Raw genomic sequence first — 131,061 nt, 5'->3', positions numbered from 1 at the left:
AGGTGTTTACCTTGTTTTGTTCCAATTTTTATCATGAACACACAAGCACCAACTAGCTAGATAGCAACTAAAAGGTGGTTGATCAAGAATATCTACAATAGCAATCTCAAGTAAATGTGTGGAGGAAAAGCCAGTATAGGTTGTGTGGGGCACATGAAGCATGAAAGGGTTTGCAAGTTTGTATAAATCAATCTTAAAGATTTTAAATAGATATAATCTTGAAAATATTTATATCAATACTTTCTAAAGCCATGGATCAAATGTGCTAGGACCAAATCACTAATTAATTGATATCATTAATTGGTGGGCACATATAGTAGGCTTGCATCCTACCTTCCAAAATTACATTAGTGACATCCTTAAGGCGAAGGATAGTACTAAGCTTGACCCTAAAACACCTTTGAAAGAGACCCAAAAGGATCCTTAACAAGACCAAAAGGGGCCTCAAGGAAACACCAAAGTTTAGCAATCACCAACAATCACCTCTTTGAGCCACTGTAGTCTTTTAGACTTATAGAAGTCAGTTTGTGAATTCTGCACGAGAATAGCTTGATGATACATCAAGTAGGTTGATGCCTCAACATCCAACAAACTTAATCAATGGCCATTCGTCTTGCACCCACAATAATTTTTATGATGATGCTTTTTCATAAAATATTTATCATGACATGCTAGGCCATGCTTCACATGCCTCTATAAAAACAAAGCATGCTATGTGAAAGGATGCTGTAACTAAATGAAAACCACATCAGAACCACAAAAAAATGCCTTTTAGTCCTAATCCCCACTATGGTGTCCTGTGGTGTCCTAGCTTGTTCAAAAACAACAATGCTAGTGCTCAAGGGCTGTTTCTATAAACAACATAGTAATAGCTTATTTGTTAAACTTAACCAATATTACTTCATATTGAAGCAATTTGATAATAGGAAGGATTTTTAAAAATAATGCAATAAATAATATTAATTAATAAATATTTAATCAACCAAGTTGTGGCAACACTAAAGTCTATTGCAAGCTTTCAAAAGGCTAGGATAATCCCATCAAATCATTCACTTTCCCAAATATTCTACACTTCTAATCAAACTTCCAAATAGTTTAGAGGCTTGTTTCTCACATCCCATACAATGCAAATCTTAGGTTTAAGGGCACCCTTCTAATAAGACTTCTCAAAGTCTTTCTAATCGTACTTCCAAATGCTCTTAAGGATCTTTTCTCCTATCTAGTAAAATGCAAATCTTAGGTTTAAGGGCACCATAGCTCAAAGCTATAGCTGGTACATAAAGCACCTTGACAGCACATTTATGGTTGTTGCACCTTCATTAAGCCCAATAGGCAAGTTGGAGAGCAACCCAATCAAGGCACTCGTATTGCAACATAGAGTCAAGGGAGAATGATGGGGTCCATGGTAAAACAAGCACCAAATTCCCATAAAACGCCACCACACCTCAATACCCCTTTCTCTAGAGAGAGAAGCAAAGCCACGAAGTAGCAGTTACCAATGAAACTCCTACCAACAAACCATTTGATAATCTTGTCTTTCAATGGCTGCCCCATGAAGTTCAAAAAGACATCTAATCAGTAATCCATAGACCTTTATCGTATCCTTCCTAAACCATTTGATGGTGTCATTTTTCTATGGCTGCCCCATGAAGTTAAAAAAGACATATAATGAGTAATCCATAAACCTTTATCATATCCTTCGTATGATAGTACCACCAAAACTTCAGGCATTGTCCCAACTTCTAAAGAAAAGACACCGGACGAGTAATCAACAACACTCTTTCATATCCTTCCTTTGAAAACACCACTTGAATTTTCAAGTGTTTCTTCCCAACAACTGCCACTTCAATACTTCCACCATTGATCACCACCTACTGCCTACAGACTTTAAGCCCCACATCCACCATATAAACCCCACCGAGATAAGTGCCAACTGCAAAATCCCAACTGCATGGCCACTCCATTGCATCTTAGCATATCCCTCCTCTCCACCTCTTTCGCATTCAAGTTGGAACCACGATGTGTCAAGTTGTGTAAATAGGAGTAATGGCCGCCAGTACATTTTTATTCAGCCTTTATTCTTCTCCAATTTGTCGTCCTACCATTGATCACAACCTACTACCTACAAGTCTTTAGCCCCATATCCACCATATCAACCCCACCTAGGCAGGTAGCAACTGCAAAATTCAACTACCTAAGCCCCATATCCACCATATCAAAACTGCCTAGGTGGGTAACAACTGCAAAATCCAACTGCATGGCCGCTCCACTGGTCAACTGCATACATCTACCAATTGTGCATCTTAAGTAATCCCCCACCCCCCTCCAACTCATCTGCATTCTCTCAACGTCAATATTCCAAGAAGTTGGACCATATGTGTCTGGCCACATCTACACTTTTATTAAGCCTTTATTCTTCTCCAATTTGCCATCTTTCCAGCTATGGTATCATAAGGCTAGTTAATTGCTGCCCACCCAGGTACAACTTTTCCCAAATACTTGAGTGGCACAGTGGTTGTAAATGGGCTTTCCTGGTCAAGGCAGGTGTTCAATTCTCCCTAAATGCAATTCATTTTTAAATAAAGACCATGCCACTCGCACTTGGGCACAGCCCATAAAAAGGGAGCCAACTTTTAAACATGGCAAAACATCCCTGCAATCGTGATGATGGTCAGGGACTTGGATTGTGTGTAACCAACCTAAGGTTGAGCACAAATTCGATATCCAAAAGCCAATCAAAGACAAATGTCAAATTTGCTGCATTCATCGCGCTGTAACTGCCAACCATGAGAAGAAAATATTCTTTATTAACCTTGAAACACAATCTACAGTCTACAGTACGCATTCAGCAGAAATCTTTGGTTCCAATCCCAAATTAATACAAACAAATAGATCAACTGCAACCAACAACTACATAATTCCTAGCTTGTCTTCTGAAGTTGCGATGGCTACTAGAGCTAGCATTAGAGCTAGTATTGTAATATAATTACTTCCGTTCATTCAGTTGTGAGACTTCCACTTTTATTCAGTTTTGAAACCCAAAGTGAAAGTCTCAGTTCTGATACCCAAAGGTAATACTTTCTAAGTGCTATATACAAACTATAAGTAGCATACCTGGACTTCACAGATACTGATGTAAGGGGTTAGACAAAAAAGTGTCCTATATCTGGAAAATGATTTGGGCACCCACGATTTCCTTGTCAAAGGGATATAACACTGGGAATCTATACCTGTCCCTTTCAAATGTCACATTAACCAGGATAACTACAAATTTACCATACACAAACAGTACTAATTGTAGCATGAATATGCATCAAATGTTACAAAATTAAATTCAGCTCAAGTATCGATTATTTGGATGTTGTTACTACATTTTGATTAGCCCTTAAAGGATGGGAACTAATTTTCCAGTCGTTACAAGAATATGCCTCACTACTACAAAACCCAATTCAGCTAAGTCCCAATTACTTGATGGTATCAATTACATGGATGTTATTGCTCCATTTTGATTAGCTCTTAAAAGATGGAAACTCATTTTCCAGACATTACAAGAATATACCTCACTAGTACAAAATCCAATTCAGCTCAAGTCCCAGAGTAACTTGATGTCAAAACTCCTTTTCAATCATGTATAGTACAAACATTCACTTGGACTAAACAAAAAATGAATCTGTAAGATTTATGCTATATCCTTGCTCCAAAGCTCTTAAATACTCTGATACATGCAAAAAATGGAACGTGATGAATTGATTAATGTAGTATTTGACATGCAATATAGTTCAAAATCATTCATTACAATAACTCGGGAATCCTATTTGCATCACCAGTAACTTCCAAAGCCAAAACAGCACAGCGTTACATTTCTTTTATCATGTTGAGTCAGTTGTAAATCTCCAACCTAGGGAGTAAAGCATACAAATATATGTGCACTGCCATTTGATTAACTTATTCCCTTACAATGCGCACTCTATCAAGTCCAAAGAAAGCTAAGCTCACTTTCGAGCCCAAACAAGCTAAGCTAGTCAGCTGAAGTTCCAACAGGAATCAAATATTAGGAAGGCATAAAAGAACCTCACATTAGGACAGAACGGGAATCTTCTAAAAACATAGACTATATCATATCTTAGGAAGGCTACACAACACTCTTTTCAGAAAATACTAACTGTTGATAAATCTGATTATAAAAAATTTAAACATTCTTAATTTGCCCATCAAGTTCATTCCACAACAGACTTAAGCAGATCTTCCTTTCAATCAAAATGGACATTGGAAAGTGTTTCTCAAGTGTAACTCTTCTCAAAAAGTTGGGACAATAAAAACCCCCAACCAAGATTCACAATTGCCATACAATACTTTGCCAATGATTATCTCATACTGAGGTTGCCGCTGTCAAAAACGCTCTACCCGCTTTGCGATCAGCAAGGGGTCCATGGCAACCAAGCAACTGAAGGGAAACCAATAGCTGAGTCAGATACCGGATAGTCTTTGTAGTATCATGGAATGCAATTAGGAAAAAAATGCAAGAAAGGACCTTGGCATTGACTCCATCATTGACAATCCTGTTCTCTTCTTTCCACTTGATGTAATCAGTGCGAGAGAATTTTGTGAAGCCCCTGCACATCATACATTCACAAACTCAGGTAAAACAATCAATACTCAACCAACCCCATAAACAACTTGATCATCTTACCATTTCCTGCTCACAATGATCTTCTGCCTTCCTGGAAACTTGAACTTGGCTCTGCGGAGAGCTTCTTGAGCATGTACTCCATTGCTGTCTTTGCAGCGAACAGAGAGAAGAACCTGACCAATGTCCACTCGAGCACATGTTCCCTGAGGCTTTCCGAATGCACCTCTCATTCCTGTCTGGAGCCTGCAGCAAGAGAGACTGAGCCTACGCACAAAGTCTTCTACTACTCACACTGGCAATATGGAGCAGCTATCACTCACCTATCAGCTCCCGCACAAGAAAGCATCTTATTGATGCGGAGGACATGGAAAGGATGCACACGCACTCTAAGATGAAAAGCATCTTTACCAGCATACTTTGTCATGTACTTGTTGCATGCAATACGAGCAGCCTCAAGTGCTTCACTAGAAACATTTTCCTTTTCCCAACTGACCAAATGCACACAGAATGGGAACTCATCAACACCCTTCTTTTTCATTCCAACATCATAAATACGGATCTTGGGATCTGGAACTCCTCTACAGTAGCGAGATTTTGGGTAAGGCTTGTTCTTGATTTGGCGATAGCATCTTGCAGGTCCTGTGCCACATAAATTCCATCTGAAGATTATACAGCACACAGCAGTTGCATTCACAGCAGCAGTATTTCAGATTATATTTATGCCTGCTTGAAATTTGAAGCTGTGCATGCGCATAATCCCAACATAAAAAAACATGTCATACAATCATCATGGATATGAGCTTCATAATGGGTTAAATTCAAATCCCAAAACGGGAGAAAAGAAAGCGTGTTAGTTATCTGAGGCCGATAACCCCATTATGAAATCGTAAGACCAAGCCAAAGAATCTCAGAATCAGGCAAATGCAATCTCACCAGAAAATGGATTTGTGCATGCTCAAAAGAAGCAACTGCTTTACCCTCTAATGGTGCCTCTTATATAGCCATACACAAGCAGAACTATACCTTCTGAAGAGATCCATGACTTCAAAGAAAACGAGGATGGACGGGCACCCAAAACCCTGAAACCCTGGCGGTCATTTACTTTAAGAGACTATTGCATGCATTTAAGGACTGTTCCAAGAAAAGCTGCCAACAACATTCCGTTGCGTCAAGCAATCAATAAACGAGACCATCACCCTCGAGAAATAAGATCGACTCGTGCTAGACCAGACGGTCTTCGAAGATGCGCAGTGCTAGGATGGATTGGTAGACCACATAACAAAATAAAGGAAGCCAGCAAAGTAGAGGATAGATCAGTATGATTAGTGCTACTGGAAGAGCATGCCCGTCTTTAAGGACTGTTCCAAGAAAAGCCGCCAACAACATTCCGTTGAGTCAAGCAATCAATAAACGCGACCATCACCCTCGAGAAATAAGATCGACTCATGCTAGACCAGACGGGCTTCGAAGATGCGCAGTGCTAGGATGGATTGGTAGACCACATATCAAAATAACGGAAACCAGCAAAGTAGAGAACAGATCAGTATGATTAGTGCTACTGGAAGAGCATGCCCGTCCAAGGGCTACCTTACGATTTGTTTTATAGGTTCTTGGAGCCGTCTAACTACCGCAGAGACTTGACAGAGCAAACCTTCATGAGGAAGCTTTCCAAATAAACATTACGGTGAGTACAGACGACGATTATGTGAGGCAATAAGATTTCCATTACATTCCATTACAATCTTAATCACGTCATTATTTCTCAGGGACAGACGCACGCAAATACTGTAGCAGATGAAATGCTTCTTCAAGACAAACACAGACAGTATAAACACAAGAGAGATCACTTACTGCGTCCCATGGCGATGTCGCAGAGAAGGGAGCCTGATCACCTGCCGCAACAAAGTGAAAAGACCCAATTGTTGTTCAACTCGCTGCTTTTGTTGGCTGCTCCAAACCCTAACCCGCCTTTTAACTCTGGTTAACCGCTTGTGTTTTTCCTTCCTCTAGTTAACCCGCCTTTTAACTCTGGTTAACCCCCTGTGTTTTTCCTTCTTCTAGTTAACCCGCCTTTCAACTATAGTTAACCCCGTGTTTTTCCTTATTCTTCTTCTTCCCTTTTTTTAAAACACTGGGAAAATAAATTCGGATTGTGGGGGTTGGGTTAACCCCCTCGCACAAAGAGGGATTTGGGGCACTCCTGTTTAGAGAAATCCTCATCGGCCCTCCTAACCCTCGTGTAGATTTAACTCATTGCCGATGGTGCTAACCAATCAGAAAGAGCATCGATTGTCAACCCCCTTGCACAAAAAGGGATTTGGGGCAATGGGTTTTGGAGAAACCCTCATAGGCCCTACTAATCCTCACATAAGAGGTAAATTTAACGCAATGCCTAGAGCATTGATGACTGTCACTGGCTTTTGAGTGGCCAATTAACTTTTGCCAACATGAAGAACCTTGAGGAGCTACATGTTCATTGAATGCATGAATATTTGTAGCAACACTTAGCATGGCCATATGGACCTACTAGTCCTCACATAAGAGGTAAATTTAATGCAATGCCTAGAGCATTGATGACTATCATTGGCTTTTGAGTGGCCTTTTAACTTTTGCCAACATGATGAACCTTGAGGAGCTACCTGTTCATTGAACGCATGAATATTTGTAGCAACACCTAGCATGACCATATCGAACACCACTCTATCCTCCTTTACCCCCCACTACAATTGGGCGACATAGCTTTAACTCTAGTGGGCCACTTGTGCTCTTCCTTCTTTTTTTTAACAATTATGTGAAATATTCCCTTTTTTTTCATTTTGAAAGGGGGTGTTTTTACAAATCGTAAACTTGGTTAACCTAAGAGTCATTCCCCACATAGGCAAATTTGTCAATGGGAGTTTCACTTTAACTTTCCAATTGTCATCCACATGTAAGCAAATAGTCTTGCTCATTAAGCAAGTCTTGCTTGGCCCCACTCCAACTAGAGAGTAACATGCTAGTAGAGCATGCACATGCGCGTGCGCACGTGCACACACACGATGATTATATTAATTACTGAAAAGGTAGAAAGGTCACAAATAAGCTAAGTGAGCAATAGAGGAGCTAAGAAACTGTCATATGGCAAGAGACCAAATCATCCTTGGAAATAAAACTTACATATTGCATGATATTAAATCGTTAATGAAGAAGACCTCTTAGTAGAGCAACGTGACTTTGCACTCTAGAATGGGAACCAAGAATGAAGGCATTTTGGGTTGACCAATTATATGAACAACCTAGAAGCATAGGAAGTGAGAACAAGCTAGTCAATATTGATTACATGCCACCATGAGCCCTATATTCTAGTAATTTCATGCACGATGCCCCTATCTTTAAGAAAGAATCATGCAATGGAGGCCAGTGGCCTACTAGCCAAGGCAAATAGGATTTGAGAGAAGCTAGTTAGTGTTGATTACATGCCACTATGCACCCTGTGTTATGGTATTTCCATGCATGATGCTCCTATCTTCAAGAAAGAATTATGCAATGGGGACCTTGGCTGGTATCCAAGGCAAATAGCTCCAAACAATGACAATTTGAGTGCCACCATGTAAGTTTCCACATCCAATATTGCCCCCCCCCCCCCCCCGCCCCCCCCAAAAAAAAAAAAAAGAGTATTTGCATACAAATATGATTCTAGGATATCCAAGAAATGCCTAAACGCATAGAATCCTTCTTTCAAGCATAAAATGAACAACTGAGTAATATCCCTCAGACTAGTCTTTGACCAAGGTAACAATGGTAGATAATATGAAATCACGGGTAGAATAATTGTCAGAGCCATTGTAAGATGCACATGAAAAGCTATGTTTGTGATTTCCGATAAACAAATTTGTAGGTTGCATGTGTAGAGGTCCAATCAAGCAAGTGCTTAAACAGTGCATTATATGTCTCAAAAAATTCATTATTTGAGACCATCCCAAACTAGGCTTTTGTCCTTGGGGTAAATTCAGTAAAACATTCATAAGGAATGACCCTCTCTCTCTCTCTCTCTCTCTCTCTCTCTCTCTCTCTCTCTCTCTCTCTCTCTCTCTCTCTCTCTCTCTCTCTCTCTCTCTCTCTCTCTCTCTCTCTCTCTCTCTCTCTCTCTCTCTCTCTCTCTCTCTCTCTCTCTCTCTCTCTCTCTCTCTCTCTCTCTGTGTGCGCGCGCGCGCTTGATCTCACTCTTTCATGATGATGAATTAACCTCAGATCTCATAAAACACTTCAATTTCAAGCTAGCTCATGCACATATCATGGTGGAGCAAGCTTTTGGCATTTAAAAAAAAATTCACAATCATTCCTTGCAAAACAAATCCAATGCTCGAACTTGCATAACCTAGATACGATGGAAATTGATCATTGTGAAGACCCTAACTACCCACCCACATTTAAATTGTTATGGTGAAAGGTAAAACAGGTAAAGAGGAGGTAAGTGAATTAAATCGCATTTATTCATGATGGATAATTCTAATGAACATTTATATTTTTTGCAAATGGTCGCTCAATAGGCCTCTTCAATGCAATCCACATTTCTTTCATTGTTGATTAGAAATCCTCTGAATGAAGATACATTGGTATTTACCACACAGCAAAGGCAAGACTTTAACTTGGAGATAAGCATGTTGGGAGTGGAACTCTTACGGTTCTAGATCTTAACCAATCTTGAAAGGTTGGTGAATAGGTTCACTGCCCCAAAGTGCAAGTGAAAGGTTGGTGAATAGGTTCACATAGCTTCACTGCCCCAAAGCACAAGTGAAGTTGCTGTGCACGGAAACCTTGCTTAGCAATCCATTTCTCCTCTGTTCCCTCTTTGTTTCTAATTTTTTTCTTCACCCTCTCTCTTCCCCCCCCAATTTCCTATGTCTAATTTTTTTTCTCTCTCTACCTTCTATTTTTTTCTTCTCTCCTAGTTCTCTCTCTCTCTCTCTCTCTCTCTCCTCTTTTTCTCTCCCTGCTTTTCTTCTCTCTCTCTCTCTCTCTCTCTCTCTCTCTCTCTCTCTCTCTCTCTCTCCCCTTTTATTCTCCTCGCTTTTCCTTCTCTCCCTCTCCTCTTTTTTCCTTTTATTTCCTTCTTCTCTCTCTCTCATTCTCTTTTAAATTTTATATCTCCTCTCTATTATTCTCTCTCTCACCTCTATTTTTTCTTCTCTCTCTCTCTCTTTAAATTGTACCTTTCCTCTCTATAATTCTCTCTCCATGTTCTCTCTCTCTCTCTCTCTCTCTCTCTCTCTCTCTCTCTCTCTCTCTCTCTCTCTCTCTCTCTCTCTCTCTCTCTCTCTCTCCCCTTTTATTCTCCTCGCTTTTCCTTCTCTCCCTCTCCTCTTTTTTCCTTTTATTTCCTTCTTCTCTCTCTCTCATTCTCTTTTAAATTTTATATCTCCTCTCTATTATTCTCTCTCTCACCTCTATTTTTTCTTCTCTCTCTCTCTCTTTAAATTGTACCTTTCCTCTCTATAATTCTCTCTCCATGTTCTCTCTCTCTCTCTCTCTCTCTCTCTCTCTCTCTCTCTCTCTCTCTCTCTCTCTCTCTCTCCCCCCCCCCTTGTATTCCCAGTGCATCACTTAATGGGGTGATTAGAGCACTGTGACGGGGATATCTGGTATAGGTAGTACAAGTTATGAAGGGGGAAAGAAGTGTCTGCCAAGTGTAAGAGGGTACACAAGAACCAAGGAGTTACACATAAATAAAGATGGATTAAGTTCTAAGAAGAGAAAGTGCATTAGCATTGTGTATATGTATTTATGTGTGCATCCGTGGATGCTTGAGAACGTTAACTTGTGTGTAATGAGCATTGCATTCATTTGGGGTCATCCTCTCCCTTACAAGTCAAGGTTTAAGGTATTTTCTTTCATTAAGAAAGACAAGAGAGGTAATTCTCTCATTAAGAAAGATAAGAGAAGTGATTCTCTGGAAGTGAGGAGACAAGTGATTTTCTCTTTCTAAGGTCTAAAATGACACAAGCTTTTATGTGGAAGTCAATCTTAAGGTTGAGGCCCAAGGCAATTTAAAACTCTCCTTAAGGTGGTTGCATGGACCACAAGTTAAGAGTACAAGTTTGAGAATCTGTTTTTTTTTTAAGACATGGTGAATCCATTTTTAAAAGATCTTGCGATAGAAAGGAGATCTCTAAAAATGGCTTGTGATGGGTTATCAGAAACAATGAGATCTACAACTTTTGTGTTGGACGTTTTTTCATCCGAGAAACACACAGAGAGATATCTTGACATTAGTTTTTTTTTTTTTTTTGCAGGAAGCTATAAAGATGTATTAAAATAGAATAGAAAGTTTTACAGCTGGTTGATTAAGTGCTACTTCAAAACTGGGAAGCTACCATTGCTTAGGTGGACAAATAGTCAGCTGTACAAAACCAACAGACCATAAAAGGTCTGAAGCATCAGAATTGTAAACCCTAATAATCCTAATTCATTGTACAGCCTTCTTCTTGATATCCAGAAGTATTGCTGCCAAATCCACATTGGAGGCTGAAGTCTCTAGTCCCTCCTTTAAGCTATCTTCATGCTATTTGAGAATGGTAGCTGTGCCTTTCTCAACCTGAAAAAAAAGATCAAATTTCAGGCCATGTATAGGATCCACATCAGTTTTTTCAAACATTTTCTTGTTCCTGCTTATCCAAATGTGCCACAAGTAATAGCTTTTGATCCAATTCCAAATTGGGGGAGGGAGACCATATATTTCCACCAGTAACACCTCCTTCCAGATGAGTTTAGTGGGGTGATACTTGAAGACAATGACCTGCAGAAAACACCAAATATTAGCATTTTTAGTACAGTTAAAGAAAATATGTGAAATTGATTCTACCTGCTGGCCACACCTTGTGCACAGCCCATTCCCCAGACCAGCTTTGAGTGCTCTCCTATTAGTCCACAGACTTTTGAGGGTAATGAGCCACATCAAACAGGACATCTTTGGTTGAATAGAGGGAGCCCAAATGTTATTAAACCTATAATTCCACTGTGCTACTACCAAATTAATATGCCACCTGTTATTCAGTTTATTACAGAGTGGAGCATTGCTATTTATTAAGTCAGGTAGGGGTAATAGCGGTTTGTCCCCCAACAACCTGATCCCCCTGTGATTGAAGTGGTGGTTGAGATTGCTCATAACCGGCATGTTAGATCCCCACAAGAGTACCCTTTCAGTTATCGGGTCCAATTCCTGTCTTTTTAGTTTGAATTTCTGTTTTAGTTGTGTCCCAGTCATCCACTTTTTAAGGGCTGGATCCCAAATGTCCCTCCAGCTTCTAATTCCTTTCTTGAAGAGCTTATAGGCGAAGTTTAACTGGTTGTCTGGAATAGCTCCCTTATGGAAGCTGAACCAGATGGAGTCTTTGGAACACCAATGTAGAGTGAGGTTGGGGTGGGGAGAGGGTATTAATAGGTTTTTGTACTTGAACCAGGCCTCCCAGAGTCCTTTTGCCAGAGGTGAGCAACCTTTAGGTTTTAGATTGACAGGACATATAGTTATTGTCAGTGGGTCTAGGCCTTTCCATTTCGGGCAGCCCTTTACCTGAAATTTGCCAGTGGCTGCCTTGATTAAAGTTGTCCAGTCCTCTTCTTCCCTTATGATGCTTCTTGCTATCCATTTGGCTGCCAGTTTGTCAGCCAGAATGCTAGGATTGGGAAGACCAAGATCTCCTGATTTCTTAGGTGTAGTGCATATAGCCCAAGATACTTTAGGTACCTTGAATTTTTCCCCATCTCCACTTCAAAGAAAGTTTCTCCCTAGTTGCTCTAGTTGCTTCATTCTTGCCTTAGAAGGTTTCTAGCAAGCCAAAAAGCAGATTGTGGATGGAATTAGTATGTGTTTAAGAACCATACATCTTCCAACCATATTGAGCTGTAGCCCCTTCCATTTTTCAAACTTACCCCTGACTTTTTCCAAGGCCCAGTCCCATCTTTGTTTCATTGAGATTCCAAATCCCATGGGTATGCCTAAAAGTCTAAAAACTTTACCTGTTTCCAGCTTTTTGCATCCTTCAGCCAAGAGCCAACTAGGACAAGGACTGATTAGTGTTTTAATTCCTGTTTTGTTGGGGTTGATCATAGAGCCAGAAGCCTTGCAAAAGGTTTGCAAGCAGTTCCAAAAGGCCACCAATGAGACTAGATCATTATTTACCGTACTATTTGTATCATCAGTAAACTGGTTGAGAACCATGTCTTTGTTGTCGAGGAGTTTGATACCTTTAATATTGCCCTTATCAATCTCAGCTTGAATGAGCCACCCTAGTGCATCAGCTGCAATGGCAAACAGTAAGGGAGCGAGAGGGCAACCCTGCCTGATGGATCTCCTCAAGGGAAAAGAGTCAGTCATCTCCCCATTCATGGCTATTCTTGTGGAAGCATTACCAAAAAGGGTACTAACATATTTGATGAACTTTCTCCCCAGCCCCATATCATGGAGGGATTGAAGGATAAAATCCCATTCTAACCTATCATAAGCTTTGTCAAAATCAATCTTGAAGAACACAAAATCTTGGTTAGTTTTTTGGGCTTGTTCAATGCCTTCCCATAGGGCAATTGTTGAGTCTAGGATGTATCTCCCTTTAATGAACCCCTTTTGTTCTTTTCTTATCCAGTGATCAAGTTGTGCTTTAGCAAAGACCTTATATGCTGATGTGAGACAAGTGATGGGTCTCCAATTAGCTAGGAGCTCTTTGTCATCTCTCTTATGGATTAGCTTGACTACCCCTTCATTGATTGTGTGAGGCAAGGCTCCAAATTTTAGGGATTCTCTCCATACCATGAGAAGGGGCGGAATAAGAAAGTCTTTGAATTCTTTGAAGAATTCATTCGGAAGGCCATCAAGCCCTGGGCTTTTCCCTGATGCTAGAGAGTCAATGGCATCACTGATCTCAATAGCTGAGAGCTCCCCATCTAGAACCTCAGCCAAGCTTGGAGGGACAACTTTCCTCCTAGCCATCGCTATCTTAGCCTTGGCAGTTATCTCTTCTAGTGAGCTCTCTGTAGGGGAGCTAAACATTTTAGAGAAGAATTCCTTGGCTATAAGGAGATTCTCACCATTGTTTTGTGCATGTGTGCCATCTTCCTTTCTCAGCAAAGGGATGGAGTCTCTATCCTTTCTTTTTTAAAGGACTTGGAACATGTCTTTGGTGGGTTTATCTGCTTTGCCAGCCCACCATTGCCTAGTGAAGAGTTGTATGTCCATAGCTTCTTTTTCTTCAGCATATCTAAGTTCTTGCTTGATTCTTTGTAGGTCAGGTTGCAGTTGGATCTCCCCAGGTTCTATCCTGATGTCCAAGGATTTATATGCTGAGTATTGTCTACCCTTCCTACTGACCAATTGGAACCCATCATCTTGTGGGTCACCGGTTTTAGGATGGGGATTCACCTTGTTGGGTTCTAGACTCACTCTATCCTTCCAATATTCAGGGCAGTTTCGAATAAAATGTCCCGTTTTGAGGCACTTGAAACAGGCATTAGGGAGATTCTTATACAGGATAGGTTGGTTCTTCACAAAGTTGCCCTCTGTGTTAGTAATCAGCAACGAATCAATTAGGGTTTTGCTTAGGTCTATTTCTATTAGAAGCTGGGGGTGCCACCGCAGGTTAATGTCCGTGTAGGGTCTTTGCCCTAACAGTCTACCCAGGGGGGTGGCTAAGGTTTTCAGGAAGGGGTATAAGTGTAACGGCAAGTTTGGGAATTCGACCCAAATCGGGACGCATGTCGGTTTGGGATCAAAGGGGTTGAACTCTGGAGACCACTTGAAGAGGGACAATGGAGAGCTTCTAAGCATCCATTGTCCATGGCTAAGGAGGGTAAGGACTGTATGCTCATTTTCAAACAGGAAGAAGAAGTAGTTGTTTGGGAAGTATTGGATAGCAATGGGCTTCCCCCCAATAGGTTCCCAATTTAGCTTAACCCAGTTACGTAGAAAATCCATGGGGGGACATGCCCCATGACACAGTCCGATCAACACTCTAGACTGATAAGAGACAGTGAATTTCTTCAACTCAATAGCAGGGACAGAGAGACAGAATTGTGTACCTGACATACCTGTTGGATTGGATGATTGGCCAGATTCCGGAGGCGCTTTGGGGGGGTGGCGGAGTCCTACTGCCCTTTTTGCATTCCTGCTTGAGTCTGATATTCGCTTCATTGAGGAAGACGCAGCTGACTTCGAGGAGTTGAGAAGTCGTCAGATCCCTCAGTTTCTTGGAAACTCTCCCTTTGGAACGCAGGGCTTCTAAAACTGCTACCTGCCAGCTGTTCTACAAAGCCTCCCAGGTGGACGGTTCGAGATCCTGAGGACAGTCCATCTCCTCTTCTGTGTTCTGCATGCTGCCCAATAGGTCCGAGACCTGCATGCTGAGCGGAGAGTCCATTAAACAGAGGGTTACCCACTACTTTCCCAAATGCCCTTTGTATAGAACCCGCCATGCCAGGCTCATGATGGGAGAGAGAGGGGGGTGTCTCTGCATGATAGGCAAGGACATGGTGCCAAACTGCGGCACAGTCTGAGCAGAGTTCTGGATCTGCATCCCCCAAGGTGCAGGCACTTCTGCACATACCCTGACGGGCGGCACGAAAGAAGACAGAAAGCCCACCAACTATTATGAGTCATATCTTGACATTAGTGCTGCAGAGTAGGTCCTATAATAGCCACATCTTGCATGAAGATCAACTCAAGTCTCTCTCCAAGAAGAGAAGCTCTGGAAAGCCTATAAAAGAGGAGGCTCTCCTTGGGTGTGAGAGAGGTAAAGGGAGCATCACTTTGCATGTATCCAAGAGGAGAAGAGAAGGTGCAAGTACTGCAGAAGCTCCGCTGAAATCAAATGCTATGGAAGCTCCGCTGAAATCAAGTTCCAAGAGGAGAAGAGAAGGTGCAAGTGCTGCGGAAGCTCTGTTGAAATCAAGTTCCACGAGGAGAAGAGAAGGTGCAAGTGTTGCAGAAGCTCTGCTGAAATCAAGCGCTAAGAGGAGAGCCCTACACATATTGTGTAGGAGAGAAGGAGACTCAATAAGGATCAAAAGGTGCCAAGTTCCAAGTTGTGCAAGTGTTAGCTAGTTGTATACCGTGCAAGGAACCGTGATCTTATCTCCAAGATCTATAAGTAAGAACTGGTTTATGTGTAATGGAGGAGCTTACTCCTTGTCAATAATATAACTCCACAAGGGGGGGACTAGCCCATCTTCAAGTCCCTAGTGTGTTGTCAATTTCTCTATCTCCCTCTCTCTCTACATCTTTCTTTTCTCTCATCTGTTCTCTCTCTATGCCAACATAATATTCACCATATATATATTAAGCATATAAGAAAGTCGAGCATGTATCTTGGATATTATAACAAGTACCCTTGCAAGAAATCATGCCATCACAATACGTGCCCCCATCTCCACACTACTAAAGGTTTGGACTGGAGGGTATAACAATAAAAAAATGAAAAAAGGCATAGGGAAGAGATTGAAAACCCTAACCCTACTCACAAGCTAGAAAAATGAAAAAAAGAACAAAGAGAAGAAATAAAGTTGATCTCATCATCAAGAGATTTTGATGAAGGAGAAACAGAAGACAAGCATGAATCATCATTCAAGCTACTAAAAAGAGGTTAAAGAAAGAATGTAAAAAGTTGGAAGATAGGATGAAGCAAATCCAAGAAGAGTATAAGTGGGAAATAAGGGCTTCCATTGAAGAGGCAATGCACAAAAAGGATTAGATTATCTCACAATAGATAGTTGAGATTCTAATAGAAAGGGGAGAGACCTCTAAAGGAAAAGTGAAAGTGATAGAGGAATCACATTCTTTTGAATTAGTGATCCTTCGTGAGTTGATGAGATAGATATGGAGCATGAAGGCACAAATCACTAAACTCACCAAGGCAAAAGAAACTATTATTGTAAACTAGGAAAATAGACCATGCCTTGATAAATCATCGCAGAGCACACATGATAGGGCAAGGCATAGTAGGTAAAGTGACACAAGGCTGAGAGAGTAGTAGCCTTAGTCCAATTTAGTCTGATTAGGTGGGCTTGAGTTAGAGGGTCAAGCTTGAGATTGAATGTGTAAGGAAGCCTATGTGGAGGTAGCCTTGAGATTTAGTAAGCACTCTAAGGCACAAACAATCATGAGAGGCACTCTTAGGCAAGTCTGGATGCAAGCAATTAGTTTAGAAAAGCATAGGTGTAGGTAATCTTGGGTCTACCTAAGTTATACTCTTAGGCAAGTAAGGTAGGCTAGATGGGTAGGCTTAAGTGGGTAAGCTTGAGTGGATGAGTACGAAGAGAGGTAGACTATGACTTTTAGAGTTTTTCCATTTTCTTAATGCTTTCTATCCATTAATGAAACAATCAAACAAGGTAAAACTCAAACAGAGGAAGAGCTCAAAAAGTACATTTGCATGGATGGTGTGATATATGTTAGATGCGGGCTTGTAGATGTGGATGGATCTCCTCTTCTTTCTCTAGCCCTTTATCTGCTTCTCTTTTTGCTTCTTTCTTCTTTAACACCCTAATTCAAGTAGCCCTTGATGTCCTTCTCTTTTTTATTCTTTCTCGTTATCACCCTAATTCAACAAGTCTGTGTAGGTAAATGCACTTTTTTTCATTGTTTTGCAATCCTAGCATGTGGATGCTTCTCCTAAGAAGCTTTCACAATAGAAAAGCTTTGGAGATGAATCCTATTGATAACAACATAGATGGGTGGCTATGTTAGTAGCCCTAACTTCCTTGTAGGTAAGCCTTATTTGAGGTCATGTCTATTAGATGGGGTCTTTCATGCATCTCACATCATGTGTCCTATTGAGGAAGTAGTTTCCAATCATGTTGTGATAAACTAGAGATGGCTATGTGTAGCTTGCAAAAGATATTGTAGAACTCCTCGATTGTTTATGGTCAACTTATAGGCCACAATGAAGAAGATTATGGTGATGCAAATTGTGAAGATGGGTTATGATGATGGAATGGGACATGATAGTAGACACTCATGGTATGTGTAGGCTGATGAAGGCAATGCTGCAAACAATAGGGAATCATGCTACTAATTGTGGGAATGGGGGCCTTACAACTTAGAGCACCATGGATCATCAATGGCATGTTACGAGGATAGCACATTGAGCATATCTAACACTTAATCTATCATACTTGGACTCAAGTATACTAAACCTAAGCCTGCTAGCTTAAGAGTGCCTACTAGAGGCTTGAGAGTGTTTGATGGTAGCTTGAATCTACCTACTAAGAGCTTGAGAGTGCCTGCTTGCCTAAATTTGCATGCTCAATATTGCCTACCTAAGCTTGCATGCTTGTTTTGTTACCTTCTTTTCGAGCACATATACATCCTTCAAGAAGATGTTCCCAAATCACAATTGATCAAATGGAAGCACATATGAATTTTCCAATCACAATGATGTTGATAGAAGATTGGTGGTTTAATTTTTGTATGATTTCTTTCCTATGTTTTACTTTGTTCAGAGCTTATTTCTAATCTATCTTATTCAATTCTAATCAATCTTCAAACTAGTTCCTCATTGATATGATATTGTAAACTAGTTGTACTTCTTTTAGAGTAAGCAACATATACAAGAAGGACTAGCATACACATACCACAACTATCATTAATAGCACTCTAGAAGAAAAACAAAAGAGGAAAGTGAGAGCACTTTATGTTTGGGTAACCAGATTGAAATTATAAGTGTGTAGAGGAAGACATCAAGGATCTTTATAACATGATGAGCATCAACGACACCACATATAGAGATGTATAATGACAATAAAGGGGAAAGCTCAAAGGAGCATGCTCTCATACTTCACTTTCCCACCATGGAGATGAAGAAGGATTTCCTAGCCTAGAGTCAAACACTTAAAAGGCATGAATGCATTTTTAGGAGATGACCTCACATTGGCATAGCTAGCCCAAATGCAAGAGTATATGCCAAGGATTAAGGTAGCTAGAGAGGAAGGCAAGATGGCCTTCTATAGAGGCGAGAGAGTTGTGATTATTGAGAGGCCCACCAAATGACGTAGTGTGAGACTTATGGGACTAGCCTACTAATGGCAGTGTTGTCATGAATCGCATGGTGGAGGACTTGCTTGAGCAGTTGCACCAAAAACACACCATACACAAGAGAAAGCTCGCTGAAGAGTAGAAGAAGAGAGATGGAGGTAAAAATGTTGTCTTGCTAGTTTTTTCTTCTTCTTTCACACACTTTTCAATGTACACAAAGTATAGATAAGGTACAACATCAAGGAAAGGGGCCTACTAAGTCAAACAATGCATAACAAACTACATTAATTGACTAACACTATAACTATGCCAGATGTAGATAGGTGTAACAAACCAAATATAATAAGTGATAAGTCAATGGCCATGTAAGAGTCATAATGACCACTGATATGCTAATTGTAGACATGCGGACCTGTCTAACCATGCAATTCATCATAAATTTCCACACATGTTGAGCTTGCCATCTCAATAAGTGTGGCACTGTAGTGGAGCATTATGTTTAGACATAGGAGCATTTGAGTACATATTCGAAGGGATTGAGCAAGAGTTGAGTCACTAGGAAAAGATGCAGGGTTGTAGAGCATAGGGATAGGCTAGGTTTAGCATGGGCTTCTCTACTTTGGACCACATGCTCACACATTGAGAAATCATTGAGGAGGGTAGGGCTCATGGTTGACAAATTTATTGTTGCTTTGTGGACTTTCCCAAGCCTTTTGATACAATACCATGGAACATGCTATGATGCAAACTATATGATATGGGAGTCCCTAAGGAACTTGTATGGGGGTTTTGGCACTTTATGAGAGGCTTATGGAGAAACTATGAGCACTTGAGGGCCTTTTTGCACTTGTTCATTCTATCATTGGAGTGAAATAAGATATTCTACTCTAAGATATTCTACTCTCTCTGACATTATTTGGCTTGTACATTGATGGTATTGCTAGTTATATCTCATAGGGAGGAGATAGTGGAGCTCTACTAGCTAGAACTTGGATACCACTCCTATCATATGCAGATGGCATTGTATTGATAGTCGATTTCCCACAAGGACTACAAAGACATTTGGAGGCATTGCATCAATATGCACTGGATATCAGGCTTTCATTGAACCCTTGGAAAAACCAAGGTTATGGCATTTAACATCACACCACAATGGATTGGGAGGTTAGTACCTAGGTTCATTTATAACCAAGAGTTTGAGAGTAGATTGAAATTGTGAGGTAATAAGTCAACAATGAAAACATATTCTCAATCCTTGACATAAAAGGAAGGTAGTAGCTCCAAAATGCGGTGATCGAACTTTGAAAAACCTCTTGTAACAAACCTAAGCAAAGTTTATAGGCCTCATGGGGAAAGGACCAAGGTTGGGGGGGGGGGGGGGGTTTGTCCAAATCATATGTACAAATGTGTGGAGGAAAAGCCAATATAGGTTGTGTGTGTGTGCACATGATGCATGAAAGGAGTTGCAAGTTTGTGCAGATTAATCTTAAAGATTTTAAATAGATATAATCTTGAAAATATTTATATCAAGACTTTCCGAAGCCATGGATGATATGTGCTAGGACAAAATCACTCATTAATTGATATCGTTAATTGGTGGGCGCATATAGTAGGCTTGCATGCTACCTTACATAATTACATTAGTGACATCCTTAAGGTGAAGGATAATACTAAGCTTGACCCTAAAACACCTTTGAAAGTGACCCAAAAGGATCCTTAACAAGACCAAAAGGGGCCTCAAGGGAACACCAAAGTCTAGCAATCACCTCTTTGAGCCACCCACATTTAGGGAAAATGCTCAAAACAAATGGTTTCCTTCAACAATTGGGATGGCCCACCCTTTTTCTCCGCACTCCTTTCCCCTTCTTGTTTTTAATGCAATGACTCTCCTTTGTCTTATCAATTCATTGATTTAGATGATCCTCCCCTCCATTATAAGCATAATCATCATCTCTACAAGCCTCCATTGCTTACTACTTAGACTAAGGTTTATATGTAGTCTTTTAGACTTATTGAAGTTAGTTTGTGAATTCTACATGAGAATAGCATGATGATACATCAAGTAGGTTGATGCCTCAACATCTAACAAATTTAATTAATGGCCATTTGTCTTGCACCCATAATAATTTTTATGATGATGTTTTTTCATAAAATATCTATCATGACATGCTAGGCCATGCTTCACATGCCTCTATAAAAACAAAGCATACTTTGTGAAAGGATGTTGTAACTAAATGAAAACCAAATCAAAACCACAAAAAAGGCCTTTTAGTCCTAATCCCCACTATGGTGTCCTACTTGTTCAAAAACAACTACAATGCTTGTGCTCAATGGGTATTTCTATAAATAACATAGTAAAATAATAGCTTATTTGTTAAACTTAACCAATATTACTTCATATTGAATCAATTTGATCATAGGAAGGATTTTTAAAAATAATGCAATGAATATTATTAATTAGGAAATATTTACATCAACCATGTTGTGGCAACAAATCAATTGAAAGTCTATTGCAAGCTTTCAAAAAGCTAGGATAAACCCTTCTAACCATTGACTTCCCCAAATATTCTACACTTCTAATCAAACTTCCAAATACTTTGGAGGCTCGTTTCTCATGTCACATACAATGCAAGTCTTAGGTTTAAGGGCACCCTTCTAATCATAGACTTCTCAAATTCTTTCTAATCAAACTTCCAAATGCTCCTAAGGGTTTAGATTTAAGGGCACCATAGTTCATAGCCATAGCTAGTACATATAGCACCTTGACAACACATTTATGGTTGTTGCACCTTCATCAAACCACATAGGCAAGTTGGAGAGCAACCCAATCAAGACGCTCGTATATTGCAACATAGAGTCGAGGGAGAATGATGGGGTCCATGGTATAGCAAGCACCAAATTCCCATAATACACCACCACACCTCAATACCCCTTCCTATAGAGAGAGAAGCAAAGCCACGATGGAGCCAATACCAATGAAACTCTTAAGTACCAACAAACCATTTGATAATCTTGTCTTTCGATGACTACCCCATGAAGTTAAAAAAGACATCTAATCAGTAATCCAAAAACCTTTATCATATCCTTCCTAAACCATTTGACATTGTCATTTTTTGATGACTGCCCCATGACATTAAAAAAGACATCTAATGAGTAATCCTAAACCTTTATCATATCCTTCCTATGATAGTACCACCAAAACTCAAGGCATTATGTCCCAAATTCTAAAGAAAACACACATGACAAGTAATCAATAACTCTCTCATAACCTTCCTTTGAAAACACCACTTGAACTTCCAAGTGTTTCTTCCCAACAACTACAACTTCAATACTTCCACCATTGATCACCACCTATTACCTACAGATGTTAAGCCCCACATCCACCATATAAAGCCCACCTAGGTGAGTACTAAGAAGTTGGAACCTTGGTGTGACAAGTTGTATAAACAAGATTTATGGCCACATCTACATTTTTATTCAAACTTTATTCTTCTCCAATTTGTCATCCTACCATTGATCGCAGCCCACCACCTACAAGCCTTAAGCTCCATATCCACCATATCAACCCCACCTAGGCAAGTAACAACTACAAACTTCAACTACCTACAAGCGAGAAGAAGAAGAGAGATGGAGGCCAAAATGCTACCTTGCTAGTTTTTTCTTCTTCTTTCACACACTTTTCAATGTGCACAAAGTATAGATAAGGTATAACATCAAGGAAAGTGGCCTATTAAGTCAAACAATCCATAACAAACTACATTAATTGACTGGCACTATAACTATGCCAAATGTAGATAGGTGTAACAAACCAAATATAATAAGTGATAAGTCAATGGCCATGTAAGAGTCATAACGACAATTGATATGCTAAGTGTAGATGTGCGGACCCGTCTAACTAGGCAATCCATCATAAATTTCCACACATGTTGAGGTTGCCATCTCAACAAGTGTGGCACTGTTGTGGAGCATTATGTTTGGACATAGGAGCATTTGAGGAGATATTTGAAGGGATTGAGCAAGAGTTGAGTTACTAGGAAAAGATGTGGGGTTGTGGAGCATACAGATAGGCTAGGTTTAGTAGGGGCTTCTCTACTTTGGACCACATGCTCACACATTGAGAAATCATTGAGGAGGGTAGGGCTTATGGTTGACAAATTTATTGCTAATTATATCTCATAGGGAGGAGATATAGGCTACTAGCTAGAACTTGGATACCACTCCTATCATATGAAGATGGCATTGTATTGATAGTCGATTCCCCACAAGGACTACAAAGACATTTGGAGGCATTGCATCAATATGCACTAGATATCAAGCTTTCCTTGAACCCTTGGTAAAACTAAGGTTATGGTATTTAACATCACACCACAGTGGATTGGGAGGTCAACACCTAAGTTCACTTATATGGATAGGATAAGATTGAGTATGTGAACTCTTATACATATCAAGGGGTCCTATTCACAACTCCCATGTTCTCCATGAGAGAGGTGGCAGATACTAGCTAATATGAGGGTAAGTAGCACGAGGAGGTTTGGAGAGGATGTGTTTATAAGTACAATTCTAGGAACCTTGCACTAAGCTCTAGCTATTTGATGCATTGGTCACATTCACATTGCTATATGGAGTGCAATCCTAGTCTTAACAACCGTAGTAGATTTAGCAATATTTATGATAGGTGGACATTCATGGAGAGGACTCTTGTATCCATGATTTCTAGGTTGATTAGGTGTAAGGCCTCAATCCCACATGAGATCATCACAGCTTAGCTAGGGCTACATTTATAGCTATGGAGGCCCTTACCCTTACTCGATCAATATCGTTGATACATAGTTAATGGGATTTACCAACACATGTATGCATGATTGTCCCTTGAGTCTTCTTAACATCTAGCTAGAGAGGGAGATATCTCTTGTTGCTATGCACAGATGTATGGCTAGATTGAGCTACATGATTTCAACATGGATAGATGTACAGATGTATGGTTGGATTGAGCTACATGATTTCAACATGGATAGATTGCCCCCTTTCTAGACTTCCTTGATGCACCCTCCCTTCCTCTATGCTAGCCAAAGATTGGTAGAGTTATCAAAATAGAAATCACTTAGTTAGATGTTAGGAGGACATGGATAGCACTAGTATAGGAACTCGGGATGAACATGGATTTTTATTAAGAGCATCTTCTTCATACCATAGAGGATGGGTTTATAGTCTATTTGACATATATGGATATCCACCTATTCGATAGAGTCAAATGTGGCCTCCTCACACTAGTTAGAGATTGAAACCAGTAGATACATATCCATCCCCCTAAAGCAGTATATATATAAAATATGTTAGCTAGAGCTAGATATTGAGGAGCACTGCATTTTTCGTTGCCCAACATACTAGGAGATTCGAGGTTGATTTCAATAATCTATTTAGAGACATGTTTGGACCACTGTTGAGGATCATGGATTATACTGATTAGTATGTTTGGGCTACTATCAAGGTTCATGGATTATACTGACTAGCAATGTTTGGGCTACTACTCAAGCGCAAAGCATTAGGCTGTTGTAGGCCTACCCAAAGGGAGCTTATAGATTTCTTCACACGTGTCTAGCGGATTCTAGAGTAGTCCCAATCCCATTCTAGACCTAGTGGGGGTATCAAGGAGACTTTGACATAGTCACAATCATAGCTCATACCTAGATGAGGAGTTGTGATAGAGCGAGAGTCTAGCTTGGCCGATCTAGGTGTCTGAGACCTCAAATAGGGGCCAAGGACACATGTAAAGGGGGGTATAGGGGATCATTATTAGTGTTAATGGAAGAAGTCATACCCCTTAATCTTGTCATCGTATTTATTCTAGTTAGACTCATTGTAGTTTTGGCTATATAGTTTTTGTACGCTTGTATAGATTTTTTTTCTCCTTTTACAGTTCATGGAAATCCATTACTTTATTGGACAGTTCTAGCATAGGGTTTTTTGGGTGTAACTATTAGACTTATATGTCTCATTTTGGCCTCTTATAGACATTAACAAAGCATTTGATTTGATTTCATCTCTCTCTCTCACACACACACACACACTCTCTCTCTCTCTCATATAGCCTCAATGATTGCCCCTACAATTGAGGATTGTGTTGTCCTTGTAGAGCCCAGGATTCTTGGGGAGTTCACTGTATGTATACCCTCTATATCATGTGTATTCAAGGCCTATTTATAAAAATCGTTATCTGTGAATTTTTCTTTAATAAAACATAACCATTTTCTATTCAATTTGTAAATAACCCCTTTATATGGGACCCTTATGTGTATAAAAATGGTATTTTAAAAATACCTTATGTTTAACCCATGTGATACATACATATATTTATGACTGACCTCCTTGGGCCAGGATTGCTATTTTCATTTTCTAGATTGCCATTATCATTTGCTAGATTTTCGGATTATTGTCGTCGTTCTTCAGAAGGCAAGAGGAAACTAGTCCGAGTATAGGCTCCAACCTGCAAGCATATCCATGCCAGTCTCATCAGCTCTAGTAATTTGTATTGGTGGGGGCTAACTCTCATGAAGTCTTCTCCATGCCATTTTGCTATCTTGTCCTAAGAACATAGAATACATCTCAACTTCCAATTTAGCTAAATTATTCCTATTTCTTTTTCTACACTAGGCACTTGAAGAGTGTCCAAGCATGCCTAGGTGTGCACACTCTAAGTCTTATTTCTCATTGGAGTGTGCTTGTGTTTCTATAAATTCATAATCATACCAACCATTTTGAGCATTGTAGTGATATAGTAGATGGCATAATGTGTGGAAATGAATGGGTTGTTATGTAATATTTCATCTAGATCTCTCGTAAGTGCATCCATCAAAATATGTGGATCTAGCTCCATCAATGTGTTTCAAAGTGTAGTATTATATACATGTGAGGGTGCCTCCACAAAATCATAATGTGGAAATCTAGTTACATATGGTTGTACCTCTTGTGTATGATGACATGCCATTGTGAAGGTTAGACTAGCATGATATGCTTCAAAGCCAATTGGTCTATTTTAAGATCTCAAAACTCTTGATATATGGTATTAAGCTTGGTGAACCAATCAAGTAATCCACTGCACTCGCTCCTCTTACTATTCCAGCATGTGAAACTATCTGATCCTAGCCATTGTGAGAGTCCATTCTAGATAGCTAGACTATGTGCACTCCGCAATGCTAGTAGGTCTATTCCATATTTTGTTAACTCTTGATCTTGGGCTAATCCAAGTAACCCTAGCTCATCCAGTGCAAGTTCTCAAAACATTTCATTACTTGTCTCATAGAAAGCAAATTGTCTATTTCTTGTATGGGCATTGAAATCTCTTGCTAGTAAGACATCCCAATGCTCATGAATCTCATGATTTCTCATAGAGGGTTGCATATGGGGACCTCTCTCTAGTGGCAAATTTAGAGTGTGTTAGAGGGAAGTAACATATTGCAATGTAGATGTCCCTAGGTCTATCTGTACACACTCTACTTCACATGTATCTTGTTTCCACATCTCTATGCACCACACGGACCATATCTCAAAGCTCTTCTCTAAACAAAGTAGCTACACCACTTGATCCCCCTTATCCCTCTAGGCCTCCTAGGCTCAGGTTGATATGTTCTCCCACTGATATCCACATACATAAGGTGAGCTACTACCCACACACTGGTGTGTCTTTGTTTATATACAAATCTCTGAGTTTTGGAATGTATCCTCAAAGTACCTTGCATCAAGTCTCAAAGTTACATTACAATTCCAAACTGTCATATGCAAGGTCTCACAGGTTGTGCATCGTCATGTAGATCATTGCGGAGCATCAAGTATTCCTTCCTTGCTTCAAGAATACCCTACATATATTCCTTCTAGTGCCACTTGGATAGGAGTAAGATCCTCATCCAAAAATATTTTTCCCCCTTTGAGTGCTTTCCTATGTGCCAATAATGATTTCTTCACACACACACACACACACACACACACACACACACACACACACACACACACACACACACACACACACACACACACACACACACACACACACACACACACACACACACACACACACACACACACACACACACACACACACACACACACACACACACACACACACACACACACACACACACACACACACACACACACACACACACACACACACACACACACACACACACACACACACACACACACACACACACACACACACACACACACACACACACACACACACACACACACACACACACACACACACACACACACACACACACACACACACACACACACACACACACACACACACACACACACACACACACACACACACACACACACACACACACACACACACACACACACACACACACACACACACACACACACACACACACACACACACACACACACACACACACACACACACACACACACACACACACACACACACACACACACACACACACACACACACACACACACACACACACACACACACACACACACACACACACACACACACACACACACACACACACACACACACACACACACACACACGTGTGTGGGGGAGGTCTTTTCTTGAGAGTGTCGAGAAGAATCCATACCTTGAAGTGGTCTTCAAAAGTGTGCAAAAAGTGGTAGATACTAGGAGATTCCATGTTGTCAATGTAGAAAAATTGATCATGTTTACATCCTTTGGCTCTTTTATGGAGCAAGTTTGAGTTATGGTGAAAATGCAAGGATGGCAATTTATGTGATGTTGTAGATAGAGACACACCAAGTGATTGGTGATAGTAGTTGTGTTGCTTATAAAAGCTCAACTTCTCTCCTTATCTCACTAGACTCTCAACTTCAATAATCTTGAACATACCTATTTAAGTTATTTGATAGGGAAGGCATAATGCATTTGGGGGGAGGTGATGTATTTTTAAGTTGACAAGGGATGTATTGAATTGAACTCAAAAAACAACTTGATCTCTAAAAGTGTAGGCTTCATTACTAGCTCTATCAAGCGGCACACATGATTTTGGTTCTTATCACTGAGAAATTGTCTATTACTTTGAGGAAGATGCTATTGTAGTCAATGATGTTTGTAAGTTGGTATGTATGCTATGGAAATTCTATCGATTCCATTGGATTGAGCTATTTGCAATTGTGTTTTAATGTGCTAGTATGCATAAATATGTATTTGTGGAAAAATGATGGATGTTGATTTGATGGCGATTTAAGATATCTAGGCCTTGACAATCCATTATAAAATAGCCCTTTCTCATCAACTTTTAAACAAAGCCTCTAATAATTCAATATATGGATCATGGTTGCTCTTGGTTGTTGTTGATTTGATAGACCAATCAAGGAGCTAGGTCAATGAGATTGAGTTCCAATGCTGAGTCAAGTTCTAGGTAATTCAATTTGGCAGATCGATCCAATTGATTTAGTTTATGCACTACTTTTGGCATATCAATCCAAAATCTGGCATGATTAGCTTTAGTCATAAATTGATTTAGTTTATGCACTAGTTTTGTGGTTAGTAGAAACTGCATGGGGTATCATGAAAACAAATTGTATTATATTTTTAGAATAGTGGTAGTACATCTAATGGTGATTTAATGTGCCTATGTCATAGTAAAAATGGAAATGAATGCGGGGGCTATCATTCATGAGAACAAAAACACTTATTTAAATGATTTTTGTCCTTTTGATATCTTTATTTTCAATCATAATGTTTGTAGTTGTCATCACTTCATGGCTCCTTAGGATCAAATTTGGGATATAATTCAAAGTATTAAGCTATGAGAGGAGGCTAGATGCAAGGATATGATGATGATGATCTCATTATTAAAATATGTGAGACTAAGCATTTTACAAAGGTGTGTATGCCATAAATTTTGAATAAAATAAGATATTTTACTGATGTAGAACACCTTCTTTTAGCATTTTTGGTAGTGAAATTGGAGGTTATCATGAGTGGGCTTTTTCTACTTTAGTTTTATATCCTTCATTGCTTTCAATGGTGCCCCAAATAGTCCTTCTTCTTCTCATGCCTATATTTTAGTGATTCTTCTAAAGGTGCCCCATTTTTACCTTACCTATAATTCTATTATCTATCATTACATGTTGCACATATCCTAGTAGAGTCTAAAGGTGGGATAGAAGAAACTATTGAAAAATGAGAGAGAGGGACCTCCTATTTATAGTTTTTGTGAAAGTAGCTAAGCAAAGGTCAAAAGTTCCACACCATTTTCTTGCTAGGATTGGACTCTTAAGTAAACTAGTAACTTGACCTCTTGATCAATGGTTCACTCTTTGTACATTGCCTTACAACTTAATTTGTCAATTATTCTCAAAATTAAGGTTGATTCCTAAAATTTTTGGCCATCCATTGAGTTGATTTTTTACATGAGCAAAGGCCACAAGGTATCAATGATCATTCAAGTGCCTTATAATAATTTAGTAATGCCCAGTATTTCTCATCATTTTTTTGATTGATCAAAACCTAGGATAAGCCCAACTTACATTCACTGATGTCTTTAACTATATATCTAATATTTAAAATTTTTAACTTCATATTTAAATAATTCAAAAAATGTGAGAAACTCCTATTTCTCTTACTTAAAATCCCAAGATGGATTTCAAAATAATTTTTTAGATTTTCTAAGTAGATTTAATTGACTTGTCAATTTTGTCCTTACTTCTTAACTATTTTATCTTACATAAAAGTGGCCTTATTGAATTCTAAAGCAATGATTTTGTTGAAGGAATAACCTTACTCTTAAGAGATAGTGTCAAATTCATTTATTTAACACCTTGATTTTAAGCATTTAAAGAAATGAGATGTATCCTTGGAATAAGTTAGCTGATCCTTCAAGAAAACAACTAGAAATTTGGGGAAATTTGTTTGGATAACCGAACAAGCATTTTGACTATCAAAGCCAATCATTTTATTCTTAAAGGTAGGGACATTATATGCACTCTCCCTTGAGAAAACATAGGATGTTCTTATCTTGTAGAAAAGACATGGAAACTTTTTACAAGTGAGTCTTCAAGTTCTTGTGTAGGCTCATCCATTGTATATCCCTTTCACTATATCAAAAGTTTTTGGATCAGTCAATTCCAAATGGTTCTCTCTCTTGATTGGGTTGTAGTTCATCACTCTCTATGTTATCATTATTATCTAGTTGTCATGAGTACAGAGGTCTTACTAGATTAGTAAGGGTCGACAAACTAATGTGAAATGCATTATGAACTTTCAAGTGAGGTGCTAAGAGAGGTCCATAGGCTTGATCACCCAATTTTCCTATGAGGGCATAGAATCCATAAAATCTAGGACACAACTTTTTGTATTCACCCCATGTAAGGGAGCTCTTCTTTGCCATGATATGGAGAAAGACCATGTCATCATTTGTAAAAATTCTTGAAGATCAGATATTGTCAACATAGTACTTTTGGTAGACCTTGGACAACTTTAAATGTCCCTTTCAATGGAATGGAGTAATTCATCCATTTCTTCTAACATTTTTAGATATCTCAACTTTGATGGTAGAGTAGAAAATTTAATAGAGTGAGGCATTTGCTCAAAATGCTTTAAAAGGAGGTACTTGTATATATTATTAGTATGCAAAGTTGTAAGGAAATTCTACTAATGGTAGAATTTGTTTTAGTATGCAAAGTTATAAGTAAATTCTACTAATGGTAGGTAGGTGTACCATGCTTTGGTCTCCTTAGCACAATATGATCATAAGATATCTTCAACCACTTGATTTACCTCCTTAATTTGGCCATCAAATGGAGGGTGATAAGCTGAGTGAGATTTACGTCACTACCCATAATATTAAAGAGTGCTCCCCAATATACTAGAGTAAACTTGAAATGTCTATTATTAGTAAAGGATTTTAGAAGTCCATGTAGAGGAAGTATTTCCTCAATGAAAATTATGGTTGTGTTTGGAGCTTTGAAATTTTCTTCATTGAAATGAGATGAACTACTTAAGTTAACGGACAACAAACATTATGGATTCAAAGTCTTGCTAACATTTAGTATACTTGTAATGAGATCCATACTTATGCTCTCTCGTTTTATTCAAGGAATGTTAAGTGGGTGAAGTTCACTAACTAGCTTAATCCTTTCTATTTTGACTCTTGGCAAGTCAAGCATTGAGCTACATAGTGAAGCACATATCTCTTGAGAATGGGCCAAAAGAACCTCCAACAAAGGGTGTTGAAGAATTTTCATCTCATGGGTATCTTACAAAAGGAATGTCACGAGCCTCATAAATAATCATTTGCTTGAGGTTCTCCCCTTTGGAACACAATCAATGTGCGAATAAAGTATACCATCATTAAATGTGAATCCCTTTCTGAGATTCATCTCCTCTCTAAAAGGACCCTAAAATTATGGGAGTTGAACCATGTGCGACATATATAGGGATCACATAGTAATTCCTTAGAAGTAAGTGGTAGGTTAGGATGATTAAATATGAAAATACTCCCTATAAATTGAGCGCATCTACAATGACATTATCACTTCGTTGATAGAGTATCTAAGGTGAATTGACAACTCTCAACCCAATGCCATTATGCATGTTAAGCTTGCTAGCATGATTGTAATTGCTTGTGAGGGAGGGTCTTAGCATACCTAGCCTAAACTAAGAGGCTTTTGTGATAGAGGTATCCACTCTTCTCCCAACTGGGATGCTAGTTAGAAGTGATTTGAATTGCCTCATCATCGGCAATTCCCAAATTAATCATTACAAACACCTTAGCATAAGTGGTGAATATGGAGTCAAATTGGAGTAGCCATTCAATATTAGAATGATCTTTAAAGAGGATGTAACACCATTTGATGATTTCAAAAAATCCCATTGACTCGTTTGGCAGGAGTGGCATGTCACAATTATACTCTCACAAACTTTTATTGAATCAACTAATACTCCTTCCTCACACACAACACATCCCAAGTATTTCAATTTCGTTAGTAAAGTAATTGCATTTTCCCTTGTTGGAATAGGCCTTATGCTTTCACACTCAAATGTCATCACCTTGATCTATTTCTATAGACCACTTAGACCTTGTCACTAGGCCTGGTTTGCTAGACCTTATTCATTTGACCTTCTCTACTCAACCATGTCATACGACCCTCAACCCTATCTAGTTTGCTAGCCACATGCTTCGTGGCATCACCATACGTGGCCTTCACACCCTTGGCCCAATCTACTCATCCTCGATCCCTCTATGCTAAGTCATACACTCAGTCACTTCGCACCACACTTGGACTGCCTTGGACCCTTTCAACCTTGGATGGCTGATCTCACCGCACTTGACCCTACTGGATGACTTGGCCTCATGACTCTTGGTCTCCACTAGTTGGACTTGGCCCTCAAACATATGTGACTAGGGAGGCCCTTGTATGAACTAATCAGACACGGCCCCCTCAACCCATGCAATAATTAAACTTGAACACTACCACTCGGTCCCTAGCCAACAACACACGACCCTCACACAACTTGGACTCAATCGTTTCTTTATGCCTTGGCCCACATATGCTTGGCCACCTCAGGTTGTAGAATCAAACTTGACCTTGGATGTCTAGGACATGGACTCAAATGCCTCAAACTAACTGCTATAGACTCAAACAATAATGCCGAAACTAGCATGACATGTTCCTCAATTAGCTCAAGTGGCTTACGTGCCTCTCAGTTCTTTCAGATTGCATTCGTGGACTACAAGCCAAGTGGGACTATGACATCTAAGTCAAGTAGATGAAAACTATAATAAGCTATCATTCCAAGAGCCCAATAATGGGGTGGCACATTTCAAAGGGCCTAGCCCAATGCTTGGGAAACCTATTTGCTTGGCCAAAATTAGCATGTCATGTTCCTCAATTAGCTCAAGTGGCTGACATGCCTTCTCGATCCATTCATATTGCATATGTGGACTACAAGCCAAGTAGGACTATGACATCTAAGTCAAGTGGATGAAAACTATAGTAAGCTATGATTCCAAGATCCCAATAATAGGGTGGCACATTTCAAAGGGCCTAGCCTACAACCTATTTGCTTGGCCTCTTGGCCCTTGACCCCAAGTTGGTTCACCTACCAAGGCCTCACCCTCATGGCCCTTGGACTAGGGTCATATTCATGGAACCTCCTCTTGACGAACTTAGGCTCACACATAACCTCACTCTAAGGGACTACACATTCAAATTCAAGAGAGCCAAGAAGTTCCCTTAAACAACCCATAGCACCCAAGACGATTGGGGATGATCTAAGTTCTGACCCACTAGTGCCTCATCAATCGAATAAGCATTGCTCATTGAATTGGCATATAGTTGAATCACCAAAGCTAGCAATGACTCTCAATTATCACTCATTGAGAATTTGGGGTACTCTAGGTAGATAGAGAGTGGAGACCAATCCCTAAGGGCATTTTTAGAGCCCTTGAAGCTCATTGTCTTGAGAGTGTACCTTGCACCTTGCATCGATTGCATTCAAAGCTTAGGCCTTGGAGGTTGCCTGAGTTCCCACAAAGGTATTGAGAATATAAATCCCTCAAAATTGTGAGCCTGTACGTTGTCATCTAACAAGTGTCCATTGAACTAGGGTGCTTCATTCTCTTAAAACATCATACTTTCTCTTGGAATGAAACCTAACACAACCTTGTTGTCACCTTGATTGGGAGTAGGACTTTGTACCACTGGCACATCTTCTTGAAAAACCTTAGAAACAATTCAATCACAAACTACTCACACAAATCCAAGTGAATACTTTGAGGACTCACTTCCATGGCCTAAACCCCTGTAACAAGGATGGTACTAGTTGAATGACCTTAGCCCATTGCCTTAACAATACTATCTTGGCCCTGTTTGCACACTACACCTAGTTGACTCTCTAAGTAGCATCCAATGCATTGCTTGTAACCTTGGAAACAATCTTTCGTTGCATCATCAAGTAACCATAAAAGTTTGGATCATGAAACACTACCTCGAAGGGGTCACTCATATATATGTAAGCATGTCATGTGTGTTCAAAAGAAGGTATTTTTAAAATACCATTTTTAATTTTTTTAAACATATAGAAGGGTACCCTACAAAAGGGATGTGTTTTATTTAGGGAAAATTCACAAATAGTGAGCCCCCTTGAGAACACTATTAGAGCCAATCGACTAGTCTATTGGGACTAGGTCCCTATCATGACCATATAAGATAATTTGTTGGCATCACAAGAGAAGCTCTAACATCCAACAAGTTTGGTATCTAGGGTTGCTATCATCTAGGTCACTTTAGGTGTTGATCCCTCAAGAAACATCCCCTTGACACAACTAGAGTTTTTTATTGACATTGCACTAAGAGGAGCTCATGACAATTCCTAATAGTAGCCTAAAGAACCATAAGATCCCATACATTGGGTTGGATCATAAATTCTTAGCTGTTAGGAAGGAGAGAAGTTCTCCCTTGAGATAGTACTCTTGAGGCATTTCACTTAGATAAATGGAATAACTTGATATCAAAATCTTCCCATGAAGTAGGAGTGTTGCACTCTTGGTTGGATGTTGTTTAATTGTTTAGACATCAAGGATTGACTATATGATAACTTGTGCTCATCTTCAATCCATACATATCCGGAGAGTTGCTCCTAAGGTCCCACACTAACTTGAACCGTGATGAATAAATCAAAGAGCCAAATATTGTAGGTGGCTTGACTAGATTATAAATTGCACTAGAGTTTGGATTACATTGATAGGGATGAGTGAACCTTAGGCAGGGGCACAAAACCCTTGAATTTGGAAGATAGGTCAACTTGACAATGAGACATTGGAATGATGGTCTATGCACCTTTAGTTGAGCCAAATTCTTGACCTCGAGACTCTCTAACATAAGAATTAGAAGGTTGCACCATTACTATTCTCAAAGCAAGAAACATATATCACACTTGAACTATCCTTGCACTAAAGGATTGATCTTGGAATAGATGTCATTCACTTGAAATTGGGGCATCAAGAAACATTGAGCTGCATTAAATAGACTCCACTAGGCACCACAAGCATATACAGTGTGAGTTGGATATTTCTTGCCTTAAAACCTTTTCAGAAAGGAAACCCTCATGCTTAGGCATACCATTAGGCACAAGGCCGATGCAATGATGAAGTCATTGGAGGTACACATGCCCTAGTTCATTGATGAACTTCGGTCTAGCCAAGAGATGGGAAACTCTCTTTTGATCTTGAATGCAATGGGAAAATTGCGACTCAACTAGGGAACAAATCCATCTCAATCAAGGCCAAGCATCTAATTGCTCCAAGCACAACCCTAATAGGAGCCAATTATGTTAACCTATTGGCAATCAATTGTACTAAGGAACTCATAGATACATTTTTGTTGATTTGTTGTATCTCTTCATGGTTTATAATTTGATTTGGACACCTATGTATCCACATGCTCTCTAATTCAAAGTCAACCAGGTGTTGTAGCAAGAAACCTATCCCCTTGACCTTGGCTTTCCAACATACATTGGGAAGCAAATATTAGAGTAGCCAACCTAAAAGAGTGGGTGTACTCTCTTGAAATCATTCCATGAGAATTACTTGAGTGGTGCTAACCAGTAGTAACAATGTTAAAAGATCATCAAGAGTGACTATATCTAAAGAGATGATCAACCCTAAAAAGACAGTGATCTTGACCTAATTAACCTACAAGACTCACAAAGACTATGATCTTGACCTAATTAAACCTACAAAACTCACAAAGTAAGAAAAGGAGTATCTAGATTGTATAGTGTGTGAATATAAGAATTGTGGTTGAATGCTTCTTTACATAGGTATCACAATTAGAATGGAAAGTAAATAGCCAATTTGAGCATGAGTATCACAAAGATAATTGCATTGCATTGAGTCATTGTGAAAAAATTAAAAACCTGTTTGTGCATAGTGCACCTGCATACATTGAACAAGTTGATAACATGATTGGTTGCTTGTAAAAGGGATACAAACCACATAAATGAGATAGATCTAAAAAAGGAATCATAGGAGAAAAAGTTAAGTAACACAAAAACCAACCAAGTGAGACTTAACCAAGGAGAGAGAAATAAAGGGAAATTGAGAAATAAAGAGACCAAATATCAATCATAAAAAGTATGCAAGATTGTCCTGTGTCTTGCAGTATAGCACATCAATAGTCTCATTTAGAAGCTTCTCCCGAATGAAATGGCATTGAATCTTGATATGCTTTGTCCTAGCATGAAACACAAGGTTCCAGGCCAAGGTAATGCAATTCTCATTGTTGCACTAAAGAATAGTAGGACGTGTTTGCAGGTAGCCAAGCTCCTCCAATAACCCTGCGAAGCCACACTATCTCACATGTGGTAGAAGACGCCGTCTGATACTCGACCTTAGTCGAAGATAGGGCAATCATGGGATGCTTCTTATTACTACTCCATGAAATAGCACATGCACCCAAGGTAAAGCAATAACTTGTCATGGATCTCCAATGATCTGCATTGCTAGCCCAATTTGAATCACTCCAACCTATAAGTACCAAGCCTGCATCACTTGTACTAGCAGGATAATAGATCCTGAGATTGAGGGTCCCCTTAAGGAATTCCAAAATCCTTTATGCAACCTACTAATGCACCATCTTGGGTTTACTCATGAACCCGGCTATCACATCTACAACATAACATAAGTCAACATGAGTGTTGAGGAGCCATATGAAGGATCCAATCGACTACCTACAATGGGCAGCATCCGCCAAAGGAGAATCAAAATGGGTTGTGGATTTCCAGTTTGGATCCATAGGGGGTCATAATAGACTTGCATCCTACCATCTCATACGTAGTCAAGAGCTCCTGCACATACCACTGTTGGGAGAGAAAGATCCCCCTTGGAGCCTCGTAGATCTCATGACCTAGAAAGAAGTGAAGATGTCCCATATCCATCATCTCAAACTTTTTATAAAGTAATGCCTTTGTCTAATCGATCATCTAGGCATGGTCACTTGTCATAATCAAATCGTCCATATAAAGGACAAACAACACACAACCTCCATCCGAGGTGTGTACATAAAGCTGTGAATTGGCCTTGGAACGCCAATACCCCAATCTTTCTTGGAGGAATGAGTCAATATTCTCCTTCCAAGCATGGGGAGCCTGCTTAAGGCCATAGAGGGCCTTCCTCAACATGTACACCTTATCAACAGAAGAACCGAAGCCAGAGGCTGCTCATCATAGATCTTCTCCTTCAACTCCCCATTCAAGAAGGTAGACTTCATATCCAGCTGTGCTGATAGACTAGCCAACTCCCATGTCTAGCCAAGGCAAAAACTACACAAATAATAGCCATTCGAGCTATAGGTGCAAAAGTATCATGGAAATCAATGCATGGATATTGCGTAAAACCTTTAACAACAAGGTGGGTCTTGTGCTTGTCCAGTGTGCCATCATTGCAGTACTTGGTCTTGAAGACCCATTTGACCCCAATTACATTTTTATGAGAAGGTTTAGGCACAACATACCAAGTGTCATTCCTCGCAATTGACTCCAACTTTTGCTCCATCACTTTCCACCAATGATCATGCTGTAAGGCCTCCTTCACAAAGGTAGGCTCCCTATTCTACATGACACGAGTCATTGAATAGTAATTAGTGTACACAAGCTTGGTGAAATGTGCATGGTTCCTTTGAGAATGCCGCAGGTCATCCTACGGCCTGCCACTCCTCATGGACCCCCCCAATCCTTGCATCATGAAGAGTGTCACATGCCCAACACGAGGAGGCTGGATTGCTCCTCATCACTCTCCATCTACTAAAGGCTCTGGAATGTCCATTGACTAATGGGGCTCAATCAGAGAGTCCAGTGGCGGAGAAATAAGATCCTCACTTGACGAAGAATCCTCAAGAGGCAAGGCTCTAGAGGTACATGTGCTGACACCCAACTATCTCCTAGATCTCCAAGAATGGGGTGTTCTTCATCCCCATCTAAAGCTAGAACTTCCACAAACTGAACATCACGACTCATGTAGACATCCCACTTAACGGGATCATACAATCCGTAACCCTAGGACTGCAAGCTATAGCCCACAAACACTAGTCTTCTAGAAGCCGTTTCAAATTTGTCATGCTATGTTTTGGGGATGTGAACATATGCATCACACCCAAAAACCTTGAAATAAGAAACATTTGGCTTAGATTCAAACTATGCCTCATAAGGTGTCATACCAACAACAACAGAAGTAGGAGTTCGATTAAGGATGTGGACTACAATAGCCACAGCCTTAGCCCATAGACATTGAGGTGTCTATCTATGCTCCATCATGGTATGGGCCATCTCAATCACACTACGATTATTCTACTCCAATATGCCATTCTCTTGAGGGGTGTTTTGTGTTGGCAAACTCTCGATGGATACCATGATCTACAAAAAGATGAGCAAGCTCATTAGAAATAAATTCTCCGCCCTTATCTAATCATAAGGTCTTCCATTTTTGGCCCAATTGATTCTTCTCAAAGAGTAACCAATTCATGAAGTTGGAGAAAGCTTCCGACTTCAGCTTCAAAAAATAAGCCCATGTCATCCTGCTATAATCATCCATAATGAGCATGAAATACAAGCTCCCTTTAAGGGACCCCATCTATATCAGTCCATAAAGATCCATAGAAATACGCTCCAAGGGTGCTAAAAAGACCGCCTCAAAGCCTTGATGGGAATGACATCATGAGTTTGCTTCCCATGGTGGATGTAAGATACACATGGCTACTAGCTCACCACAATATCTGGCAAACCTCAAATAAGCTATCCCCTAGATGCCTTCTGAAGGTAATCATAGTTGAGGTGGCCAAATTGAGCATGCCATAGCTCGGATTGTGTCTAAGAGGTAAGAAGAAGAGAAGTCAAGGCAGATGAAGACCACAACTTGTAGACTCCATTCTCCTCATAACCTAAAGCAAGGACCTATCTCAATCCAAGATCAAGAATATGAAAGGAATCCACATCAAACTTGACTGAGAGGTCGAGGGCACAAATCTTGTGCACCAAAAGTAGATGGTATCCCAAGGCTAGTACATAAAGCACCTCAGAAGTATGGGCACTATCTTGCCCATCTGGAATAAACTGCATGTTACCCTATCCCTGAATAGGAATAGAAGAATTATCTCCAATGAGAATCTGCCTATGCAAAGGCTGCAAATGAGCAACACTAGCTGTAGAAGGAGTCATGTGCCGAGATAAAACACCATCAACAATCCACTCCTAAGTGTGTGGGGCTGTCAACGCAACATCAAAGGCCTTTGGGGTTGATGTCGCCTTTTCCTTTTCCTTCTTTGATTTGTCCTCCTCCTTCTTTTGGTCGTTTGATTTGTCCTCCTCCTTCTTTTGGTCGTTTCCCTCCTTTTGAGAGGACTGATTGATCAATGCCTCTAATTTAGAAGCATTGGTCCCTTTCAATTGCTCGTCTTGGTCCAAGACCATAGGAACCAACTCCTCCTAACGAAGAGGCTTCATCTGTCGTCTCGAGGTAATCAAGGTGAAATAAAAGCCACTAAAATGAGGCAGTAATTGAGAAAGGAGAGTTATCATGATGTCTTCAAAAGCAATCACCTTCCCTACATTTTGCACTTGCATCTGAAATTGCGTCAACTTGTTGATATGCTCATGCATGGAAGATGACTTGTTGATACTCATGGTCCTCATTTGCACTTCCAAAGAAACTCATTCTGTCATATACCTAATCAAGACCCAACTATATCTCCTGAGCCGCCGTCAAATGCTCTACATGGGAGATCATAGTTGTAGTGCAGGAGAGAAATAAAAATGAGTGGATGAGAGCATTTAGTTTGTCCTAATGTGCGTGAGCCTTTGCCAACTCCAACTTATCACTAGAAGAGAGTTTGGACTTGTCTCTTGATGAAGGATTGTGGATAGCCTTAGTAACAAGCTTCACAAAATTATAAGACTCTAGAATGGCAAGCATCATAACATGCCACATGTAGTAGTTCTCACCATTGAGCTTTTGATATGATGGTGGAAGAGCTGGTAAGACGGGCTCTAGTCCATGATCGCCTGAAACTTTGTCTCGGCCTCGGAAGACATCTTCACCTAAAATGTCTACAAAAAACACAAAAGGCAGTCTCCTTTGATTGTGAAAACACAACCTGCTGGGGCCCTTCTTTGCTGATCCCGCTCTTTCTTCACCTGCCAGAGTTGATGAAAAGGAAAAATTTGCACTCGATGCAAAATGCAACCTTCTTCCTTCTCAAACAACAAAAATCAATATCAACTTCCGCAACGTTGCTCCTTTCTCACCACCCATACTTGCCTTAGCCTTCTTCTGATGGTGGGTAGCCCTCCCGCTTGCCCTCAAATGCTAAGAATGCAGCCTTGTGTTGCATTGAAATCTCCTCTTCAGGTAGGTTCACCCTAGTCCTTTAATGCCTAGATACCATGTTAGAGTGCATGTGCTAAAGCATATGACCAAGACTGAGAAATATAGTGAAAAGAGAGAGAGAGAGAGAGAGAGAGAGAGAGAGAGAGAGAGAGAGAGAGAGAGAGAGAGAAGAACACGAAAACTCTATAATGAAGAATGTTGAATAAGGAAGCAGATATGTACACGAGTGCATAGCACAAGTCTGGATATGTCTCCACCTTGAAGATCTCACGGGCTATGAACCTCAAGGTATGTGCAGCAATCTCCATGATTAGAAATCTAGATCCTGCTATCAAAATGTGTTCGTGTGTGTATTGAAGGTAGCCAATAAATAGCCTGAAAAGAAATGGCAAAAATATGATGTCGATTGCATTTAATGTAGCCAATTGTACTAGCATGATGTTTGACTGTATGGACAACCTGTTCGACTACACAAAATGGCTAAATGGTAGGATACATGCAACCTATCCTAGCATTGCCACATGGCATACTTGCAATAAATGCGATTGACTGTATAGAACTGCCACATGTCTCCCATATCACACACAATTGATGAAACTGCTCTCATATGCTTGACTAACAAGAAATGCATATATACTTAACCTATCTCTAAAGAATGCTTGTCCACGGAATGACAATCTCTAACATTTCATCCCCCATATACATTGGATCAAAGGGCAACAAGTTGCCTAAGGTGCTTGACCAAGAACCAAGTAGCAATGTGGTAAGCAATGGAGACAAAGTGTTAGAGGGGGTATAAGCATGAAGGGTTGGATGCCAATTTGTTTGCCGCCACACTAATCTCAACATCAATATCCCTACCACACTTGGACAGCTATTGCTGGGAAGCACTAGAGGAATGGAAAGAAGGACCAGTGCAACCAAAAATAGGAGTCATACAAGGACATGATGCCAAAACGCATGTATCAATCCTAACCTTAAACCCTATGTTAGGAATTTTTCAAGTCAATAACTTCTAGGAAGGAACATAAATGTATGCAATCCTCCCAATCGTAGCACTTGACGACACAACTAGAAAAGGAATAGTTGACACTAGGATAGGAGCTAGTCCTTAACCACGTGGTTTTGCAAGCTTAGGGAGTCCCACTTGTAGAAACTAGTTACTTTAATGTCACATTAGCCAATGGAATGAAAGTTAGACCTTTTGAGCTATTGAGAAGGACTGGCAAATTAAGATTAGAAGTATCCAATTCTTAGAAAACTTTATGATATCTTGCTAGATAGACCATGGATGAGAAATGCACATGCAATTGAGTGGGGAAATGGCATGATGTTGTTTGGCAATCCCATGGAGGTAGTTCAAATCATGATGGACACGGAAAGACCTTGCTCATTGACCTAGATGTCATCTCACCTACTCATGAAGTACATTCTTTGTCATAATGATGAGAAAGATTGGATGCACATCCTTGTAGCCATCAACTTGTCCTTCTCAAAAAAGGAGGATGACTATAAATGAGCAACTAATAGGGTGAGCAATGAAGAAAACCATGATAGGGCAATAAACACCTTCAATAATGCCCTATCCTTAGTTGCAATGTGCATGATGGTAAGAAGTGCAAACTCCTCACTTAACCTATCAAGTGTCTACCAACAAACTAGAGCTTATGAAAATCCTAGAGTTTTTGAAGAGAGAATTGTGTAACTATCCTAGCACAAATTTGAAACCTCTCGAAGAACTCTTGGATGCTTGAAACTGGAAGTAGACCAAGGTGCACAAACTAAATCTTGTTTATAATCGAGCACTCCTAGATGAGAGTGATACTCTAGACCATAATGGGCTATCTAACGATAAATCTTTCAATGAAGCAAATATAAGAAGTTCTTACATTGATTACAATTTCGGGAGAGAAACGTTAGGCAATGATCTCAAAACAATTAACTATGACATTGATGGGTATACAATAGAGCAAAGTCTTGCCGACTCTAAACCTAGAAAATCACCTACCTTGCTCGTTGATGGAATAGCCAAGATGACTTGGCACAAGTACCTTGAGGTACTAGACTATGAATGAGTAGGCCTAAGCCAAGTGGAACTAGTTACATTGTATGATGTTAGACTCGAATTCAGACTATGATCACTAGCTAAAAATTGAAAAGCGCTCATCCAATGAAGGATGGAACTACAACTCCAAGTTAGAAATTAGCTCTAAAAATGATCTAGAAATCCCATTACCACCTGGGACTTGACACACCAAACACGACCTTCAAGTCCACCTATGGTGCAAAAAGTTGAAGGAGAAAAACAAAAAAGACAACCAAGGATTTGGAAGTTGAGAGGCACAAAGCACCTCAGGATCTCCTCAAATGTTTCACAAAATTCAAGAAAGGAGATTGGATTGTGGTATTGCTAGGAGCAAAGCGTAAAAGATAGGCTACTGAGTTAATTGAAGGACCACCAAAGTAAAGGAAGTCAATGCAGTTGGCAAGGGAGAAAAGCCTCGATCCATGTTCATATAGCTAACAACCTAATCAAGGATGAAAAGACCAATCTAATAAACTTCTTAAAAGAGTTCAAGGATGTATTCACTTGGTCTATGAAAGAACTTAAGGGATTGACCCTAGCATTATTACCCTTAATATCCCCATGATGCCAGATGTGATGCCAGATGTGATACCAATGAAAAGACCAATCTAATAAACTTCTTAAAAGAGTTCAAGGATGTATTCACTTGGTCTATGAAAGAACTTAAAGGGATTGACCCTAGCATTATTACCCATAATATCCCCATGATGCCAGATGTGATACCAATGAAACAATGACCATACGTGATGAATACAAAACATGCACATGATATCAAGGAAGAGATAGATAAGCTTCTAAATGGGGGATTCATCTATGAGATTGAGCACACGGACTAGATCTAGTCAATTATCATTATATTGAACAAAAATGTAAAGATCATAGTGTACTTAACTATAAAAAGGTGAATACAATTACAAAGTGACAACCATTCATTGTTGTATATAGAGCATATGCTAGAGAGGGTCACATGAAAGGAGGCTTATAGCATCCTCAATGGATTCTCAAGCTATAATCAAGTACAAGTTCATTTGAATGACATGTATAAGACATCCTTCACCATTGAGTGGAGAGTGTTTACATATATAATCATGCCTTTTGGTTTGACTAATGCGCCCACCACCTTTCAACAACTCATGTGTGCCATCCTCAAGCACATGCTTAAAACATGATTGAAGTGTTCATGGATCATATTTATATACACACTAAATGAGAAGAGCATCTACATAAACTCAAAGTAGTCTTTTGAATGTTGTTGATATATAGTCTCTTATTGAACCCCTTGAAATACTAGGTCTGGGTAAAGCATGATTGTATCTTATGACATATAGTATCCAAAAATGGCATTGCCACTAGCTACTCAAAAAGCAGGGTGATTGTTGGCCTACTACCACCATTACATTACAAGGGAGTTCACAACTTTCTGGGCCACACTGAATATTATAAATGATTTTTGTGGAGCTATGCATTGATTACATGATCCTTATACAAGTTGTTGATTGTTTTTTAGTGGACCAAAGGATGCCAATGTGTCTATGAGGTATGAAAAAGGCTCTAACAATAGCTCCAATTCTATGAGCCCCAAACCAGAACATAACCTTCAATGTACATATTGATGCCTCGAAGTTTGTTGTGGGAGTAACACTATGCCAACCTAGAGAATGTAATTTGGACTATCCAGTGAGCTTTACTAGTTGACAACTCATGGACATAGAAATTAACTACTCCACTTCAGAGAGAGATGGTTTCGCAATGGCATTGGCAGTGAAAAAGCTTTGTCTCACTATTTACTAGCGATGTCATTTATGTTCTTCATTGATCATTAAGCTTTTCTTTACTCAATAAATCAACCTTGTACAACTAAACATATATCTTAATGGTTATTACTTTAGCTTGAATATTACTTCTCCATAGTTGTGAGGAAAGGAAAACAATACTACATGGATGATTGCTTGTCTTGAGTATCTAATGGAGAACCCATAGAAAATGACATTGTGGATAATCTTTATGATATGCACTTATTTAAAATATGCCAAGAGGAAGATCTATATGAAGGATATGTTATTCCATATTGGGCCAATGATATTATAGAGTCGCCTTATTCTCACCCAATCACCTAATCGAGAAAACTAATATTCGTTGTGATATTCTCAAAGCACAACCCTACTAGCTGATTAATATACAATTATATTGACTATGCCAAGACAACTTGCTGAGAAGGTGCATCTATAAGTATGAGATGCACATCCTGACAAAGGCACATGTAGGAATCACAAGAGGACACTTTGATAGAGACTTAATTGCACAGGAAATATTGCAATCTTAGTTATGTTGGCCCACTCTCTTTCGTGATCCAACAAAATTTATAAAACATTGCAATGAATGGCAGCATATGAAAGTACATATGTGAAAAGATAAGATGAAACTCACTCTAGTCATAGCTCACTAACATTTTTAGAAATAGGGGATTGATTTCGTCAGAGCTATAAGTCCTATAGCATAGTACTCACAACTAAATATATCATTGTTATGATCTAGTGCTTGACAAAATGGATTGAGTTAAGAGCCATTCATACGAATGATGCTAGGATAATGGTGAAGTTCTTGTGGGAGTAGGTAATCTCTAGATTTGGTTATCCCCTCAAGATTATGAGTGACCAGTGCTCGCACTTTATCAAATAAAGTGATTGCATATTTATTGCATAAATTCATGGTCATTCATTGAAAGTCATGTCTCTACTACCCTCAAGCAAATGGTCAAGTGGAAGCAAGAACAAAATCTTAATCAATGTGTTGACCAAAACAATTTCAGCCTCTTAAAACTATTGGGCAACAAGCTTACAGAAGCCCTATAGGCATATTGAAGGGCCTACGAGATATTAATTGGCCAAAGCTTTTTTTAATTTGACATATGCAACATATGCCATAATACCAATTGCAATTTTTGTTCCAAGCTTGAGAGTAGTTGTGCAAGAATGATGGGATGGTAGAGCAGCCTAGACCAATACCTTGATACAACTCAAATGATTGTAAAAAACAAGGCCATTGGAAACTCATGCCCTAATTTACAAAAAGGCTAGATGAAAAGCCTAGTTTGACAAGCACATCAAACAATGAGACTTCAAGAAGGGCAACCTAATACTGCTCTACTCCATTAAAGGCTAGAAATAGAATATGAAATTTGGAGGTCTTGACCCTTTGTGTGTGCCAAATTAGCAGAACTAGTAATAGTAGTATCTGCCACCTATTACACAAGCCACCAATGTTATTGCCTAATGACTGTTGTACATGCTATGAAAATCATAGAGCTTGATCCCAAACATGAGGAAATTGTTCTATCAACCTATCTTAAGGTCAAATTGACGACTAAGAAAGAGCATATAATTGATGCTCTAATTGATGAAGGATCTAATTACAAAATCATGACCTACAATAATTGGACGGATATTAGGTGACCTCAATTGATCCGTGCCACCACTAAAGTCAACCCATATGGGAGACACACCTTAGACTCTATTAGGAAAATACAAGTGATGTTAACCATCAAGATTAAAAGCCTTCCTGCTATTTTTTACATGCTACCTAATGCGGAAGATGTTGGGAAAGAGTCCTTGTTAGATTAACCATTCAAATGAGAGGCCAAGTGCATGGTTGATCATGATACTCAAAACATTCACCTTGTACTACCTAATGTGAAGATCATCGCACATTTCAGCAAGGGTACACTTGTTTCCTTGAAGTAGGTACCCCCACTAGCATCTTCACTAGAGATAGAACCCCCACAAAAAAGGGTAAAACTTTGCTTCACAACAAGCTACTTCAAGCACAAGTAGACCACCATGAACCAATAAGCATTGCAATAAACCAAATAAGACCCATCAAAAGTGGATTCCCAAAGCTAAATGCAAGTCCACATGGGTGAAACCCTCAAGTTAAATAGCAAAAATTTTCCTTATCATCAGTCGAGTTGAAAACTCCAACATCGAGGCCATACCCAAATCAGATGGGCCCTAAAGGCATTGGTACAAGCACATGGTTATTATGGAGATAATTCATGAATATGGCTATCAATATCATCATAGCCACTAGACCCCTCAAAGATTGTATTCATGCCATCACTGAGATGACTCATATAAATTGCAATGCCAACTTTTATTAAAATTGTAAAATGTCAAAGAAATAAGCAACATGACACTAGGCGTTGGCCGCCAAGTTGATATACAAGAAGAAAATACCTACTATAATACCTAATCTCATTACCCCAAATGTAGTAGGCATTGTGCGAGAATACTCATCAAAACTACAAACCACAAACCCAAGCTTAGAGCTTCACCAAAACCCTAGAGGACATCCCGAACCCTACTATGAGGATCCAAGCATAGCTAATAAATGTACTTTTTTCTAATACCAAGTAAAACTCCACAATGAGCAAAATCCAAGGTGGGAATGCTTGGAAAGCTTAGTAACAAGAAATGTAGAGAAACTTCAAGGCATATGTCAAGGAAACCATCCACCAACAACAGCCATGACCATGAGTGCAAGAATGTAGGGCCCTAAAGAATTTGGACCCACATCAATGGTAGATAAGAGTGCAGAAAGGAAAAAGGCCACAAAGAAAGCTACATTAATGGGACTTGGGGGCATTCTAGATGACAACTATAGAGGAAGCTTCAAAGACTCATAGGCAAGAAAGGCACTAGCATCACAAAAACCCCCTAGTGTGTGAATATAAGAAGTGTCATCAATGTTAGAAGGGACATTAGCACAAGAGTCTACGGAAGATCTAGGGAAGGAGGAGGTAAGAAAATTTCAAGAGGAGGCAAAAGAGGCAGGAAGCCTCACAAAAACTCAAGGAAAGCTTAAAGCATGGCAAAGGGCTAGCAAAAAACATTAAGCCAAACTTCCAAGTGAATCCCAACTAGGGAAAAGGAAGCGGACCAACCAGTATACACAACAACAAAAGCCCCATAGTTACAAGTGCAAGAATGACTACTGGATGAGATAAGGGAAAAAATTCAAGCTACACAAAGTGTTGGAATTGAAACCCTATAACAACAATAGATGGCACAACCAAAGTAGTCAAGGTCAACAACCTCTAATGAGGAGGAAGAAGATCATCATTCAACTAGCAACAATAAATGGGAAGGTTGCATCTAAAGAGAAGAAGATTGTGGAAAATTTTGAGAAGGAATCTCGAAGGGAGGAGGAGAAATGGAAGTAGAGGTAATAAAAGGAAGAGAAGGAGCTCAGACAAAAAGAAGCAAAATATTTAGCCCTAGCCATTAAGAGATTAGTAGAGCAACCCCCAAGGGCCAAAGAATTAGCACTCAGGGATCCTAATCTTGGAATCTTAACAAAAGTAGGGGACAATCAAGGAGCATGCCCCAGTACAATAGGAATCTCATAGCATCCACTAGTATAATGGGCAAGGATAAGGCACTGTTAGAAGCTCCACCATTGCCAATTATGACCATCATGCCCTCCATCCCAGTGGTCATAATAAGACAACTCTAAAAGCATGTTGGAAGATAGGGTATATGAATTGGAATCACAAATTGCAGCTCGATCACAAGTGAGATTAAAAGAGATTAGAGTCTCGCATGTACTAAAAGGCCAGTGATATTAGATCTAGAGTTCGAACAAAGAGTACCTAAGGTATTGAGAATTAAAGATTCATGGACCTCAATACCTCTACTCACACAAAACCTATTTGAAATTTGAGGATTTGAAAGAACTAGAGGATCAAAGGGACCAATTTGATGAGGAAAGAAAGGCTGCACTAGTTGTAGATGAGAGGGAAAAACAGATCCATGTAGCATACTAGTAGAAAGCAATTAGAGAAACTTTCAACTTGAATAAGGAATTGACAACTTTTAAGACTAGAAAAGGCACAAGAAGACTACATTTGGAACTGCAAGAGCAATGCAAAGCGGAGAGAGAAAATAGAGCGCAACTAGAAAGCAAATATGTAAATGCCATTAGGGACAAAGCTTCATTGGAAGGGGAAACCATGTGGCTTTATAAATGCAACAAAGGGTAGAGTTGAGTCAAGCTTGGAAAGAGGAGTACTCAATATTTGAAGTCATAACAAAGTTGTAGAACACGGGATTAGAATAGGTATAGTAAAAAATGGACCAATGGGAAGAGAAGAATGCAACTCCAATGCTCAACTTGGCTGTGAGATTGTCTCAATCAAAGTGTGAGCAAAACTTGGAAAATAAGGGTCTAGAGTAGTGGAAGATATTATGCAAACAAATTTGACAACAAAGTTTTGCCAACGCCCTACTTGAAGTGAAAAAATAAAGTGAATGGGATATAATTGAGAATCTTAAAAGAAACCTACAACTCACCGGGAAAGCACTTAAATAGAGCTTGGAAATGAGTATATCCCAACTAGAGTACATGATGACAAAGGAGGATTATGCGATATTATTAAGGGAGGCTATCTTAGTAACTAACCAGTCCATTGCAGCCATGGGAGAACTATTATCCTCACCTCCATTGCTTGAGGTAGGAGAATGGAACCTAAGGGATGCTATATTGTCAAAATCATAAGAACCTAAATATATGGAAGAAACCACCTCCTTGGAAGTAATTATAGAAGCCAAGCAAAAAAGAGAGGAAATAGCGGACGAAGATCATTGTGTCACCCCAGTGAGTGCCAAGGGTGCCTTTTTTGCAATGGCAAGAATAGTGGACGAAGATCGTTGCATCGCCCCAGTGAGTGCCAAGGGTGCCTTTTTTGCAATGGCAAGAACCCAATGTTATCAGTTGGGGCAGTGAGATCTCTGTGTTGGAATAGTGGGAGATCCAAGTTTTTCCTATGCAATTTATCTTCTATTTTCCAAAGGGACTCAAGAAGGTACTGCCTCTTAGGGCAATATAAGAAATAATTAGAGTTGGCACATGGCTAGGAAAAGAGTGGCTAGAGCTTAAGTTCCTAGATTATCGCAACAGGAGCCAGCTAATTGCTAGCATGACAAATATTTCAAGTGCATAGGACAAACGAGGCTATAAATCTCGACCAAAATGGAGAAGAAACCTTATAGATATCACATGGAGGTTTGAGCCACTTTTTTGCAACATACTTCCCCTTAAAAACTACAAGGGCATGAGATTGATTACAATCATGAAAAACATGGGAGATATGACTTCCCCCTTATCTTCAACATCAATGCTCATAGAGAGGACGACAACCTTAAGTCCTGAGAGAAAGATTTGGTACCCTCCAAGCAGGTCGTCTCAGATTTTTCACATTGCCCCAACCCAACTTTTGTCACTACATGCAACTACTTGCAATTGCTCCTCACATTGTTGAACCAAAAGAAGGTAGTAGAGGAAGAGGGCCTGCATGCGCTCTTCTTTGATGTAAACACAAGAATTGATAGATATATGATGGCAAGTCTACTTCATGCAACAATGCTACTAGCTTACTATCTCAAGTGGAGGACATGATGCTAGTAGGTTCACAAATTATAGTCATTCCTTTCTTCTGACATCACTAGTAGCAAGGCTAGCTCAAAAAATATACATCATGAGCAAATCCTATATGGAAAAGTCATCGAAGTCGCTCCCTCTAAGAACACAAGAGAAGAGAAAATAATATCATTTTTAAGAGGAGAAAAAAAAAGGGAATAAAACATAGTAGAAGTCCTAATGTAGAACATGTGCACCAACGATCACATCACCTAAGGCCCTCAAGTTGGGTAGCCACCAAGCTTCATTCTCATGCCCTAGCCATCCCCCCATAGCACAACCTCAGGGCTCATCAAGGGCAAGACACCTTGAGGTCACTTGGTAGACCTATCACCCTGAGTGATGCACTACACCTCCCTTCACATTAGCTAGGTTCTCAAGTGTGGGACAACACTCCACGCTTGCTTGGAGTTCGTCAACCCTAATCTTAGTTGGATTTGTACAAACCTTCGTAGCACAATAAGGTTAAAACACCCCCTAGGGGAGTGCACATTTTTCAATTGCAAGTTCATGACATAAAGATGACTAAAAGACTCCCAACGACACGAGTGGCCCTTGCAACTCTACTTCCTTCCTCCTCTAAGCCTATGAGCTATGAAGATCAACCCTTATAGTGAGTGTGTGTGTGGGAGAAAGACTAAGTGGCCAATGTTGTTTGAAGCTTTTTTTCCTATTATTATTATTCTTCTTCATAGAGTAAGCTTGGAGCAATCAAAGCTATGGAGATGAAGCGTCCTTGAGGAGGCATCGCTTGAGTCTTGGAGCCATCGACAAACCTCTACGGATAGACTACAACAATAAAATGGATCCATTGACAAACCTTTGCGAAGAGACTACAAGTGGATCCATCAATAAACCTTTGCGGATAGACTATAACAATAAGGCAAATTGATGAGTTCAATATACTATTCATGAGAGCACTTAATGCTTATGTAAGAGAGAACCATAGCTGCATCAATCAAATCACATAAAATAATAAGCATTCCATCAAGTCCGACATAGAGCTTGAGAAAGCCGTGACATCAAATGGGTATAGGTACTCCTATGCTAAGGTGACTTGGTAGACTATTGTCCAACGTCACTTGGAGCAAGGTCTAGGGATCATTGATCCAAAGTATAGAGTCACGCCTTGTTGGGCAAGCTAGTGATCTGAGAGCCCACTCCAAGAAGTCAAACTTGGAAAGTCCTTTCCCAAGAAGGCTTCTAGCAATGCAAACCCCGCTTATGCGGAAGTGGAGATGCATTTCCACTACAATACTAACGACCTTACTCAAATCATCTTTCCTTCGTAGTCTACTACTAAGAGTCTAGCAAAGATTGCATAAGGCCCTAAAGCAATAGGCCCTTGTATGCTAAAAATTTTCACAAATAACAAATCATCTAGAACCCACATATTTGAGATCATGATAGAATCCAAATCGAGTGCACTCACATCTAGCCGACTAGCCGAGAGGTTGGCCCTACTCATCCTTTTAGGGTATGGAGAGAGATATACACGGATACCAAGCTAGAGATTCTACAAGAAGCAATAGGATGCCAAAGAGGGGCAAAGGCAAGGTGAGAAATTGTTGATAGAACAATCCCCCAGGATTGGCTAGTTCCCCCTCCCCCCCCCCCCTCCCCCTTTAGCCCCAAATGGTCCCAAAATTTAACAAAAGCCTCCCTTATTATTTTGCGGTATATAGACCGCTCTTGTACAAAGGTACATACACATACTACGACCTACATACCTAGTAAGTGCTATGCAACTCGCATATAGCATTGTGCATGTATTTATATGTGCACGCTTCTTAGGGTTGTGTAAGTATTGGTGATAAACAAGGAGGGAGGACTGAGGGTCAACAATGGGCTTTTTTGAGTGATATAATTAGCCACACCTTTTTTCCAAAAAAGAAGAAAGCAAGCATGAACTAATGCATTCATTTTTTGAACATTAGTCACTATTTCTAAGCTTAATAAGTTAATGGACTGTCTTACAATCTTAGACTAAGCAATAAGCTATGATGGTCTATACGTTGGATTGTTTTCATGTCTTACTAAAAAGTTGAACTGTTTCATAATATATAAATGCGTATGTATAACAACAGGGAAAAAGGATAAGAGAGAACCAAAAAAGACTTGTTTTTAAAGCATTATACATCAAACAGAAACCAGCTCCTGTAAATTTAAAAGTTAATAAAAAGTGGAAAGAAACAAAAGGGAGTTTCCCCCTCCCCCGTCCCCACAACACCACAACAAAAAAAAAAAACTTCAGTTGCATTATCTATAACTATGTATTCACAATAACAATGGAGGCCAAAATGAAACTGGAATGACAGTAAATGCCTATGGCCATGTAAGGGACAACACACGCGCGCACGCACCCACACACACACACAGGGATAGAAGTGAGGACAAAATTATTTAGTGAATCATCTAGTGAACAATCAGGGGTTGATTTCCAAAATCTCCTGATCTTTTTTTGTTGTAAGATGCTAAGATAAAGGGCTGGAAAAGAGCTAGCTCCTTATTACATCTTGTTATGGCAGTAGTGCCTGCCATAATCGAATTGCATCCAGTGGTAACCACCACTTAAACATAAGACTATAAAGCTCATGGTACAGTTTTCCATTTGCTGTGTGGAGAAAATTTAACTCAAGTGAACTGTACAAGGGCTTCTGCCGAATTGCACTACTTGACCTAAACCCCCTACTTCATGCATCAGGGATTAAGATATTGTGAATGAGATGCAGCGAGGAGGGCTGCTCCAATTCCAGAACCATCTTTCGAAAGCTCAACAGCAACATTGGCAGCCATCTCCTCTCCTAAAATATCTGCAACTGCTGCATGCATATACTTTCTGAACTTAGGGTAGTGCTCATAGAGTCCTCCATCCATAGCTACCACAGTTCGCTTGCCCTTATTACTGTCATTTTTCGTCCTGGCAACAGTTGTACTACCATCTCTTCCTATTTTCTTTAGTATACCTACAACCCCTGCAGCTGCTAATCTAGCCCCGCGCTCGGAGACAAGGTCACATACCTTCATGACAATTTTTCGAACTTTGAGGGGCACATTGTTGATCTGGGGCAAAAGTTTAAAAGAAACTACAACTAGATCAGAAATGCAAAAAAGAAGGTCCAAAAAACCACTAGCATTTAAGCAGGAAGGTTGTGACATTTCCTTACCCCCATCACATCTTTAAGAATTTTGGCGAGTTCACGCAAATCAGACGAGTCATCTTGATGCATGGCTGACATATCAGGAGTCCTGCTCATAAATTTAAAAACAACTACAGTGAGTACATTATTTAAGTTCAGTTGGAGCATCTGAAAAAGAATTCTCTCCTTTGCAAATACTACCTGCCTGGACATATTAATAACAACGTCAACCACATTATCCTTTTCAAGTTTACAAGTATGAAGAATAGTGCTCATAGCTGTACATGGCAATAGATCTTGAAAGGATTTTCAAAGCCCCTAACATTTTTGGATTCTACACCAAGAAGTGACGAGAAAGTTTATGTACATACTGAACCATAAGACAATGACAGTCAATAAGACAAGTCCCTCCCCCCCCCAAACCAAAGCCCCAAACGGTCCCAAAATTCAACAAAACCCTCCCTTACTATTTTGCGGTAATGTCTATATACGCTCCTGTACAAAAGTACATATACTACGACTTACATACCTAGTAAGTGCTATGCAACTTGCATATAGCATTGTGAATGTATGTATATGTGCACACTTCTTATGGTGAAATCAAAACAACTGGGCAGGGTTGTGTCAGTATTGGTGATAAACAAGGAGGGAGGACTGAGGATCAACAATGGGCTGTTTTGAGTGATATAATTAGCCACACCTTTTTTCAGAAAAAAGAGAGAAAGAAAGCATGAAGTAAGGCATTCATTTTCTGAACATTAGTTAAGCATTATTCAATAACTTAAGCTACGATGTTTACGAACTATTTCTACACTCAACAATAAGTTAATGGATTGTCTTACAATCTTAGACTTAGCAATAAGCTATGATTAAGTGACATTTATCATGGCAGCTCATGGACAGAATGATGTCTTTACTTATGTTTCGAAAGAGGATAGATTGGATGGCAACAACTATTCTCTGTGGTCCTTTATGATGAAAAATGTGCTTGTTGCAAAAGGTCTTGGGGATTATGTCAATGGGAAAGAAGTACATCCTACAATCCCTCCACAAGCAGGAGGTCGTGGACAAAGGCAAGAGGGTGCAACAACCTCTCAACAAGTAGCAGGATGTGGACAAAGGCAAGAAGTTGCCACATAGCCACTACCCAAAGAACAACTGCTCAGAAGGCTTGGGACACTAGGGATTGTTGCTGACGAACAAGATGAGGGATAGCAACTCAGCTTGGAAGAGGATGCACGACATTAGAGAGAGAGTGTGTGTGGTTACTACTCGACACTTAATTGATTGAAAGTGCGATACAAAAAGTACAAACTACAACCCTTAGACTTTGGGGTTGTGTAAGTGACTTAAAGTGCGTTCATACAAAGATGTATGTAATATGCAGTGAGCAACCAAAATGTGTAACATGAATACACAGATGAAGAATAATGTGACTAGGGGAAAAAACCTCTCTTACAAATAGTAAAAAGTGCCCCAATGTCCTACATGCGCATCAACAACACTCCTGTGTGAGCGTAGGTGTGCGAAACCTAACAAAACCCACTGGAGTGATAAGTGATCAGAATACAAGGATCATCAACCAAAGGAGATCAAATTCAAAGCATTGCAAAATGCTTGAAATTTGTCGCAAGGAAAAGCTTTGGTGAAAATGTTTGCCACATTGTTGTTGGTAGGACAGTAGACAAGGCTAATATCCCCTACATGTAGCCTCTCTCTCACAAACTGATAATGTATTTCAATGTGTTTCGTGTATGCATGAAACATTGGGTTCTGTGACACTGCAATGGCACTCTGATTGTCAGTAAACAAAGAAGCAGGCTCCATAATAGATACATCAAGATCAACTAGCAAACATCTCAGTCATCCACATTTAACTATAGTAGTAAAAGCTGCCTTGCATTCAGCTTCACAAGACGATGTAACAACAATAAATTGTTTCTTGCTAAGCCAAGAAATGCAAGAAGAGCCAAGAAAGAAACAATTTCCACTTATAGAGTAACGAGAATCAAAACCTCTAGCCCAATTGGAATCATTATAAGCATATAACTATAGTGCTCCCCCTTAGCATAAAGCAATCCAAGAGTCTTAGTGCCCTGCAAATAATGGAAAACACGCTTCACAGCTTGCCATTGTGACATACGTAGGCTATGCATATATCTGCTCAAGGCTGAAACTCAATACCTGGCCTTGTGTTGCATAAAAAAATAAGGCATCCAACTGTTGGAGCATATGTATGAATGTCAAACGTATCACTATCATCATGCAAAGACAGCTTAAGTCCAGTCTCCATTAGTGTGCTTACTGGCTTGTAATCCTAAAAGCCAAATCTCTCAAGGAGTTTACCAATATATCTGGATTGTGAAATCCAATGCCTCTAGTATCATGAATAAATCGAATGCCCAAATAGTAATGCAAAGGCCCCTTATTCATGAATGCCCAAATAGTAATGCAAAGGCCCCAAATATGACATATCAAAAGTTTGCTACAAATTTTTCCTAAATGCTGAAATTTGGCCAGTATGTGGCTCTGTGAGCAAAAGATCATCCACATAAAGCCAAATGACCAGTAAGGATTCCCCCTCTTTGCATACGCAAAGAGTAGACTTTGATGGAGGCTATTAATGAACCCTTGGCCAAGTAAGAAGGTATCAATTTTGGCATACCAAGCTCATGAAGCTTGCTTCAAACCATACAAGGCCTTTTTTAGCTTACATACCAAGTTTTCAGATCCTACAAAACCCATGGGCTGCTGAACATACACTTATTCTTGAAGTTCCCCATGTAAAAATGCAGTTTTAATGTCAAATTGGTGCACAATCCAACCATAATGGACAGCCAATGCAACCACACACCTGATAGTAGTCATATGGGATGTAGGAGTAAATGTCTCCTCATAATCAATGCCTTCTTTTGCACATTACCTTTTGCCACAAACCTGGCCTTGTACTTATCAATGGATCCATCCGCTTTTTGTTTCAACTTATAGACCCATTTAGTACCAATGGCTTTCTATCCAACACGCAACATAACTAAATCTCATGTTTGATTCTTCATGATAGAATCATATTCAGCTTGTATTGCTTCCATCCAATGCGCACTTTGTTGTGCATCCTTAAAAGAATCAGGCCAACATCATCAAGTGTGTTTGTTGCCATAACAAACTCCATAGCATTAGCATGATCATACAGACATGTTTGTCTTCATGTATGACCAGCAAGAGAAGCATCCAAATGACTGTCTTGAAGAGTTTGCAAGTACCATCTAGGTGTATGTCTAGCCTCTTAATTATGTGCATACTCTCGATGCACCTCATGTTCAACGTCTTGCTGAATATTCAGATCAGCTGTAGGCTGAATTTCTGTATTATTTAATGGAGCAGCTGGCTGAATATTTTGTTCATTTAATGATGCTCCAGCTGTATCATCGAAAGAAATAGGCAGCAGCCCTTCAAACACATCTTTTACAGCCTGGTATGTGTCATAACCAGCAAGAGATAATTCTGATTTTTCATCAAAAATCACATCTCTACAGACAAAAACTCTCTTAAAAACACGATTGTACAATCTGTACCCTTTGCTTTCACTACTCTACCCCACAAATATGTACTTAACAATCTTATTGTCCAACTTTTTCCTCAATACTTTGGGAATATGAGCATATGCAACACATCCAAAAGTATGAAAGTAACCAACTAAAGGTTTACGGTTGTTCCAATCCTCAATAAGCGTTATATTTTTTGACGGCTTAGTAGGGCACCTATTCAAAAATGTGACAAGCACACATAATTGCTTCCATCCAAAATCCATGTGGCAATTTTTTAGCTTTCAGCATTATCTGGCCATCTCCACAAGTGACTGATTCTTCCTTTCTACAACCCCATTGTGCTGTGGAGTATATGTGGCAATATATTGACATACAATGTCTTTTTGCTTCAAAAAATTATTCAACAAGGAAGACATATATTCTCCCCCTCAATCCAATCAGAGAGTCTTAATCTGACAGCCTAATTGATTTTCCACAAGTGCAATAAAAGCCAAGAATGCATCATACACTTGTGACTTTTTAACCAATGAATAAACCCAACAAAAATGTGTAAAGTCATCAATGAAGGTGGTGAAGTAATAACATTCACCTAATGACTTTGTCTACATGGGTCCACATATATCTAAATGCACAATCTCCAACCTAGTCATAGCTTTAAAGGTAGCATCACGAGGAAAAGAAAACCGATGCATTTTTTCCATCTCTCACAAATGTGCTCAAGAGGTCTCTCCAAGAGAGGTAAACCTTCCAACATCTGAGTACACTACACAAGCATCAAACAGCCATATTCACATGCCCTATACAAGCATGCCATAACTTTATCTGTGACATAGCAAAAGTAAGAGTAGATGCCAAATAAGCTGACCGATCAACCGAGTGAGCATCTAACTCATAAAGTCCATGACATAATGTGACAATGAGTACCAAAGTCAAGAATTTATTATCCCTGACCATCCATTTATCATCATCAAAAGTGACTTGCATTCCACATTTTGCTAAAAAAGAGATGGACAACTAATTCTTCTTTATCCTTGGCACATATAAAGCACCCTACAAACAAAGAATAGAGCCATCAATGGCTTTTAAAACAATCTCTCTGACAGGATAAGATACATTGTTGACACATTGCACTAATTTGCCAACAGAAGTTGCAACAACAAAAGCAAACAAATCCATGCATAAGGCACAGAAACAGGAAATGGCTGGAATGGCCCCCGACACACTGAAATGCCATCCCCGGCATGAAATCGTCATTATCTGCGTTTCGAAACTGCGGAATGTTCCCTATCCCAAACGGGATAGGGAATGCCATGTGGCATCCCACTTGCCTCCTACGTGCGCCTCGTTTCATGCCATCTGTTCCCACCTACAACTGCACGCTCCTACACGCTCATCGCTCCTGCCCACTTGCAACTGCATGCCCTGCCTGGGGTCACGCCCTGCCCGTCAACTCCAACCTTCCGCAAGTTCCTTCTTCTCCTCTTCTCTTCTTCCTTGTCCCTTCTCTTCCTTCTTCTCCTTTTCCTTCTCCCTTCTCATCCTTCTTCTCCTCTTCTCTTCTTCCTTCTTCCTTCTCTCCTTTTCCCTTCACTCTTCTAAGTGCCAAGCTGGAGACTCGAGTTCTCACTTCTCTCAAGCCATTTTTATTTCAATTTTCAGCCTAAAATGGCTTTATCTTCCCGCCCCGCTCATCGTGCTAGTGATCGAGGAAGAAGGTACGATGATTGGTCATGGTGGGAAGAAGTAAATGCTGACCGCCCATTGAGTGGTGGAGAATCTCAACTATGGGCTTGGAAGCTTTGCCCATACAAGCGAACTAGTGGAGCAAACAAGGTAATCCGTTGAACCAAGCATTTCTATTTGGACTTTTTATTGATTTTAATTTTTCAAAGTTACTTAAATATTAGAATATGGAATACTAATTGCCACTTGTTCCATTTATGCATAATTAGGTCCGAGCTCATCTTCTACATGAGGCCAACCATTCTTCCACCAACCATTCTTCTACCACATTTTCACCACACGTCATACTTCTTTACCTTTTTCTTCATCATCGATATCTACTACGAGTGGTTGAATTAAGTTGCCTATTTTGGGATGTGTTGAATCTAACCATCCCTTTTCATTCTCCCCATGAGACACAATTACTTGACAGGCTGCAAACAATATATTCTTTCTTTAAATAAAAAAATAAAAAAAGGTTCAATGTGATTCCAACAACTTTTGCACATCTTAGTAGGCCATCGGGCACCTAACGAGCACCTTTTGTCTAATGCCTTGGCCTCTCTAGGATGATCACTTGGACTCCCTTGGGTAAGATAACCATCGCTCTTGTAGTCTTGATAGGCCACTAGGCAACCAACGTGCACTCTTTGTCCAATACCTTGATTGCTTTGGAATGGAACACCTTGAGGTAAAAAATGGGCTTGAGCTTTCCTTACAGTCCCTTTCTAGTTCCAATTTTGGTCATTAGAGAGTGTTGAGCTAAAAATACATTACATATTGATTAGCTCTTTAAAACAGCCCCGAAATATGTAATTTACCAAAAGTTTCATTAAGCAAGGAGTAATCCTAGAGAGTTTCTGTGTCCCACATGTAAAACCCTAATTTGAGAGGATCCTTCTACATCTATAAATAGACTAGCTGCCCACCATTCAGCCCCAGCCTGTTCTACAGATTTTCAGCCATCAACCTTCATCAAATGGCTGTCCAGCACACGCAATTGCTGCCACATCAACATCAGCCTGTCCACTGCTACTTCTCTTGCCCCAAACAACTTGCATTGACAGTTTCCAGCTGCTCCCCTATTGTCAGCACTCTATATGACATCAGCCAGCTGGCATTTTGACAGTGCAAGCATGTTTTACTGCTGTCACCTGTTTTCAGCCTGCAATTTGTAGCTGTGCAGGCTGCTCTACATCAGCACTCTCTCCTCTTGCTGTTGCCTAACCGATTTCAGCCTCAAGTGATCACTTTCCAGCCCTTCCCCAATAGTACATTATTGCACTTACTAGTCTACAACCTCCAAACTAATCCATTTTGGTGACCAGACCGCTGTCATTCACTATTCAGCACTCCTACAGCTCTGATCGGTGGTTACAACACTTGAGATTCGTCTCCGATGGACATCATCACTCACCGCTTTGCCCTTGAGCATCTTGTACACTCTTACATTCATTTACTACATTGATCCATTCACTTCAAAGTCTTCTCCTCCCTCTATTTGTGTTTGTGTTTTTGCATTTTGAGTTTGAGTTTGAGTTTTGAGTTTTGAGTTTTGCGTTTTGCGTTTAGGGTTTGTATTTATTGCATTATGGTCAAAGTTATCATCTATTAGTCATGTTCATACATTTTGTGTTTTCTCAGTGCAAACCCTAGCATATCCCCACACATTTGAGCCCAATTTCACGAAGCATTTGCTTTGACAACTCTCTTAAATGCATTATAGGGAGGATCCACACATCCATAAAAAGAGGCCACCCTTCAACTCAGCCCAACTAATAATTGCAAGTTCTCCATCATCTAGCACCCTCATCCCACTGTTGTCTACACACCTTTGTGGAGAAGTTCGTGGTGCTACCAACTAGTGTCCAGTTCCTAGTGATCAGTCCTCTCAGCCCAAATTGCTATCTTTGCTACTAGAACTTTGCTGCTGGAAACTCCTTCTCAACGTATTTCCACCAACTACCAGCAGTCACCTCCAGACACTTGCATTTGCTGCATAAAGCTCCTTCACAGCCTATTCCTGCAGTCTACAACAGTCGCCTATCTCCCAAGAGCAACCAAAAGGCCGTGTTTTGCAGTCCTAGCTGCCGCCTTTATATTCCTCATTAGTCACAGCCTCCTACCCACTGTCTCCGAGCTGCCACTGCCTTGTTCAGCTTTGGAACTGGTGATCAAATAGAGGTTACCTGCTGTGTTTCACGATCCATTCATGGTAAGATACACTTTCCAGCTCATCTCTTTGCCCTAGTCCTTCAAAGACACTCTTGCATTGTGCATTTACTGCATTGAGCATAGTATTCATTCACGATTGGTTCTTCAATGCTCATTTCTCTAAATTACTCTTCGCCTATGTGTTCTTCCACTATCGTTGAGTATTTTGTCGTACATTTGTGTTTATATTTGGTGTTGGAGTATTTCTTTACTTGATATGCTCTCAAAGCTATTCGACACCACTGTTAGCTCACCTTTGTTAAGAAACGATAGGTTTGTAGGGAGAAACACAGAGCATATAGCAAACACTGTAACAAAGAAAACTCAAAAACACAAAAGAATAAAGAATAATGAACACTACATCATGTTGAATACTGATACAATGGAGCTGAGCTCAAAATGAGCCTTAGGCTATCCGTGTCTCTACGACCGGTACTCCAGTAAGCAAAGCTTGAAGACGATTGCCCTGTCCCGGCTGGTCAAGTGGCAACACCTAGAAGGAATCTACATTGTGAAGGGAGCTAAATGCAGTCCTTTGGGCTGAGGTGTCGATGACAATGAAAAGAGATGCTCTGTTTTGAGGGAGCAAAACGCAATCATTCCAATACTGAGATGTCAGATTAGACACTCAAATATGATGGACAGGAGCAGAGGGAGTAAAACACAGTTTTTAGGGGCTGTCAAAGGAAGAAGATGATGACCAGGAGTCCAAGTGTGCTCCAAATGCTGAAGACCAACAGGACGGCCTCCTATAGAGCAACATGCATTGTAGCTAGTCAAAAAACCAAAATCAGCAAACGCAAGGTCGATTGGTGTAATTGACTGCTGAAAAGCCATTAGGCAGCTGTTGGAACATCAAAATGCAGCTCTAAACAGTCCTACAAACAGGTCATCAGCTTGAGAAGATGGTCGCCACCAATGTGGATGATGTTGGCAGCATGAAGATGAGGTCATATCAGCTAGACAAACAAGTCTGCCTTGAAAACGCAGCCTGAATGGTGATGGAATAGAACACCAGCAGCAGCAGAAAACAGATGAAAATCATCCACGAACTGAGATGTCCTTCGTCTTTGGGTATGGACAACAATGGAGAATGCCAAATAATACAAATAAAGCCTTTTTGGGGCTGTAAATGAATCCAAAATGAGGAATTCATGCAATACAATTATTTGTTAATGCACTTAATGGCTTTGGTTGCTCAATAACCTCTGCCCCGGTCCTTGAGACACAGGTTCGAGGCCCCTTCTATCATTGTTCATCTCTATAGAATCACATCTCCATTGAGCATCTATTGAATTGTGTTTATAATGCATTGTACATTTTCATCTCTCTGTTTGCCCTAGCATTTCTTTACAAAGCACTCGAGACAAAGATAAGGAAACCCAAAGGCTAAAATAATCCTCAAATCTTATATTACAACAATAATAAGAAGAAAGACAAGTATAGGCTTTGAGAGCCCAAGCCATACACTATGCACACTCCCCCAATCCGTGTCCACAAAGCACATCCCTGCCTAATCCAAGACAAGTCCCAATCAATCTTCCATCGATCTCATACAACCACGAATGCTCCAATCCACACTCCTCCGCCCAATCGGTCACACTCATGCCCTCCTACACTCACGACATTGCCAATGGCTCACATTGAGAAGACCTCGATTTCTCTAGATCAAATCTTGCTAAGAAGGAGAAAACTCAATGTTGATGATAAAGATATTGATTCCTCAACTAAGGACCAAGGGTTGCTTTAAATAGCCTGAAATTCTTGAAATAAATTACAATGTAATCTAAACTTTTAAAAAAGGCCCATTCACCACACTAACTCGTAGGCTTGAGGGTGAGGCTGTTTGGCTCAATGGTAGAAGTTAAGGTTGACATTCATCTCATTATGTTTCTTTCTATGCTTGTATCACATAAAAGGTGTAAGTGCCCAATACAACGTACTCTGCTTAACACACAATTTTGGTGACTAAACATTAGAGAAGATGGAAGGAACAAATAATTTGAGCTGAATATGACAAACTGTTCAGAAGTAATTACAACATACACACATTAAAAAGAGTGAAGAGGAAAATGGTTGTGATGAACTTTTATAGCTACCTTCAGCTACTATATGTGAGTTTACAGCAAGGAAAGTTGATGCAAAATGAGAAGAAATAAGCTATTTTTATAGAAGAAAGGTAGACTTCATGCAAAGAGTGAAAATAGAGTAGCACAAAACAAGTGCCTAGTCACATGTGTGTCCTTGTCTCTTTTTTATGGATTGTCTTTTTTGGCTAAAGATTTTCAAGAGTATAAACAATAAATTTTAGTAAAATTTATGACAAAATAGACTTTTAATTTTTAGAATGTCATCCCTAATTTTTAGGATTAGTACTTTTAGGCCAATCCAACGCTCCTTTCAGGAACCTAACATTTGAAAACCTCTAAAATTTAGGGACCCTCCTAATATGGGTATCATATGAAAGCGGTTTCTGTGCACATTACAAAACAGTACTAGAAATTAGAATTCTCATATGAGTTTTCTATGCAAGGTTATATACATTCTAAACTTTTAGCCTTAGACATGCAATTACATAAACTTTTCACAATCATGCTATCTTGCTAATTGTAACCATCTATTCTAAGGATCTAGCCCATAGTCCAAGGCATTTATCCTTTTTATGGGCAAGTCTGACCCTAATATGCTTGAGTTTTGATCACAAGAACCTCTTTAGACCATGTAAGTGAAAGTGCTACGTCTTGAAAATAAGCGAATATTATAATTGCTAAGCATATCACATTGTATGGGGCCTTACAAATGGGCGATTACAACATTGGGACTGACCACTAACCATTTGGCCACTGGGGATCACTATATGACCATGCCCTATAAGTTAGGACAATTAAAGTGGTCACGGTACTTTAGCATTAGAATAGTCAAGTTCTATAAAATAGAACCCATGGCTTGATTCCACAGTGTCATTGTGTGCTTATTTGGATTCAAGATTCTAGGCAACTCTACTCGCATATCCCATAGTGTGGATTGGTAGTATGGGACACTAACTCTTTTGGTATACACCTTTGCTTGTTTGCTATTGGCTTCCAAGCTCTAGTGTGAGCTCATATGGCTCCATGGTAGCCTTAGGGAGGTGAGTCTGGCCATCTCTTACGTTGCTTTCGATGCTTGTATGACTTGTGCCATGTCGTGTGCAAGTTGGAGACTACGTGAACATTACACCCAAGCCATTCTTCTTTCTAAAATGTATTGTCATTGTGATTCATAGGAAGCAGGTTACTCTTGCTCATTAGCCTCTTGAACCCAAGTTCAATTGTCTATGAGATTGCATTCTATTAAAAGAGCAAAACATGCAATAGAATAATGAAAGACACAAGATTGATGAAAGAGACAATGCTCAATATGTAACTGGGAATAGAAATCCACAATGACAAGTATAATGGTTGAGCGTTGGCTCACACACTCCACAAGCTCCCTCTCTCCACACCAAGAATCTGCAAGTACCTGAATGGATAGATAATGGACTATGGCCACACTTCCTCCTTTTATAGACAAAACTACAAGAGTTGTCCTACCACAAAATAGGCTGGCCAATTACCAAATAAAGAATAAAGAGAGAGCCCATAAATTAGGTCATGGGTGCCTTGAACGTATGATATGACCATTTCTAACACCCTCTCTTAGAGCACAAGTGAACAAGCAATGAACAAGAATACCCAAGATGGTCCATGGATAGTCCAACAGTACGCACTCCACTGGATGCACCTTAGTAAGAAAGCACCATGAAAAAGAAGTCCAAATGCCATAATCCCTCTTTGAAAGCAAAGTAGTAGAGCTAGCCACCTTGTACAGTGTACGGCCAGTAAACACACAAGCTCCATGGATAAGGGAGTGTAAAGCCTACAATCAACCTCAATGCATGTGACAAACACAATGGCAATACAAATCACACGGGCATAGAGCATTAACCATTGCAAAATCAACTCCACATGGACAAAGTTTTAAACTCAAGAAGGTTCAAAATGCAACTCAAGAGGGTTTAAAATGCAATTCAAGACGCAACAATCAAACAGAGGTCAATGTTAGCGCAACTCATCAAGCGTTAATGCTACAGGTCAACACAAGACAGTCGAATGGTATACGTCAACAACAAGAAGACACGCGTGATAACAAAAATATGCAGTAATAGCAATAACACAATCGAGCAGCCACCCTCAATAACGACGACACAACACATTCAACGGCAAAGCACCAATCAAAGCTGTAGCAAAGAAAGCAATCGTCAACCGCACATGCATTGGGGATAGGTCAGCACAATAGAGTCAAATGCACATAGCAACTCAATCAGCATAGGTCAACGCAGATCACCACAGGCTACAGCACCAAAACGCAAGTAGGATCCCGCTAGGTGGTTGCAAGCACCAGGAGAGTCACAAAGCAATGGAGCATGTATCTCAAGGATAAGGTAGTTGGCCAAGCTGTCAAAAGACAACGTACCACCAAGACAGTAGGGTTTGTGGGGAGGAACATAGAGTGAACTCGGCAAACACTGAGAAGAGAAGAGAAGAGAAGAAACTTTGATGAATGGAATGATGAAGTTCTAAATCATGGAGTGAATGTGATACAAGGGAACAAGGGTGTCGTAGCACAAGGAAGATGATGAAGAAAGCCACGAATCATGAACCACAATGTCCTCCTGAAGGGGTGTGAGGGCAGTGGAAAGGCTGGAGAGAAGAGGTGACGGACTGAATAAATCAGTCGTGAAGAATGAGTGACAGAGGCAGCCTATAAATAGGCAAGAGACTGTATGGGTGGCATGCGGAGGGAGGGCCCCGGTTGTCTAGGGTGGTGCCCCACTGTGGGCGCCCAACCCCTTTTTGGGGTTGTCCACTGTGAAACCCTAAATGCAAAACACGAAACCTAAACGCAAAACGCAGAACGCAAGCTACGTGTGAAGGGTTTCTCAACATAAGCATCATCGGCAACAATGAAAACTCAATTAACACTCAATCACAAGAGAAATGTCAAGTGGAGATCATAGCAGCAACAATTCCCAAACACAAATCAATATAAGAGATCACCTATCCACAAAATTAGTAAGTCCTTTGTACAACCTAAACATATGATACCCTATCAAAAGAGCAAAACGCGCAGCAGAATAATAAAAGACACAAGATTGATGAAAGAGACAATGCACAAGATGTAACCAAGAATAGAAATCCACTATGACAAGAGTACAATGACTGAGCGCCGGCTCACACGCTCCATAAGCTCCCTCTCTCCACACCAAGAATCTACAAGTGCTTGAATGGATAGATAATGGACTCTGGCCACACTCCCTGCTTTTATCGACAAAAATAAAGGAGTCCTACAACAAAATAGGTTGGCCAACAGCCAAATAAAGAGTAAAGAGAGTGCCCATAAATTAGGCCGTGGACCCGTGAACCTATGATATGACCACTTCTAACACATTCTTCACACACTCTAGAGATGCGGTAGAGACAGCTATCCCCCCTTTTGAGTCTCCAAGTCAACAAGACGGAGCAACTACTACAAAGTGAGTTGATATCTTGCAAAAAGTGTTAGAGTGCAGCGGTGCGGAAGCGTAGGACTGAGAGAGAGTGAACGCAGAGAGAGAAGAGAGAGAAACAGACAGTGGAAGATGAAGATCTGCTGTATAAAGTGTGCTGAATACAAAGATATACAGGTATATACACGGGCGCAGTGCGCTGGACTGCGTGTCTCCACCTCGACGATGCAACCTGCTGTTCACCTCGAAGTCCGCTGCAGTCTGCGCTGTCTCCTGTCTGAAATCTGCGAACAGAGACGGAATCTGCGCGTGCCACCGGTCTGTAATCTGCGAGCAGAGAAGTGTAGGAGACTGCTGAAGTCCTCGGCTATTTATAGCCAGGAAACTGGGCGAAAACCAGGGCAGGTCGGCTGCATTAAATGCAACCGACTGGACTGCCACGTGGCAGTCCGACTGCACAGTCCGACTGGACTGTGCAATCCCGTACAGGCGCTGATCTCTAACACCCCCTCTCAGAGCCTGGGCGGGGCAAAAGCCTGAGGGATCGAGAATGCCTCCGAAGTAGAGCCTGGGAAAGTGCCTTCGTAAACAAATCTGCAAGATTGTCCTCCGTCTTGCAATACTCCACAGTGATGGTCGCATCCAGAAGCTTCTCTCTGATGAAGTGGTACTGCATCTCTATGTGCTTCGTCCGGGCATGAAAAACAGGATTCCGTGCCAAGGCAATGCAACTCTCATTGTCACATTGCAGCAAAGTAGAACGAGTCTGGGGGCATCCAAGCTCCTCCAACAATCTCCAAAGCCACACAGCCTCACATGTGGTGGAAGACGCGGCCCGATACTCCGCCTCAGTAGACGAAAGGGCTACCGTGGGCTGCTTCTTGCTACTCCATGAGATAACACCTGCACCCAAGGTAAAAGCGGGATAATGAATCCCTAAATCAGACGTCCCCCTCAAATACTGAAGTATCCTCTGAGCAGCCTGCCAATGCACCGTCTTAGGTTCACTCATAAACCCTGCCAAGAGCCCAACAGCAAAACAAAGATCAACACGAGTGTTGAGAAGCCAAATCAAGGATCCAATCAACTGACGATAGCGGGAAGCATCCGCCATGGGAGAAGCTGAATGGGAAGTGGCCTTCCAATTTGGATCCATAGGAGTAGAAAGGGGCCGACAATCCTCCATCGCAAAAGAAACCAAGAGCTCCTGTACATATCTCTGCTGAGAGATGAAGATCCCCCTCTAAGACTGATAAATCTCATGGCCCAAAAAGAAATGGAGTAGACCCAAGTCCGTCATCTCGAACGTCCGATGTAAAGCTGACTTCGTCTCTTGGACCTGCTGTGCATGATCACCTGTGACAATCAAATCATCAACATACAACACAAAAAGCACACAACCATCCTCGGAAGTGTGAACATAAAGCTGTAGATCGGCCTTAGAACGCCGATATCCCAACTGAGACTGAAGGAACGAATCAATCTTCTCGTTCCATGCACGCGGAGCCTGCTTGAGGCCATACAAGGCCTTCTTCAACCTATAGACTTTCCCATCTGAAGATCCAAAGCCAGGAGGCTGCTCAACATAGATCTCCTCCTTAAAATCACCATTGAGGAAGGCCGACTTCACATCCAACTGGTAAACAGGCCATCTCCTATGGCTAGCCAAGGCAAGAACAGCTCTAATGGTCGCCATACGAGCAGTGGGGGCAAAAGTATCATGACAATCAATCCCTGGGGGCTGTGCAAAACCTTTAGCAACAAGGCGAGCCTTGTGCTTATCCAAAGAACCATCGCTAAGGTATTTGGTCTTGAAGACCCATTTGACGCCAATCACCTTCTTATTCGGGGGGCGGGGCACGAGTGACCAAGTGCCATTCCTCTCAATAGCCTCCAACTCGGCTTCCATAGCTTTCTTCCATGGTGCGGACTGCAAAGCCTCCTTCACAGAGGTGGGCTCTCGATCCTGCATAACACGGGTCATCAAACAATAGTTAGACCAAACAAGCTCCGTAGAATGTGCCTGGTGCCTCCGTGACCGCCACGGACCATCCTGCGGTCCCCACTCCTCAGGAACCCCCTCGATCCCTGAATCACGGAGTGTGTCACAGGCCCATCGAGGAGGAGGCCGGACCTCCACTCGTCTCTCTCCATCAGCTGAAGACTCTGGAACATCCACCGGTGGTAACTCCTCAGGAGTGACCGGTGGAACAGTAGACTCTGTGTCAGAAACAAAATCATAATCAAAAGGCACGGGCTCCAATGGAACTGTAGCAGGAGCCCAACTCTCCCCTGGATCTCCAAGAACGGGATGCTCCTCACCCGTTGATATAGCCGGAACCTCCACAAACCGCACATCTCGACTAGTGTACACATCCCACTTGACGGGATCATACAATCAATAGCCTTGGGACTGGGAGCTGTAGCCAACAAATACCTGTCTTCGAGAAGCTGCTTCAAATTTATCATGGTGAGCCTTGGGAATGTGAACATAGGCATCACACCCAAAGACCCTAAAGTAAGAAACATCGGGCGTAGTCCCAAAGTAAGCCTCAAAAGGGGTCATCCCATCAACGGCCGAAGTGGGGGATCGATAAAGGATGTGGACTGCAGTAGCCACAGCCTCTGCCCACAGAACCTGAGGGGTCTGTCAGTGCTCCATCAAGGTGCGCGCCATTTCGATCACACTGCGGTTCTTCTGTTCAAGAATGCCATTTTCTTGAGGAGTGTTGGTATTAGCAAACTCCTGGTGAATACCTTTATCTGCACAAAACCGAGCAAACTCATTAGAAACAAATTCACCACCCTTGTCGGATCGTAAGGTCTTCAACTTCCGGCCCGATCGGTTCTCTTCAAAGAGAAGCCAATCCTTGAAGTGGGAGAAAGCTTCTGACTTTAATGCCAAGAAATAGGCCTATGTCATCCTGTTGTAGTCATCTACGATCAACATGAAGTACGAGCTCCCACGCAAGGACTCGTTTCTCATAGGGCCACATAGATCCGTAGATACAAGCTCCATCGGTGAAGTAGACCGCCGCGAAGCTGTGTGGGGAATGGCATTCCTATGCTCCTTCCCACGAATGCAGAAGACACATGGCTGCTGGCTCACCACTATATCCGGCAACCCTCGAACAAGCTGTCCACGTGACGCCCTCCGAAGATAATCATAGTTGAGGTGACCAAACCCAGCATGCCATAACTCTGACTATGTCTGAGAGGTAAGAAAAAGAGTAGAGAGGGCGGTGGAAGACTTCAATTTATAGATGCCGTTCTCCTCATATCCGGATGATAGAACCTTCCTTGACCCACGATCAAGGACTCGCACCGAAGTACTGTCAAACTCCACCAAAAGTCCAAGGGAGCAAATCTTATAAACTGACAGGAGATGATACCCTAAACCTGGTACATGCAAGACCTCTGAGGTATGGGTACCACCTCGTCCATCTGGAATAAGTTGCATCTTACCCCGTCCTGCAATAGACACTGAAGAGCTATCTCCAATGAGAATCTGCCTACGCGAGGGTCGCAACTGGGCAACACCATCTGAGGAAGGAGTCATGTGCCGGGAGGCACCACTATCAACGATCCACTCTCGAGCCTGGAGAGCCGTCATCGTAGCATCAGAAGCATTCGGTGAAGAGTCCTCAATGACAGCTAGATGAAGAAATGCAGCTGATGAGGGTGCAGCCACCGCTCCAGAATCCTTTGTGTCCTTCTTGTTGGTGTCCTTCTTGTCTTTGTCAGGGCAATCCTTCTTCCAATGGCCAGTCTTTCCACAAATATGACATGTGGATTCTTTGTCCTTGTCCTTGTCCTTGTCCTTCTTTGACTTGTTATCCCCCTTCTTCTTCTTTTGGTCCTTCCCCTTCTTCTGAGAGGCTTGACTTGTCAACGCCTCCGACTTGGAAGCATTCTGTCCCTTTAGCTGTTCCTCTTGGTCCAAGACCATAGAAACCAACTCTTCCCAACGAAGAGTAGACTCTCGCCCCGAAGCAATAAGGGCAAAGTAGAATGTACCGAATCGTGGCGGCAACTGGGACAAGAGTGTGATCGCCATGTCTTCGAAGGAAATCAGCTTCCTCGCATTCTGAACCTGCATCTAAGGCTGCCCTAGCTTGTTGATGTGCTCCCGCAGCGAAGAAGACTTGTTTACGGACAAGGTCCGCATCTGAACCTCCAAAGAAACCCGCTTCATAAGGGTCATCCGGTTGTACATCTGATCAAGCTCCAGCCACATCTCCTAAGCCACCGTTAAGTGCTCGATGTGAGCTATCACGGCTGTAGTGCAAGATAGAAAAAGAAAGGAACGAATCCTGGCATTCAGTTTGTCCCAGTGAGACTGAGTCTTGGCCAACTCCGCACGAGCATCGGAAGAGAGTTTGGACTCATCTCTTACCGAGGGCCGGTCGATCTCCTCCTGTACAAGCTCCGCCAAATCATAGGACTCAAGGATGGCCAACATCATGACACACCAGATGCGGTAGTTGTCGCCGTCGAGCTTCTGATCTGCGGGAAGAGCCGGTAAGACAGGCACCTTCCGGTCCATAATCGTCTGGAACTCCAAGTCAATCTCTGTAGACATCTTCACCTGTAATGCCTTCACAAACGCAAAAGCAGCCCCCTCTGACTGGGAAAACTCAACCTGCTAAGGCTCTTCCGAGTCCTGAAACTTCTTCACCCGCCGGAGGCAATGAAAAAGCAAAACCTGCACTTGAAAGCTGAAAACTCAAACTTCCTCCGCGTCAAACAGCAGTAAACACCAGCAAATCCACCACCTGGACTCCTTTCCTGCGCCCACGCTCGCTTCAGCCTTGTTCCGAGGCGCAGCCCTCCTGCCTGCCCTCAAACGCTGAAAACGCAAATTTGTGTCGCGATAGAAACTCCTCTTCAGGTTGGTTCTGCGCTCAGTCAGCCCTCTAACACTGCTCTGATACCATGTCAGAGTGCAGCGGTGCGGAAGCGTAGGATTGAGAGAGAGAGAACGCAGAGAGAGAAGAGAGAGAAAGAGACAGTGGAAGATAATAGCCAGGAAACTGGGCGAAAACCAGGGCAGGTCGGCTGCATTAAATGCAGCTGACTGGACTGCAGGCAGTCGGACTGCCACGTGGCAGTCCGACTGTGCAGCCAACTGGACTGTGCAATCCCGTACAGGTGCTGATCTCTAACAAAAAGGTGGCTCCTGATGCTCAAGCATTCAACACTCTCTCTTTATGCTAAATCTTATGTCAGCACTATTCGACACTCAAGATTAATAATCTTGTCACAATGATCACTTTTTAGTTTAACTCCATCAAAATGGACAAGAAACTACAGTTGAAAAGAGCCACAATAACAGTTATAAAGCCAAAAGACAGTATCTGCACTGGCATGACACAGAAGTATATGGAAAAGTCATAGAAATAAGGACTTAACGTGAAAAACTTAAGAAACAGAAAATAACCTGTCAGAATTGAAATGTTCTAATAAATTAAAAGCATGGCCACATAAGCAATCAAATGGGAGAAGAAGAAATCTTTGCCTCAATATGAAAGGCTTGAACAGATTAGCTGGAACGTCTGCCCCAAATAATTGTGTCTCTTGGGCCATCCTGAGCAGCACCCTTCGCACTATGTCACCCAAATACATTCCAGACACCATTTTCTCAAAGCCCTGTAATCAAATAAAATATGTGATTGTGGACAGCTAACCAGCACTTCTCTGTTAGGTAATATATCCAGCATCCACTCACTAAAGTGTGTAAATACCTGCTCTCCAGGATTTAGACTCTCTCCATCAAGGTCATCATCATACTGTGTCCTTGGAAGATGAGATGACCAAAAGTTTCCCCATTCCATATTGATGACCTGTTAACGAAAACAACAGCACAATAAAATTGAAGCCAAAGATCATAACAAGCAGGTCCAAGTGAGTCAGTACCATGGAACCAGATCTCGGTGACTCTCCCTGATACTTAGTTATCGCCTCCACTCGCTCTACATAACATGCATTTGTCCCTGTGCCCAGTATGACAGCTACCATAACATTTTCGTTCCAATACCGACCTCCAGCCAATGTGCCAACAGTATCATTGACCTACAGTAGTTTGAATCTGCCATCATTTTCAAAGCAGAATGCCGTGAAACATTCCAGAAAATTCAGAGTGAATGATTACCAATGCCGCCACTCTCATGTCCAAGCCTTGCCTTTTAATAGCATCATGTAGGGCCTGCACAACATCTTTTCCAACCTGCATCCAATAGGATATAGAATGCAGCTGATTATTCACGCATTGAAGGGTTTAATACTGTTAGTTGCAGTGGTCAAGGAGAGCTAACCCCATCAGAGATTGCAAAACCTTTAGTCCATTTGATGAGGGATCCGGAATCAATAGATATCTGTTTTACAGGAAAGGAGAAGGTGAACCCAAGTTCTCGCTGCTGACCACTTTTAGGATGATAACCTTCACCCTCTGTTGCAACAAACCGTGCTAGTTCAGCAGCAATATAATCAAACAACTCCTGCAGAAGACAATGAACTGTAAATCTCTTGAGTCGGTACCATGGTACACAACTTTTCCTAGAACCATGCATATCATTTGAAACATCAAAATCTACTTCCACGGGCAACAACCACCAATGGAATCAGTGACCTATTGAGATACCTCATTTGTCCCAACCATCAAATGTTTTGGAATTGGGACCTCCTCATACTCTTGCCTGAGAACCCGACCCTCCCTGCCACCTAGCTGCACACGGAGTACCCTGAAATTGGTTCCACCCAAATCTAAAGCATAATATAAGCCTTCTTCATCCCTGTTGCCAAACCGCCCATATTACCCAATAAGTTCAATATGATGATTGTAGTAATTGCAAACTTTCCTTCATGATATTCTCATTGAACTTGATGGACAGTTGCAAACAAAGGATTTAGAATCAAATGCCTTAATCATGAACTAACAAACGAGCATTAAACATCAGGGTATAGAAAGTTAAGCCACACCTACAAAACAGTCAAGCTTATTATAAAATTCCTTTAACTTCTCCAAAAGATTGATATATTCCGAGAGGGTCAATCTTTCAGAACTGATATGTCGCAAATAACTATTGCCCCTGCAATAAGTGCAGTTCAGATGACAAGATATCTTCTAGTATCATCAGTCAGCCTAATAGTAAAGACATTTCAACCTGCCATCAGTTCATCGATTACAAATCCAAAGCATTCGTAAATATTCATGCCAAACAGAAACAGTGTCTCTAAAAAATGGCACCACCAGAAGAAACAAAAAAGAGCTACATAGCTCAGCTAAACTATCGAGGTTTTACCCAACCATCATTTTCATTTCATTAATTACAAAAGAACAGACAGTATTTGCAAATCTAACATTTATCTTCCATAAACTTTTGATAAAGGGGAAAAAAGGAGAGAGAAGAATAGTACCCGGTTGGTAAATTGTCGACATAGCTCAGCAACATCTTGAGCTTGCTGCCACCCTCAGATGCCAAGCCTGCATGCATTTCGACTGTCATTGCATCCACAACCTGCCTGAGCCGAAATAGTGAGGTTGCACAGTCATTCTCAAACTCAGAAAGAATTGCAAGGGTCCGATTCCAGTTGTTACGATCCCGGATGCGCTGGCTGACAATATAAGCTGCAGCTGCACAGGCCACAGCTGCGGTCGCGGCAGCAATGCAGACACCAACCTTTGTCATCGTCTCCCAGCTGAAGCTTGCTGGGGGGTTTTGGGCCCTTCCAGGCTCCGGGAGGGATGGCAATTGGGTGGAGCCTGATTAGAACAGGGAGGGCAAAAGTGGGGTCTGCGTGGGGGGGGATGAAGAAGGGGGAGGTGAGAGGATGAAGGCCATGGGCACAGAGGAGGAAGACAAATTGAAAACTCAATTTGAGAATAGTGTATAAAAAAGTATAAAAGAGGGTAAACAGGATCAAAGGCGGATCAAAACAGACATGCTCTAGCACAACAGGGGAGATGATCGGGATAGGAATGGGATGGTGAGAAATCGGACTAATGAGCAAAGCCCAAATCCGGTAGAACCAATCTTTGGCTCTCGACAATGGGGCAACAGTATCAATGAGTTTTTTTTTTTTTGGGTTGGGAGGTGACAGGATGAACGCACCGAGGGTGGCTATGGCGGAAAAAAACAGGAACTGTACAGAAAAGGAATGCAGAAAGAATTATTGGGGAGCTCTGATGTGTTTCTTTCTCTCTCTTTCTTTCTTTGCTTTCTTTCCTTTCCCCTTTCTTTCTTTTTTGTTGGGCGATGGAAGACCCAAATTGCGAGCAGTATTGTGCCAAAAATGACGATGAAACACAAAGCCGCGTGTCGTGCAGGGGAAAAATACGTAATAATTTTTAACCATTTTTTAATAAATGATTAATCCAACTTTTCTGGGTGAGGAAAAAAAAAAGGTGACAGAGAAAGTCAATCGATTTAACCAAATCAAGAACCACGCTATTGGATTTAGATTCCTGTCAAGAAAAAGTTGCATAAAGGCATATCCTTAATGAGCCATATGCTTCTATTTAGAGAAACTTCTAAGGCTTCGTTCACACCGCTTGCGAGACCTACCACGCGTGAATTGTTGGGAGTCTTCCTAGTTCACTTCATCAAACTATGGAGCTGTGCCTGCTATGGTTTTGGGGAGCGCGGGAGGGGCGCGAAGGAGGGGGGAGGGGGGCGGGGCGGGGGAAACTGTCTCTAAAACACCTTTTAGATCACACGAGGAGTTTTTCAAGACAAATAAATGACAAAACCATGGTCTCTTTTTCCCTATCTAGGTGCATATGTGAGTTGAAAAGCAAGGTGGACCTTGTGAGTGGAGGGATAACTATGAAGGGCAAACCTTTGAAGAGCCATGTGTGTCCTATCCAAAAATGGATGAAGGTTTTTTGTGAAAACACCAAGGCAGGGTGTTCCCCAAAACCGGGTGGTTTTTGGGCAAAAACTGGGAACCCTCCATGCGACTCGAAAGCATTTCTAGTTTTTGCGGAAAACTTTCCCAAAACCCCCCTCTCAAAAACTTGGGTGAGAACAACTCCTATGGATCTTGAGGAGATCTAGGTGGACATATTAGATTTGGAGAGAGAGAGAGAGAGAGAGAGAGAGAGAGAGGACCTACACATATATGCCTCATTGTTGAAGGGTAGCATCCAACTAATGACAAACTTGCTTGTGCACAAGTACAGATGGAGTTACGCACCCTTCAAGTCCATCAACTTGTGTATGGAAGGGGCTTTCATGTAGCTTTGGCTTGTTGTTGTCACCAAGAGAAGTAAACAATCATATCTCTATCTTCTAGAGAAGAGAGAGTTTTTTTATTCGCTAACTATGGTCTTTTGATGCACCCTCATTCACTATCTCACTTTAAGTATAGCTCATTTGTATCCATTCGAGGCTATGCTTGCAAAATGCTTGACTCATCCTAATCGGAGTGCTAGTACTCCCTCTCATGCTAGTGTGAGAAGTCGCATGCCACAAAAACCATTAGAATTCACAATGTGTTTGACTTGCAAACTTATTACACAAATTCCATCTCCAATTAGGGACATTGAAGCAATTACATTATAGCCAAAAAACTTTAATGTATACAAGGTCAAGGAGTCATCGATTAAGTGGCTCGAAAAACTTGACTTTTGTTTGCAAGCTTTAATGGTTTTGTATAGGTTGCAAGCTTAAAGTGAAGCAAACCTTAGATGTGTTGTTTGGGAACACCTTAAGCACTTTGAGACCTTCAAGACTTTACTTCTCAACTTGAGTGTCATTAATGGCCTATTTTAGCATCTCTCAATCACATGACATGAAACTTTAGGATAATCTTTATTGCTAATCACAATCCCTTAAATGACTTTGGTTTTAAAAAGTATAGGGGATTAGTATGCTTGCTCTTCTAGAGCTTTCAAGGTCTAAAAAGTCATTCTACAAGCCACATGATAAACCACATAGAAATGCACAAGGGACTTTGCAAATGAAAACCCTATAGGTAATAGTTCAAAGCAATCATAAGAAAGTGAATGGCAAAACTTCTTTTGGATCATGGGAGAAAATTTTCTCTTTAGTTTAGACTAGAGAGGAACTTAACTTTTAGGGGCACATGTGGGATGCTCAAGTAAGGTTACAAAAAGCATCCACATTTGTTTGGAAATCAAACTCCACAAGTACTAGTAACCCTTTGTCTTCTACAAAGTATCTAAGCATGCACTTTTTAGTGTGATCTTTGAAAGAGGAGCATACTTTCACTTTCTCCATTTCCTCTTTTCATAGAGAGAATTAACATTTGCAAGCCTGCGTGTCTCTTCATGGCTTAGATTCTAAGAACTCTCTCTCTCTCTCTCTCTCTCTCTCTCTCTCTCTCTCTCTCTCTCTCTCTCTCTCTCTCTCTCTCTCTCTCTCTCTCTCTCTCTCTCTCTCTCCAAATCTAGCATGTATCTTAGCATTTGTGTTTTTCTTGGGGATCTCCCAATTTTCTTTAAGTTTAATGTTTTTAAAAAGAAAAAACATGGATTTCTTCTCTCTTTTTGCACTTGTCATTTATGATTTCTTGCCATTAATTCTCTCTCTCTCTCTCTCTCTCTCTCTCTCTCTCTCTCTCTCTCTCTCTCTCTCTCTCTCTCTCTCTCTCTCTCTCTCTCTCTCTCTCTCTCTCTCTCTCGCTCTCCCTCTCCCTCTCCCTCTCCCTCTCCCTCTCCCTCTCCCTCTCCCTCTCCCTCTCCCTCTCCCTCTCCCTCTCCCTCTCCCTCTCTCTCTCTCTCTCTCTCTCTCTCTCTCTCTCTCTCTCTCTCTCTCTCTCTCTCTCTCTCTCTCTCTCTCTCTCTCTCTCTCTCTCTCTCTCTCTCTCTCTCTCTCTCTCTCTCTCTCTCTTTGTGTGTGCGCGCGCGCGTGTGCGTACATGCGCTTTTTGTTGTTATTCACCTCTATCTAGTATAAATTATACAACACATTCTATCATATGATAAATAAAAATTAGTTATGATAGTTGTATTTGATAATCTATTTTGTTCAATAGAGATGCAAGTATGTTGTTTTTCCTTTCACACACATACCTACATAGATGTGTGTGTGTGTGTGTGTGTGTGTGTGTGTGTGTGTGTGTGTAGAGAATAAGAGGGGGGGGGGGGGGGGGGGGGGTGGTGCAAGTGTGAGAGATGGGGATGGGGGAATGGATATATCCCACTTTCATGTGCACGACACTTTTGCAAGCACACATACATTAATTCCTCCAACTAATTTTCTAGTTTTTGGGTCAATTTTATTACTATTTCTTATGCTCTAACAGAGCAAGTTTTAAAGTGCCTCGAGGTAACTCAACTGGTAGTATGACACCTATTGGAGCCTAGCCATGATAAGCAAAATAAAGAGAATACAATAAAAAATGTTGTGCAAGCTTGTCACTCAATCTTGAGTGAGCTATGGCAAAAATTTGGATCTCATGATGTAAAATTTTTGAAGATTGTAGTGATCCAAGTTATAAAAAAGGACACATATAAGAGTATACAAGTGTAGAAGAAAAAACATTCGAGTGCAAGCGATGTGAGGGATTAGCACCTTCGATTACTCAACAAAAATATGTCACTTTGAGAGAGCCATTATGCCTTTAGGCTTGTCATTCAAGTGCAAACGATGTGAGGGATTAGCACCTACAATTACTCATCAAAGGCATGCCACATTGAGTGAGCCATTATGCCTTTAGGGTTGTCATGTTCTTGGGGCAAAATTGTTGGAAAATGGCATACTTTAGGGGGACAGTCACTTATTTGCTCCATATGCTAATACTTGTGTGAACTTAGTCTCACCTTAGTACTTGTATGAAGTTAGTCTTTGTATTAAAAACACAATTATTGGCTATGATATGATGGTCAAGAAGATTATCCTTATCTTCACTATAAATGGTCCTAATCTTGAAACTCTATCCCAAATCTTAAGGTGTTATTTGATGCTTGGAATTTGTATTGCATCAAAAGGTTCAAATAAAGTTGGATTCATTCCATTGCTTTCTTGGTTCCTATCACAACTCTTCTTGGATACCCACAAAATGTCATTTAGGCAAATCCTTACGATTACATTATTCTAATTGGGTAAAATTCTTAACTAATGGGAAGGTTTGATACTTAAATACTCCAAATCATGGGTATACACCAAGTGTCAAAATTGCCCAAAAGACCACAGAAAACTATATTCTAAAGATTGGGAAGCTAGATCTACAAGGTTTTACACACCATTGATTTGAGCAAAAGACTGATGACTTGATTTGACATGAGCAAAATGCTTAGGTGACTTGATTTGACATGGAGACCTAATTTTCTCAATGGTTGAATATTGAAAAATACTCCAACCATTTGGAAGATCAATCATCTAGCTTCCAATCTTATCTTGTTGCTTTCTTGTGGGGATTTAATTTCTTTCGGAGAAGAATCTTGACCAATGACAATGCTCCAAAAAATTGGAAGAGCAATCATCTAGCTTTACAAGTTTATCATCTTATTTTTAGGACTTGTTGATTTCTTACAAAGATCACATGTGATGGGATCCTCGAATTGCTACCACATTATGGAACTTCATTTGCCTCATCAAAGTATATCCCTTGTAGTTTGTAGCCTTTTTTTCATCACTTTCTAAACATGAAAAAGTAGTCTCTATGCATCTTTTTGCTATGGCATCTTCCTACTTTTACTTTCCATATGAAAAACATCTATTAGTCAACCCCTCTTGCTTAGCTTTCTATTACAAAGGCTTTTGTCTCACAAGAAAAGAGGCCATCCTACTTTTACATCAGTATCTTTATATCACTTGAGCAAAGAATACATGTGATTCTTTTTCATTCTTTATGGTTGATTTTTAAAATTTTTGATAAAGATGCATTGCAAATAATCGTCTCAAACCAAGGCATTCTACATGCACATTGATGTAATTGAAAATAACAATTATTGTCTAACAACGAGTACTTCTATACTTGTCTTAATCGCCTATTTTGTTGTGCATTTCCAAAAATTTCTCCAACATTCCTACACTATATTCAATCGCTTATTCTCTTGGAGATTTTGAAGAAACCTTGAGCTTTTGCTCCTCCCATTCAAAGGTTCTTGCATGTTTGGTTGTTCATTCCATTGAGACAATTCTTTGCATTTGCAAACAATAGGACTTCAATGCATGTATCTCAAGACCTTCAAGTTTGCACATAGATGCCACTCCACTACAATAGGCCCAATGTTTTATGCCAAGAGTTTCTTCCTTTGTTTTGTATATTCATTATGTTTGGAGTATTGGTGTGTGAAAAGGCCAGTGTAATAACTTGTGATTCTTATGTTGTACTTGTGCACCATAATTTGTTTTCTAATTGAACATCGTACTTGAGTCTCTACTAACTTAAGCCCTTGGCACAAACCATGCCTCTATTTATAATCTCAATTTAAGGTTTCTATCTCTTTAACATACTCATTCTTTTTCATTAAAGCTGAAAGGTAGAGCTAGAGTGGAAGCACACAAGAAGAAGCAAGAGCTATGGCAGATGGAGCAAGATAGAGAGAGAGAGAGAGAGAGAGAGAGAGAGAGAGAGAGAGAGAGAGAGAGAGAGAGAGAGAGAGAGAGAGAGACATCGTATGTGGAAACTCCAATAGTCACAATGCATGTCTAGTACTTACTTGCCTATGATTGCATATGCAACATTTATGCTTGTGCAACAATAAGTATTTATGAGGTTGTGCATTAGCTTCCTAAGGAAGGCAAAACACTTTGCTGAGAGACTTTTAGTGAGTAGATCTATAAGATTTTGGTTGGTTGAGATCTTGACAAGCTCAATGGATTTGTCCTCAATGACCTCTCAGAGATAAAGTCATAACATACCTCAATGTGCTTTGTTTTCGCATGGAAGACTAAATTCTTAGCCAACTGAATAACACTCATAGAATTCAAGTGCAATGTAGGGACTAGATCAATAATAATAAGGTCTACGACCAAATGGCCTCTTACATGCCTCAGTATCTATAACATACTCTACCTCTATAATGGATAGGGCCATGCATTTCTATACCATGGACATGCAAGAAATAGCACATCCAACAAAGTGAAACTTCCTACTATTTGCATGTTTTGTAGATAGTAGAGTTAGTGTACCCCACAACTCCTTTATCCTAGCCACTATAGCATATGCACATATCTACAATGCCCTTAAGGTACCTCATAATACCCTTTAGGGCATCCCAATGTTGCATGCGAGGTGTAACCATATAGCGTACCACAACTCCCACTACAAATATTATGCCATGACGAGTGGCTATCACAACATACATCAAACTACCCACTGTATCCATGGCAGCTTGAGAGAAAGAAGGGAGAGATTGTATTCAACAAAAAGTATATGTGGTTTAAGCCTTCTCTAACTCTTGGAACTCCAATTTTGACCAAATATCTCCAAAATATCCATGAAAATTTGTGTGATGACTTGCTAAATTAGTCATGTTACCTCCAAATATGCCTCTAGTTCCTACCATAGCTCTAATCCCTTAATAAGGCTATCATCTACTTGTAGTACTCTCTGTGTACATGAGTAAAATTGGGTTTTACTACTTGAAAAGGAAAGTAGATTTGAAGAAAAAGAGGGAATAAAGGACCAAAGCACTATATTTGATATCAATTATAATGAAGAGGATTGCAGAGGGAGAAGAAAGGAGAGAGAAACTTGCAAAGAGGAGAGAGAAAGGGAGGGAAAAGAAGAAGGAAATACTAAAGAAAGAGAGATAAAGACAAGAAGAGAGAGAAATAAGGAGAGGATGCGATGAAAGCTGGAAAGGAAGGTGAAGAGACTTGATTATTCATAAATTGATGCCCTAACTAAGTCTCTCAACACCTTATATACCTTGTTGGTATGACAGGGTATTTTACCCATGCTAACACATCTATTCCACTCTTTACATGAACTCTTAGATTGGTTGAGTATCAAGAGAGATATTTTGTTGCCTACATTCTTGCATGCATTCTTCAATGGCAAGGAAAAAGAGGAAAGATCATGGTTGATCAAATTAATGAGGATTTTCAATTGTGTTATGCAGGTCCTAATCCCAAAAATCAAGCCATGGATCAAGGTCTAGAAAGTCTTGGAAAGAGCATGTCAAATGGGAAAGATGGTTCTTGTAATATACATATTGTACAACTTCGTATAGTTAATACAAACATCTCGAAGAATGTATCTCATGGATGTAATGATTATCTTTGACTCTCTCAAGATGTAAGGAATATGAATCTTATTCATCAACTCGATAAAACAATGGAAGCAAAGTTGACCAAATGATTGTATTTATCAACCACTTGACTTGGAAGATGACATTATTGTTCAACACACACATGGCCCTACTTTTATGAATCAAGCTAATCATCTTATTCCATCTACTAATGAGATTGTGTAGCCTTCCAAAGCAAGAGACATAAATCACCATATGTATCCACATTTGAAGTATACCACATAGGGTAGACTACAAAGTTCTCCCAAGGATCAAGAGCACCATGGAGATTTTGACCCCCTTTCTAGAGAAGATGAAGAGCCCCATGGTTGTGACCTATTCTACAAGTCATTTTATTCTTAGCCCACTCATACACCTCAAATAGTGGAGATTCATGATTAGCCCATTCATAAGGAACCTTTCGATTGTGGAAAGTCTTAGTTTAGCAAGGCAAATCAACAAGGTTATTATTTTTTCATGGTATAGATATTGAGAGAAGGCATGAATACAATCATTCTTTTGGGCAAACATCCTTACGATAATAATTTTCATGGATAGCATTCGTTTGGACAATAATCTTATGGTGGACAACATCCTTATGACAAAGAATATAAAACAAGATTATCATTACCAACTTCAAAGGAGAAAATCCATCACCCATTGACCTAGAGAATGGATTAGGAAATTAGAGATGTATTTCACCCTTTACCCGATGAGCTATGAAGTGAATATATTTTATGTAGCCCAACACTTGGAAGGGTATGCCCACACATGGTGGAGGTACTTGGAGAAGAGATTGAACATTGATTTCCAAGTTGGAATGCTATTATATGATTGAAGGATTGATCTCATCCATGGAGAACAAGGATGTGGAAAACATAAATGATATGGCTTATAACAAAGAGTTTCCATTATGAGAGACTATTCGAATCTTTTTCTAAATTCTCCATGTATGTAGAGGGAGCTTTAGATTGAGCCAAACTCAACCAATATATTGTTAGTTTTAATTTGACACTCCCATTGGAGGTAGAAGCTATGCAACTAGCTGTTATTCATGAAGCCATTCAATTGGCTAAGAGACATACCCAAAAACATAAGCAAAAGATGACTAATCTTTAGCCTAAATCAAGGTACTTTATCATCCAAATTAGTCCACTGAAACAATGAAATATTTCAACTATTGAAGAGACGGATACAAGCAAAATGGGAAGTCTTCTACTTCATTCAGTAAGACACCTACCTATCCTACTATTTATGCATCAAAACATAGCAAAAATTCCAAGTCCAATGCTAAAACAAAGGATGGCTCCAAGGCTGCATAGTACATGGGCAATCCTTCATATAAAGCATCTCAAAGCAAGTACATTTCCAATGATAAGCTAAGAGAAATACATTCTAAGATTTATGCCACAAATGAGGATAGAAATGGTCACCTAATCATGTGTGTGTGTGTGTGTGCGTGCGCGCACACGCGTGCAAGGAAAAAGATTAAAAAATAAGCACGATCATCATGGAGGATCATTTGAATAAGAAACCCAGATAAGGTAATCTATTTCATGTTGATTTAACTCCAACCAATAAAGAAGTACATAAACTAATGGGAGCAAATCATGAGGAGTATAAAAATCCTATGGATAGCTTTCCATTTGATCCAAGTGTAAATGTATATGAGCAACATGAGACTCATAATAAGTATTAGATGGACCATTTCCCATCTGATCCAGGTGGTTACTTTCATTTCACATAATGCATGGACTAGTTGCAAAAGGGGAATACTTAGGGCTCAAAGAAACTATAAATGGTGTGGATTACCTATGAAAGAGTTTATATGGCAACCAACTTCATATCTTGACTCTTGTCCTTGGATTTTGCAGGAGAAAACTTGAGTTCTCTAAATAAGGCAACTTATTGCATTAAAAGCTCTATTAAACTTTGGATTTTATGTGATGGATGGATGCCTTATGATGTTTATTTCATAATAACTAAGCATCTTATCAACTATGAACAACTACGTTTCTGTAGCATGATTTAGGCCACAACATGGATAAATAGCGATGATGGTTAAAGCTTGATGGTCCCATCATCACGGATTTGTCTTGGCAACATGCTTCATTGTTTGTAAAAATTAATATCTTTTTGATATATTGGTCATGTTTTGCAACATACTTAGTCTATCTTGGCTAAATAAATTGGCTTGGAACTATTTTGCATGATATGAGCCCCCCTTGTCCTCATACTAGGGCATCAACAATAGATCATGAGGTAAGGTTAAAGTATATTGAGCCTTTCTTAAAGTTTTAATAGATATGACTCTCTCTCTCTCTCTCTCTCTCTCTCTCTCTCTCTCTCTCTCTCTCTCTCTCTCTCTCTCTCTCTCTCTCTCTCTCTCTCTCTCTCTCTCTCTCTCTCTCTCTCTCTCTCTCTCTCTCTCTCTCTCTCTCTCCAAGCTACCAAATGTATGACATGGTCTTTTCTTGGAATTCAGCACCATACCATGCCCTAGAATTGGTGATGGTAAAATTTGTGATGATTTTGTCATGATGATGATGACTGTATGGGTTGTTGTTACAACATACATATTTGATATCGCCATTCACTATTATGTTAAAACTTAATAAATCTAACACATTTATTTATAAATAGGTGTCTCTTTCTTCCCCTTCTACCCCCATCTTGATCAACTCTTGCTATACTAAGATTCACTTCTCCTTCATCTAGGCTGTGCTATCATGTCTTCATCAACCAATTAGATTAGAGTTATTATTATTATTATAGGATCGAGATGACAATTGGGGAGCATAATTGACACTTGTGACCCTTTATCATGTGTTAATTCTCACTAACTTGTGGTTTTGATTGGTTTGTAGGTTCTAGATGCTTCCCTTTGTCATAATGTTTTCCTTCAACATGGATATAGCTAAAGATATCTATAAATGCATATTGTATACTATCATGGAGTTATGTCAAAACAAAAAATTTCCATTCGATCATTGCCAAACTTTTAATGTTTTACAGTATGTTGAATACAAATATTTTATCCATTCGTGAAAGCTTTTGAGCACTATTTTTCAATTGATGTTTGGATTTGTAACATGTTGATAGTATGCTATGAAACATTATGATCGATAACATGATAACACACATATGATAGGCCTTGGTGTTAGTAAACAACCACAATCAATTCTTTATACAGAAAAAATCAAATTGCATATAGAGTCCTGCTTTATTTTAAAACACCTAGATTAATGAAGTTTGCCACTAGGCTATGGTGATCCCTTGCCTGCATTAGCTACATTTTCTTAAGGTTTTTTTACGTGTATCAAAGACCATGAGTTCCATAGGACAATTATTGACATTAATAGTATCGCCATTAGACAAGATGTTGATTTTGAAGCTCTCTTGCTATTACAACTTGATATTGCTAGTGGCTTAAGTTATACCATATGCATCTTATTAATCCTCAAGTTGCTCTCACTAAAGTGAAAGTGATAGCACAGGATGTTCACAAACTCATGGAGCTGGATAATCTTGCACATATGGAATGGATTGATTCTTTAAGACAAATCTTGAAGTGTGTATTTCATGCCAATAAGGTTCCTTCCTCTTATGAAAATCCAAAGCCATAATGAGCATTTGAGATCCTTTCACCTCTCTTATTCCTAATATACGAGGATGTACTACATTCATTCCCCCAATATTCATGAAGAAGGAAGCTAATATCCTCACTACAACATGGGAAACACCAAAATGGGCCATAAAAAAGAATGAAACATTATATGTGGATGCATACATTCCTTCGAGCTATTTAGAAATTATCTTGCCATCAAATAATAATAAGGCATAGAATTTTGGTGCATACACTTTACTAGTCTCAATCCCTATAAAAATGTGGTTGGTGTTGTTGAGATAGAAAGACCAACAATTTGCTGCATTGGAATACTCAAGGTTGGCTCATGAAGGTGTCTCATCATTTGTAGGCACAACTCATCTACATGACCCAATTTCCATGCAAACGTTCAAAGGAGGGAGATGACCACCTCTATATAGATTATGTGTTGCTACAAAAACACACAAGGAACCCAAAGTTTTAAAAATGCTAATTTTTTGTATGAGTGCCTACATATATTGCCCCTTTATTAATTGTGCCTATGATGTTGCACAGAATAAGCTCAAATGTAGTACCAACACTATCCTTTGGTTTGACCACACAGTGTGGTATATTATCCACAATGTGGATAAAATATTTATTAGGCGTTCACTTAGAGAATCTATGATTCTTTTTTTCAAGTGGATCAATGATGCATGTGACTTTATCAAGTCCTCTTTAACATTTTCTTAGTATAGAGATGTAACATTTTAATGTTTATTGAAAAAAGTAAAAAAAATTGATGAAGTAGGTTGCCACTTTCTCACGTCACCATCATCATCAACATAATCAATGCAGTTGTCATCATCCTCATCATGCTCATCCTCAAAGCATGCCACCACTTGGCCACTCGATTAGCATTGTCATCGCTTTGATAGTAAAGGTCACAGTTCAATAATCTTTGTCAAAAAGCTTAAGGAAATTTAGCAAAGCATGCTATAGTGCCAACTCTAGAGGCTATAAAAACTTAAACAAAAAAGGCTTATTGTGATATTGGTTATTCCTCAATATATATTGCACTACTGATTGAAGGGTAGAGAGAGGGAGTGAAAGTGAGAGAGAAAGGAAACTGATATGGACGAGTAGAGAGAGAGAGAGAGAGAGAGAGAGAGAGAGAGAGAGAGAGAGAGAGAGAGAGAGAGAGAGAGAGAGTATAGTGAGTGATAGAAAAAGAAGAAGAAGAATAGAAAGAGAGAAGAGAGTTAGAAGAGAGGGAAGAAAAAAAAGGGAGAAGTGGGAAGGTAAATTAAACAGGGGAAAGAAGGGAGGAGAGAGAGAGAGAGAGAGAAGAAAGAGAAGAAGAAAAAGAAGAGTAGGGAGATAAGTGGGTTAAAGAAAAAAAATAGTGAGAGAGAGGGACATGAGAGAGAGAGAGAGAGAGAGAGAGAGAGAGAGAGAATATAGTGAGTGATAGAAAAATAAGAAGAAGAATAGAAAGAGAGAAGAGAGTTAGAAGAGAGGGAAGAAAAAAAGAAAGAAGAGGGAAGGTAAATTAAACAGGGGAAAGAAGGGAGGAGAGAGAGAGAGAGAGAGAGAGAGAGAGAGAGAGTCAGTGAGTGAGTGAATGAAGAAAGAGAAGAAGAAAAAGAAGAGTAGGGAGATATGTAGGTTAAAGAAAAAAAATAGTGAGAGAGAGGGACATGAGAGAGAGAGAGAGAGAGAAAAAGAAAATGAAGAGGAGAAGAAGGTGAGATAGAGTGGAAAGAGAGGAAGGGTCAGAGAGAGGAAGTTAGAAACTTGAGCAAGAATTGTCCATTGGCCAAAATTCATCATGCGGAAACCGCCTACATTAGCTAAAGAAACTTTTTGTCCTCTTCACTCCATTTGCCTACCCTAGAGCAACCCATTTATCATTTCTCTTCATCCCATGTGGATACCATCTCCTTACTATGTCTCCTACCCATGGAATTACTCCAAAATCCTCTGAAGATTTCACCTTAATTTCATTCACTACAAGGATATAGGGGCATAGCGATGGGCAATTGCGATATATATTAGTGGCATCACTATTATGTAAGGCAAATAGTGACGGTACTCAGAGAAAAAAACCGGGTGAAACCCGAGCGTGGCATTTTGCCATAAAGAGTTTGAGAGAGCGAAAGAGATCATGCCTTTGGGAGGGAGAGGGAGAGGAAGAGAAAATGAGAGAGAAGGAGAGCTTTTCGCCCGCCGCCACTGTTCGCAAAGAATAGGAGGAAGTGCAAGAAGGAAGAAGAGGGGCCGTCGCGAAGAGGAGACAAAGAATTCATCCTTGGGCCTTTGCAGTGAGTACATTGCCCCCTCTTAGTTTGCTCTTGTTCTTTCTTCTTTTCTTTTGTTTGTTTTTGTTGAGAATGAGATGCATTGAGCGAGAAAGAGAGGAAACGAGAGAGGGAGAAGAAGAAAGGAAAATGAAGAGAAAATGAGAGAGAGAGAGAGAATAAACATGAAAGATAACAAAGAAAGAGAGAAAGAGAGAGAGGGAAGGAGGGAGAGAGGAGAATGAGTGAGAAAACACAAGGGGGTGAAGAGAAATAAAGAGAGGGTTTGTCGCAAAGAGGCGACGAACAATCCATCCTCCTCTTGGTTTGCCCTTATTCTTTCTTCTTTTTTTTGTTTATTTTTCTTGAAAATGAGGTGCATTGAGGGAAAAAGAGAGGAAATGAGAGAGAGAGAGAGAGAGAGAGAGAGAGAGAGAGAGAGAGAGAGAGAGAGAGAGAGAGAGAGAGAGAGAGAGAGAGAGAATGAGTGAGAAAACACGAGGGGGTGGAGAGAAACAAAGAGAGGGTTTATTGCAAAGAGAAGACAAACAATCCATCCTCTTGGTTTGTTCTTGTTCTTTTTTTTTTCTTTGAGAATGAGGTACATTGAGGGAGAAAGAGAGGAAATGAGATTTGTTTGTTTTTCTTAAGAATGAGGTGCATTGAGGGAGAAAGAGAGGAAATGAGAGAGGGAGAAGAAGAAATGGAGAGAGAGAGAGATAGAGAGAGAGAGAGAGAGAGAGAGAGAGAGAGGAGAATGAGTGAGAAAACACGAGGGAGTGGAGAGAAACAAAGAGAGGGTTTATCACGAAGAGGAGACAAACAATCTATCCTCCTCTTGGTTTGTTCTTGTTCTTTCTTCTTTTTTTTGTTTGTTTTTCTTGAGAATGAGGTGCATTGAGGGAGAAAGAGAGGAAATGAGAGAGGGAGAATAAGAAAGGAAAAGGAAGAGAGAACGAGAGAGAGAATAAACATGAAAGATAACAAAGAAATGGAGAGAGAGAGAGAGAGAGAGAGAGAGAGAGAGAGAGAGAGAGAGGAGAATGAGTGAGAAAACACAAGGGGGTGGAGAGAAACAAAGAGAAGGGCAACAAAGAAAGACATAGAGAGAAAGAAAGAGAAGTGGGAGAGAACATAAAACAAAGAGCGCAAAGATAGGTGCAAAGAAAGGGGGAGAAACAAAGAAAGGGAGAGAAAACCAAAACTTTAGTTGACGTTAATTTAGTTGAGTTACAAGAGAAAAAAATCCTTCTTAAAAAAATTAAGAAAGAAAAAGAGAATGAGAACAAAAACCAAATGTTTGTTGTAATGTAGACCAAATGGAAAATGATGATGGTTGTGATGTTCAAGATCGCGGGCGTGTCTTAATCAGCGTGTCCCGTGCTCTCAATGCAAGTTGGCAATCAAACGAAAGCGTTGCTTGTCTATACAACACGTACGACGCTTTGATGAGTTTCAATCAGAGATCATTGATCAGGCGATCTCAGACTTTGAGTAAGCGGTAAGAAAAATGTGTATCAATCATGCCTTATATTCACAAACTAATTGAATATTATATACAAAAACATTAGACGTGGTCATAAAATTAATACAAGGAGGTGACATCTCATCCCAAGGAGGAATGTACCTATTGCAGCTAGTTAGAAGAGTCAGTGGATGTGTGATGGATGGAGCACCTGAACCAATCCACCACTTGGAAGACACGGCCTGGTTTATATTGTCAATACTAGAAAAGACATGCAGCCTTTCAAACTTTCCTACAATGTTGAAGCTTGAGATGGAGGCAATGATCGATGCATTGATACCCATGAATCCCCAAACATCAGATCAACTAAGAGAGGAAGCATCCATACCATTATATGATGGGTGTCGAGTATCTCGCCTCTTGAAGACATTGCTTGCACTCCTAAGTGTGCAAGCAAAATATGGGTGGAGCGATGCGAGTGTGATCGAGTTATTCAGGTACCTTCTACGTGTGCTTCATTGATTTCTTTTTGGCACCATTATAAAAAAACAATTGTACTTTTTCAAGGTGTTTTATGATTTCTTTTCAAGTTGCTAAAGTATCATATATTATTACTTGGAAATACAATGCTTGAGTCTCGTGATGATGCACGACATGTTTTACGAAAGCTTGGCACGGACGACAATAGCATCTATGTATGTGTCAACGATTATGTGCTGTTTTGAGGAGAGTATGAGACTATGGAGACATGTCCAAAGTGTGATACTTATAGGTATCGACAAGACTTGCAAGGCAAACCATCCCTCAAAAGTCCTTAGATACTTTCCACTTATCCCCCGTATACGTCACATGTTCCCTATGTTGGGCATGGCAAGCTTGACGACGTGGCATACATAGAATAGATCCACAAATGGAGTTCAACGAATATCAACGGCTTCACGCGCATGGAGCCACATTGACTCTACTTTTCTAAGCTTTGTACGAGAGCTAAGGAATCTTCGGCTTAGTCTTGCTATGGATGGCGTGAACCTATTTGGTCTTTGCTCAACTTCACATTGTGTGGCATGTAGTCATTGTTAACTACAACATCCCGCCATAGCTTTCTACGAAGAAAGGATACCTGATCCTTAGCTTGCTCATTCCTGGCCGCTACAAAGTCAAGAATATGGATGTCTATCTCCGTCCATTAGTCAATGAGCTTAAGATTTTGTGGGACAAGGGGGTCAATGTGGAAGATATGAGCAAGCACGATGGTCGACGATGGTCTGCCAATATACGAGCCATTCTCATATGGACCATGCATGACTTTTTAGGATTCGGGGAGTGCTTAGGTAAGTAGGCTTCCGTTCTTATTGGTCATATCTATCATAGCTCGTTCAAGTTTGTGTTCACTAAATAGAGATGTTGGGTTAGGTCTGGTTACCTAAGGTTATCATGCATGTCCATTGTGTGGGTCACAGTTAGACTCCCGAAGGTCATGAACCATGAAGAAGATGGTATATTAAGGACACGCCTCTTTCTTGTTGGAGGGTTATGAACTAAGGGAAGGTTTTCTTGGACGACCTCCAGCACCACGAATGAACACCCAAAGTTGGTATGAGTTGAAAATGGTTCACACGGAATCACATTAAAAAGGAATGCAACGGTTCTTGGTTTTCTACGAGTTGTCGTATTGGACTCACTTACAGATCAACCACTTGTTGGATCCCATACATATTTTCAAGAATGTGGACAACTTACTATAGGACCACATCACATGAAAGAGATACACTACAAGGGCAAGAATAGATTTGAAGGAGGTAGGCAAGATAGAGGCGCTTTGACCATAGTTGAGTATTGATGGTTGCTTGCAACTACCTCTCGCTCCTTGGGTTTTCTCCACTAAAGAAGAGTGCATTGTGAAGCAAATTATTAGGTCTATCCGCACTCCGATGGTTATGATACATTCTCTCAAATCCACTTTTTCTAAAGACAACCAACTATCAGGACTAAAATCCCATGATTGGCATAAGATATGCCAGGTTTGTACTACAAATGGATTGTAAGTGACCTATGTATTTTGCTATTTGGAGTCTAGTCGATGTTTGTAATGCTTCTTCATTTGTGGCAGTTTCTACTACCGATCGCAATCGCAAGATGCCTTACTTCAAAAATGCGCGGGGTGATTTACAAGTTGTAAAATTTAGTGTAATGGATCTCACAGAGGGAGATCAAGACATCCTCTATTGAAATTGTAAAGTGGGGAGCAGTGGAGACAATTTGTCTCTTTGAGAAGTACTTGCCCACTAGTATACTCACGATACAAACCCACCTCCTGGTGCATCTTGTAGATGAAATGGAGATTGCGAGACCTATCCATACATGATGGATGTTTTTCTTAGAGTGCTTCATGAAAACCTTGAAAGGCTTTGTGTGACAATGAGCTCGGCCAGAAGGTAGCATGGATGAAGGTTGGTTGGTGTCTGAGACGTTAGTGCATATTTCACAATGGCTATCAACGGTAGATTCAGACAACACTATGCTATAGTCTTTCAAGGAGATGATAGACTGACCAAAGATGTAGTGGTTGAAAATGGGATAGAAAAAATGATGGATACTGTAATGGAGGAGAAAGTGAATAGTTTTTGTATGTTGCAACATGCATCCTTAGAGACATGGCTTGTTAGGTATGAGCAAGCCAGGAAAGATCAAGAAGAAGTGTGATTGAAATTTCGACACAGCACATGCCATCGACCAATTCGATATTCTGAGGGCATGGAGGAGGTGCCACAGTTTATGTCTATGCGATGGTTACACGGAGCTTTGATTGCTGCCTCTTGCGAAGGGGTGGAGGTCTCTACTAAGAAGTAGGAATTCTCGAGGGGATGTAGTCCAAAGGTGACTACATGTTTTATAAGATGTGGTATCTAGATTTTATATGTGACAACTAATCTAACTATTTCAATGTACTGTACAAAATATATAGTGCGACGTGTCACGCGGGTGACATTTCCACGACGAGTGCATCGATAAAATGCGCTCCACAATGAATTATGGTGTCATTGGCAAAGTTTGAGCAAGAGAGCTGACGGCGAGCCACGGATTCAAACACCATTATAGATGAAATGGAGTATTTTTGAAACTTGCAAAGTGTTATCACAGTGGATTACCGTAGCTTCTTAATGATCATATTCGATGTGCAGTGGTTCAAAGTGGTACTGGAAGGAGTCGGGGCAACCGTTCGACAAGGTCCATCTAGATTTCTTGAAATAGATTCCCAAAAAAATATGGATGGATCTGTGTGACACATTTATCTTGCCGGCCCATTGTGAACATATGTATAGACTATTTTTTTAAATTTTATTACGACATGGTATATGTCACAAATGTTGAATCTCACTTGTATGTGATTTTGAATAGGTAATTTTCTATTCAAACCCCCGACAACCTTGATGGTGGTATGTTGTGCCTTCAGCTCCCCAAAGTGTGAGAGTGTATAATAAAAGCAATGTTCCCAGCATAGATGAGGACAATATGTAGATGGAGGGGTCAATATTGCAAGGGGTGGAGATCGAAGATGGCTTGGAGCATGTAGAGGAGGCAAAATCAGGTAACAATGATAGAAAGACAAGAGATCAAGAATTCTTTGAGAACGAGGTAGACTCATCCTTTTGTGGTGACATGTCTATCGACCTTCCAGTGTATGCGGAGTTGTGCTAGGAGATTGACATGGGACCATATGCTACATCATACTTGCAGTATCCGCCTACACAATTTGTTGATGAATTGCTTATAAGGGTACTCTAGAATATACATTTTAAGTAACATCAATTTTTAAAGAGTTATATTACCATGCTTTGCTTGAATCTTTATATTGATTATGCTAACATCACTTTTTATTTGTGCAGGTGATATTTGATAATATTTGGAGAGCACGATGAGTCAAGGGATGAGCGATGAGGAGTTATAGGAGATATTTATACGTATGTCTCTAGATCAGATGGCTCAATTAGGAGATATGGTAGACTAGGAGCTGTCTTGGATACCATCAGGCCGTTCCATTAGATCTACATCAGCACTCTATGATGCTTTGGTTTCCAATAGAGGAGATCGATGCTCTAGACTTGGGCCAGATGGAGGGAGTGGTTCTGGGGTATGATGTGGAGATGTGGATGCAGTGAGCCCTCGATCAGATCGAGATACATGTGTTACTCCTCGCTCTCGTGCATGTTCGAGAGAGGGTGGCTCAGGTGGTTGTTGTGGAGGCACCGATGCAGTGTCTCCATCTCGTCGTTCTGGTGGAATTGCATCACATGTAGGATTTGTCATACGTGGAGACGTCTACTCTAGTGACTCTAGCTTTTTCTCAGTCGTCCGCAGGTGGCACCCCTATGGGTGCTACTCTGAGAGATGCCACCCCTATGGGTACACCAGATGTACATGGGTCTCTTAGTTATGCCCAGGAGCACAGTCTTAGGTGGGAGATAACACATCTTAGACATACCCTACAGGGGTATGGATACCTTGTAGATGACAGGATAGGAGCCGTGATTATGAATGGTGAGGGGAGGAGGGTTGTTTACTGCAAAGTGAAGGAAGCAGAAAATGAGGCATCAAGAGGAAAGCACAAGGCAGAAAAAAGAAAAAAGGCACCCTACAAGAGAGTGGGCCCTGAAGAAATCTAAAAGCATGGGACCAACCACCAGGAGTTCAAGATGCAACTATGGAAGTTGCAAGAAGCCAAAAGTAAGAAGGCGCACCTTTAAATATAAAGACACAGCCAAGACCTCTATAAAAGAGCGCCAGGCTCCCTCTTGCGCAATTTGTAACCATGAATGAGGAGGAGGACCAAGCTAGGAAGAGAGGAGGACAATGGAAAAAAGGATCCAAGCCACAACCGGCCATGTAAAAAAGGGATAAGGGGTCCAAAAGGGATTTAGGGTTTTGTATATAAAGTTCAAAAAGTAAATGAGAGCTCATTCTTTGGTGTGTAGCAAAGTGGACTCTTCTTCTTCTCCTCTTCTCTTCTCTTGCTTGCTTGTGAGTGCTGAGGGAGGGAGTGTGAGTGAGTGAGGGAGTGAGTGTGTGAGGGTGAGGGATCTTGGAGGTAAAGCCCTCATCCATCTTCTCCCTTCTCTTCTTCTCTTCTCTTCTCTCTTCTTGCACGTGGCTATGGAGGATGGAGCTTGGAGGAAGAGGCTTGAGGATACTTGAGCTTGCATCACGAATCGTAGAGTTATCGGAGTGCTTGAGAGAGGAAGTAACTCGATCAGGCATCAAGGTAAGCTCACTACACTCGTAGAGAGGGATAGCGCGTCAGCTATGTGAGAGGTAGCCATTAGTGCTTGCTTGAAACACTTAAACAATAAGCAGTCTGTAGATCTTGGCGGTTGAGTTTGAGCTCGCCACTACATTTTGGTTCCATTGCTGGGACCAATGGATTCAAGCTTGAGCACTTGCGCGCTTCAAATCGAGCATTAGAGTAAGGTTTCATCCTCGAACCGGAGCTTGAGATAGATAGGAGTTTTTGGGTTTTTAATCCGTCCTACAAGTAAGTATTTTTGGTTTTGATGATTAGTTGTGTAGGAGAAATCATTCCAGTACTTTGCTTTTGATTTTTGTTGCATTTAGAGTAGGATAGGAGTGATAAATCAAAGGGGAAAGCTTAAGGTTCACTGCTACAAAATAGTCCTGGATAGGGTACTCACAGGAAAAAATGGAAAAAAAAGAGTACTCAGATGTCTCGAAGTCGCAAGTTGAGTGATTAGGAAGACTAAGGTGCTAGGGTTTAAGGTCCTGAGTGACAAAGGAAAACCTCATTTGTAGTCCTGGCCTTGAGAGAGAGAGAGAGAGAGAGAGAGAGAGAGAGAAAGAGAGAGAGAGAGAGAGAGAGAGAGAGAGAGAGAGAGAGAGAGAGAGAGAGCTTTTAGGTCACGAGCCTATGTCGAATCAATCGGAGCATATCGGAGCCTTCGACAAGATTCATGTATGGGATTCCCTTGACCTGCACCAGTGCTTGATTTCTGGAGGTTCTTGGAGAGGTGGTGGCAACATTTGAGTGAAGATTTTTTGGCAAAATATAATCTGCATATTTTCAGCCTACGGAATCAAACATTTTCAAATGTGTCGGATTCCCAGAATCGGACCAATGGCCAGTCCGATTCCCAAAATCAGACTCGGACAAACCCATTTAGTCCGATCGGACATACTCATCCGATTTTGAAAATTGAACCAACTCTAAATCAAACCACTTTCTAATCAGACACACCACCTCCGTTCGATTTCGAGAATCGGATGAGAGGGAATCAAACACGCTACCTCGCCCGATTGGACGCTCGGTCATCCGATCGCAACAATCATACATACATTCGAATCGGACCATACACCCCTGTCCGATTCCGAGAATTGGACATATCCCAATCAGACCAACTCAAACCGTCTAATCGGACACACCTTGTCCGATTATGACAATAGAACTCGATTCCTAGAATTAGACATTGGTAAATTGGACATTCGATTTTCAAAATTGGGCATAGCCTGAGAAAGAAAATTTGGAATTTTGACAAACCCTGGCTAACAAGAAGCTTAAGTCGCACTGGAAGAACCCACCGAATGCCTCACAAGTAGTTACGAACCTAGAAATCATGGCCGAATAGTCTGGATTTGTGTCTGGTGCTGTGGACTAGTTGTAAGACCCCAAATTGACCCTGAATGAGTTGAACATGATAGTGTGGCGAAGAATCCTAGAAACTGGCGAGGACAACTAGAAACTGAACACACAACCCTATCAAGCCAACCCATAGACAAGAGCACCAGAGCTACACACACTTTGTTTTCTCACTCACTTTGATTTTCAACACTCAAAACACACTTAAGGAGAGCAAAGAGCTTGGTTGTGCACAGTGCACTCTGAAAAGAATACACCCGTGTGGGGTGAGGGGAAATTAAGGACTGGTTGTAATTAACAAGGAACTCACCTAGACATAAGAACTTGAAGGAACCCACCAATAAGAGAAGACCCAAAGACATAGAAGGGTGATCGAATCCCCAAAAGTAGGACCAGACGAATAACACGACTGAAAAGCCAAACACAGCAAGGATCGACCCTAACAAGGAAGTGTATCTACGCAACCTCATTAACCTGATCGACAACTTGGTGCAACAAGAAGTCCTAGACATGGAAGAGGGTAGCTTAGGCCGTAGAAGCTACGAGAAGCTCAACCTAGGAGACCTTCCTGAAGCTGTCTGGCAGTTAGTAAACAAATACAATGCTTAAACTCGCCTAGAACACCGCGGTAGACCTATAGAGGACGTCATAGCATACCTCAAGGAAGAGAGGAAGATGGCTTGTAGGTGAGGGCTGAAATGATGAATGGCTTGCCTCTTACCCATCCAACCTCCAATCCTCACTAAGAGAACTAAAGATCCGGTTTGTAAAAATCCAGTTTGTAAAAAACCCCGATCATTAGCCCTCCCCTTATGCTAGAGGCATTCATGCCTCTAGCTTGCTAGTGATGGTCCAATAGAGCAGGGAGGACTGCACCCCCTCATTGGTGGCTCTTCGTTGAATGACTGCTCCAAAGTGTCCATATTTCTTTGAAAATAAGGCTTGAGTCGCCATCCATTTACCCTTACCTTGTGAACCCTCCCATCCATGTCACCTAGCTTATAGCTGCCATTTGGATATCTCCTTATGACCATGAATGGCCATTCCCACTTGAACACAAGTTTAGCATCCTTTCTGTTATCAAAGCAGTTATCATAGCATAGCACAAGTGATCCTTCCCTTATGTGTTTGCTAGCAAGCTTCTTATTAAATGTCTTTCTCCTCTCTTCAGCCTCTGCATGGAATAGTGTTGGACTGTTGCTTCTCTGTCTAACTCCAGCCTCTCTAGATCCAAGATTCTTTCCTCTATCTTCTTATCTCGATTCTTCTCTCGACCGGCTACTAAAACATGTAAGCTAGCTAGTTCCACCTCTATAGGAAGCAAAGCCTCTTGGCCATAGATGAGGTGAAATGGAGTATAGCCAAGTGAGGTTTTGAATGAATTCCTATAGGTCCAAAGAGCTACACTCAATTTTTTTATCCCAGTGCTTGGGGTGCATGTGTGTACTTGCTTGGTAATTATCTTACAAATCTTAGCCTTTCCATTAGCTCCCCTACTAGATTGGCCCTAAAACCGGGACCCCGGTTAGAGATAATTTCCAAAGATGTGCCAAACTTGCAACAAATGTTTTCAAATACAAATTTTCCCACTTCTTGGGCTGTGATCCTACTAATTGCTGAAGCCTCTGCCCACCTTGTCATGTAGTCCACACCCATTATGATGTATTCCTTACCAGATTGAGTTCGTGGGAGTGGCCCTATTGCATCAATCCCCCATTTCTCAAATGGGCCATATGTAGTTATGGGATTTTGTTCCTCATGCACTAGCTTCCTTGGTCCGGCCTTTTGGCAATCATCACAAGTGCAGCACCAATGTTGTACATTTCGATGCAGACTAGGCCACACAAATCCGGCTTGGAGAATCTTTTTGCTGGTTATTTCTTGAGCAAAATGTTTCCCACAAACCCCCTCATGACAACTCTTAATCACATCCGTAATCTCCTTTACTGTTGGCACCCTTCTAAGCACTGCATCCTTTCCTTTGCAATACAACATCATTTATCAAGCGATATTTAGTAGCCTTAGTAGCCAGCCACCTTTTCTCACTCTTAGTCATATGTGTAGGTGCCTCACCATGCTCAAGAAAATAAAGCACATCTTGTAGTTGAAACTTATCCTGAAACAAGGGAAGCTTTACTGCAATGATGCCCACCATTACCTCTTTCAATTTTTCAGCCTGCTAGAGCATCTGTGTCGCCATTTGTGCACCTTGGCACAAAATAGATTTGGCTTTCTGTAGCTTCCTCATGAGAGTTTTAGCTTCTCTTATTTTCACTGCTAAGTTATCATTTTTACAAGCCCAGATTCCTTTCATTTGCTTATCAATTAGCATAGAATCCCCAAAAACATTAAGTCGAGTGACACCATTTGAGAGACACCACCTCAAACCTAAAAGCAAGGCTTGATATTCTGCCTCGTTGTTAGAATGGACATCCTCCAAACTGATACATTCTCCATAAAGTTTGTCACCTTTGGGATTGAGCACCACTATTCCTGTTGTCACTCTGTCTTTAATACACTTATAGGCCCCATTGAAGTAGAGGGCATGGGCATTCTCCACTCGTGGTAGCTCCTCAAGAGGAGGTGTCTCCTCTTTTACCTTTCGTTTCTCTTTTTCCTTCTTTTGATGGCATCTATGGGTCAACAAATCAGCTAGGCAGGCCCGAGTAGAGTCCTCCACCTTGAAGGTGTAGTCAAACTCTTGGAGTTGTATCACCCACTTAGCGATTCTAGCTGAAACATCCATGTGCTGTAAGGCATAGGGAAAATGCTCTTTTGTCATGATCACTGTGAACGGCCTAGGGAGAAGATAAGGACGAAACTTTCTTACAGCAAACATAAGAGACAAAACCATCACCTCCACCATCTTGTACCCTCGTTTTGATGCTATCATTACTCTGCTAGAAAAGTAAACCGGCCTCATCATGCTAGTTTTAGCATCCTTTTGTATTAGTGCTGCCCCTAGAGTATCTTCCCCAAAACTTGGATTGACAAAAAACTCTTGATCCTAGCAAGGCTGTAAAATTATGGGAAGGGTGCTAAGAGCCTTATTCACCTCGTGAAAGCACCTTTCGCTTTCGTCACTCCATAGGAGCTTCTCAGAGTGGGTCAACTGTTATAGTGGAAATACTAATTGGGAGAGGAGATGAATGAACCGCCCCATATATTGCACCTTCTGAATGAAAGAGGTTAGTTACTTCACAGAAGATGGTGATGGCACCGCCAATAGGGCCTTAATTTTGTTTGGATCCGCTTCAATGCCCCTCTTACTTATGACATGCCCTAACAAAGTTACACTACTTTCACCAATACGACACTTCTCATGGTTTAGCTGCCCCCCCATTTGTGCAAGGTGGTTGAAACCTTCATCCACCTTCCCTAGATGTAGAGCCTTAGAACTATAAATACAAAAATCATCACTAAAGACCCTGATGGATTTCCCAAAATATGGTTGGAAGATATAATTCATGAATCGTTGGAAGGTAGCTGGGGCATTTGTTAATTCAAATGGCATTACTTTGTAAGCAAAACACCCCCAAGGCGTGATGAAGGTGGTCTTCTATTGATCCTCCTCAGCTATTCGGATCTGGAAATAACTTGAATACCCATCACAAATAGTGTCTCTCTCATGCCCAGCCACCTTGTTGAGTATTTCACCTTGAAAGGGGACAGAAAAGTGATCTCTCTTTGTTGCAGCATTTAGCGGCTTGTAGTCCACACAAATCCTCCATTTGCCATTCTTCTTGGGTGTTACACTATAGGTGAAACCCACTCCGAGTCCCTTATTGGATAGATAAAACATGCCTTCAAAAGTCGATGCACCTCAGTGAGTAGAGCATTTTGTTGAACTACTCCCAACTGTCGTAGTCGCTGCACCACTGGCCTTGCTCCCTCTTTTAGATTAATGTGATGTTGTACTGATGTCACATCTGTGATGTGTTCATAATCAGAAATAAAAAGTACAGAGTGTTTTATCACCACTTCCATGTAGGCTACCTTCTCCTCAACTGATAGATCATTAGCCAACATTTTTTCTAACTCCTCCTTCTCGACCTTTGGAAGCTGCTGCGGAATTTCTCTACTAGAAAGCCCTTTTAATGTAATCCCCATCACTTCTAGAGAGCTTTGTTTCTCCTCATTAGAAAACTCCCCCTCTGTCGTAGATGACCAATCCTCGTTGAAACTCCATTCATTAGTGGTAGTCTCTAACACAAGATCCTCCTGTCGGCCCTCCTTCATGTTGTAGATAGTGCTCTTCCATTTTTTTTGCAGCCCCTTCTGTGGCCTTAGCTCTAAAGCCCCTGTCTCCCAATCTTGTCTCGCTTTCATTCCCATTAGCCATGGTCACCCCAGAATGAGTGGATAGCCATCCCCCTTCACTGGCATCACATACATGTCAAGCTCCAATTACACTCCATACACCTTTATCTTGACTTTCTTTATAACTCCCAAACAATTTACTACTACATTGTTTTTCATTTTGGCCCCAAATTCAGTAGTTTCATTTACCTCTAATCCCAAACAATGCATTAACTTTTCTGTCATGACACAAATCTCTGCACCTCCATCCACATATGTCTTTGATACTCTTTGCCCATTGATTTTGGCTTCCACTAGAGGCACAATATCTTTCGTCTTTCTAACCTGGATTGCATTCACGTGTCTATTCTTCATGGGTCTAATGCTTATCATCTTTGACCATTATCGCCGCACTGTTGGAGATAGATGTAGTAATTGTGGCCATGAAATTTTTGGCCCTTGATCCCTCATATCAGCAAGCAAATCATAAGCTCTAGTACCTTTACCCATGGAAAAATCATCTGGCTCAATGTGTTGGCGTGAGCGAGCCCTCATCTTTTTACTACTGCGTGTCTTTGTAGCCTTTGAAGACTCTGCCTCCTCTTCCATATTTTCAACTTCCTTTGGTGGTGTAGGCTCCATCCTCTCAATTCTACAAGCTTTCTTCACCGGCATTGCTTTAACCTCTGCTACTTTGGCATTCCCTTTGACATCACTCTCATTGAAACTGATCATCCTGACATCACGATTCTCTGGCGGCTGGACAGGCAAGGGCGGCACCTCTGCAAGTGGTCGAGGATACTGGAGAACTTGAACCGGTGGTGGAGGCCCTCGATTCGATGGAATAAGCCTCTCCCTAGGTGGTGTCACTTGTCCCCTCCTTCTTGGTTGGAACCCATTTCCTAGCACAAGTACCTCGGATGAGGGCAAAAATACATACCATGGCCAGTCTTCCCATAATTATAGCAAATATACTCTCTTTCTTGTCTCCTTGGACCTCATTTGCCTTCATTTGTGAGGGGAGAGGGCCGTACTCCTTGCACCAAATTCAACGAAAGGCTTTCAAGTTGATTAGTAATGTGTTGTAGGAGCTCTTGCTATGGCATCTCTGGTTTGGGTGGGGCCTCTGCTATTTCTCTAGGCTTTGGCATGGTTGGTAAAACCTGCATGGGCTCAACTCCCCCCTTCAATTGGGCTTGATACTTTAATTTTCTATTTTTCTCCCTAGCATAAGTGACTGATTATTTATAGGATGTGGGAAACTTTCCTTTGACCTTCTCCCTTAGTAGAGGGTGGAGTCCGGCTAGAAAATAATCTTTCTGAAGGCAATCATGTGCTCTCTCTTCCTCGGCTAAGGAGGTTGTCCATTTATCCCACAATTTTATAAATGTGCCTTCATATACTTGATACTCCCCTGGTAAGGTTTGACGAAGATCTAAGAGCTGTCTCCAAATATCTTCAGTTGGCTCTGTATCTTGGTACTTGTGCATGAATGCGGTCTTGAGATCCTCCCAATTACCCCTTGTAGGCTCCGAGAGAGCTTGATACTACACTCGAGCATCACCCTTTAGAACTAAAGAGAAGACCCGTACTTTGGTTGCTTCATCGTCTCGACCTGTGACTAGGAAGTCCATTCTTAAGTCATCTAGAAAGTCTAGAGCTTTCTCCCCTTTGTGCCCAAAAAAGCTATGATAGGAAGATGTTGATTTAGCTCAATACAAAATAAAGATGAACACGTCTAGGCCCAAGTCATATCTTATTAAGGGTAGAATAAATGGATTCACTGATGCATTAATCTCAGCAAGACGACGAGGCCCCAATAAGCCCCTTACAATATTTTAAAACCTGAGCTTTGTGCTAACTATTATATGCACGGTTTGCCTAGCAAGTGGACGGATAGGTCCGTACAAATTCCTATGGTTCATGGGATACACTTAGAGTAGAATAAATATGTGCACATTAAAGGAGATGTTATAATCCAAAATAGGGAGTATTATGGGATCAGGGGATAACAAGATCTCTCTCAACCTCTCAGCTCCAAAATAGAAAACCAATCTTTGCTGAAAATGTATCTTTCTACTAATGCACACATCCACCCGAATATTTTGAATCGATTGAAAGTTATAGAAAGTAGGAGTAGTCATTTATGCATTAACTACAAATTTCCACTACAAACGTTCATGAAGCGTGTTATTGAAGCTCTGGCCTCTTAGATTCCACCATTCGAGAGATGCAAAGGATTTGCTCACTACTGATTAGCGTAGCTTTGGTGTGACCATCATCAGCCTTGTAAAGTTTACATGCTTCGATAACTACATTCTCAATTACTTTGAGTCTTCTTGCTAGTAGTAGTTGAAGCGTATTACCATATGTAGCCTCTTGCCAATACCGCACGCCATTGATGTGTAACTCCCCCTCCAAAAACTTGTTAATCCCTGAATTTGAAAGCGCCTTTACCACTTGAAGATGAGGCTCCTCAGGGAGTGTCTTTACACTAGACATCAAGCACTCAACACAATGCCTTGACCTAGAGACTTGATGAGAGCAAGATTTCTCTTGAAGCAAAAAAGAGTGTGTGTAATTAACTTGCTTTACCCGCATATGTGTCGTTTACCGATTTCTTCTTCTCTTGAATTTCTTTTAGAGACTATAGTGGTACTCTTGAGCGATGAATCCCTTGAATAGGGTTTGATGAAGATTCCTCCTTAGTGTTTCCTTGACAAACACTCGCTGAAGAATATGACAACTCCTTAGATGTTTCTTCCTTCATAGAAATTGTAGAGCATAGCTTGAGAACTCCTCAGCGGGGGCACAAAAAATGAGGGCTGAAATGATGAATGGGTTACCTCTTACCCATCCAACCTCCAATCCTCACTAAGAGAACTAAAGAGGGGCACCACCTAGCCAAAGGGAGGATGGGCTAGGACATCTCTTTTCTTAAAGAGAATCAAAATAACCAAGACACAACTTCACAAGAGAGAATATATGTACTAGACACCATATTAGAATATGAGAGAGAGAGAGATGAGTGGAGATGGAGACAAGAGGAGAAGAGGTAGAGGAAGATTGTCATTATGTATTCATGGAATGAGAAGATGAGAAGACAAGAGGTAGAGGAAGCTTGCCATTATGCTACATAATGAAAGAACTCACTCATAGCTTACCTCAAAGAGATGGACTAGCATGAGGGTATTCTAGAGTGCTCTCATGTGCTTGTCATTCTCCTCCTCCTCTTTACATCTCCATGGGCTCCTTATATTACCTCCATGAGGGATTAGATTAAGTTAATATTCTTAATTAACATAATCTTAGATGATATATGGCATCTTTGAAAATATGGAGAATAGTGGATGGGATAAGTCCCCACCTTGTTCATCATGCAAGAAGCCAAGGGTGGTGGTAGAAAAAATAGAGAAAAGGAGCTAGATTATAAGAGGTGGATGTCCAAAGCACATTATTATAATATATTTACAAGAATGATAGAATGGAAAGTTGATGTGGTGAATAAGAGAAGAAAATTGCATGTAGCCAGCAGTCTGCACCTTCGTAACTTTAAATCGGTGAAGAATTTGAAAAAAGTTTCTTCTGTAACTTTGTAGACCAGGTCAAAATCGATCAAGTAGTGTGAGAATTTTCTTGAAATTCGCATTTCCTTGGGAGTTATTGAGATGATAAAAAATGGTTTTCAAAAGCTTCTTTGACTTTAGTTCCCCATATATATATAAATACATATAAGCATGTGACAAAAGGGGTCCATGCTTGTAAGCTTTTGTGTAAGATCCAAATAACACCATGATGTGGATATTGACTTGTGTACTAGGGTGAGGTGTCCTCTAATGATGGTGATAGATTCCAAATCTTAGTGATGCAGGCGGAACCCATGTGTAGTTGAAGGCTAGTCCTTTGAAAAATCTATGCACTCACTCAACTCCTGGGTGTAATCCATTTTCATCTTCACTAAGATAACCATCCTTTTTACCCTTTACATTGACATCCCTCCTAAGAACTTGTTCCCCCCATTTGCTAGAGTTATCATAATCGAGAAGCAATGTAGCATACATAGTGCTTGAAGAGTAAATTCAAAGTGATATGGTAAGGCTCTTGATAGTAGGACTTTGCAAGGCCTAGCCGCATACAACCAAAAACAATAGACTAGGAGCTTGCACCAAAACTTGAAAATGTGGGAGATTCAAAGAGTGCTATCCCTAGTGGGCAGGAATCAACCAGAGAGCAAGAGAGGGCTAGAAAGGGACCTCACACTGAGCAAGCCCGATGAGACGAAGCGGTTGTTAGATAACACGGTAGCAGAACAAAGCGCTGCAGCATTAGCAACATTGCTACTAGCGGGCTTAGGGGTTAACCAAGGCTCTAATAGCCAATCAAAAATTCTAGTGGTGGTGAAGCAATAGGACAAATATCGAGCAAACGACAACCCATACAGCTTTGTGGAACAGTTGAGCAGGTCTGCAAGGCTAACGGCCTCACCGATCCTACTCAATGCTTTGAAGCTTTCGAATTGTGCTTAGGTGACAAGGGCCGGACTTGGTACACGATTTTAGATACTGCAGTGCATGCTAATTTCAATGGCTTGAAAAACCTCTTCATTAATAGATTTTCCAAACCTGGATACTCTGATAACCTGCTAGTGTGACTGATGAACGTCAAGTAGAAAGAGAAAGAGGATGTTCGAGATTATGTGGCCCATGTGAGGAGCCTCTTTAAGAGAATCCCCATGGGTGAGAGACCAACTGAGAGAGTAGTATCTACAGTATTCATCAACAAAATACGAAGTGAAGAGATCTATAAAGCCTTGACCGACAACTTGAGCTTACATTGAGATGCACCGGCAAGGGTCTTTGAAGAAGCTATTAGAGTGGATGACTAACTCAAGGAAAGAGGCTCCAGAGGGCTTGAGCTGAGAAGAGTTTAGTGCTAGGAGTTTCGAGAGAGCCTCAATGTCGAGTGAGAGAGCAGACTCAAGCATGCAGAACAAAGAGAAGGGCACTGATTGGGGACAAGAGCTAGTAGAGATTAGGATGGACTTAGCCAAACTATAGGAGATGATGAGATGGCCAGCACACCCACACGTCCAATGTGTGCATTATGGAAAAAACCACTTGCTAAGTGAGTGTCAGGACCCTAGGTCACAACCTTGTGCTAATTGTGGTAGGTTCTTGGCCATGACACCATGCATTGTTGATTACCTCAGAGGCTCCCATACCCGTAGCCTTACGGTCAACCTTACCTTGCGAATAGGCCACCAAACTTCTTTGGAAGGGGAGCCCCATTAGCTCTCATAGCACCCAACGATGCCAAGCCATCCACTCCTACGATGGAGATAAATCCTACAGGTATCCCTAGACTACCGAGACTCTACGTAACCCACCCACCAAGTGATGCTCCAGTTCACTATGTGGATGAGCTTAGCGGCGATGAGCTTTATATGTAAACCCATAGGTGTTATACGATGAGAAAGACAACGATATCCTCATGGACTATTGACCAGTACCGGTGATGGCATTAGGAAGAAGGAGAGGCAGAGGCCTATGACACACAAACCCAAGAGCCAATTGTGTGTTGGACTTGCAGTCACCCACAGGACACATTTCTTCGTGATGCCCCGAGAGGGAGCAAACAAATAGAGATAAGGCCAACTTGAGATATGTTGAGTGTGGAATCACTCATCTCTTTGTCAATTGCCCTAGGCAGAGGGCATCCTCTAGTTTGACAAATGTGCCATCGGTTCCATTGGGGTTGTTCGGTTTCGAGACACTCGATGGGGAGGCCACACCTATCCCATTGCATGTCATGACCCACGCACAGACAAAGCAGGCTGGCATATCATTGCTAGGGTCTAGCAACCTTGACACAACCTCAGTTGGAAAGAAGAGTTGACGACAGAGGAGGAAAAGACCAGATGCTAAGGTCACCCTCAAAACCAAAAGTACCACAACACTACCTATTAAAAGGAAAGGCATCGACGTAGAGAAAAAAATGTCGGCTCCACGAACATCTAAAAAGGGAAGTGCTAAGGTTGGGGAGTACCCCAACCTGAAGCACCAACTCGAAGCCATCAAGAAGGTGAAAGAATGGGTGTGAAGGAGGCCTAGGAGCACCTAAAGGATGCCTAGTCCATAATAGAAGACGAGAACGATGATCTCTCAAGCATAAGCATGCCAATCTCTCTCCCATGACCAAAATCAAGGGAGATGATGGCACCATAAGTAGGGCTACCTAGAAAAAGTCTAAATGCTCCAGGCTAGCAAACCGGTTAGGGCCATTGGCCAAGAACCATAGAGTTAGGAGAGAGGCAAGCGGTTAGCAACCTTGTCAATACATTAGTGACCACCCGTGTAACTCTAAGCTTAGGCGACCTGCTTATGCAACATCCAACGCTATGGTTAGAGCTAAAGCAGTGGGTTAAAGAACCAAATGAGCCAATTACCACAGACTTGCCTAAGTAGCATGACACAAAAACTCAAATACCAAGTCTAATGCTACACTCCATGCCTAAACCCCTGCACATTAATGCCTTTTGGGAAGGCACAAAAATGCATGCAGTCCTGCTAGTCTTAGCACTGGGGGGGATGTCACTAGAAAGGGGATCATGGACATGGGGGGAGGAGTGAGTGTGCGAAGCCATGCGGTACTCCAAACTTGGGGTAAGCCACCAGTGGTTGAGATTGTTAGGTTTACCATCATGCTAGCTAATGAAATGAAGGTGAAATCATTCGAAGAGCTGAAAAATTAACCAATGAAGATCGCGTGAATCCAATTCTATGTTGACTTTATAGTCATGAAGGGAGTGGACTATGACATCCTGCTAGGCGAACCCTAGATGTGCAACGCGAGAGTCATGGAGGACTGGGGCAACGGTCTTATCTTCTTGGACAATCGAATAGAGGTCGTAAGAGTGGAGATGGATACATGAAAGACTACGCCTATTGACCTGGATGCATTTCCACCATGCTGAAGGGCGACAGACAGACTAGGGGATCCTATGGGGCCCTTACCAAGTATATCCCATGACCTGAGGATGAGTGAGATTGGATGCATGTTCTTGCTACCATCGACCTATTGTTCTTAGACACTAAGGAGTACGAATGAGTCATCAAGGCAACTAGCAAGCTCAAGGACACACCTTCAGTGCCAATTTGCATGATGATTAAAAGCTTACATGGAAGACCCAACCCTGTTGCGTTCCAAGTCTTGAACAATAGACGAGAGCTCTTGGAGATCCTAGGGTACTTGATCGAAAAGTTGGATGGTAATCCAACAACAAATCTTAAGCCACTCCAAGACCTCTTGGATGAGCCTGAATGGCGATGGTCCAAGGTACATGATTTAAACTTGAGGTACTATTTGGCTTTAATCTTCAACCAACAAGAAGAGATATGTCAAAATGTGAAGAATGATGAGCAATCGGACAAAGACAACTTTGACGATGATATGAGGACTATTGTTCATTCAGTGATGAGAGCGAAAGGAAAATCGATACCATAGAATACGACAATGAGGAATGTGTAGTCGAACAAATATGAGTAGACTCCAAACTACGCAAGCAGAGTGCCCTTAGAGTAGAGAAAGGATTCAAACACAAGGACTGTGATCAAACTTGGTTAAAGCACACTTGTGCAATCGACTATGAGTAGGCAGGCCTAGCCCCATCAAGTGACACAACACTGCTGCCAACGGACTCACCTTCTGAGTTACAACCACCAGGAGAGAGCCCCTCTTCTAGCGAAGACGGAGAGTTTGATTCTGAATCGGAAGTCAACTCAGATATAGTGACCTTGAAATACCTCAACCTCCCAAGACTAGACGCACTAAGAGACCTACCCGTCCACCTAAGACATTGACGGTTAAGGGAGAAATGACAGAAGCTTCCTAAAGAAATGCAGACAAAAGAGCAGCAAAAACCGCAAGGCTTGCCAAAATGATTCACGAAGTTCAAAAAGTGAGATAGGGTGGTGATCTTGCTAGGAGCCAAACGACAGGGGCAAGCAAGTGAACCAATCGATGGACCTGCCAAGGTCAAAGCGGTCAATTTGGCTAGGGAAGGGGAGACCCCACGACCTATCTTTATAGCTGATGACTTGGCTGAGCAAGATGAAGCAAGTCTCATTACTCTCTTGCGAGAGTATATAGGCATATTTGCTTAGTCCCTAGAAGAGCTCAAAGGGGTAGATCCAAGTGTGGTGACTCACAACATATCCATGACACTGGACGCAACACTAGTCAAGCCACGAACGTATCCCATGAATCCAAAGCACGCCCATGATGTCAAGGAAGAAAATGATAAGCTAATGAGAGCAGGATTCGTCTACGGAATTGAACATACAAACTAGGTTTCTCCCATAGTCATCGTATTAAAGAAGAATGGAAAGATTAGAGTATGTGTCAATTACAAGAAGGTCAATGCAGCTACAAAGAGAGATAATTACCCACTGTCATACACCAAGCACATGCTTGAGAGAGTGGCTGGCAAAGAGGCCTACAATTTCTTGGATGGCTTCTCTTGATAAATAAGGTGCAAGTACATCCTAACAATAGGCATAAAAACGCATTTTGCCACACTGAATGGGGCATTTTCGCCTACATAGTGATGCCTTTTGGGTTAACTAACGTGCCAGCCACCTTCCAACGATTGATGTGTACAATATTCAAGGACATGCTGAGGAAGGAGTTAGAGGTCTTCATGGATGACTTATGTGTTCACTCTACTAGCGAGAACACTTAGATAGACTTCAAGTGGTCTTTGAAGATGTTGACTCTACCGTCTCTCATTGAACCCCTTGAAGTGCCAATTTTGGGTGAAGCATGGATGTATCCTAGGACACATGGTGTCAAAGAATGGCATTGCCACAGATTTCTCAAAGATTAGGGCCATTGTTGATCTTCCATCCCCAACTAATTTCAAGGGTGTGCAATGCTTCTTAGGACATAGAGGGTATTATCGATGGTTCGTGTTGAACTAAACATTGATTGGTAGACCTCTATACAAGCTATTGATCATATTCGAGTGGACCGAGAAATGTCAATACTTGTATGGGGAACTGAAAAAGGACCACAACACCAATTTTACGAGCTGTAGATTGGACACTCACATTTCATGTGCACATCGACGCTTTGAAATTCACCGTAAGAGCTATGTTGTACCAACCTGGTGAACATAACCTGGATTACCCAGTGAGCTTTGCTAGCAGACAACTCATTGAGACCAAAATAAATTACTCAACAACGGAGAGAGAGGGCTTGGCCATGGTGTTTGCTGTAAAGAAATTTTGACATTATCTTTTGGCTACGGCTTTTACTTGATTTGTTAACCGTCAAGCCTTGTTATATCTTGTTAACAAACCATGCACTACAGGACGCATCGCTAGATTGCTTCTTCTGCTTTTGGAATTTGACTTCTCCATGGTGGTGCGTAAAGGGAACCATCATTACATGGCTGACCATCTGTCTGGTATCCCCACAAAGAAGCGGTTGGACAAGGCATGTGGATGAACTACCAGACGAGCATCTATTCCACTTATCCAGTGAAAAAGATTTGTTTAGAGAGCTGACATGATGTCATATTGGGCAGATGACATAGTTCAAGTGCTTGAGCACAGACTACCGGACCGATCAATAGAAAAAGACCGACTTAGGTGGCTCATCCTGAAGATCCAACCCTATCAATTGATAGTAGGCCAACCTTACAAGTTAGGGCAAGACGGGCTACTACACATATGTGTGTGTGAGCATGAGATGCATGACATACTAACATAGGCACATGGCAGAATTGCAGGAGGACATTTCAATGGAGATGCGACAGCTCGAAAAGTGCTGCAGTCCTAGCTGTGGTGGCCTACCCTCTTCCAAGATGCGACACGATTTGTGAAGCATTGTGATGAGTGCCAATGGACTAAAGTACCGATTTGTAAGGATCACATGGAGCTAATCCCAATTATCGCACAACAACCCTTCGAGAAATGGGGGTTTGACTTCATCGGACCCATTAGTCTTGCGGCACAGTATTCACAAGCCAAATACATTATTGTGGCCACCAACTATCTAACAAAATGGATAGAAGCACGAGCTACGAGAAAGAATGACATGAGGACCATAGCTAAGTTCCTATGGGAGCAAGTGATCTCATGATTTGGCTGCCCCATTGAACTAGTTAGCGACCAAGGCACACACTTCATCAACGAAGTGATAGCTCACCTCATGTCCTACTTTCTAATCATCCATCGCAAATCCTCGCCTTATTACCCTCAGGAAAACAGCCAAGCTGAATCCACAAATAAAATCTTAGTAAATATCCTGACCAAAGACATCTCTGCTTCATGCAGTGATTGGGATAATAAGCTGATGGCGGCCTTGTGGGCCTATTGCATGGCTTACAAGACGACTATAGGATAGACTCCCTTTAGATTGACATATGGTACAGAGGCAATCCTTCCCTTGGAATTCTTTGTACCAAGCCTCAGGATAGCCCTTCAAGAAAGATGGGATGGGAAGGAGGCATGGATAGAATGCTTGATTGAACTCGAACACTTATTGGAAACCCGGCTTCTAGCCACCCATGTGCTAATTTGCGAGAAAGCAAGATGTAAACACTGATTTGACAAACATGTCAAGCAGTGCAACTTTGAACAGGGTGATTTAGTACTGTTGTACTCAATCAAAGGACATAAGCAAAAGCTAAATTTTTGAGGGCTAGGAACTTTTAAGGTTTGAACCATCAACCGAACAGGCAATGTAGAACTCAAAACCCTAAAAGGTGAGGGCATAGGCATCTTCAATGGCAGTTGCATAAAGAAGTACTTCCCTTCCACGCACCCATTGCAAGAGCCCCCAATACTAGCACCCCTTGTCCACATACGAGTAGCCAGTATCACTGAAATGGATAGCGAGGATGAGGAAGTAGTAGAACTAGCTTACCTAAGCATGATGGTTACTGCTAAAAAGAAAACATGCACCATCAACGCATTGATCGATGAGGGAGATGATTTTAATGTCTTGACCCATGACCATTTGACCCAAATGGGCAAACTGCAATTGCAGCCCACTAATGTTAAGCTCAGCTCTTATGGCGGCCAACCCTATACACTTTTGGAAAAGTGCAAGATTGTAGTTTCTATCGAATTTGAAAGCATGTCGATAATCTTCTATGTGTTACCCAACACTAAAGATGCAAGCACAAAGTCATTGTTAGGATGAACCTTTAAGGAGCAAGCTCATTGTACTATCGACTATGAGTCCCAACATATCCACCTAGCCATAGGCGATGTCTAAATAGCTACATCTTTCAGCAAGGGTGGTGTGACTCCTTCCAAGTTCGCAATACCACCGGTAGAGAAACCCACTGTTAAGACTAAGGACGGGGGTCGTGACTCATCACAACCTACCAAGCCTTAATGCCAGCAACCCACTGAACCCAACACCGAAGTCCATGGACCCCAGTTCAAATGGGTACCTAAGCAGTAAGGACTACCACCTAGGAACATAAACCCACAGCCTCGGAAGGCTAATGGCCCACACTGGAAACCTAGGAGGCCAATATGGCTTCATGACAAGCGCCCATCATGGCAAGCCAAGAAAATGCTGGCAAATTGCATTTTTCAGAAGAAGAACAAGCAAAGTACGGCCTTTCAGTGGAGACACGCACCTTCAACTAGTTTAAGTTCCAACTTGGAAGACGTGGTCATTGAAGAACGAGCTGTAAGGCAGATCATCGAGCAATGCAATCTGTAGAAATACGTGAAAGCAGTAGGCCAAGGGATAGACTACTTCCACTGTGCAAAGTTTTTGAGGACTTTCCACAAGAAGCACGGCACAATAACTGTGCATGAGGAAGAGGAAATTTGTTGAAACTGACCTCGGAGCTGGTGGAAAAGGCCCTGGGCTTGGTGAACAAAGTAGAGAGAAAGATAAAGAGAGATGTATATGCATTGCTATGAATGGACGACGACGACATTAGCTTGGCGGATATTCTTGACCCTGAAATCCAACTCCAAGCCAAGATGGTGCATGCATTGTTTTCTAGTCAAAGATACAACACCATCATGAGCCACATCAATGTCCCCCTATTAGAAAGCATGGCAACAAGGTTGCTGGATGAGGTGAACCTCAATGGTTTTGTGAGGAAGACCATTGAAACCTCGGCAAAAGCTCTGGCAATGGGAGGATAGCCCACCATGGGGGAATCTCCTACCATCAAGGCTAAAAGGAAAGCTTCGTCTTCAAAGGCTGCAACCATTGGATTCGGCGGGGCCCTCACTGCGATCATCAGGGAAGCCTTGGGGCAAGGGCAGGAGGAAATAGAAGAGGGAGTGGATGAAACACCAAGCTAGTTGCCACCTCACTAGGAATAAGAGGCACAGTCCAACAAAAGGATGCTGAGTGAGGAAGAAGAAAGCATGAAACAAGAAGAGCGAACTAGTCGAGGACATGCCAAGAAGACGAAGAAGAAAATTGTACAAGAACAACAAGAAGAGGAGAGGAGGAAAAAAGAGAAAGCGGACTTGCAAAAGGCTCAAAGCGAGTCCAAAAAGGCTGAGGAGGAAAGAAAGAGGAAGCAGGAAGAGAAGGGGGAAGAGTTAAGAAAAAAGAGGAGGAAGACATGGCCCTCGCCAATGCACATGTCCATTGAGAAACAGTTCAGGCAGGACGAGCCTGAACCCGCAAGCCCAATCGAAGACGAAGGGTCGAGCTTGAGTACCCATGTGTGCTGGAGTTCGTGCCACTTGTAGTAAAAGAAGGCAAGGGAAAGGCCCTAGTCACCCCCAGTCCCCCACTCATGACGCCCGTCACCACCACCGCCATGTCCACACCCAGCTCTACGACCTAGGTGGATGCCAGCAACTCAATGGTGTGGGTCCAATATTTCGTGAATAAAGAAATGGGCCAAGGAGCAGGAGAAGGAACCCCCCTAGTAGGGACCAAAAGACCGGCCATGACACACGCCGAGTTGAGGTAGGACCTGAAGAGGCAAAAAGTGGCAAGCTCCACCACCTCCATCCCCACAACAGAGAGGCCACCCATAGAACACGATGAATATGTTAAGGAGCTTCTCTCTCAACTAGAGAAAGCCAAGGAGGAGGGCCTTTCAACTAGAAAAAACTCAGTAGGTTGCCACGTACCAAAAAGAGATTAGTGAACTAAAGGCCAACCTCAGCGCTAAGGAGGAAAAGGAGAAAACCTGGAGGCAGCAACTCAAAGATGCAAACCAAGAGCTGGCAATGCTACAACGCGAATGTAAGACCCTAATACTACAATACCAGGACTTGGAAGCTCAACTACAAAGAGTCTAATCAGGTCAATGTGGTCACAAAAGGGCATAAAAAGCCTGATTACAGGTACTTTAAAAAGGAATAAGAGGTAAGAAGCAGCTAATGCAAAAGGCAAAAAGAATGATAAGGATGGCAGCTCTACCCCTAAAGATATAGAAAAAGTAAATGTGGTATCTAGTGTTGTTATTGAGGAGACAAAAGATGTTAAAGATGCTGATTTGTTGGTTGTATTTTTAGATCCGCTTGGTATGACATTGGAGGACATGTATATCACTAAAACAGATGTGATAGATGCTTTGTTGTCAGCTCATGATGGTTTGTCACAATCATGGATTATTGACAACGGTGCTTCTTTTCATGTAACTCCATCTTTGAGAAGCAGAATGGAAATACGAACAGGAGGAGCATCACCGAGAGGTCGAACATCTTGTAATCAGAGTATTCTTGGAAATCGATGAGTAGGAGAGGCTGGAGAGAGAGATTGAATACTTGGAAAAGGAAAAGTAGGAGCTCACCCACAAGGAGAAGGAACATGAATCAATAATAACATCCCTAACACATAGGCAGGGGAAGAGCTCTGAGGAGATGACGAAGAGAGCAGAAGAGTGGGCAACCCACAATGAAAAAAGAGTCAAAACCTTGGCACGACCGTCTCTCAAAAGTCGAAAAATAAAGAATACTTACTGAAAGTCGAGTGGACGCCGCCCAAGTAAGCTTCCAAACCTAGCAACACGCCTTCCTGGATACTCTATTGGATGTCACCTAGGTGGAGGAGGGAGAGTCCATAGAGGCAATGAAAAGGAAACTGGGAATGGCTCGTAGAGCACTAAAAGTAGGATTGCAGATGCCGCCACAACCTAGTGGAGTTGGCCCAAGCCTAGAAGAGCAATGCCATTATCTCCTATTGGCATGCCTAACCTTGTAGGAAGTGGATGCACTCGAGCTCCTCGAAGAAGAACAACCATAGGAGGCAGGAGCAGGGTCAAGCCATGAAGGAGCACAACAAACGAGGAGTGGATCCCATCACCTTCCTCACCACAACTAGAGCCCCCTCAAGAACAAGATGTCACAGTAGAAAGGATGGTGGAAGCGAAAAAGAAGAGGGCCAGAATGTTGGATCAAGCATGCAAAAGGGCACAAGCACAACCTCCTGTAGTTCCACAACCTCCCATCCCACTAAAAATGGACTGCTCAACCCTGAATTGGAATACAGAGCTATTAGTTTGGGAGCAGTGGAAAAATCGCCACCAACCTTTTGATTTCACCTTCTAATACCCAACGACCTTGAGCAAAGTACTATCCATCAAAGCAGTAATGAAAGTAATCCCCATGGAAAGAAGGCTTGGCAACTGATGGCTCACTGAAAGAGAGAGAAATCCAACGGCTTGGGAGATAGAATCCCCGAATCACTGGGAAAACAAGGTTGAGGAGGTGCTCCACATGGTGAAAGGCTACGAATCCCAACCTAAGTGGAGGAGAAGAGTTTGGAACGGCAACGTGGACACGTGGATGTCCTTTTGTGGTTCCCTGCCCTTCGAATGAAATGACCCGACCTATCTACCACATACTCAGAGGGTGGGAGTAGATTTTGACCTCGACATCCATGGCCAATATGACTTCCCAAAGATCTACAACATCAATGCCACAAAACCAGACGAAGCACTCATCTTCTTGGAATAAGATCTATGGGACTCCATGGCCCATTTCATGATGGAATTCTCCTCTTGTCCAAACCCACCTTTGTAACAACATGTAATTATATTAGATTACTTAGGACTCTTCTTAGGCAACCCCCCGCACCACCAGAGTACCATCTTTCGCCGCTCTTTTTTGACATTAATGCAGGGATAGATAGAGGCACTTGGTTTCTTGTGCCTTGTCCCTCTCATAAGAAGATGATTGGTGTCAAATGGGTCTTCAAGACCAAGTACCATAGTGATGGCTCTTTGGACAAGCACAAGGCTCGCCTTGTTGCTAAAGGTTTTGCATAATGCCTAGGTGTTGACTTCCATGATACTTTTGCCCCTACAGCTTGCATGGTGACTATTCGTGTCGTTTTTGCCTTGGATGGCATGTTTTCTAGCTAGATGTGAAGTCAGCCTTCTTGAATGGTGATTTGAAGGAGGAGATCTATGTAGAGCAGCCTCCTGGATTTGGTCCTTCACATGGATAGGTTTATAGGTTAAAGAAGGCCTTGTATGGCCTGAAGCAGGCTCTGTGTGCTTGGAACAAGAAGATTGACTCATTGGGATATCAGCGCGCTCTAGGGCCGATCCACAGCTTTATGTGCACACTTTCGAGAGAGGTCGTGTGCTATTTGTTTTGTATGTCGATGACTTGATTATTGCAGGTGCTCATACCCAGAAGGTTGAAGAGATGAAGGTATCCCTAGACTAGAAGTTTGAGATGATGGATTTAGGACTTCTTCTTTTTGGGCCATAAGGTTTATCAGTCTCATAGGGGGATTTTCATCTCTCAGCAGAGATATGTATAGGAGCTCTTGGTGACTTTTGAGATGGAGGCTCGTCGGTCCATTTCTACTCCTATGGATTCGAACTGGAAGGCCACTTCACACGCAAATTCTTCTTGGCGGATGCTACATGCTATTGTCAACAACTGATTGGATCATTGATTTGGCTCCTCACCCCATGGGTTGATCTATGTTTTGTTGTAGGTCTCTTGATTGGGTTCATGAGTGCGCCTCAACAGGTGCATTGGCAGGCTGCTCAAAGGATACTATGGTATTTGAGGGGGGCTTCCAGCTTAAGGATTCATTATCTAGCAAGTACAGGTGCTACTGATCTTGTTCTTGCAGGTTGGAGTGATTCAGATTGGGTTGGAAATGTTGATCAAAGGCGGTCTACTACAAGTTATTGTTTCACCTTGGGTGTTGGTGCTATCTCTTGGAGTAGCAAGAAGCAGCCCACGGTAGCCCTATCTTCTACTGAGGTGGAGTATCGGCCGCGTCTTCCACCACATGTGAGGTTGTGTGGCTTTGGAGATTGTTGGAGGAGCTTGGTTGCCTCCAGTCTCGTCCTACTCTTTTGCAATGCAACAACGAGAGTTGCATTGCCTTGATACGGAATCCTATATTCCATGCCTGGACGAAGCTCATAGAGATCCAGTATCACTTCATCAGGGAGAAGCTTTTGGATGTGACTATTGATGTGGAGTACTGCAAGACAAAGGATAATCTTGTAGATTTGTTCACGAAGGTGCTTCCCCAGGTTCTTCTTCAAAGATATGACACATTCCTCAGTCTTATACCCTGTCCACGATCTGAGAGGGGGTGTTAGAGATTGTCATTCCCTCGACAGCTAGGTCATTCCCTCGACAGCTAGGACAACGCAATAGGCAGGACACATCAGTAGCCAGAGTAGATGTCACGTGGCAGTCTACAGTCGACAGCCACGCAGGTGTAGTCGGGCATATCTGTACTAGTCAATTGCATTTAATGTAGTTGACCTTGTCATTATCTGGCATTTTCTTTTGTTATTTATAGCAACCCTTCCAGCACTTGTCAATCACTTGTATTTGACAAATTACAACCCGTTGGTGATAGAGACAGCACTTGAGTGAATAGAGATCGAGGTCCTGAAGGCGGAGACATATGCAGATATTCTCTCTGCACCTGTGTATAATTCTGCATTCTTATACAGCATTCTTCACTGTAGATTTTATGCATTTCACTGTCTCTTTCTCTCTCTCTCTTCTGTCTCCATTCACTATATAAATAGATCCTTATCACTCTAGCATTGGGAATCTTTCAAGAAGGCCATGGTTGATGTTTTTGTCTCTCTTATGGAAGAGAAAAAGTTGGAAATGAAGTGCTGTGGACTTCAATAAAGGGGCATGTTAGTAAGAGACTATTCAAGTACGTTTTTGAACCTATCTATGTATGTTAAGGGTATCTTAGACTCGACAAAGTTGAACAAGTACATATTGGGCCTGGACCAAAATTTCTCCTTAGTGGTTGGTGCTATGTAGCCCACCACTGTGCATGACGCTATTCAACTTGTTGGGTGGTATAACCAAAGCTACCATAGAGATATGGCAAATTTTTAGCCAAAAACAATGGAAAACTCTCAAGTAAACTAGTCCTTAAGATCAAGTCAATATTTAACCAGAAAAGAGTAGGTTTTAAGCATAAAGGAAGGTTTCCAAATACCTAAAATAAAGTCACACATTTCCTATAGTTTATGGTACAAAATAAGGCACAAACTCTAGGCCTAATGTTGAAACAAAGTATAAGCAGATAGATTTTGCTAGAAAATCTTCACTTAATAATGTGCAAGGCAAGTTGTAAAAATTACACTGCACAGTGAATAGAATCTGAGCAAGGAGTTGAGAACACATGACAAATATGAGAAGAATAAAAATTGCATTAATCTCAAATGAACTAATACAAAGATAACTATGTCCACTCGTGCACTTCCATTGTGAATCTTAGATGGCAATCCAGAAAGACAATAGGTGAAGAGCTTAAGGGTAGTTAGAAGAATTCTAATTAGGTGAAAGATAGATTAACGATGACTTTGGGAGGGTTTTCCTTTTATAGCCCAGGAAGGTAGTCTAGTTGACCTATTTGACTATATTATAAACCTTCCCTAGTCGTCCAATGAATATTCCAAGGAATATTCCCTTTATCATCGGGTTGGGGCACTACCCTTAGGCCCCTGTTAAGGTGATTGTTGGCCCCTCTAATGACCCTTCAACCAAGGGCCACTTCCATAGCCCCCGAACCTCAAAATAGGGGTCCTTGGTAACTTCCACACCCCACAACTCGATGCGTTGTGCTTGAAGTTGCTATCAGCATAACTACTCTATGTAATCCAAAGGCTAAATCCACAAAGGTCACCTTTTTTCCATCCGGTTACATAGACCTCATCTAACATACAAGTCAAGATCCGACCCGCGCTTGCACATGGATTCTCCTCATAATGGGGGCATCTATCTAATGATAAGTTGAAGAATATGTATTTAAAGGGTTAATTCAAATGTGGAGAGAAGTGGAGATCTAGATCACAAGCCAAAATCCAAAGCAAAGAATGCTAAAGCTATTGAGGATGATTCATGTAATGAAGCACATGAGGGAGTGTGGTGGGAGCTCACGCTCAACCTCCAAGACCCACAGACCACTTATTGTTTCAAACGTTTCAAGCAAGCTCTCATGGCTATCTCTCACCTAGCCGATGCTCCACGATCCTAGATGCTAGCTCAAGCATCCTCAAGCCTCCTCCATCTCCAAGCTCCATCCACCATAACCGCACGTGCGAGAAAAGAGAAGGGAAGAGAAGATAGAAGAAGATAGAAGAGGAGATGGTGAAGAGCTTCACCCTCTTGATCCCTCACTCCCACACACTCACTCACTCCCTCACACTCTCACACTCCCTCTCTCAAGAGCACACACACAAGCAAGATGAAGAGAAGAAGAGAAGAAGAGAGGACTCTTGTTAGCCACACACCAAAGAATGAGCTTCCATTTACTTTTTGAACTTTATATACAAGCCCTAAAATCCCATGGGCACCCATCCCTTTTTACATGACCGGCCATTGTGGCAAGGTCCCTTTTTCTAATTCCCTCTTCTTGCTTCATGCCCTAAGCCTATACCCGTCTATTCTTTTACAAATAGCACAGGAGGGAGCCTGGCGCTCTTTTACAAGAGTGTTTAGAGTTTTTTGAGGCACATTTCATTTAAAATTGTGTTTTTTGCCTTAGCTTAGCTTTAGGGGCAGTCTCTATGCCTTTGCTCTTTTTCCATCATTTTTTCTCTTTTTCCTTCATTTTTTTGCCATCTCGAATTGAGGTAAACATTACCCCCCTCCGAGACGGGTGCCAGTCCCATGGCACTTCTAGCTGTTTGTTGGGAAAGGGTACGCAGTTGGCAAGTTGTTAGTCAGGTGATGGTAGGGCCACATGTGGACTCAAATGCTTTGGAAGCTTTGGCAATGATGGTTGACAGAGAAGCCAATCAGATGTCAAGTGGATGATGGGACCTCCGAAATTGGTGGTTTGTCACATTTTGTAGTACCTGAAAGGAGAAGGTGTGGTACTCTACCTAAGGGGAGTGTCTACCTTACTGTGTGGTGCATTGTGCTCATACTGGTGGAACAAGAAGCTGGGTCTAACCACAGGCATGCCTGAGTGACATCCCATACTTGAGGACCCCATTCGTGTGGTAAGGAGGTGCGGTGTGTGTAGTGTAGGGTGACAGGTCTAACCGAGTGTTACCTCCCTAGGTATGTCCTGCCCTTGATGTGCCCTAAGCATGAAGTGGGGGGTCAAAAAGGGGCTAGGGGGTTAGGAGTGGAGCCGGCCAATCGAAGCCACCAGACATGCCTAACTTGAGGACCCCTAGGTGCAGTGATCGTGTCCTGTGTGGTCCTGGTTGTGTCTTCCCTTGAGTCTTTCTTTCCATGCCTTTTTCTTTTTGTGATGTGTTTTTTTGCCTTCCTTCCTTTCTTTTATTTTTATTTTATTTTATTTTATTTTTATTTTTCTCTTTTTTAAAATTTTTATTAAGCCAGGATGACAATCAGTTTCTAACTTTCATAGTCAAAGTGAGGTGGAGAAGGAGGCCGGATAGATTTGCTCAAAAACTGCTAACTTTGCATGTATCCCTTGAGATTCATGCGAGCATGGAGTGAAGTGGTGGAGAGGAAGGGGTGATTACATCAGGTGAACTAGCTATCTTTCATATCTTCAAGAAGAGCTAGGCAAAAAGAAGGTAGAAGACTAGCTCTCATCATCAAGCGCGTCATGGCGCAGCTATCGATGGCGTTAGGATCAAAAAAGAGGGGTGGGAGGCCATGTTCTTGTGGATAGGGTCCTACTTAAGTAAGAGTTTAAGAAGCCTAAGGTAGTTTGGTTATGAAGGCTGGATCGGGGCAAGAGGAAAAGTCGGTGAGGAAGCGGGTCATGGAAACGTCTAGGCTTCCAAAGGTGAAGGTGAGAGCTTGTTCAAAAGAGGCACATTTAGGATTATAGCTAATGGGGAAGTCATAGCATCCATGGAGGGTAGCATCAAAATCCACTCCTACCCTATGAGGATATGCCATAAATATAGGGTTGTTCCTCTCGTAGGGTAAGGTGTTGCAAAAGGCCATCCAGGAGAGCATGCTAATGTCGCACACCCGTCTCCTCCACATGGGCTGGTAGTTATAGCCTTGTACAGAATGTGGCACTTCAAAGACCTTATTCTGCCAAAAGTCTGCCTCTTCGATCCCCCAGAGAGTGGGATTCTTTTCTCCCTCTTCCAGCCATTGTTGGCTTAGTCGGCTTCCAATCGCAATCACTTCCAGCACTACTTTAAGTGGCATGACTCTCCTCAGGCTATTGGGCAGAAGGAAGCTAAAGGAGAAGGGTTTTTTGTCCCTTTCTTGTCGCTCCCAAACTATTGAGTGTGGAAACCTGTTGGGAGGTCATCTAGGCATGGTGGTAGGGGTGTGGATGGTTGCACAACTGGCTTGGCTCTCATTTGTTTCCTGGTTTCTTCCACCAGTTTCTTTCTCCTTTCCCTGAGGGCGGCTTGTCTTTCCACAGATGTGTCAATTGATGGCTACTCTTGGGAATGTGGCGAGGGGGGTTGTGGGATCACCTCTTCTTTAAATCTGCCCATATCAAATTGGAGTTCAACTTCATCCCTCTGTTGGTCTGCTTGTTGTGCTTCCTCTTCAAAGTCTAGTGCATCGACCTCCTAGGGGGTTAGGCCAGCCATCAATAAGTACTTTCGTTGATCATCAAGGCTCAACCCCACAACATCGGGTTGGGGTGGCATGTGCAGTCCTGCTTGCAGGGCCCTGCGGGCTATGCTTAGTTTCTTCTTTGCCACCTCAAGGGACTCCCCTTCCTCTGAGTGGGTGGTATCCATTAGTGTATTCAAGAAGGCTTTATGTTAAGTGTTGAAGGCTACTTGGGCAGCCTCTGCTCTGCTCTCTACGAGGATTTTCTCTTTTTCCATGAGAGCCAGGTGACCCGCCAAGGTGTTCATCCTCCGTTCATTCTGTCCCACCCATTCTTCGGCTCTCTTCTTCATTTCCTCCATGCCTTCCCCCTACCTTTGCACCAGAGCTATGGTCTTTGCTCCTAGTCTTTCAATTCTTTGCTCATCTCTCTTGCTCTTTTCTTTCTAAGTTCAGCTTCTCAGTCATGGTCTCCATCTCCTTGTGATGTTGTTCTTCCTCTTGCTTCCTTTCCTCTTCTTTGGCGAAAAACTCCTCCATGCCTCGTTCGATCTGATCAGTCTTTGCGGTTAGCTCTTCATGTTGCATGGGATCAAGAGTTTATACTCCCTCTGTATTTTTACCAACTCCTGATTCTCATCTTCCAGCCGCCTCCATCTTTTCTCCCTATCATCCTTAGCCTTCAGCTCTTATTTGAGATCAAAGATCTCCTTTTGTTGCATGGCTATTTGTCAAGTCTTTTCAAGCTGAAAAGCAACTACAGACTCTTTTTCTGCAACTAACTCAGCCATAGCTATCTTCCTCTCATCTTTAGCTTTCTTTACTTGAGAGAGAAATTCAGCAACGTATTCGTCATAGTTAGCTAGTGGTGTCATCGTCATGTGGATGTGGTTGAGGCCTCCACTTTTTGGCGTTTTGGATCTTGTCTAGATTCGACTTCTGTGGCCGGCCTCTTCTGCCCCATGGCCATGGTTTCCATGCTCTTTCCTTGGGCTAATTCTTTATTGATGAAATATTGCATTCAGGCCACGAAGTTTGAGACGTCGGCACTAGTGGAGATGCTTGGGGTGAGGGTGGCTGCTTCAATGGTAGGCACCAGGAGGGTCAGGATAGGATGGATGGGGGCTTTACCCTTGCCTTCAGTGATGGCAGCTAGTGGTATGATCTCCGACACCTGAGTGCTTGAGCTTGGCCCCTCCTCTCTGGGTGGGGCTCAGAGCTCCTAGGGCATCTACCATGCTTTGTTGCTCTATAGACTAACGTGTGGCTTCGGCCATGTCTTCCTCCTCCTTCCTTCTCAACTCCTCCTCTTCCTCAATAGCCCTTCTCTCCCTCTTTTCTTTTGCTTTCCTAGATTCTTCCTCCAATTTATCTGCTTCTTCTTTTTCTTTCTTCTTCCTCTCTTTGGCCTCCTGTTTTGACACCTTATTGGCTTCTTCCTTTGACTTTTCTGCTTCATGTTTCTTCTTTTTCTCCCTCTCTTGAGGGATTCCCTTTTTGCTCTCTCTAAGTCATTCTTCTCCTTTTTGCGGCCTCATCTTGCTTTTTCTTTTGTGTCGTCCTCTTCTTAGGTTTCTTTGCTTTTTTGCTTAACTGTTCCTTCTGTTCTCCCCCTTCTTTGTCACTTTCGGTCTTGGTGAGGGGGCGATCTGTCGAGTTTTTCTCCTTCTCCTTTCTCTGCATCCTATGCCTCTTTTACTGCCTCCTGGATGAGAGCAGTCAAAACACTTCCATAGCCGATAAAAGAGGCTTTGGATGAGGCTTTCTTCCTCTCAGTGCTTTTGGAGGCTGGGGACTCCCCGCCTGCTAGCTTGCTCCCCAAGGCTAGTGCTTTTGCTACCTGGTCTATGGTCTTGCGCACATAGCCATTCCAATCAACCTCATCTAGGGTGCGAGCTGCCATGTTATCCAGCACTGGCATGCTAATCCGGTGCATGAGGAAATTGTAGCATTGGCTGGAGAATAGTGAGTTGCCTGCATGTGGGCTTCAACATCAAGGATATCTTGGATGCTGATGCAGTTGTTGGTTAGCATCTCTTCCCTCTTTATCTTAAGCATGGCATAGACGTATCTTTTCTACTTCTTCTCCACCTTAGGCTCTAACCCCAGTGCCTTCTCCACCAAGGCTATGTTCAAGGGTACCTGTACCTGTTTGGCCTTCTCCCCCCTTCCCATTGTTATAGTTCCATATTCCTAATCTGGGTTGTAAGTTCTGAGGAGTTCCACACACTTTGTGTGGTTAGGCTCTTGTGCGAACTTCTCGAGGTACTTAGCGAGGTTGCACTACTCTATGACCCTCTTGGCTGCTTCCTCCTTGGCCACTTCTTCCTCGATGTTATGGATGGTTCGAAATTTTACTTGGTTGTAGGAATGGCTTTCCAAGGAGATGACGTACTGGGTCCTCTCCTCTTCTGTGAAGGGGAGTCGGTGGGCATGGTCTTGTTGCAACATCTTTCATTCCTATCATGAACCATAATTTCCATTAGTGCTTTTAAAAATAATAATTTGCTGAAAAGAAAGACTGTATGTTTATTGAATGAAAGCATCAAGATCCAACATAGATTCTTCCCTTCAGGCTTTTTGCCTTTTATTTCAAAGCTTCTATGGCATTCCTCCTACATCACCAATTTCTTATGTGTTTATGCATTTGCTTGATCTTGATTGGTTTTAATTTGATTCACCTTATCCCCTCCCCTTCCAGATTGAGAAGAATCCTTCCTAGGATTGAAGGTTAGGAGGTTAAGGGCATTCAACATTCAGATATAAGGGTTACTTGCGCATGAGCCAAGTATAGAATTCTGGGTTATACTCCAGCTGAGCCTCGCGGTCTAGATCAAAGGGTCGAATGCTTAAGTGTGTGATGTAAGTGAGGACATCTGTTAGGAAATCGCTGGAATCGACACGACTAGCGATGTGTAGCTCTTCTTCAGTCAGGAGACGATCAAGATATGGATATCCTTTGACGTGATCTTCCATGGGTCGGCTACAAAGAGTGGTTAACACTCTATATGAGGTGGGTGCGACATAGGTTGGGTCATACTCTGATGTCTTGATTGCGCGGCGCTGCTCAGCGTTGGTCATGATTTGACATCCTTTGAGTTTCCACTGCAATTGCAAAGTGTACCAGTTTCGTAAAAATGGGAAGTCGGTGTCAGCTAACGCTTTCAACTCCTCGACTTATTTATCAGTGATGGAAGAAGTCACATGGTTATCGTAGGACATAATGAGGCATTGTTTGATGGCTTGTTCTCTTGATATCTCAGTGCGCAGCTAAGTGGGTTGTTTTGACAAATGTGAATTCGAATGTTTCCCAGGAACAAGGCATCATGCGAATTTCAGTTGCTAAAGGCTCTTGCAACAAGTCTAAGTCCAAGTAGTCATAACTTAGAGCCAGTGACATGAATGTGGCATCTAAGCATCTAAGACAAGCAATAGTGTCATCCCCTGTGTATTCAGCTAGGTCTGTGGCCAGAGTTAAGAATGATTTCCGCTCGTAGGAGGGTTTAAGGCCTACAAAGTGGCTGGGGTTTGATGGGGCTAGAAGGCTCACTTGGATTAGGTTTGGCAAGTCTTATTGGCACTAGTAGGGGTTGGAGTGTGTAAAGGCGTTTGTGGTTTGGGCCAATAGGCTTGCTCAACTCTTCTGGGCTTATGCATGGGTGAGCTTGTAGGAGGCGAGTCTTAGAAGCATTGCGGCTTCTAGTTTTGAGGTTCTATGGGGCTCGGGGTGATCAAGCTTAAGGGCGGTGTGTGAGTAGTGCCTTGGGCCATTCGGGCCTTAAGGATCCATATGCAAGCATTTCCCTCATAGTAGCCTTGCACGTGCAAGAGGGCTTTAGGAACCCATCTTGGCTTGATCATGCTTCGATTTTTGTAATTGCATCTCGACCTCCTAGATTTAGAGTTTCTTGTGTTACGAGGACGTGAGTATCTACTCTTAGGCGACGGTTGCGGTTGTTTTGGCCTCCATTGAAACTTAGGCTGTTGGGCCTTAGCTTTTGTTGCTATGAGCGGTGGCTCGTGAGATTCAATGGATGGTGGCCGAGCACTACCCCCCTCCGTAGACTTGGCTGCAAGTATTTCTATCAGTGGCCTTGCGGACTTTGATGAGTTCATGTAGCCCTTTGCTGAAGGCTATAACAATGCGGACGTTGCCTATGGCCAGGTGGATGCACTGCGACTCATAATTAACATTGCAGTGAGTTTGCTTCTTGAAGGTTTGCCCTAGCAGTGACTCCGTGCTTGTGCCTTTAGTGTTTGACAACACGTAAAAGATCATTGGTACAGTCTCAGACTCGATAGCAACAATGGCCCTGCACTTGCCGAGAAGTGCGTTTGAGCGGCTCCCATATGGGCTTAATTTGACATTAGTGGGCTGTAGTAGTGGTTTACCAAGTTGGATCCAATGATCATGAGTTAAGACATTGAAGTCTACTCCCTCGTCGATCAAGGCATTGAAAGCGCATGTTTGCTTGGCAGTGACCGTGATATGGAGGTATGCGGGTTCTACGGCTTTCTCATCCTCATCATCAATTTCCGTGATTGTGGCGACTCGTACTTTGACAGGGGTTCTAACATTGGTGGCTCATGTAGTGGATGTGTGGAAGGGTAGTACTTCTTAATGAGACTACCATTGAAGAAGCCTATGCCCTCGCTATCTAGAGTCTCAAGCTCAACATTGCTAGTTCAGTTGATTGCACAAACTTTGAAAGGTCTAATACCTCTAAACTTCACTTTCTATTTGTGTCCCCTAACGGAGTACAGCAGCACTAAGTCACCCTATTCAAAGTTGCGCTGCTTGACATGCTTATCAAACCAGCTCTTGCATCGTGCCTTCTCGTATATGAGCACATGAGTGGCTAGAAGATGAGTTTTCGAGAGGCGTTCAAGCTCAACCAGGCATTGCGTCCATGCCTCCTTCCCTTCCCATCGTTCTTGAAGCACTATTCTCAAGTTAGGAATGAAGAACTCTACTAGTAGAATTGCCTCAGTCCCATAGGTCAACCTAAAGGGAGTCTGGCCAATAGTCGTTTTATAAGTTGTACGGTAAGCCCACAAGGCTGCCATCAGCTTGTTATCCCAGTTGTTGCACGAAGCAGATACTACTTTGGTCAAAACGTTTATAAGGATCTTATTTGTGGATTTTGCCTGCCCATTTGCCTGAGGGTAGTATGGAGAGGATTTTCGATGGATAATTGGAAAGGTGGATAGAAGATGCGCTATCACTTCATTGATGAAGTCCGTGACCTGGTCACTGACTAGTTCGATGGGGCAGCCGAATCGTGAGATCACCTGCTCCCATAAGAACTTGGCAGTCATTCTTTCGTGTCGCTCTCGCTTCTGCCCATTTCATTAGGTAGTTTGTGGCCACAATGATATATTTAGCATGCGAATACTATCATGCAGGACTAATGGGTCCTATGAAGTTGATCCCCCATTTTTCGAAGGGTTGTCGTGCAATGATTGGGGTCAACTCCATTTTATCCTTGCGAATTGGGACCTTTGTCTGCTGACACTCGTCACAATGCTTGACAAATCGTGCTACATCACAAAAAAGCGTGGGCCACCACATTTGAGACTGCAGCATCTTGCGGGCTGTCGTGTCTCCGCTAAAGTGCCCTCCAACAATTCCGTTGTGTGTCTCTGCGAGCACATCATGCATCTCATGCTCGCATACGTATCTACGCAACAACCCGTCTTGCCCTAGTCTATATAGTTGGCCTGCTATCAACTAATAGGGTTGGATTTTGAGGATAAGTTGTTAAGTCAGGGTTTTCTATCGGTCGCTCAGGTAGTGCGTGCTCCAGCACTTGGATGATGCCATTTGCCCAATACGGCATTAGATCAGACTTGAATAAATCTCTCTCGCTAGAAAGGTTAAACAAATGGGCGTTTGGCAATTCATCGGCAATGCCCTATCCCAGTGGCCTCTCCCGTGGGGATGCATGACATGTGGTTAACCATGCAGTGCTATTTTCCCTTGCGTACAACCATGGAGAAGTCGAATTCTAAAAGTAGAAGGAGCCATCGAGCTATGCATCCTATAGCATAGGGTTTGTTTACTAAATATAGCAAGGCTTGATGGTCCACAAAGAAAGTAAAAGGCGTAGCCAACAGATAATGCTTGTCTGTGAGCAAAGCTCACTGGATAGTCGAGGTTGTGTTCGCCTAGTTGGCACAACACTACTCCCACATCGAATTTCAAAGCATCAATATACACGTGGAAGGTAATGGTCCAATCTGGGGCTCGTAGAATCGGTGCAGTAGTCAGAGCCTTTTTCAATTCCTCATACACTTGTTGGCATGCTTCGATCCACTCGAAGACGATCAACAGCTTGTACAAATGTCTGGCAATCAAGCATAGTTCAGCACAAACCATCAATAGTATCCTGCATGGCCTAAGAAGCATTGAACTCCCTTATAGTTGATTGGGGGTGGAAGATCAACAATAACCCTGACTTTCGAGAAGTCAATGGCAATGCCGTTCTTCGACACCATGTGCCCTAGGATGTGTCCATGTTTCACCCAAAACTGGCACTTTAAGGGGTTCAGGGAGAGACGATATAGGTGACACCACTCAAAGATTGCTCGGAATTTGTCTAAGTGTTCTCTCTAGGTCGAGTGAACACACAAGTCATCCACGGAGACTTCCAATTCCTTGCGAAGCATGTCTTTGAATATGGTGCACATGAGGTGTTGAAAGGTGGCTAGGGCATTAGTCAACTCGAAGGGCATGACTATGTAAGCAAAGATGCCCCACTTAGTGACGAAGGCAATCTTATGCATTTCGGCAAGATGCACTTGCACCTGATTGTATCCAGAGAAGCCGTCCAGAAAGTTGTAGGCCTCTTTGCTACTGCCCAACTCGTCCGAATTGTAGGGGCCGAGTGATGGATTCGAACGGGCCGAGTGCCGAATGGAAATTGTGGGCCGAGTTGTCGTGGCCAAGGGCTGAATGCGAAGCTCGGACAGGGTGTCTCGAACGGGGTGATTCGGATAGGCCAAAGAGATTCACTCAGACAGGTCGAGGGGGTCTATTCAGACGGGCCGAGGCAAGCGGGCTGAGCATCGAGTTTCGATATGGCTGAGTGAACTTTTAACCGAGTTGGTTTCGTTCGGGCGAGCCAAGGGCCGAATGGGGTAGATTGGCCAAGGGTCGAGTTACGAGTGGGCCAAATGATATGCTCGGACGGGCCGAATTGACAATTGGGCCGAGGGTCGATTATGGGACTCAGCCCAAGAACCGGCTACTCGAACGAGTTGAATGGCACACGACGACGGCAGCGAAGGCACTAATTTGCTCAAATCTTGCAACACGTGTAATCATATCACACAAGAGCTTCCAGATCAGTACCAAGGCACACGCGGTAGACTTCCTGGTAGCAAGATCGAATCGAAACTCCAAGAGCTCTCTCTCTCTCTCTCTCTCTCTCTCTCTCTCTCTCTCTCTCTCTCTCTCTCTCTCTCTCTCTCTCTCTCTCTCTCTCTCTCTCTCTCTCTCTCAATGTCAGGGTATGAAATGAGCTCTTTCCTTGACATCTTGGCTCTTAAACCCCTTCCCGGGTAAGGTTTTGATGTCCCCAATCACTCACTTGCCGACATTAAACATCACAAGCACTCTTTTTTTCCATTTTTGCATGATTTGTGCCCTGTTTTATAGCAGCAAGCCCTACGCTTTTCTGATCCGATTTTCTAATCCTAACCTACGCTAAATGCAACAAAGATTGAAGGCAAAAAACTGAAATGATTTTTCCATCTTTTCCAATCATCAAACCAACAAAATAACCCAAAATACTTACTTGTTTCAAATATCAAAAAACCCAAACTTCCTACCTATCTCAAGCTCCATTTCGGGGATGAATCCCTTACTTCGATGCTCGATATAAGGTACACAAGTGCTCAAGCTTGAATCCGTTGGTCCCGGCAACATAACCAAAATGTAGTGGGAGCTCACACTCAATCGCCAAGACCCACGGACCACTTATTGTTGCAAGAACTCATGGCTATCTCTCACCTAGCCAACACACCGTTGATCCTCTTGGGGTATAGATGCCGAAATGAGTTGCCCCCTCTCTTGCACATGCTGGTAGCTCCACGATCCTAGATGCTAGCTCAAGCATCCTCAAGCCTCCTCCGTCTCCAAGCTCCATCCACCATAGCCGCGCGCACGAGAAAAGAGAAGAGAAGAGAAGAGAGAAGAAGAGAGAAGAGGAGATGGTGAAGAGCTTCACCCTCTTGATCCCTCACTCCCACACACTCACTCACTCCCTTACACTCTCACACTCCCTCTCTCAAGAGTATACACACAAGCAAGGTGAAGAGAAGAAGAGAAGAAGAGAGGACTCTTGTTAGCCACACACCAAAGAATGAGCTTCCATTTACTTTTTGAATTTTATATACAAGCCCTAAAATCCCATGGGCACCCATCCCTTTTTACATGACTGGCCATTGTGGCAAGGTCCCTTTTTCTAATTCCCTCTTCTTACTTCATGCCCTAAGCCTATACCTGTCTATTCTTTTACAAATGGCACAGGAGGGAGCCTGGCGCTCTTTTACAAGAGTGTTTAGAGTTTTTTGAGTCGCCTTTAATTTAAAATTGCGCTTTTTGCCTCATCTTAGCTTTAGGGGCCGCCTCTATGCCTTTGCTCTTTTTCCATCCTTTTGTCACTTTTTCCTTCATTTTTCCGCCATCTCGAATTGAGGTTAACATGGAGATATGCTACAAGTAAAGGCCTTTTCTACCTATAATGAGCCACATGAATATGAGGAGAAAAGCCATGAAGAAATCTTTGATCCTATGGATGGGTTTTTTGACCTTGACTGATTTTGATTGAGGATTCATGTGATGACATATATTCTCCAATGTTGTGTCAGGAGATCCTCTCATGCTTTCATAGGAGTAGAACCACTCTCAATGAGGAGTGACATGAAATGAAGCCTCTGAATCAAGCAACCAATACTAAGCATAGGTAGACAAGGCATCGGTCGATTATGAAGAATTAAGAGAAGAAGTTGCAAATATATAGTCATCATCAAAATTAATCTACATGACATTAATCTCTTCAATCTTGACATTGGACTTGCTAGGGACAATGATGCAATTATCATTATTTTCTTGCACTTTATCCCTTCCCTTTTCTTTGCGCTTTTCATCACACATTTTATGGCACTATTGACGGATATGACCTTGCTTCCCATTATAGTGACAAGTCAATGTGGACTTACGACCATAGGGCTTACTGCAAGACTGCCCATGTTACTAAGAATAAGACTTCTGAGAGCCTCTCCCACGGCTATCATTATCACTCCTACCATTATTACCTTTGACTATCAAAGCATGAGAGGTATGGGAAGCACCCAATCCAACACACAAGAACATTTAGAGCTGCATGTATATAGCTAGCCATCAAGGCAAACAAGACAATATCTCTTAACATTGAGAGTGCTGAAGTCCTCACCATCCCGATAAAAAACAAATACAAGTGTCTTCCTTGAGAGAGTGAATTATGACTTTCATCCCATTTCTTCACCTAATAAATTTGATTGAGGACATGACAGTGAGACAAGAGCCAAACACAATGCATGAGACAAGCTCAAACTTTAGGAATCTAGGTATGAACTTTTCCCTAGATATCCAATGACTCCTCACACACTATGACTAACCAATGAGAATAGAGCATGCAAGGAGACTAGTGGAAAACATACTTGTGGACATGGCGATGGAAAGACCTAGTAAGAGGACCTAAACTTGATGAAGAAATGGAGTGCCACACACTATCAAATGCAAACCTAACAACCTCAAGATTCCTAGTGTAGCGAGGTGAGTGTGGATGGGTGACAGAGAAGAGGTATGCTCTTGGTGGGTTAGGGATACGGTACATGTGCACTTTGTATACATGTGCATTGTGCACTACACATTGTGAAATATGTACTAGGCCATGCATTAGTGCACTATGTAGTGCATTGGGATGCTGCAAGTGCATGATATGTAGGGTGAGTTGATTGTTTGGGCTAATAGAGGGGCTAGTGCTAATGCATTGTGCACCGTGCACATATGTACTATGCACTTGTGCACTAATGGGTGCACTCGGTGGCGTGTGGGGTCAAGGCTAAGGCTACTAAAGGGGCTATATTATGGGGTGTGGTTCACATTGGGTGCACTAGGTGTGGTAACCATATGCAAGTATGAGTGCCTTGGGGTATGTGAACATTTGCATATGTATACCATGCATTGTGCATCATGCACTATGCACTAGGGTGAGACTAAGAATGAAGGCTGATGAATGAGAGTTGCAATACAATATGAATGCCCTATTAAGTGCTATTAAGAAATGTACAAAAGATGGAGCAAAGGTAGGTGCCCAAGTGTATATGTATGCTATAGTATGTGCACTGTGTACTGTACCCACTAATGGGTATACTAGTGCACCATGTAGTGCACTTGGTGAATGGTTAGGTATGGTGCAATGGTGGGGTATAGTGCAACTATGGCCTTGTATCCTATGCTACATCCAAGTACTAAATGCAATGAATATCATGTGGCATTAGATGTGATGAACTAGATCTAGTGTGCTAAGCTGGGTATGGTATTCATATGCTAAGGTGCACTAGTACATGTGGTTAAGACACATGTGCATAGATGTACCAAGATGGAATGTGTTATGGTGTCTAGTGCACAAGGTGTGTGCCCTAGAGCAGGATGCATGTGCATTGTGGTTTATGAGTAGGGTGGCTAGATGCATGGTAGTCATAGAATGAGTTGTGCAACCATATGCTAATGCACAACAATCTATCCACTTCCTTGTTCCTCACTTCGCTTGACCCCCCTTACAAATAGAGTTGGTGTCAGGAAAAAGAGATAGAACAAAGAAATTACTAGTAGATGTG

General features: G+C 41.6%; 2 protein-coding genes across 5 annotated transcripts; both read right to left on the bottom strand.

Annotated features, from left to right (window-relative positions):
- Positions 1-4,145: 4,145 nt before the first annotated feature.
- Positions 4,146-6,629, bottom strand: LOC148008295 (large ribosomal subunit protein uL16). The gene is made up of 5 exons (XM_087674339.1): positions 6,482-6,629; positions 4,951-5,269; positions 4,691-4,873; positions 4,532-4,613; positions 4,146-4,444 (listed from the first exon to the last, which is right to left on the bottom strand). The coding sequence occupies exons 1-5, from the start codon at positions 6,489-6,491 to the stop codon at positions 4,370-4,372; spliced, it is 669 nt and encodes a 222-aa protein (XP_087530465.1). The 5' UTR covers positions 6,492-6,629; the 3' UTR covers positions 4,146-4,369.
- Positions 6,630-11,156: 4,527 nt separating this feature from the next.
- LOC148008294 (hexokinase-1-like) lies at positions 11,157-73,997 on the bottom strand. Of its 4 annotated transcripts, XM_087674342.1 has the most exons (11): positions 73,127-73,997; positions 72,351-72,501; positions 72,025-72,207; positions 71,862-71,936; positions 71,627-71,782; positions 71,455-71,553; positions 71,229-71,359; positions 52,730-52,811; positions 52,584-52,625; positions 11,339-11,405; positions 11,185-11,204 (listed from the first exon to the last, which is right to left on the bottom strand). In XM_087674342.1, the coding sequence occupies exons 1-11, from the start codon at positions 73,396-73,398 to the stop codon at positions 11,200-11,202; spliced, it is 1,263 nt and encodes a 420-aa protein (XP_087530468.1). In that variant the 5' UTR covers positions 73,399-73,997; the 3' UTR covers positions 11,185-11,199. The 4 variants fall into 4 exon arrangements, with proteins under 4 accessions (XP_087530469.1, XP_087530468.1, XP_087530470.1 ...); XM_087674343.1 differs by lacking the exon at positions 11,339-11,405 and having other exon boundaries at positions 11,157-11,204; positions 73,127-73,996; XM_087674344.1 differs by lacking the exons at positions 11,185-11,204; positions 11,339-11,405 and adding an exon at positions 51,996-52,381 and having other exon boundaries at positions 73,127-73,996.
- Between the last annotated feature and the right edge of the window lie 57,064 nt (positions 73,998-131,061).

This window comes from Lygodium microphyllum, unplaced genomic scaffold (genome assembly GCF_053477565.2).
Source record: "Lygodium microphyllum isolate KBCC unplaced genomic scaffold, Lygodium_microphyllum_v1.1.10 scaffold_213, whole genome shotgun sequence".
Lineage (NCBI taxonomy): Eukaryota > Viridiplantae > Streptophyta > Polypodiopsida > Schizaeales > Lygodiaceae > Lygodium > Lygodium microphyllum.
Note: the sequence above shows the minus strand (reverse complement) of the source record. Positions and strands in the feature narration are given on the sequence as shown.

What these genes read in the sequence shown, in the direction of transcription:
- LOC148008295 (XM_087674339.1), bottom strand. An exon ending in TCTTGTGCGGGAGCTGATAG is followed by an intron (nt 4,874 to 4,950) that starts GTGAGTGATAGC and finishes CTCTTGCTGCAG; the next exon opens with GCTCCAGACAGGAATGAGAG. An exon ending in ATCATTGTGAGCAGGAAATG is followed by an intron (nt 4,614 to 4,690) that starts GTAAGATGATCA and finishes TATGATGTGCAG; the next exon opens with GGGCTTCACAAAATTCTCTC.
- LOC148008294 (XM_087674341.1), bottom strand. Translation starts at nt 73,398, where the DNA reads ATGACAAAGGTTGGTGTCTGCATTGCTGCCGCGACCGCAGCTGTGGCC. An exon ending in ACATGAGAGTGGCGGCATTG is followed by an intron (nt 71,783 to 71,861) that starts GTAATCATTCAC and finishes AAACTACTGTAG; the next exon opens with GTCAATGATACTGTTGGCAC. An exon ending in TTCAAGCCTTTCATATTGAG is followed by an intron (nt 52,812 to 71,228) that starts GCAAAGATTTCT and finishes ATTTATGAGCAG; the next exon opens with GACTCCTGATATGTCAGCCA.